Genomic DNA, 141384 nt, shown 5'->3' with positions numbered 1-141384 from the left:
TCCTCTACCGCTTGCCTGTCGCTCTGCGCGCCATTCTCTGCATTGCAGTGTTCAGCTACAACTGAGCACGCCTGGCTGTCGCTCTGCGCGCCATTGTCTACATTGCAGTGCTCAGCTACAACTGAGCCCGCCTGGCTGTCGCTCCGCGCGCCATTCTCTCTACTGCAGTGCTCAGCTACAACTGAGCCCGCCTGGCTGTCGCTCTGCGCGCCATTCTCTCTACTGCAGTGCTCAGCTACACCTGAGCCCGCCTGGCTGTCGCTCTGCGCGCCATTCTCTGTACCGCAGTGCTCAGCTACAACTGAGCCCGCCTGGCTGTCGCCCTGCTCAGCTACAACTGAGTTGTCTTCTCTGGAAGTCTGGCTGTCGCCCTGATCAGCTACAACTGAGTTGTCTTCCCTGATAGTCTGGCTCTTGCCCTGCTCAGCTACGACTGAGTTCTCTTCCCTGGAAGTCTGGCTCTTGCCCTGCTCAGCTACGACTGAGTTGTCTTCACTGGAAGTCTGGCTCTTGCCCTGCTCAGGTACGACTGAGTTCTCTTCACTGGAAGTCTGGCTCTTGCCCTGCTCAGCTACGACTGAGTTCTCTTCCCTGGAAGTCTGGCTCTTGCCCTGCTCAGCTACAACTGAGTTGTCTTCCCTGGAAGTCTGGCTCTTGCCCTGCTCAGCTACGACTGAGTTGTCTTCCCTGGAAGTCTGGCTCTTGCCCTGCTCAGCTACAACTGAGTTCTCTTCACTGGAAGTCTGACTCTTGCCCTGCTCAGCTACGACTGAGTTCTCTTCACTGGAAGTCTGGCTTTTGCCCTGCTCAGCTACGACTGACTTCTCTTCCCTGGAAGTCTGGCTCTTGCGTTGCTCAGCTACGACTGAGTTCTCTTCACTGGAAGTCTGGCTCTTGCCCTGCTCAGCTACGACTGAGTTCTCTTCACTGGAAGTCTGGCTCTTGCCCTGCTCAGCTACGACTGAGTTCTCTTCACTCGAAGTCTGGCTCTTGCCCTGCTCAGCTACGACTGAGTTCTCTTCCCTGGAAGTCCGGCTGTTGCCCTTCTCAGCTACGACTGAGTTCTCTTCACTGGAAGTCTGGCTCTTTCCCTGCTCAGCTACGACTGAGTTCTCTTCCCTGGAAGTCTGGCTCTTGCCCTGCTCAGCTACGACTGAGTTCTCTTCCCTGGAAGTCTGGCTCTTGCCCTGCTCAGCTACGACTGAGTTCTCTTCACTGGAAGTCTGGCTCTTTCCCTGCTCAGCTACGACTGAGTTCTCTTCCCTGGAAGTCTGGCTCTTGCCCTGCTCAGCTACGACTGAGTTCTCTTCACTGGAAGTCTGGCTCTTTCCCTGCTCGGCTCCGACTGAGTTCTCTTCACTGGAAGTCTGGCTCTTTCCCTGCTCAGCTACAACTGAGTTCTCTTCACTGGAAGTCTGGCTCTTGCCCTACTCGGCTACGACTGAGTTGTCTTCCCTGGAAGTCTGCCTCTTGCCCTGCTCAGCTACGACTGAGTTGTCTTCCCTGGAAGTCTGGCTCTTGCCCTGCTCAGCTACGACTGAGTTCTCTTCCCTGGAAGTCTGGCTCTTGCCCTGCTCAGCAACGACTGAGTTGTCTTCCCTGGAAGTCTGGCTCTTGCCCTGCTCAGCTACGATTGAGTTCTCTTCCCTGGAAGTCTGGCTCTTGCCCTGCTCAGCTACGACTGAGTTGTCTTCCCTGGAAGTCTGGCTCTTGCCCTGCTCAGCTACGACTGAGTTCTCTTCACTGGAAGTCTGGCTCTTGCCCTGCTCAGCTACGACTGAGTTGTCTTCCCTGGAAGTCTGGCTCTTGCCCTGCTCAGCTACGACTGAGTTCTCTTCACTGGAAGTCTGGCTCTTGCCCTGCTCAGCTACGACTGAGTTCTCTTCACTGGAAGTCTGGCTCTTGCCCTGCTCAGCTACGACTGAGTTCTCTTCCCTGGAAGTCTGGCTCTTGCCCTGCTCAGCTACGACTGAGTTCACTGGAAGTCTGGCTCTTGCCCTACTCGGCTACGACTGAGTTGTCTTCCCTGGAAGTCTGCCTCTTGCCCTGCTCAGCTACGACTGAGTTGTCTTCACTGGAAGTCTGGCTCTTGCCCTGCTCAGCTACGACTGAGTTCTCTTTACTGGAAGTCTGGCTCTTGCCCTGCTCAGCTTCGACTGAGTTGTCTTCCTTGGAAGTCTGGCTCTTGCCCTGCTCAGCTACGACTGAGTTCTCTTCCTTGGAAGGCTGGCTCTTGCCCTGCTCAGCTACGACTGAGTTGTCTTCCCTGGAAGTCTGGCTCTTGCCCTGCTCAGCTACGACTGAGTTCTCTTCACTGGAAGCCTGGCTCTTATGGCTATCCTTTTCCTCGGCAGCCTCGCACTCTTCTTGTGCCAGTATTACCAAGGTAGCCTCTCCCGTGCCTCTGTCACTGAAGCCACTGTGACATCCCAACTCGCTCTTACCCCGGTTGTTACTCTCAAAAGGGGTTTCCGCTGTTTCAACTTCGAAACCTTTCTCGATAGGAAAATCTCCCTTTTCGCGGTCCTGCCGGTTTGACGCCTGTATCGACTCTACTGAAAGGGTCGCGCTCGTAAAAGTCCCGACAAAATTGTCCGTTGCCACTCCTGCCTCACTTGGAGGAGAATCCTCGCACTCGTGTCGTTGAGACGCTATCTCGGAATGCTCTTTCTTAGCATTACGTCCAACTACACTGGACACGGTCTCGGATTCTGCGGCTTCCCTTGGACCACCGTAGCAGTTGCAGACGTTCTCTGCCACTTCCCTCGTGGTGTCGCGATTTAGCAACTCGGCTACGGTCACAGACCTTGCGGGTCTTACCTGCGGACCTACTTCATAAGCATCGCTTGCTCTTTCAGGAGTTCCGGCTCTCACAATACCGCCCTTTCTTCGTATTTCGTTTTGAAGTTCTAATATCTTTAGTTTCCTTGTTTCATTTTCAACCTACCACTTTTGCCGTTGCCGTTCCTTCTCTTTTTCCCACTCTCGATCAGCTTCCTCTTTACGCGCTTTTTCCTCTGTGCGCGCTTTTTCCTCCTGTTCGGCTTTTTCTTTACGGGCTTTTTCCCCCTGTACCAAATTCCACGTATCTACCAGCAGCTGATCGTTATTCTTGACCTGTTCATGAATGAATTCGCACAGTTCAATTTTGGTTATTTTGCTAGGCACTTCAAAAGACAGTTCCTCGCATATCAACAGCAAGTCCGACCTCCACAATTCCATTAGTTCCATGACAACGCTTCTCCGCTTTGGCTCTGCTAACTCCACAATGCCTTGAGAATAACTCATCTCAAACGACAAAGCCCTGATTCCCAGTCAAGATTATTCTCTGAATCTTACAGCCTGGCGAATCCCATAGCAAAAGCCAAAACGCTCACCCGTGGAGAAAGTACGATGTCGCACGGTCCATCCCAGCTGCTGCCAATCAGTGTTAGAGATGGGGCTTCTATCCCACCGCTGGAACCAGTGTTAGAGATGGGGCTTCTATCCCACCGCTAGAACCAGTGTTAAAGATGGGGCTTCTATCGCACCTCTGGAACCAGTGTTGGAGACGGAGGGTTCCTGGAGATGACTAACTCGTTTAGCCCCGCCGGTACCGGCTCCGAATGACGATGTCGGACTGCGCTATCGAGGAAACTGTACAGAAGGGTTTATTCTACATATTTACAGATGAGAATCGAATCGAATGCTCCGATCACACAACAACATCCCGTTAAATACGGTTCGCGTTCCCCAGATCCCTGACTGGGGAAATTAGTTCGAATAACGTTGTCCAATCGGATGGGCCATTGATGACGCTGGCGGTACCACCCACGTCACGGGGCGGTGCTGAAGCTCTCTCGCTCTCTCACAGCTCGGGGGATGAGAAGGGGACACCAACAAACACTGAGGTGTCGCCTTGTCCACTGGGGCTAGTCTTCTGTGCGTTGCCGCCGCGGGAAAGGAGAATCCCGCAGTCTCCCGGCAGGTGAATGACCTCCTCGATCTCCCCCGCCGGATGGCCGAAGCACGAGACCTCTTCGAGTACACAGCGTCTTTCAATTAGCAGCCTCGCTCGGCGTGACCTTGTGTAGCATCACCTCGTCCGGTGACCCGAAGACCGACTCGGCCAACGTATACCGCTGCTTCCGCCGTGCTTCCTGGGCATTTCTGCTTCCACCGTTGCTGCTGCTGTCGCAAGCTCTCGCCGCATCTTTGCCTAACGACGACACTCGTCTGACAGTAATTTCTCCCAGGCCCGTGGGATACAGCGTCCTTCGATCGGTTCGGAGGTTCGGTGATTTGGAGTGCAACAACCCCGACCGTCGTCGTCTATGCTTCTGCCGCCGGCACCAGGCCTCGTCATATCCCTTGCTTTCGATTAGTCACACCCGGCTCCCAGGACCACGTTGTCCACTCTTAACAGGGAGCAATATGTGGCTCTTTCTGTATTTAAAAGACACATTATTTCTGAGGATAAAATCTTCAATTATTTGACCCCTAGAGTCACAGTGCTCGCTTCCCCAAAAAGGGGAGTGAGCGTCAAAGTCCCCAACTGTATCGTAATCTGTATCTAATCTGCTCAGCATGCAGCGCGCTCTGTGTTCATGGCAAGATACGCCCCCATGTGATAAGGGCGTTACCCGCATGTTCACATCGTGTATAAAACCAGTGCTGAATAAACGCGAGGGCTCACTTTTGCCCAGCAAGTGACACGCGACGTGTCGTCGTCTGTTCCACTCGATGCATGGTGACAGAAGTGGTTAGCATGGCAATGCACTTCCTGCACGACGCGTGAAGACCAGCGACCCTGTGGCGGAAAATGGATTTCCTCAAAGCACCGGCTGCGTCAAACGAGTATACCACATGGTGCTTCGCAAGGACGCCACGCCAGTGGTTCAGAGACCTCGTCGAGTACCTCCCCGCAGGGAGGCGTCTGCAGCATGCAGACGTTGGTGAGTGGCAACACCACGGGGTTAACCCGAGCATCCGCAGGGACATCCCCGCAGGGGGATGATGGTGAACAATGCGTCACCACGGACCCGAGCATCCGCGCCTAGCCGTGCGTGGCATCGCCGTGTCCGGGGAAAAGGGGATCCTGGTGGTTGAGCCGATGCCGAGCGTTTGGACCCTTAAGGCCCCTTGGCGGAGGCAACACACCACTTTGGCCCCAGCTTCCTGTAGACGGCACCTCCGGCCTGACCCGACCGGGGGAAATCGGCAGTCGCCTCTTCCTGTCCTTTCTATCTTTCACTTTCCTATTTCCTTTCTTACAACTTTCCTGTATCCTCCTCTCTTCTTCGTTTTTTCCTCTTTTTCCTGGCGGCGAGGGTTAACCGTGTGTGACCAACTACCTTGAGTTGAGTCATATTAGGTTATAGTTAAGGTGTACAGCTGGCGTGGGCAGGACTTGCCTTCAAGTTCCTGTCGCGTCCCCTTGTTGGACTCCATGGTGGGTGGCTGCCACCATGACCGAAAAACCAAATTTTTTTATGGCTCCCCCCCTTTCAAAACTAGATCGCTCTCTTAAAAGAGTGCGGAACGAAGCAGCAGACTTTTTCATGAAAAAGAAACCAACTTTCACTAAGTTTCATGTCATACACAGTAACTGTGAACAAAAGCAAGCCCGAATCATATCCCCATTCCTTGTTACCAAGTGCTTAACAGATACCTTAGGGCCTGGCTACAAGGTATCCAAAATGTCCAGCGGCGACCTACTCCTCGAACTCCGTGAGAGCATCCAGTGCTCGAAACTCTCAAACATTGCTTCCATAGGGGACATCTCTGTCTCCGTGACTCCCCACCGATCTCTTAACACAGTTAAAGGCGTTATCGCAGAGGCTGACTTCATCCACCTAACAGAAACCGAAATGCTTGAAGGACTTTCTGATCAAAATGTAATTGACGTGCACAGAATCAAAATCCGCAAAGACAACAAAGAAATAGACACCAAACACATGGTCCTCACGTTTAACACCAGCAGTTTGCGCGAAACGATCGATGTTGGATACCTGAAAATCACCATCAGACACTACATACCGAATCCCCGCCGCTGTTTCAACTGTCAGAAGTTTGGCCACGGCTCACAGAGTTGCCGCGGCCGCAAAACCTGCGCGAAATGCGCTTCGAAGGACCACCCTTCTGAGGAATGCGACGCAGCACTACGCTGCGCGAATTGTGAAGGAGATCACGCTGCATACTCCAGGGCGTGTCCGTCCTTGAAAAAGGAGAAATAAATCATCACCATTAAGACTAAAGAAAACATTTCATTCAAAGAAGCGAGGAGGCGTTTTGCGCTTACCAATTCATTCTCCTTCACAGCAAAACCAAACTTCGTTGATGTGGTGCGCGGGGGCGTAGCACCACACAGCGCTCCGGCACCTGCCGCGGCCACTTCCACCGCGCCTGTAGCAGTGCCATCCACGCCCCAGGCCGAGACAGCGAAAGCTGCTCTGCCAACTACAAGCCAGGGAGTGCCGGCCCACAGGTCAGCATCCCGCAGGACTTCCCCCCGTCGGGGGAGGCCTGACACCCACACACCCGCGGCTTCTTCGCGGTCGTCCAGCACCTCTTCCGAGGTGATGGACCAAACTCCCAGCCCGCCTGCTTTACAGCGGCGGAACAGCTCTCTTGAGCGAAAAAAAGGCAGGGCTACCATAACGGCCCCAGAACATAAGTAAACCTCTCGTTGCTCCTACCCCAAACATAAACATGGCTTTTCTAGTTCAGTGGAACTGTAGAGGAATATTGAGAAATTACGACGACATAAACAACATTTTAGGGTCAATGTCACCCGTAGTCTTATGTCTCCAGGAAACCAACCTAGGTCCACAAGATATGAACATCCTGAAGCATTATAAAACTTTTAGACGAGATCGTGAGCAGGCAAATAGACTCTCTGGAGGCGTCGCGATTATCGTACAAAGCGGCGTTCCTGCTCGAGAAATAAAACTCAAAACAAAACTTGAAGCCGTTGCGGTCAGTGTCGTCAGCCATAAAACAATTTCTCTCTGTTCTGTATATATTCCTCCACATTCTACATTAACAGTCCACGATTTACAAGAACTTATCAATGAACTTCCAGAACCGTATCTAGTAGTTGGGGACTTTAACGCTCACTCCCCTTTTTGGGGAAGCGAGCACTGTGATTCTAGGGGTCAAATAATCGAAGATTTTATCCTCACAAACAATGTATGTCTTTTAAATACAGGAAAAGCCACCTACTGCTCCCCTGCCTCGGGGAAAATGACCTTTTTAGATTTGTCTTTTAGCTCACCTTCTGTTTTTAATGATTTTAAATGGGATGTCATTGACAACCCATATGGCAGTGACCACCTCCCTGTACTAATCACTTTAACATCCCCACCGGAAATAATCCCCACAAGGCCACGGCGCTGGAAGCTTCACCTCGCCGACTGGTCACTTTTTAGAGCAAAGGCAAATTTAGAAAATATACTTTTAGATAATCTCTCCATCGACCAGATAAATGAAAAGTTCACTAATTGCATCATAACTGCCGCACTCACAGCTATTCCACAGTCGTCAGGAGTGGTGCAACAAAATCATAAAATATGGTGGACAAAAGAGTGCAAGGAAGCAAAAAAACTACAAAACAGAGCTTGGGGTAAATTTCGCCGGTATCCGACACATGAAAATCTCGATAATTTTAAGAAGGCAAGAGCCAAAGCTCGGTACGTCCGTCGCAGTGCCGAGAAAGCATCATGGCACAGTTATGTTTCATCCATTAACAGTCAGATGACATCTAAAAAAATGTGGGAGCAGGATCGCAAATTAAATGGAAACTTTTCACCCTTCACAATTCCTTTTTTAACAACACCCGGCACACAAACAAGCATAGAGGAACAGGCAGACATACTAGGCGAACATTTCGCTGCAGTTTCAAGTTCATCTCACTATACACAGTCTCTTTTAAAATACAAAAACACAGCTGAAAAACAGAGGCTCCCAACAAGTGGACGCACAAATGAAAAATACAATTGTCTAATTACCCTCCAAGAAATCAATAAAGTACTATCTGCCGGCAGAAAAACTGCTCCAGGACCCGACGAAATACACTATGAAATGCTTGCGCATCTTTCCGAGCCAGCCGTGGACGCACTTTTAAGATTCTTTAACACAATATTCATGTCTGGGAAAATACCGGAAGCCTGGAAGAAAGCTATTATTGTACCGCTTCTTAAGCCTAGTAAACCCCTAACTTCTCCTAGCAGTTATAGACCCATAGCCCTGACTAGTTGCCTTGCCAAATCCTTCGAAAGTGTCCTAAATATAAGACTAACCTTTGTTCTTCAATCTGGTGAACTTCTTGATATCCATCAGTGTGGATTTAAAAAGGGATGCTGCACTACAGACCACCTAGTCCGCCTTGAAAATACTGTCAGAGAAGCTTTTATACACAAGCAACACTGTCTTAGCGTCTTTTTTGATTTAGAAAAAGCATATGATACTACCTGGAGGTTCGGGATCCTCCAGGACTTAGCTGAGCTTGGCATCCGTGGCAGAATACTGAACTCAATTAAAGACTTTTTGACTAACCGTTCATTTAATGTTCGTCTAGGCTCAACCCTTTCAAGGGATTTTATTCAGGAAAATAGAGTGCCTCAAGGGTGTATTTTAAGCACAACTCTATTTATTGTAAAAATGAATTCTCTTAACAAAATTATACCAAGGTCCATAACATATTCAGTCTATGTCGACGATCTTCAGATAGCGTGCACATCTTCCAATATATCTACATGTGAAAGTGTGAAAGACAAGTACAACTTACAATCAACAAACTGGCAACATGGGCAGAAAAGAATGGTTTCCAGTTCTCACCACAGAAAACAGTGGCCTTACTTTTTTCACTCAAACGAGGCTTGCACACAGATCCCACATTACACCTAAACCAAACCACACTGCCTTTAAAAAAGGAACACAAATTTCTAGGCATCACCTTCGATAAAAAGCTTACTTTCCTGCCTCACATAAACGCACTAAAGAAGAAAGCGTCGCTATCACTGAACATACTTAAAGTCCTTTCACGCAAACGCTGGGGTTCTGATCGGGTATGCCTTCTACAGATTTATCGCTCTGTAGTACGTTCCGTTTTAGATTATGGCTGCATAGTGTATGGATCAGCAAGGCCGTCGTACTTGAAGCGACTGGATCCTGTGCACAATTTAGGATTGCGTCTTTCAACTGGTGCATACAGGACGTCACCCATAAATAGCCTGTACGTAGAAACCAATGAACCACCACTTGCAGAGAGAAGAACAACGCTCACATGCTCATACATTTTAAAGATCTGTTCCCAGCCTAAACACATCTGTTACCCACTCGTTACAAAGTGCCCATCCCGAACACTATTTACCAACAGACCCCTTGCAATCAGGCCACTTCTTCTCCGGTTTGAAGAGAAATGCCTAGAACTAGACATAATGAACACATTGCCTAATATTGCCCGCAAACCTGATCCACTCCCTCCTTGGTACTGCCTACCATCTGTGTGCGACTTCACATTAACACAATTTCGGAAGAAACACACACCACATGAGCAGATATTACAAGAATATTTAGCACTAAATGAAAAATACGGCGAATACGAAGCATTTTATACTGATGGATCAAAATCAGCACACTACGTCGGAAGTGCTGTCGTTCAGAAAAATTGGGAGAAAATAGTACGGCTACCTGAGTGTACATCCATTTTCACCGCCGAGTGTTACGCAGTCTTGATGGCTGTAGAAAAAATAATAAATGAGAACATTCAGAACAGTATCATTTACACTGATTCTCTGAGGATACTAACCTCACTTCACCATAGCAATGCAGTCACAGCACTAATCGGAGATATCATACATAACATAACAAGCGCCACAATACAGAGACAAGACATAAAATTTTGCTGGGTTCCCAGCCACATTGGAATCGCTGGCAATGAGAAAGCAGGTGAATGTGCTGGAAAAGCTCGAAACAAAGAAATAAAGAAAGTGAACATTCCCTACAAAGATGGTATGAAATTGGTGCAGTGCAAATTAAGAAATAAATTGCAGTCGCAATGGAATATCGAAAGAAATAATAAGCTACATTTAGTAAAACCCATTCTAGACGAATGGAAGTCATGCTCACACCAAAAACGATTCATCGAAGTTATTTTATGCCGTCTCCGTATAGGACACACACATCTCACACACAACTTCCTGCTAACAAAGAAGGACAAACCTATTTTCCCCGCAGGGAGGCGTCTGCAGCATGCAGACGTTGGTGAGTGGCGACACCACGGGGTTAACCCGAGCATCCGCAGGGACATCCCCACAGGGGGATGATGGTGAACAATGCGTCACCACGGACCCGAGCATCCGCGCTTAGCCGTGCGTGGCATCGCCGTGTCCGGGGAAAAGGGGATCCTGGTGGTTGAGTCGATGCCGAGCGTTTGGACCTTTAAGGCCCCTCGGCGGAGGCAACACACCACTTTGGCCCCAGCTTCCTGTAGACGGCACCTCCGGCCTGACCCGACCGGGGGAAATCGGCAGTCGCCTTTTCCTGTTCTCCTCTCCATCTTTCACTTTCCTATCTCCTTTCTTACAACTCTCCTGTATCCTCCTCCCTTCTTGGTTTTTTCCTCTTTTTCCTGGCGGCGAGGGTTAACCGTGTGTGACACACTACCCTGTGTTGAGTCATATTAGGTTATAGTTAAGGTGTACAGCTGGCGTGGGCAGGACTTTCTTTCAAGTTCCTGTCGCGTCCCCTTGTTGGACTCCATGGTGGGTGGCTGGCACCATGACCGAAAAACATCAATTTTTTATGGCTCCCCCCCTTTCCAAACCTGATCGCTCTCTTAAAAGAGTGCGGAACGAAGCATCAGACTTTTTTTCGAAAAAGAAACCTACATTCTCAGTTTCATGTGATACATAGCAACAGTGACCAAAAGCAAGCTCGAATAATATCGCCATTTCTTGTAACCAAATGTTTAACAGATACCTTAGGGCCTGGCTACAAGGTATCCAAAATGTCCAGCGGCGACCTACTCCTCGAACTCCGTGAGAGCATCCAATGCTCGAAACTCTCAAACATTGCTTCCATAGGGGACATCTCTGTCTCCGTGACTCCCCACCGATCTCTTAACACAGTTAAAGGCGTTATCTCAGAAGCTGACTTCATCCATCTAACAGAAACCGAAATGCTTGAAGGACTTTCTGATCAAAATGTAATTGACGTGCACAGAATCAAAATCCGCAAAGACAACAAAGAAATAGACACCAAACACATGGTCCTCACGTTTAACACCAGCAGTTTGCCCGAAACAATCGATGTTGGATACCTGAAAATCACCGTCAGACACTACATACCCAATCCCCGCCGCTGTTTTAACTGTCAGAAGTTTGGCCACGGCTCACAGAGTTGCCGCGGCCGCAAAACCTGCGCGAAATGCGCTTCGAAGGACCACCCTTCTGAGGAATGCGACGCAGCCCTACGCTGCGCGAATTGTGAAGGAGATCACGCTGCATACTCCAGGGCGTGTCCGTCCTGGAAAAAGGAGAAGGAAATCATCACCATTAAGACCAAAGAAAACATTTCATTCAAAGAAGCGAGGAGGCGTTTTGCGCTTACCAATTCATTCTCCTTCACAGCAAAACCAAACTTCGCTGATGTGGTGCGCGGGGGCGTAGCACCACACAGCGCTCCGGCACCTGCCGCGGCCACTTCCACCGCGCCTGTGGCAGTGCCATCCACGCCCCAGGCTGAGACAGCGAAAGCTGCTCTGCCAACTACAAGCCAGGGAGTGCCGGCCCACAAGTCAGCATCCCGCAGGACTTCCCCCCGTCGGGGGAGGCCTGACACCCACACACCCGCGGCTTCTTCGCGGTCGTCCAGCACCTCTTCCGAGGTGATGGACCAAACTCCCAGCCCGCCTGCTTTACAGCGGCGGAACAGCTCTCTTGAGCGAAAAAAAGGCAGGGCTACCATAACGGCCCCAGAACATAAGTAAACCTCTCGTTGCTCCTACCCCAAAACATAAACATGGCTTTTCTAGTTCAGTGGAACTGTAGAGGAATATTGAGAAATTACGATGACATAAAAAACATTTTAGGGTCAATGTCACCCGTAGCCTTATGTCTCCAGGAAACCAATCTAGGTCCGCAACATACGAACATCCTGAAGCATTATAAAACTTTTAGACGAGATCGTGAGCAGGCAAATAGACTCTCTGGAGGCGTCGCGATTATCGTACAAAGCGGCATTCCTGCTCGAGAAATAAAACTCAGAACAAAACTTGAAGCCGTTGCGGTCAGTGTCGTCAGCCATAAAACAATTTCTCTCTGTTCTGTATATATTCCTCCACATTCTACATTAACAGTCCACGATTTACAAGAACTTATCAATGAACTTCCAGAACCGTATCTAGTAGTTGGGGACTTTAACGCTCACTCCCCTTTTTGGGGAAGCGAGCACTGTGACTCTAGGGGTCAAATAATCGAAGATTTTATCCTCACAAACAATGTATGTCTTTTAAATACAGGAAAAGCCACCTACTGCTCCCCTGCCTCGGGGAAAATGACCTTTTTAGATTTGTCTTTTAGCTCACCTTCTGTTTTTAATGATTTTAAATGGGATATCATTGACAACCCATATGGCAGCGATCACCTCCCTATACTAATCACTTTAACATCCCCACCGGAAATAATCCCCACAAGGCCACGGCGCTGGAAGCTTCACCTCGCCGACTGGTCACTTTTTAGAGCAAAGGCAAATTTAGAAAATATACTTTTAGATAACCTCTCCATCGACCAGATAAATGAAAAGTTCACTAATTGTATCATAACTGCCGCACTCACAGCTATTCCACAGTCGTCAGGAGTGGTGCAACAAAATCATAAAATATGGTGGACAAAAGAGTGCAAGGAAGCAAAAAAACTACAAAACAGAGCTTGGGGTAAATTTCGCCGGTATCCGACACATGAAAATCTCGTTAATTTTAAGAAGGCAAGAGCCAAAGCTCGGTACGTCCGTCGAGGCGCCGAGAAAGCATCATGGCAGAGTTATGTTTCATCCATTAACAGTCAGATGACATCTAAAAAAATGTGGGAGCAGGTTCGCAAATTAAACGGTAGCTTTTCACCATTCACAATTCCGCTTTTAACAACACCTGGCACACAAGCAAGCATACAGGAACAGGCAGACATATTGGGGGAACATTTCACTGCAGTTTCAAGTTCATCACACTACACGCAGTCCTTTTTAAAATACAAAAATACAGCTGAAAAACAGCGGCTGCCAACAACTGGAGGTGCAAATGAAAAATACAATAGTCTAATTACCCGCCAAGAAATCAACAGAGTACTGTCTGCCGGAAAAAAAACTGCTCCAGGACCCGACCATATACATTATGAAATGCTTGCACATCTTTCTGAGCCTGCCATGGAAGCACTTTTGGGATTCTTCAACACAGTTTGGATGTCAGGGAAAATACCTGTAGCCTGGAAGAAAGCTATTATTGTACCGTTTCTTAAACCTAGTAAACCTCCAACCTCTCCTAGCAGTTATAGACCCATAGCCTTAACCAGTTGCCTCGCCAAATCCTTCGAAAGTGTCCTAAATATAAGACTAACCTTTGTTCTTCAATCCTGTGAACTTCTTGATATCCATCAGTGTGGATTTAAAAAAGGATGCTCCACTACAGATCACTTAGTCCGCCTTGAAAATACTGTCAGAGAAGCTTTTATACACAAACAACACTGTCTTAGCGTCTTTTTTGATTTAGAAAAAGCATATGATACAACCTGGAGGTTCGGGATTCTCCAGGACTTAGCTGAGCTCGGCATCCGTGGCAGAATGCTCAACTCCATTAAAGACTTTTTGTCTAACCGCTCATTTAATGTCCGCCTAGGCTCGACCCTTTCGAGGGACTTCATTCAAGAAAATGGAGTTCCTGAAGGGTGCATTTTAAGCACAACTCTCTTCGTTGTAAAAATGAATTCTATTAGAAAAATAATCCCAAGGTCCATTATGTATTCAATGTATGTTGATGATCTTCAGATAGCATGTACATCTTCCAATATATCCACATGCGAACGACAAGCACAGCTTACAATCAACAAAATGGCAACATGGGCAGACAAGAATGGTTTCCAGTTCTCAACACAGAAAACAGTGGCCTTACTTTTTTCACTCAAACGAGGCTTGCACACAAATCCAACATTACACCTCAACCAAACCGAGCTGCCTTTCAAAAACGAACACAAATTTCTAGGCATCACCTTCGACAAAAAACTAACTTTCCTGCCTCACATAAACGCACTGAAAAAGAAGGCGTCGCTAGCACTGAACATACTGAAAGTCCTATCACGCAAACACTGGGGTTCTGATCGGGTATGTCTTCTACACATTTATCGCTCTGTAGTACGTTCCGTTTTAGATTATGGCTGCATAGTATATGGATCAGCAAGGCCGTCGTACTTGAAGCGACTGGACCCTGTGCACAATATGGGTTTGCGTCTTTCAACTGGTGCTTACAGGACATCACCCATAAAAAGCCTTTACGTAGAAACCATTGAACCACCACTTGCAGACAGACGAACAATGCTCACATGCTCATACATCTTAAAGATCCGTTCCCAGCCTAAACACATCTGTTACCCACTCGTTACAAAGTGTCCATCTCGAACAATATTTACCAACAAACCTCTAGCAATCAGACCACTTCTTCTCCGCTTTGAAGAGAAATGCCAAGAACTAAACATAATGAACATATTACCTAATATTGCCCGCAAACCTGACCCACTCCCGCCTTGGTACTGCCTACCATCTGTGTGCGACTTCACATTAACACAATTTCGGAAAAAACATACACCACATGAACAGATATTACAAGAATATTTAGCACTCAAGGAAAAATACAGAGAATACGAAGCATTTTATACCGATGGATCAAAATCGGCGCACTACGTGGGAAGTGGTGTAGTTAAGAATAATTGGGAAAAAATAGTACGGCTACCTGAGTGTACATCCATTTTCACCGCCGAGGGTTACGCAGTCTTGGTGGCTGTAGAAAAAATAATGAATGAGAACATTCAGAACAGTATCATTTACACTGATTCTCTGAGCATACTAACCTCACTTCACCATAGCAATGCAGTGATGCCACTAATCGGGGATATCATACATAACATAACGAGGGCCACAATACAGGGACAAGACATAAAATTTTGCTGGGTTCCCAGCCACATTGGAATCGCTGGCAATGAGAAAGCAGATGAATGTGCTGGAAAAGCTCGCAACAAAGAAATAAAGAAAGTGAACATTCCCTACAAAGATAGCATGAAGTTAGTACAGTTTAAGCTCAGAGATAAATGGCAGTCTGAATGGAATATTGAAGGTAATAATAAGCTCCACTTAGTAAAACCATTTATAGAAGAATGGAAATCATGCTCCCACCAAGAACGTTTCATCGAAGTTATTTTATGCCGCCTCCGTATTGGACACACACATCTCACACACAACTTCCTACTTACAAAAGAAGACAAACCTGTTTGTGAAAAGTGCGGAGATGATCTAACAATAAACCACATATTATTCTCATGTACAGAACTCGAATCACTAAGAAAAAAACATTTTACTACCTTTTACAAAGAACACATTCCTTTTCATCCAGCATTGATATTAGGCAAAGATGCACTTGTCAGTATACCCTGTGTTTTTAGCTTTTTAAGGGAAGCCAGTATTCTTCATCAACTCTAATCTACTCACCCTGTGCTTCGCTACATACAATTATACACCTCAGCCACTTTCTCAATCACGAGAAGGAGGCTGAGGTCTTTATCTGAGTTGTTGGGAGCCTCGAAATCCTTGCCGAGCCAAGGATGTCTGCGGAGGTAGCCCAACCTTCAAAAGTTTCTGCTATCAGACATTTTTTAAAATTCGTGTCTTTCTTCAGCTAGTTAGTAAAAATAACTTTTAGGCCCTTTACACCACCGTTTTTATCCACTTTGTTTTCAAACTCTGCTCAAACATATTTTTTCCATACCTTGTTCTTGGCGCATGATAGCCTTAGCTGCTTATGCGCCAAAAAACCCAACACAACAAACAGACAAACCTATTTGCGAGCAATGCGGGCATGAACTTACCGTAAACCACATACTACTATCATGCACAAAACTTCAATCATTAAGAAAAAAATATTTTGCTACATTTTACAAATAACATATCCCATTTCATCCAGCGTTGATTTTAGCTGAATATGCACTCGTTAGTATACTTGATGTTTTTAGCTTTTTAAGGGAAGCCGGTGTTCTTCAAAACCTGTAATCTTCTGACCCTGTGCTTCTCTACTTAGAACGATACACCTCAGCCACTTTCTCAGTCCTGAGAAGGAGGCTGAGGTTTTTATCTGAGTAGTTGGGGACCTCGAGATCCTTGGCAAGCCAAGGATGTCCACAGAGGTTAACCAACTTTTAAAAGCTTCTGCAAACAGCCATTTCTAAAAAGTTTGTATTTAATCAGCCAGGTAATAAAAATAACTTTTAGGCCCTTTACACCACCGTTTTTATCAACTTTGTTTTCACACTCTGCTCAAGCCAATCTTTCCATACCTTGTTCTTGGCGCATGATAGCCTTAGCTGCTTATGCGCCAATAAACCCAACAACACACAAGTTCCTCAACGGTGCATTTTAAGCACAACTCTCTTCGTTGTAAAAATGAATTCTATTAGAAAAATGTTTTTCGGTCATGGTGCCAGCCACCCACCATGGAGCCCAACAAGGGGACGGGACAGGAACTTGAAAGCAAGTCCTGCCCACGCCAGCTGTACACCTTAACTATAACCTAATATGACTCAACTCAGGGTAGTTGGTCACACACGGTTAACCCTCGCCGCCAGGAAAAAGAGGAAAAAACCAAGAAGGGAGGAGGATACAGGAAAGTTGTAAGAAAGGAGATATGACAGTGAAAGATGGAGAGAAGAACAGGAAAAGGCGACTGCCGATTTCCCCCGGTCGGGTCAGGCCGGAGGTGCCGTCTACAGGAAGCTGGGGCCAAAGTGGTGTGTTGCCTCCGCCGAGGGGCCTTAAAGGTCCAAACGTTCGGCATCGGCTCAACCACCAGGATCCCCTTTTCCCCGGACACGGCGATGCCACGCACGGCTAAGCGCGGATGCTCGGGTCCGTGGTGACGCATTGTTCACCATCATCCCCCTGCGGGGATGTCCCTGCGGATGCTGTGCTGTGCTAGAGCACCTGGAGAACGGGCAACCAATTGAAGGACCGCTCAAGCCTTTTGCCGCTGAGCTATCGGAAGTAAAAGGGGTTCTCTTGAAAGGCTGTAAGATTATCATTCCGGCAAGTATGAGGCGCGATATGTTGGCAAGAATTCATCAAGGCCACATGGGAATTAACAAGTGCAAAGAAAGGGCACGGCGCCTGGTGTTCTGGCCAGGAATGAACACTGATATCGAGTCGTTTGTACAGGCATGTTCTGTATGTAAAACGTACGCTTACAAGTTGCCGCAAGAGCCTTTGATTATGCGTCCCGTTCCAGACCAACCATGGTACCCCGTCGGCATGGACATTTTTTGCCACGCAGGTCGAACATACTTGTGTATTTATGATGCCCTATCCAATTTTCCCGAAGTCCAACAGCTCGTAGACACTTCAGCAAAAAGTACTGTAGATGCAGCAAGTGCCATATTTTCCAGATATGGCATACCTGTCGAGGTATGCACTGATAACGGGCCTCAGTTTTCCAGTAGAGAATTTGCCATGTTCTCAAAAGTGTACGATTTCAAACACGTGACCTCAAGCCCGTATTTTCCCCGCTCCAACGGACTCGCCGAGAAGGGGGTACAAGTAGTCAAGAGAATCTTGAAGAAAACAACTGAAGCTAAACAAGACTTTTGGCTTGGTCTTCTCGCTTACAGGTCAACTCCACTGGAATGCGGCTGGTCACCAGCCGAAATATTGCAGGGACGCTCGCTGCGAACAACTCTACCAGCCGTTCAGGTCGGACAAAGCCGGCGGGTTGACAAACGCCAGCAAAAAGACTACTCAAGAGGGCCACTCGCACCACTCAACAACGGCGAAACGGTCAGAATAAAAGACGGCTCATCATGGAGAAGAAAGGCTCGGGTTCTTCGGTCGTCTGGTCAACCAAGGTCATACGTAGTCATGACGGAAGACGGGCAACTCTTGCGACGCAACCGCGAGCATCTGCTACCAACCAGAGAATCTTTTCGCCTTAGGGGTCCTCCTCACGACGACGAAGGTGATTTTGAAGAATACGCTACCCCTGCCAGCACACAACACGACCCAGAGGCGGCGCAAAGTCCAAACAGCACGGCGAGCATTGTGCCGACAGTTCCGCAACAAGCAGCTGCTCCAAGAAGGACTACAAGACAACGCAGGCCACCTCGGCGCTTAATGTATGACGCGAACTTTCAACAAGTGCCGTGACTGTATTCAGTGCTCTGATCTTTGCTGTTTTTGATGTGCAGTGATTCTTTATTTAACTTCCTTTTTGTTCTCCCGAGCTAAAAGCGCTCCTTGTCCTTCGTTTTTTTTCTCTCTTTACGAAGGGGGATGTATCGTAATCTGTATCTAATCTGCTCAGCATGCAGCGCGCTCTGTGTTCATGGCAAGATACGCCCCCATGTGATAAGGGCGTTACCCGCATGTTCACATCGTGTATAAAACCAGTGCTGAATAAACGCGAGGGCTCACTTTTGCTCAGCAAGTGACACGCGACGTGTCACCGTCTGTTCCACTCGATGCACCAACTACTAGATACGGTTCTGGAAGTTCATTGACAAGTTCTTGTAAATCGTGGAGTGTTAATGTAAAGTGTGGAGGAATATATACAGAACAGATAGAAATTGTTTTATGGCTGACGACACAGACCGCAAAAGCTTCAAGTTTTGTTTTGAGTGTGATTTCTCGAGCCGGGACACCGTTTTTCACTATGATGGCTACGCCTCCCGATAGTCGGCTCGCCTGTTCCCGATCGCGGCGGAAAACAGTGTAATTCTTAAGAAAGTTATTTTTTGCGGGACCTAAATTTGTTTCTTGTAGACATAAGGCGACAGGAGCGTGTGCTCCTAGTATGTCTTTTATGTCACTGTAATTGTTTAAAAGTCCTCTACAATTCCATTGTATTATGAAAGCCATCTTATTTTTGTGTTTGTATCGACTGAAAAACTAGATCAAGTGGTTTATGGCCCCGTGACTCGGGGCCTGTCTTTTTTTGACCGATCCAGGGAGCTCCGCCGACCGTCCGAAGTGGACGGCGCGGGGCTGCCCGGGGTCGTGTCCATCGCCTCTGCGGAGGCGCTGGGCGAACGTGTAGAAGGCACGTTCACTTTCGAGTTTGACCTCGACCTGCGGGACGAGGTCTTGAGGCCCGCTGACCCGGGGGTCTGCGCAGCCTGACTTGCACTTGGCGGAGTAGCGTTAGCTGCTCCACCTTTGGGCGCGCATGGCCCCGCCGCAGGCTCACTGCGTGTGACCTGGACGGGTGCCGAAGCCTGGTGTGGTGCGCCGCGCCCACGCACCACATCGGCGAAGTTTGGTTTTAAAGTGAAGAAGAATAAGTTGGTGAGTGCAAAACGCCTTCTCGCTTCTTGAAATGAGATGTTTTCCTTTGTCTTTATGGTGATTATTTCCTTTTCTTTTTTCCAGGACGAACACGCCCTGGAGTATGCTGCATGGTCTCCTTCATAGTTTGCGCAGTGCGGGGCTGCGTCACATTGATCAGAATGATCCTTCGAGGCGCACTTCGTGCACGTTTTCCGACCGCGGCAACTTTGTGAGCTGTGGCCGAACCTCTGGCAGCTGAAACGTCGGCGAGGGTTGGGAATGTATGGTCTTACGTTAACTTTCAGATAACCTACTTCGACTGTGTCGGGCAGTGTGCTAGTGTTGAACGTCAGGATCATGTGTTTTGTGTCTATTTCCTTATTATCCTTCCGGATCTTGATTCTGTGAACGTCTATCACGTCTTGGTCACTCAGACCTTCGAGCATCTCTTTTTTCTGTGATGTGGACAAAATCATTTTCGGATATCACGCCCGGACGGTGTTCAAAGATCGCTGTGAAGTCACGGAGACAGGAATATCTCCAACAGACACAATGTTTACGAGTTTTGAGTGCTGGATGTTGTCTCGCAGTTCGAGCAGTAAGTCATCGCTGGCCATTTTTGATACCTTGTAGCCAATGCCCAAGGCTTCTGTCAACCACTTTGATACCAGGAAGGGAGACAGGATTCTTGCTTGCTTATTTTCTACTTCACTATGGATGACACGGTATTTAGGAAAACTCACTTTTATTTTTTCGAAAAAAACATCTGCTTCGTTCTGCCCTCTCTTGAGAGAGCGATCAGGTTTGGAAGGTGGGGGAGCCATAAAAAATTGATGTTTTTCGGTCATGGTGCCAGCCACCCACCATGGAGTCCAACAAGGGGACGCGACAGGAACTTGCGAGCAAGTCCTGCCCACGCCAGCTGTACACCTTAACTATAACCTAATATGACTCAACTCAGGGTAGTTGGTCACACACGGTTAACCCTCGCCGCCAAGAAAAAGAGGAAAAAACGAAGAAAAGAGGAGGAGACAGGAGAGTTGTAAGAAAGAGATAGGAAAGTGAAAGATAGAGGGGAGGATAGGAAAAGGCAACTGCTGATTTCACCCGGTCGGGTCAGGCCGGAGGTGCCGTGTACAGGAAGCTGGGGCCAAAGTGGTGTGTTGCCTCCGCCGAGGGGCCTTAAGGGTCCAAACGCTCGGCATTGGCTCAACCACCAGGATCCCCTTTTCCCCGGACACGGCGATGCCACGAACGGCTAAGCGCGTATGCTCGGGTCCGTGGTGACGCATTGTTCACCATCATCCCCCTGCAGGGATGTCCCTGCGGATGCTCGGGTTAACCCCGTGGTGTCGCCACTCACCAACGCCTGCATGCTGCAGGCGCCCCCCTGCGGGGAAGAAGGAAGGAGGAGACAGGAGAGTTGTAAGAAAGAGATAAGAAAGTGAAAGATGGAGGGGAGGACAGGAAAAGGCGACTGCCGATTTCCCCCGGTCGGGTCAGGCCGGAGGTGCCTTCTACAGGAAGCTGGGGCCAAAGTGGTGTGTTGCCTCCGCCGAGGGGCCTTAAAGGTCCAAACGCTCGGCATCGGCTCAACCACCAGGATCCCCTTTTCCCCGGACACGGCGATGCCACGCACGGCTAAGCGCGGATGCGGCGTGCACGTGACAGCACCTTTTGGCCAAGCATGAACGCTGAGATAAGGGACCACATTTCGGCGTGCGATGTATGCCAGAAGTATGCACCAGCGCAACAGAGGGAGACACTGAAGCCCCACCCAGAGCCAAGTTTTCCTTGGGAGCGTGTTGGATGTGACCTTGAGTACAGAGGAAAACACCTGTTGGTGACAGTGGACTATTGAGTAACTTCTGGGAAGTCAACGAACTCGACTCCCTAACTTCTGCTCATGTCGTCAGGAAACTGAGAGCACATTTTGCAAGACATGGCATCCCAAGAGTTCTGGTCTCAGATAATGGGCCACAGTTCTCCAGCGAAGCATTCAGCAGGTTTGCAGCAGAATGGAATTTCGAGCATGTCACATCAAGCCCAGCCTATCCGAGATCAAATGGCATGGCAGAATCCGCAGTTATGACTGCGAAAATGCTTCTAAAGAAAGCACATGAAAGGAATAGTGATCCACAGATGGCGTTTCTAGACTATAGGAACACGCCACTACAGCACTTGAAAGCGTGTCCTGTCCAGCTTTTAATGGGCAGGCGCACGCGAACCACAGTCCCAATGACAACAAAGCTACTGCAGCCGAAATCAATCAATGTCGATAAACATAGGAAAGAAAAGACGGACAATGGTGTGCTACCACGACAGACAAGCAAAGGATCTGCCACCTTTAACGAAGGACAACATATGACAGTTCGGCGACAGGTCCTACAAGGTACAGACAGGTGACAGCGTTCTGCGCCGGAACAGAACACACATAAGGGGCACAGCAGGCCACATGGAGAATGCCGGCAGCGAGCCGCGCGGCATTCAAACAGGAGGAGACACCGAAAAAAGGTGACAGAAAAATGGCTGCGGATAATAATAGTGATTATTGTTTGCCGCGGTAAGGCGCTGCGGGAGGGGGGGGGGGGAATGGGGGAAAGCTCAGCCTGGTAATTGCCTCCACATGGGGGTTACCGCAACCGGGCTTTGCTGGGAAGCGGAATAATAGAATAGGGGAGAAGAAGCGGGTCGGGGTCGTGGCTGGGCACAGGGCAGGAGAGTCCGGCGCGAGGGAAAGGCAGAAGGCGTCGCTGAGCAAGGCCAGGGCACGGCGGCACCTGCGCGCGTCGGCACAGTAACGTCCCCGTGGTAGACGGTGGCGTAGCGGTCTCGCTCTTCCCGAGGTCCAGAGGAATCCGGGGCGGGGGTCAGCCGTGGTTGCTGCCGTCCTCAGCACGCACGGGCAACCTGATCCTACCTCGGGAGCCGATCATCTAAAGCCACACACGGGGCGCACACACACTATACGCACAGGCGCAGTCACTGCCGCTCGTCTAAGCGGCAATCGCGATACAAGGGGTTGGGCCGTAGGCCGGGGCGTCGTAGCGGCCGCGGACGCCCGCGAGGAGCAGTCCCGTTGCAGACGGCGGCGAAGCGACCGGCTGGTCCCGAGGTCCAGAAGAGTCCAGGGAGGGGGTCGGCCGTGGGAGCTGCCGTCCCCAGCAAATACGGGCGGCCTGATCCATCCTCAGGGGCCGGACGGCTAATGCCGCAACTGGGCGCACACACACGATGGCGCACGAGGACGATAGGACCGGAGGCCGGCGTACGGGTAGCAGCGTGAGCAAGCCCCCGCGATGTTGCTCGCTCGAGCGTCAGGCACGGACTGCCGGTTAGTGGTTCTTGTTGGGTGAAGTTGTTCGTGCAGTGCTTGCTGTTGTCTCCTTTTGTAGGGTCACGATCGCTGCACTGCACTGGGAAGGGGAATGAAAGGGATAGAGTGGAGGACGGGTCGGGAGGTGGCGAAGGCGGAGAGGGAGTGGGAAAGATGGGCGCAGAAGCACTCACAAAGGGGCCCTCTGCGCGAAGCCCACCACTTCAGCGGTTGCGGGCACGGTAGGTGAGCGCGGTCGAAAAAGTCAGGAGAGCCGCAAAGCGACAGCGGGCACGAAAAGCGCGCACAGAGAGACGTGAACGTATGCCGCGCAGCGGTAGTAGTAGTAGTAAGTGCATGAAGGAAGAGGAAAGGAAACTAGCACGGGCCTGTGACTGGCGAGTTATTGCCACCACCAGTGCCGGCGTGCAGATAGGGAGGGGGATAGGTAGAGGGGATAAGAAGGAAGTAAAGGGGACGGAAAGAGGAGCGTCTTTAGAGGCGCCGTCGCTGTCATCAGCCGCCGAGGACTAGCAGTAGCTGTCCAAGCCCGTGTCCTCCAGGAAGGCAAGGAGGGACCGAAGGGCCTTGCTGGTGTTGGGTCCGGACGGGAAGAGCAGGGCACTTGCCGTGTCAGCCGGGAGACCCAGTGCCCGGTAGCCAGCTGAGAGCATAGCCTGTTGTGCGGCCAGGGCAGGACAACCGCACAGGAGGTGTTCTATTGTCTCCTCCAGGTGACCACAGCGGGGGCAGTCTGCACAGGTAGCCAGGCCCTTGTGGAAGAGCCTTGCCCCATCCAGGCGCAGCCCACACGGATCCGGAGGGACCTCTCCCGTCTTGCAAGCCCCTTGTCCGGCAGGAGCGGCGGGGGGGGTGTCCCTTGGGCAACCCTGGTGTCGGGGTGTTCCAGGAGGAGTAGCCGCTCTGTGATGGAGCGGGCAGCGTCCAGGGGGACGACTGAGGTGCAGCAGGGCGTGCAGCCCTCGTGAGCTGCCTTGGCCAGGGCATCGGCAGCCTCGTTGCCCTCAACACCCACATGGCTGGGGACCCAGGCCAGGGAGATGGAGCAGCCGCGGGAGCAGATGGTGTTAAGCCGCGCCGCCAGCCTCCAGACGATGGGTAGTTGGCACCGGGGCTCCTGCAGGAGCTGGAGGGCCACCCTGGAGTCGGACAAGATGGCCAGCGACTGTACAGCAGGCCGTGCATCCAGGATGTCCGCCGCCAGGTGCAAGGCTGCCAGCTCGGCTGTGGTGGAGCTGGCCACGAAGGGGAGTCTCGCCTGCCTTGTCTCGCCCAGGGCAGGGGAGATGCAGGCAGCCGCTGCAGACGGGCAGGCCCCCTTCAGGACGAAGCCGTCCGTGAACAACTGCGTGCAGCCAGCCAGGTCCTCATCCATGGTTTCCGCTGCCTCCTGACGGAGGCCGACCGCAGGTGTCTGGCGCTTGGGCCTGGCCCCTCGTGCTGGCAGGAGGACCCGGAACTGATGTCCCTGGTCAGGCCGTGGAGGGGTAGGTAGGTGCTGGCTGCCCCCCCACAAGTTGTTCAAAGGAAATGGCGGTCTTCCCCATGCGTGAGTGGGGGCAGCTGAGGAGGCGTTCCAGGAGGGGACGTCCGTCTGGGGAGAGGTGGAGCCGCCCCACTTGGCGGAGTGCTGCCTTCTGGGCCTGGAGCTCCATGGGCCATACCCCGGCCTCTGCCAGCGTCGCAGGGACCTGGGAACCCCGTGGGAGGCCAAGGCACAGGCGGATTGCGGCCCTCTGGCAGCGTTCGATGGTCAGCTGCTGCCTGGTGGTGAGCTGGATGAGGGGGAGGGCATAAAGGAATTGCGCCCCTGCCATGGCCTGGTGGAACTGAAGGCCCATGCGTGGGGTGATGCCTCTCCCGCCCCCCAGGAGCCTCCGGATGGCGCCAGTGACCCGGGATGCCTGCCTCGTGAATGCCTTGACCGCAGGCGTCAATGAGCAGGCCCAGGTAGCGGCAGGAGTGCCGCCACGGTAGCTCCCGTCCCGCAATGCTCAGGGCGTGCTCAGGGCGGTAGCTCCCGCAATGCTCAGGGCGGTAGCTCCCGTCCCGCAATGCTATTCCCTGGGCGTGCTCCTGGGCGGGTGTTGAGCAGCATGGCCTCGGTCTTGGTGGCGGAGAGCCGCAGGCCCACCCGTTCCAGGTAGGAGCTCACCCTGGTGATGGCCCGCTGCACATTCCGGATGACCTGTACCCGCTGGCGCCGTGACCCGCAGCAGCGGGGAAGCTCCGCCATCACCAGGTTGAAGAGCATGGGGCTCAGCACGCTGCCCTGGAGGACTCCTCTCGTGAGCGGCTGGGGTGCGCTGGTGGCTCCTCCCACCCGGATGGAGCTGGAGCGGTCGCAGAGGAATCCTCGGACGTACTCCCGGAGGTTGCCGGACACGCCAAGGCAGTCAACAGCCTCGAGGATTGCCTCGTGCGTGACGTTGTCGAACGCGCCCTGCACATCCAGGAGTGCAAGGCAGACCACCTGGCGGGAGTGACGTGCCTCCTCGAGGTTGGAGGTGATGTCGGCAATGGCATCTGCCGTGCAGCGATGTCTTCGGAACCCCGACTGCTGCTCGTTCAGGTAGCCCGTGGCCCCGGCGACCCACTCCAGCCTTGTCAAGGCCACGGACTCCAGGAGCTTCCCCGGGGCTGAGGTCAGGGAGACAGGCCGGTAGGATTTCAGGTCCGTTCGCGGCTTACCCGCCTTGAGCACTGGGACCACCAGTGCCATGCGCCAGGCCTCCGGTAGGCATCCCGTTGTCCAGACCTCGTTGAAGGTCTGGAGAAGTCTGGCCTGTATGGCATCGTCCAGATTCCGCAGCATCTGGTACGTGATGCCGCCAGGACCGGGGGCACTACGGCGCTTCGTGTACTGCAGAGCGGTGGTGAGCTCCGGCCTCGTGAGAGGGGTGGAGCAGATGGCCTCGATGTCCGCTGCCTGGCGTCCACCTGCACCCTGGTCCGCCTGGGGTAGAGCTCGGATGGAGGGGGCTCCCGTGGGAGGAGGGCCTGTGCCAGCTTGTCAGCCAGCTGCTGGTAGGTGAGCCCCCCTGCCACTGCGATGGCCAGGTAGGGCGCGCGTTGTACCACAGGCTCCAGGAGTGCCCGGAAGAGGCGCCAGGCTCTGGCACTGCCCCTCGCAGCCACCAAGGAGGCGCAGATCCCCTCCGAGGATTCTCTGCGGCGCCGGTTGTGGGTCCGACGGCAGGTCGCATCCAGGCGGTTGTGTTCCGTCCAGTGCTCGGGCCTGTCCGTACGGAGGGCCCTGCGCTCCCCCTGCCGACGTTGAGCCCTCAGCTGGAGGAGGTGAAGGTCTGGGACAGGCTGGTTGGGCGGGACCTCGCAGCAGATGGTGGCTGCCTCAGCACAACGCGCCACGTGCGCCAGGATGTCGGCCTGCTCTTGGAAGTTGTGGAGGAGGTCCCTGAACTTGTCCCAGTGGACCACCCTGCATTGCCGTCCGTCCATTCTCTTCCCCGGCTTTGGCGCCAGAGTGATGGTGAAGTGGTCCGAACCCCACGTGTCCGGAGAGGGATGCCATCCATAAACACAGCGCGTAGACCCAATTGAGAGATCTATGCACGTTCGTACGCCCCCTCTACGGACAAACGTGGGGACCCCAGTGTTCAGAACATGGAGCCCTGTGCCACGGAGAGCCGCAACTAGGTCACGGCCGCGGCGGTCCGCCCTGCGGGATCCCCACCCCGGGTATGCCGAGTTGAAGTCCCCGCAGAGCAGGCAGTCGCCGCCAATGAGACCGACCAGCTGCGGCAAGGATTCGGCATCCCAAGGGGTCTTGGGACGCACATATACACTTGCCACAGCTGTGTCAACTCGACCCAGCCTCACCCTCACACAGACGAGCTCCATGGGGGCCACTACCGCATCACTCACCAGAATCTCTGCCTGGGCCAGGGTCCGGCGAACGAAGATGGCTGCCCGGGATGGTCCCGGTGGTGGTCCTCCACCAGGCATGGGTCAGCCGTGCAGGTAGGCAGGAGGCAGGATGTTTTGCTGCTATAGCCCATGAAGCCTGGTAGATGGAGCTTGTCCCTTTGTAGGTAGACCTCCTGGAGAGCCAGGACATCATACTCCTCCAGCAGGAGACGGTCATTGAGCTCAGCGAGGCGGGGGCGGAGCGCTCGGCAGTTCCATTGGAGGACCCGTGGCCTGGGGGTCATCCTTGGGGAACTACCCATGGTGGTTCTGCGGTTGCTGCGGCCCCTGAGCCAAGCTGGGTGGTTGCAGGGGGACTGCCGGGAGCAGCCTCGTGAGTGCCTGGAGAGTGGCTGCCAGGGTCTTAGTGAGCTCCTCCAGTTGGCTGCTCAGTGCGGATGGACTGCTCTGGGGAGGAGGGGATGGGCAGGCAGCTGGCTCTGCTGGGGCGGGAATGGAAGGGGCCGCCCCTGGTGGCCTGGGGGTGAGGGCCTGGGCATAGGTCCGTTGTCCTGGATCGGCCCGGATCTGTGCTCCAATAGCCCTCCGTGCGACAGGCTCTCGAGAGGCCGCCACGGCCACGGCGACCTGCCTTTCCTCCTGCCAGCGGGGACAGGAGGGGTAGTTGGCAGGGTGTTGGCCACCACAGTTGGTGCAGCGGGGCTCCGTAGCGCTGCACCGATCCGTGGAGTGTGGTTTGCCACACCGCCTGCATCGTGGCGTCTCCCGGCAGCTGGCCGTCATGTGCTCCAGGCGGCCGCATCGGCCACACTGGATGGGCCGTGGTCGTGCGGGGCGGACAGGTAGCCGCAACTTGTAGAGGGCCACGTTGGGAGGCGGGACCGGAGCGTCAAACCGGATGTGGAGGGTCGTGCCCTGTCCCCGGTGGACTGCCAGGATGGGCGTTGGGGCTCCAGGGCAGCCGGTAGCTCCTCGTCCGGTATGTCCGGAGGCACCCCAGGGACGAAGCCGAATGACGTGTTTTTGTCCGCCGCCCTGCGGGCCCGGACCTCGATGCCTGCCAGGAAGGTCTTTTGGAGGAGCTCGGCCAGGCACTCTGGGGAGCGCGCGTCCACGGCGGCAATGTTGCGTCGCTCGTTTACACGCACTGAGACGACCCCAGAGTGCGCAGATGCCTCCTGTGCTATGGCGAAGCGGCATTGGCCCGCAAAGGCACCCTTGGATGCCCGGGGCCGGAAGAGCACCGTGCCCGTGATGTTAGCATTATGTTCGGGCTGTAGCTGCAGGCGGCGTGGTCCACGGCGTTTTTTCTTTGTCTGCTGTAACTCCACGGCCCCTCTTGGTCTCCCTGGTGAGTGGCAGGGTGGGGGTCTTGTTGCCCCGTGAGGGTGGTGGCCAGGGAAGGCGTTAGTGGGGAAGCGGCAGCGAGGCGCGAGACCTCGTCTCGCGCGCGGACCCGTGGGAGACGCAGCCGCCGATTGGAGGAGCGGCGGGCCAATGAGAGAGGGGACGCTTGGATCCCAGGATGCCGGAAAGGAGCGAGCAAGGAAACTGCGCGCGGTAGAAAAGCGAAAATAAAGGTGAATGAATGTTTGCACGGGGCATATGTGAGTGGCGGGCTTCTCGTATGGGAGCGCACTTTGTGTGAGGCGGTGTGCAATCACCGTGGAAGGCACAGAAAAGTTGTGGGCTCTAAAGCCGCCTCGAGAGGCCCGCTTCGTCGATGAAACGGACCAGAGCTCGAAGCGCGCCACGCGTTTTGTGGCGAGTGGCGTTGGGGAATACAAGTTCGCCGATGGTATCGCAGGGAAGTCCGAGCTCCCTGTAGGAAGCGAGCATAATTAATCTCTCGCTGATGAAAGCGGGGCAGTCACACAAGAGATGCTCGACTGTCTCTGTTGAGCCACAGTCCTCGCACAGTGTGTTGGTTTGGCCCATGACGCGATTACGGCGCTCAGCCGTTCTCACACAGCCAATTCTCAGGCGGAGGGGAAGGGCGAGTGCGTTACGAAGAAAGTCGAGGAAAGGTATTGGCCGGGGTGCATTGCCCGAGGCGACACGGGGGTCGGGGTGGCAGGTGATAACATTGCACCGGATAATGTGTCGTGCGATGTTGAAGGCTGTGATTTCTTCACACACGGGCACTGAGGGGTTGTCATGCGCTGATTTGGCAAGACTATCGGCATCGTCATTTCCGCTCACACCCACATGAGAGGAGATCCGCTGGATGGCAATGTCGCAGCCACGGGCAGAGAGGAGAGAAAATTTTTGGTAGAGGCACTGCACGCAGCTCGCGTTGTTTTCAGGTCGCTGGAGTTGCATGAGGGCAGCACGAGAGTCACACAGAATTGCGACGTAGGTGAGCTCTGTGTGTTCAGAGATGATATCGGCTGCCAGGTGGAGTCCAGCGATTTCCGCAGTGGTGGATGAGGAGAAGTGGCGTACACGGCACTGCCTCTCAGCACCCAGAGCGGGGACGACGCATGCAGCGGTGGCAGAGCTCCTGTCAGCAGATACGGAGCCGTCTGTGTATAGATGCACTCGCGCACTGTAGTTGAAGTCAATGCGCTGTGCGGTTTCCTGTCGAATTGCACAGGTTGAAGTGGCATGTTTTGCTCGAACTCCTGATATGGTGAGCTCGATGCGGAGGTTAGGTGCTTGATGCGCTGGCGGCAACAAAGGCACAACAGCGGAGACAGCCCCAACGATGCGGTCAAAGTCATGTAGGGCTTGGGCCATGCGCGACTGGGATGCGGCGCGGATGTCAGTGAGAACTTGTTGGGAGCCAGGCGCTCGGTGGAGGCGCTCAAGGTGGTTGAGAGCGGTGCGTTCAGCTCGGAGTGAAAGAGGCCACACACGAAGTTCGGCGTATGTGGGGCCGATTTGCGAGCTTCGAGGTAGACAGGCAAAGCGTCGTATGGCTGTGCGTTGGTCAATGTCGAGCGTCTTCCACTGATTAGGGCGTAGGCGGAGGAGTGGGAGCGCGTAGAGAATGCGCGCAGTTGCAATACCTTCGTACAGACGAAGTGGGAGGGTGGGTGTAACGCCCTCTCCGCGAGCAAGTAGGCGGGATGCCATGTCGGCTGCGCGCTTGTTTGCGCTTCGGATATCTCCGATTGCGGCATTGTATGTGAGTTTCCTGTCAATGTTGAGTCCCAGGTATTTGCCACTGGCTTGCCAGGGCAAAGGTGCTCCCTGTAGTTGGAGTGGTTGCGTGAGTTCGATGGTCGTGGCTCGCGGATGGAACATCATGGCCACTGTTTTCTTCGATGAAATGGAGAGGCCGATTTCGTGCAGGTACGACGCAACGGCGGTGAGCGCAGCTTGCAGATCGCGGCGTATTTCAGGGCCGTAAAGGGTGGGGCCCGCAGCGAAGAGGGCGATGTCGTCTGCGTAAATTGCCAGACGTATTTCGTGCGTGGTGCGTGGGAGGCGCCTGGGGAGTTGAGCAAGAGCCAGATTAAATAAGAATGGGCTGAGTACATTGCCTTGCGGAACGCCACTGTTGACGGCGCGTGGTGTGCTCAGAGCGTTTCCCAGCCTGACGTGATAGGTCCGGTCTGTGAGGAAGCTCTTCACGTAGCTCAGGAGCCTCCCGGAGACTCCGAGGCAGAGGAGAGATGCGAATATGACGTGGTGCGGCAGCAGATCAAAGGCACTGCGCACGTCGAGTAGGACGAGGTAGGCTCCCTGACGCCTCGCTTTGGTATCTTCAAGGGTGGAGATTACGTGTGATAGGCAGTCAGCAGTGCAGCGTTGTCTTCTGAAACCGCTCTGCTCACCAGGTAGGGCATCGCGGGCGCTCGCGATCCACTCGAGTCTGCGGAGAGCCATGGCCTCGAGGGTTTTCCCTGCAGCTGATGTCAGGGAGATTGGGCGGTAGGAGTTCAAAGCTCCTAAGGGCTTGCCTTTTTTATGTATTGGCACGACAACGGCATTCCTCCAGTCAGCAGGGACGTTGCCGCTTCTCCAAATTGCGTTATACGCAGCAACGAGAGCTGGGCGTTGTTGCGTGTCGATGTTGAGGAGGAGTTGATAGGTGATGCCGTCAGGTCCAGGTGCACTGCGGCTGGTGCGACGTCGTTCGAGAGCGTGGCCAAGTTCATGCAACGTAAAGTCTGCATTGCACACATCTGTGATGACGCAGGCGAGTCGTTCGTTAGCGCGTGGGAGCGGTTCAAAGTGGGGCGCAATGCTGCGCGTCGAAGTGGCTGTGGTTGCGAAGTGGTCAGCCAGAAGTTCTGTGAGTGCGGCTGTGTCGATGCCCCGATTTATAGCGATGGCCAGGGCAGGGCACCGCGGAACTTGTGGGTTAAGCATTTCGCGAAAGATTTTCCAGGCGCGTCCAGGGCGCCGGGAATCGTTGAGAGCGGCACAAAGCTGGGCCCAACTCTGTTTGCGGCGGCGCACTGCGTGGCGACGACAGACTGCATCTAGTCTTTTATATTGGGTCCAATGTTCAGGCTTTCGCGTGCGTATGGCTCTGCGTTGGGCGATGCGACGGGCTGCTCTAAGGTTGAGTAGCTTCAAGTCGGGGGCCGGGGTACCGGCGGGAACAGTGCAGCGGACGGTGGCCGATTTCGCACAGGCTGCCAGGTGCGCGAAGAGACACGTGTTTGTAGGAGGTGGAGCACTGCTCGCATTACGGAACGCACTCCAATTGACAACACTGTAAGTGCGCGTTGCTGGCCGGTCGGAGTGGGAGGGCGCAAGAATGATAGGAAAATGGTCGGAGCCCTGTGTGTCGGGTTCGCACTTCCACTGATATGCACAGGTTCTGGTGACAAGAGTCAGGTCAATTGCGGTTTGCTGGCCAACTCGCTGGACGTGTGTGGCACTGCCAGTGTTAATAACATGTAGTTGTGTTGCCTGGGCCACTGCGAGCAGCTCACGGCCACGGCGGTTTACACTGCTACACCCCCAGTAGGTGTGATAAGCGTTGAAGTCTCCGCACACAACCATGTCGTTGCCGAGGCGATTGGCCAGTTGTGCGATGAGTTGTGCGTTCCAAGGCACTTGTGGACGCACATACACGCTGGCGACTGCCGTGTCAGTGTTACGTACGCGCACAATCACCGCACAGCACTCAGCTACGTGACTGGCAAGATCACCGACTGACACAACAACATGGGGCAGTGAGTTGCGGACGTATATGGCCGTACGTGGGCGACCAGCAGGGTGGGTGGAGTCACTACACGGCACTGCACTGCACGAGGCTAGAGCACAGCTGGTGGGTCCACTGTAACCAATGAATCCCGGTAGTCTCACATCTTCCGCGCGGGCGTATGTCTCTTGAAGCGCGAGAACATTACACTCAGTGCGCAGAAGAAGGTGGACTAATTCAGCGTGGCGGCGGCGCAGGGAACGGCAGTTCCACTGCCTTATGCGCGGCCTGAGGAAGCGGAGGGCGTTAGCCATGTTGGCGCAAGGCCTGCTGTGCGGCCAAGGCCGCTGCACACAACTTGCGCGCAGTTGATGACGGCGGGAGCTCATCGATGATCGCCTGGACGGCCGCGGTAAGGGCGGCGATGATTGTGTCACGCGGGTCGGAAGGTGACGGTGGGGCTGATGAGGCCGCACGAGGTCCTAAAACGGCGTCGCGGAAGGAGCGACCCGCAGTTGCGACGATGGGAGGAGCGCCGGGCGCCGAGTTGCGTGCAGTAGCGGAATGGGTGCGCTGCGCAGAGATGAGAGCACTGGGCTGGGCTTGGCTGTTAGGTGCAGCAATTACTGGCGAGGGAAGCGAGGTAGATTCTTTACCTTGCCGTTCTCGGACAATTCTATCGGCCTCTTGTCGTGTGAGATGTTTTTCGGTCGTGGCGAGAACGGTGGCGACTTGTCGCTCGTGTTGCCAGCGTGGACAGCGGGGCTCAGTGGTTGCGTGCGTGCCGCGGCAATTGGCGCAGCGAGGTTTCGGGGCGTCGCAGTTATCGGTGGCGTGTTCACCGCTGCAGCGAGCCTTATTTCGGCAAGTTGCCGTGGCGTGCCCGAAGGTGCCGCAGTTGTGGCATTGTAGCGGGCGAGGGAGACGGGCGCGGACTCGTCGGCGGAGCTTGAATAGGGCCACCTCGTGTGGGGGTTCGATGCCAGCGAAGCAGACGATGTTAGCACCACTGCGTGAGCAGCTGATGACGGGGACCTTGCTGTCGAGGCCAGCTGCGATATCTTCTTCGGAGAGGCCGCGGTCGACACCAAAAATGACGCCAGTGCAGGTTTTGGGGCCAAGGTGTTTGGCGCGCACCCTGACGCCGCAAATCTCTTCCACGGCGAGGAGAGGAGCTATATCGGCTGTCGAATGGGCGTCGACGGCGCAAACATTGCGATTGATGTTGACGCGCACTGCTGTGACACCAGGAAGGTGGGATAGTTGCGCGGCAAGTGCGTCGCGCGAAGTGTTCTTAAATGTCCCTTTGTTTCCCAGAGGGAAATACAGAACAGTAGCGGGCTTCGCCTTGCTGCACTCCTGAGGCCTTAGTGCTGAAAAGCGACCAGAGGAGGGGGGGGGGGGGCGTCGTCTGGACCTCTCGAAGTGGGCGCCTGTCTGGGCATGGTTTGCTAAAAAATACGGAAGGCGAGACGGCGCTTCTTCCTTTTGTCTGGCTTGCGACCCTGCTCTTGGGAGGGGAGAGGTTCGTTCTCGCCGTCTGAGGGGCGAGAGGGCGAAGGGGGATCCCGCTGACGGGGGCCACGCTTGTCTTGTAGGTATTCTTCTTTAATGAAGGCATCCACTATCGTGGGAGTGGAGGTGGCAAATGAGTCCTTTTCTTTGGCTTCAGAACAGCTGATGCCAGGGCCAGCGCTGTGAGGGGAAGTCTGTGTTGCTGCAGCGAGCTTCCCTTCTTGTGGGGGAGGCGTTTGACTGCTCTGTAGGGACGCAGTGCTTGGCTGTAGAGGGGGAAAATCCTCTTGGCCTTGAGGTGTGAGTTGGAGTGCTTCATTTTCTTCATTTTGGTTGTTCGGAGGTGGAGTAACGGGGTTCTCGGATGCACGCAACAATTGTGCCTGTGCATCCGTTCCCGCGGGTTGAAGTTGTGGTAGAGAGGCCTGAGAGTGGTTCTCGATGGGTTCTGTAGTGCGCATGAAGGCAGGTGCCATTTCAGAGTCCTCGGGGCTCATGAAGTAGTACACTATTGTGTCTTCTCCACTATCAGTGGACACGTTTGGAAGTGCAGCAGTCGGAGTGACGGGTGCTGCTTGAGTAGTTGGCTGCGACTCGGCATTGAGTGGCTTGCGTGTGGTCGGGCTTGCTTCAGTTTTGCTGTCAGCCTTGGGCGAGCGGTGAGCAGCAGAAAAAAGACGGCGTGCGTCGTCCTGTGACTCGATTATCTTCTGTGCCTCGACGTACAGTTGTTGACGCATGCGCGAGCAGCCAACGCTGCCAGCGCGGCGGTGATGGCGGCCGGGAAGCCGGGCGCTAGGTGTTGGAGGGAGCTTCTCCATGGTCCGTTGCGGACAACAAAAAAAATGGGGTAAAAAGAATTTAAGAAAGAAAAAAGGTCCCCATGGTAAGGTAAAAGACGCGACGTTAAGGTAGGAGTGGTATTACAGCAGCGATAACGAAAAGTGCTGCAAAATAATGATAGAAGAGTGGGCTGATAGCGGGCGGGAGCAGGATAAAATTTCGTCCGCTCGTTAAGAGAGTAAGACAAAGAATGCACGGACTGCCGTCCACGTGGGGGAGAGCGAACCGGCCGCGCCGGGATTGGCCCGAAAGCCGCGCGGACCTCACGGAGCAAGAGCGCGGCGCAGCCAATGAGAGGGGGGAGCGGCGGGCTCGCAGAATGCTGGAAAGCGAGGCGCGCTGTGGGGCGATGAAATGTTGCACCTCACAGTCTTGAGCGCACGTCACTCGCTCCAATAAATGTCAGCAGGTGACGTAGGACTTTGATCTGGCTCCCACGAGAGCGTGGAGGGAACAGGAGGTCGTCCAGAGTGGCGCACGGCAAGCCGAGGTCTCTATACCCCTGTTGCATCTGTGAGCGCTCCCGTGAGAACGCAGGGCACACACACAAAATGTGGGTCATTGATTCTGCACCACCGCACTGCGAGCACACTGATGACGGAGGGTCACAGAAGCGGTGGAGACGGTCGGTGGACCACCCAGAGCCAGTGCGTAGGCGGAGGAGCAGGGTGTAGTCCGTCCACGCGAGTTTGCGTGGGTCAACTGTTGTAAACATGGCTGCGGTGGCCACACGTGGGTCGGGGTGGGAGGCGCCGAATGGTGCGTCGCAGGGCTAGTTTTGCGTTGTCATAAGGGGTGACGAGTCGCGAGAGGGGCACTTTCAGATCGAGAGCTGCCCGGGCAATTGGTCAGCCGCCTCGTTCCCCTCAACGCCGACATGTGAGGGGACCCACTGCAGAGTTATCTGGCAGCCGCGGGCACCGAGCAGGTGAAGTTTGAGTGCTGTGAGCTGCAGCACGCGAGAGCCCTTCTCGGGTTGTTGTAGAGCTTGCAGGTAACTCCTGGAGTCCGTCAGGATGGCTACTTGAGTGACGGCCGGGTTGGAGCTTAGGATGTCGGCCGCGAGCGAGATGGCTGTCAGCTCAGCTGAGAGGGACGATGACGGCGTTCTGAGTCTGATCTGACGGACGGCGTGCAGAGCGGGGGAAATGCAAGCTGCTGCAGCCCGTCCCATCTCCTCGCTGACAGAGCCGTCTGTGTACAGGATGGTGTGGCCTGCAAGGTCTTGGTGCACTTTGGCACCGACTTCCTGTTGTAGGGCGCATCGCGGGGTGCTGCGTTTTGAGATGACGCCGGGGAGCGTGGTGGAGATGCTCGGCGGCCGATAAGTATGCGGCGGCGGAAAGCGGGGCGGTGGTGGTGGTGGTGGGCCGAGCAGCTGATGAAGCTGTTTGACAGCCTTCCCCATTCATGTGCGGGACGCCACGGGATCGGGGTGCCATTCAAGGTGAGCGGGGCTGTTCAATTTTGCGCCGCCGCATTGTTTGGGTGCACCATGAGCGCCTCACTTTTCCCGGGAGAGAGGGTGAGGCCTATGCCCTTTAGATGGCTCACAATTGCGTTCAGGGCAGCCTGGATTTTGATTCGAGCTGCGCGCCCGTGGCGGGTTGTGGAACGCGCGAAGACAGCAATGTCGTCCGCGTACATTGCGATCCGGACGCTCTTTCGTGCGCGTGGCGGGATGCAGTCCGACAGCTGGGAGAGCACGATGTTGAACAGGTATGGCCTAAGTACACTGCCCTGATCCACGCCGCATGGAAGGAGGTGTTGGGAGCTAGTGGTATTGTTCACTCGCACACACATGCGGCGGCTCTCGAGGAAGGAGCGGAGGTATGAATAGAGCCTTCCCTTGATGCCGATGGCTGCGAGAGCGTCGGTGATGGCCCAGTGTGGCACTGAATCAAAGGCGCTCTTGACGTCGAGGAGGACGAGGAATCCCGCCTCTCCGCAGGCGCGGGCCTGTTCTAGTGTGGCGACGACGTCGGAGATGCAGTCAGCTGTGCAGCGTTGGCGGCGAAAGCCGCTCTGCAGTGGCGAGAGCGCGCCGCAGGCGGTTGCAATCCATTGAAGTCGGCGCAGCGCCATGGCTTCCATCGTTTTCCCCGCGGCCGAGGTGAGGGAGATGGGCCGGTAGGAGGTGAGCAGCTTCCTCTGTTTGCCCCGTTTGAGGATGGGCACGACAACCGCGGTTTGCCAGGCCTCAGGGAGGGCGCCGCTCGTCCAGACCTCGTTTAACGCCGCGAGGAGAGCCCGGCGCTGCGGAGCATCGAGGTTTCGGAGCATCTGGTATGTGATGCCATCTTCCCCGGGTGCGCTGCCTCGCTTGTGCGTCGTGAGAGCAGTTTGCAGCTCCCCGATGGTAACGGGGTCCTCGCAAAGTGAGTTAATGTGCACCTCGACTCGCTGCGAGACGCGGAGCGCGGGGGGAGGGGGCAGCGCCGGTCGTGCTGCTGGCGCTTCGGGGATGAATTGGAGCGCCAGGCGCTCAGTCAGCTCCTCGGTGCTGATGCCCAGGTGGATGGCTGCGGCGAGGACGGGGTGTCTCGGCAGTTTGGGCTGCAGCATTCCCCGGACGATGCGCCAGGCTCTCGGCTGGTAGCGCGGGTCGTTGAATGTAAAACAGAGTGCTGCCCAGCTTTGAAGGCGGCGGCGGCGAGCGTGTCGTCGGCACACGGCGTCGATACGGTTGTACACTGTCTTATCGGACGGCCGTCGAGAGCGCAACATGCGCCTTTGTGCTTGCCGGCGCACGGCGCGGAGATTGAGAAGTTTGATGTCGGGCACGGGGGTGCCGACAGGTACTGTGCAAACGGTTGAGGCCTCCCTCGCGCACTGGACCACAGCGTGTAGGAAATTCGCGTCAGGTGGGATGGCGGCGCACCTTTCGCGAAAGAGTTCCCACCTGGTCACCACGTACGAGCGCGTGCGTGGGCGCGTGATGGCTGGCAGCACTGCGATGGGGAAGTGGTCCGACCCATGGGTGTCTGGCGCGCACTGCCACACATAGTCTTGCAAGCAAGCTGGCGAAACAAATGCGATATCGATTGCCGTGGGGGCTCCCGGGGCGTTTAGGAAGGTGGGTTCGCCGCGGTTTAAGAGGACGAGGCCCGCGGTGAGCGCTGCGTCATATATGTCCTTGCCGCAACGATCGCACCGTCGCGAGCCCCATGCTGTGTGGTGGGCGTTCAGGTCACCGCACAGAATGCAGTCTCTGGTGAGCCGCTGGGTAAGGCGCGTGAGGACAGCGGGATCGAGACTGCATGCCAGGGCGAATGTAAACACTCGCCACCGAGGTGTCGGTGCCCCGAATGCGCACTGTCACTGCGTCACACTCTGTAGAACCGCCGGCGAGGTCCGCGACATCGTGCACCACATGTGGGAGTTCGGCGCACACGTACACAGCCACTCGTGGCTTGCCGACGGGGTGGGAGGGGTTGCGGCACGAGGAATCAACACAGGCCACTGCACCGCACTCCGAAGAACTGCTGTAGCCCACGTAGTCAGGGAGCGAGACGTCCTCTGCGCGGCAGTAGGCCTAATGCAGTGCCAGAGCGTCGAAAGGGTGCAGCGGCAGGTGTGCTGCCAGCTCAGCTGATCGGCGGCGCAGCGAGTTACAATTCCACTGCAACACACGCGGCCGAAACGCAGCTTAGCTAGCCATGATTACTGAGGGCGCGTTGCGCGGCCAGAGCCGCTGCACACAACTTGCGTGCTGGAGACGTGGGAGGCAGCTCCTCGATGAGCGCCTGAACGGCTGCCGAAAGGGCAGCGATGATGTTGTCACGAGGATCTTGCGGGGGTGCCGTGGCCGTTGCGGTTGGGGCTAGACCGGTAACCACACCGCGGTATGACCGCTGCACTGAGGACGCGCTGTTGAGGGCAGATGGGATGCCGCTCTGGGTGCTAGGATGCGCGGCGAAGTTGTGTGCAGCGTGCGCGCTGGGAGGTGCTGGTGTTTTCGGAGCAGGTGAGGACTCTGTTGCGGGTTGCATGCGCTCTCGGACGAGGCGTCTGGCCTCGGGGCGAGTGATGTGCTTGTCCGAGGTGGCCATGGTGACCGCAACGCGTCGCTCGGGCTGCCAGCGTGGACAGCGAGGCTCACTGGCCGCGTGTGTGCCGCCGCAGTTGACGCAGCGTGGCTTGGGAGAATCGCACTCGGATGGGTGAGGTGCGGCTCCGCAGCGAAGGCAATGGGGCTGTTCTGTGCAGGAAGCAGTGGCGTGGCCGAGCATACCGCACTGCGTGCACTGTAGCGGGCGTGGGAGGCGGGGACGGACACGGCGCCGAAGCTTAAAGAGCGCGATCTCTGGCGGGGGGCAGGGACCGTCGAAGCGAATAACCAGGTTGTCCCGGTGTCGCCAGCAGCCGAGGACGGGGACGCGGCTCTCGATGCCAGCCTCTATGTCTTCCTCAGATAGGCCCTTGTCGACACCGAAAACGAGGCCGGTAGATGTTTTGATGCCCGGCTCTTTGGGCCGGACCCGAATGCCTTGTATCGACGTGAGCGCGAGGAGCGGCGCGAGGTCAGTGGCCGGGTGGGTGTCAACGGCGCAGACATTGCGCCTCTGATTCACGCGGACAGCCGTGACTCCGGGGAGCCTTGAGAGCTGGGCGGCGATCGCGTCTCTTGAGGCAGACAGGAAGTTGCCCTGTAGTAGTAGTAAGTAGTAAGAGGATGAAAGAAATGGAAAGGAAATTAGGACGGGCCTGTGAAAGGCGAGATGTCACCACCACCACTGCCGGTGTGCTGTTAGGGAGGAGAATAGGTGAAGGGGAAGAGGAAAGATATAAAGGGAGGGAAAGTGGAGCGTCTCACGAGGCGCCGTCGCTATCAGCCGCCTAGGATCAGCAGTAGCTATCCAGGCCCGTGTCCTCCAGGAAGGCCAGGAGGGAACGGAGGGCCTTGGGGGCGTTAGGTCCAGATGGGAAGAGTAGGGCACTTGCTGTTTCTGCAGGCAGTGCCAGGGCCCTGTAGCCAGCGACACGCTTTGCCTGATGTATGGCAAAGGCAGGGCATCCGCACAGGATGTGATCGACTGTCTCCTCCTGGTGTCCACAGCGGGGGCAGTCTGCACAGGGGGCCAGTCCCTTGCGGTAAAGCCATGCCCCAGTCCAAGAGCAGCCCACTCGAAGCCGGAGGAGGAGGGACCTCTGCCGCTTTGGGATACCCTTGTCCGGCAGGAGCTGGGGAGGTGTCCCCTGCGCCACCCTGGGGTCGGGGTGCTCGAGGACAAGTTGCCGCTCAGTGATGGACCGGGCAGCATCCAGGGGGACTACAGATGTACAGGTGGAAGTGGATCCTCCATGTGCTGCTTTGGCCAGGGCATCGGCATCTTCATTGCCCTGGACGCCAACGTGGCTGGGGACCCAGGCCAGGGTTATGGAGCAGCCGCGGGAGCAAAGTCCATTTAACCTGGCTGCCAGCTTGCTGACGATGGGTAGTCGGCAACGTGGCTCTTGCAGTAGCTGGAGGGCGACCCTGGAATCACTCAGGATGGCTGCAGAGTGTACAGCAGGTTGCCCGTCCAGGATGTCGGCAGCCAGATGTAGGGCTGCCAGCTCCGCTGTGGTGGAGATCGCCACAAATGGGAGCCTCGCCTGCCTTCCCTCGCCCAGGAGCGATGCAGGCCGCCGCTGCAGATGGCCAGGTCCCCTTCAAGACGGAGCCATCCGTGCACAGCTGGGTGCAGCCCGCCAAGTCTTCTTCCAGGGTCGTCGCTGCCTCCTGTCGGAGGCCGGCTGCTGGGGTCAGTCGCTTTGGTCTGGATCCTCGCGCTGGCAGGAGCACCCGGAACTGGTGGCGAATATCTGGGCGTGGAGGGGTAGGAAGGGACTCCGGTTGCCCCGCCCACCAGCTGCTCAAATGCCAGGGCAGTCCTCCCCATGCGGCAGTGGGGGTGACTGAGGAGGCGCTCCAAGAGGGGTCGTCTGTCAGGGGCAAGATGGAGCCGCCCCACAAGGCGGAATGCTGCCCTCTGGGCCTGGAGCTCGATGGGCCACATCCCTGCCTTTACTAGTGTTGCGGGAACGTGGGAGGCACAGGCGGATGGCAGCCCTCGATGGTCAGCTGCTGCCTGATGGACAGTTGTATGAGGGACAGGGCGTATAGGAACTGCGCCCCTGCCATGGCCTGAACGAACTGGAGGCCCATGCGTGGTGTGATGCCTCTCCTTCCAGCCAGGAGCTTCCGGACGGCGCCCCGGACCCTGATTGCCTGCTTGGAGAAGGCCTTAACAGCTGGCTGCCAGGTGAGGTGGCGGTCTATCGGAGGCCCAGGTAGCAGCAGGTGTGCTTCCATGGTAGTTCCCGTCCTGCTATGATCAGGCTCGTCTTCCCCGGGCGTGCTCCTGGTCGGGTGTTCAGCAGCATGGCCTCGGTCTTGGTGGCGGAGAGCTGCAGGCCCACCCGTTCCAGGTAGGAGCTCACCGTGATGATGGCACGCTGGACATTTCGGATGACTTGCACCCTTTGGCGCCGTGGTCCGCAGCACCAGAGGGCAATGTCGTCCGCAGAGATTGCTATGCGGACAGGTAGGCGCAGGCCCTCCGGGAGGCAGCAGGGGAGCTCGGCCATCACCAGATTGAAGAGCATGGGGCTCAGCACGCCGCCCTGGGGAACACCTCTCTTGAGTGGCTGGGGGGCGCTGGTGGCTCCTCCTGCCCGGACACAGCTGGTGCGGTCTTCTTTGAAATAAAAAGAAAGAAAGAAAAGAAAGTGGCTGGGGGGCGCTGGTGGCTCCTCCTGCCCGGACACAGCTGGTGCGGTCTTGTAGGAATCCTTGCAGATACCCCCGGAGGTTCCCGGTGACGCCAAGGCAGTCAGCAGCCTCGAGGATGGCTTCATGTGTCACATTGTCGAACGCCCCCTGAACGTCCAGGAGGGCCAGGCAGACGACATGACGAGAGTGACGTGCTTCCTCGAGGCTGGATACTATGTCCGAAATGGCGTCAGCCGTGCAGCGGTGTCTCCTGAACCCAGATTGCTGCTCGGGCAGGTAGCTCGTGACCCCAGCTATCCAGTCCAGCCTTGCCAGCGCCACGGACTCCAGGAGCTTCCCCGGGGCTGAAGTCAGGGAGACGGGCCTGTACGATTTGAGCTCTGCAGGTGGCTTGCGAGGCTTGACGACCGGTACCACCAGTGCCGTGCGCCAGGCCTCAGGTAGACAGCCCGTCGTCCATACTTCATTGAAGGTCTGGAGGAGGTTGGCCTTCATGGAGTCGTCCAGGTTCCGGAGCATTTGGTATGTGATACCATCTGGTCCGGGGGCACTGCGGCACTTGGAGTGCTGCAGGGCAGTGGTGAGCTCCCCCTTGGTGAGGGGGGTGGAACAGATGGCCGCAATGTCATCTGCGTGTTGACCGCCTGCTGCTTGGTAACTGGTCCGCCTGGGGTAGAGCCCTGATGGAAGGGGCTCTCGAGAAAGGAGGGCCTCTGCCAGCTTATCAGCCAGCTGCTGGTAGGTAAGCCCCCCAGCCACTGCGATGGCCAGGTAGGGAGCACGTTGGATGGAGGGCTCCAGAAGGGACCGGAATAGGCGCCAGGCTCTGGCACTACCCCGGGCAGCCACCAGGGAGGCACAGATCCCCTCCCAGGACTCCCTGCGGCGCCGGTTGTGGGTCCGACGGCAGGTTGCGTCAAGCCGGTTGTGCTCTGTCCAATGCTCTGGCCTGTCCATACGTAGGGCCCTTCTTTCTGCCCGCCGCCGTTGGGCCCTCATCTGGAGGAGATGGAGGTCCGGGACAGGCTGGTTGGGTGGGAATTCGCAACTGATAGTTGCTGCCTCCGCACAGCGAGCCACGTGGGCCAGGATGTCGTCCTGCCCTGTGAAGATGCGAAGGAGGTCCCTGTACTTGTCCGAGTGGACGACCTTGCACTGCCTTCTGTCCATCCGCTTCCCTGGCTTTGGCACCAGAGTGATGGGGAAGTGGTGCGAACCCCAAGTGTCCGGCGATAGGTGCCATCCATAAACACAACGCGGCGACCCAATTGAGAGGTCTATGCATGTGCGGATGCCCCCTCGACGGACAAACGTGGGGACCCCTGTGTTCAAAACATGGAGCCCGGTGCCACGTAGAGCTGTAACCAGAGCACGGCCACGGCGGTCCGCCCTGCGGGATCCCCACCGCGGGTGAGCCGCGTTGAAGTCCCCGCAGAGCAGACAGTCGCCGCCAACGAGGCCGACCAGGTGTGGCAAGGAACTAGCATCCCAAGGGGTCTGGGGGCGCACATATACACTTGCCACAGCTGTGTCAACTCGACCTAGCCTAACCCTCACGCAGACGAGCTCCGTGGGGGGCCACAACCGCATCACTCACCATAATCTCGGCCTGGGCCAGGGTCCGGCGGACGAAGATGGCTGCCCGGGATGGACCAGGGGGGTGGCTGTCCTCCAGGCGTGATGGCCAGGGTCCTGGTCAGCTCCTCCTGGTGTGCGCTCAGGCTGGCTGGTGTAATGCCCTGGGGAGGAGGGGAGATGCCGTCAGCAGGAGCTCTTGGTGCTGAGATGGAGGAGGAGGGCGCCCCAGATAGCTTGGAAGCCGCAGCTCCTGATGCGGGGATGGAGGAGGGCGCCTCGGCTGCCTTGGAGGAGAGGACCTGGGCATAGGTCCGGATGGTCCTTCTGGAGACTGGTTCGAGGGAGGCCGCGACTGCCATTGCAATATTGTGTTGGGTTTTATGGCACATAGGCAGCTAAGGCCATCATGCGCCAAACACACGTTTTAATATGTCTATTTGGTGTGACGAAGTTTAAAGATTATGTTGCAAGCCTACAAGAGATTTAGGACGTTTGCATCTTTTAGGAACGAAACAAGAGAGGAAGTTTTTAGTGGTGAATTTTCTCCTAGGAGTAAGCAAGGGTGTAGTGGGATGTGCTCTTCATAAAACTGTTGGAAATGCTTTCTTCTAAGTTGATCAAGTTTTGCACAGGATATTAGTATGTGGTTTGTAGTGACAATCTCTCCACATTGTGCGCATGTAGGTTTGTCTTTTTTTGCAAGAATAAAATTGTGTTAAGTGCGTGTGCCCAATACGAAGGCGACATAAAATTACTTCAATGAAACGCTCTTGATGACTGCATGTTTTCCATTCTTCTATAGCTGGCTTTACTAGGTGTAACTTGTTGTTTACTTCATTATCCCATGCACCCTGCCATTTTTGTCTTAGTTTTCTTTGTACGAATTTTAGAGTATCGTTATGCGGCACTTTCACTTTCTGTATTTCAGCATTACAGGCGGCTGCGGCACATACATCGGCTCTCTCGTTACCGTAGATTCCTACGTGACTTGGTACCCAAGCGAATTTAATTTCAAGCCCTTGTGTTTTGGCAGCTACTACATTGTGGACTATGTCTCCTATTAAAGGCTTTGTTGCATTTTTGGGATGTAGTGATGTAATTAAGCTAAGGGAGTCTAAAAATGATACTATATTCAATGTTTTTCTTCAGTATTTTTTCTACCGTTAAATATACCGCGTAAGATTCGGCGGTGAAGACTGACACACACTGAGGCAACCTTACTATTTTTTCTCGTTTGTCTTGAACTACAGCGCAGCCAACATAAAGCTTTGTTTGGACCCATCTGTATAGAATGCTGTATGATCACTGTATTTCTCGTTTAGTGCTAAGAACTCCTGTATAATCTGTTCTTGAGGTGTATGTTTTTTAAGAATGTGTGTTAGTGTGAGATCACTTACAGCAGGGAAGTTGTACCAAGGTGGCAATGGGTCAGGTCTCTGTGCAATATCAGGTAGTGCATTTATTATGTTAATTTCCTGGCAGTGCTCTTCAAAACGGATTATGAGTGGTCTAATGGCTTGGGGTTTGTTGTTAAACAGTGTTCGAGAGGGACATTTTGTAACTATCGGGTAACAGATGTGTTTCGGTAATGAACGAATTTTCAGAATGTATGAACATGTAAGTGTGCTTCTTCTGTCAGTTAGTGACGGTTCATTTGTTTCTACGTATAGACTAGTCACAGGTGACGTCCTGTATGCTCCCGTCGAAAGACGCAAACCTAGGTTATGTACAGGATCTAGTCTTTTCAGGTATGATGGTCTCGCTGAACTATACACCACACACCCGTAATCAAGACAGGAGCGCACTACTGCACGATAGATATGGAGGAGGCATGTCCTATCAGAGCCCCAGTGTCTTTGTGAGAGCACTTTAAGTATGTTTAGAGCTCGAGAGGCTTTTACTTTCAAATTATTTATGTGCGGGAGGAATGTGAGCTTTTTGTCAAATGTTACACCTAAAAATTTGTGTTCTTGTTTTACTGGCAGAACGGTTTCATTTAAATGCAGGGTGGGATCGGGATGCAGGCCTCTCCGTACAGAGAAAAGAACGGCAACTGTTTTTTTGTGGGGAGAACCGAAATCCATTTTTGTCTGCCCAGTTACCAAGTGTGTTTAATGTCAGTTGTACCTGTCTTTCACAGGTTGATAAGCTGGACGATGTGCATGCAATCTGGAGATCATCGACGTAAACTAAGTACATAATTGACTTTGGGATTACTTTGGCTATGGAATTCATTTTTACGATGAAAAGTGTAGTGCTTAAAATGCATCCCTGAGGTACACCGTTCTCTTGAGCGAAGTTCCTCGAGAGGGTTGAACCGAGACGGACTTGAAATGTACGGTTTGACAAAAATCTTTCAGGCAATTGAACATTCTACCGCTGATGCCCAGATCTCCCAAGTCGCGGAGAATCCCAAACCTCCAGGTGGTATCACAGGCTTTTTCCATATCAAAGAAAACAGCCAGACAGTGTTGTGTATGTATGAACGCTTCTCGAACAGTGTTTTCCAGTCGGACAAGATGATCCAGTGTCGAGCAAGCTTTTCTGAAACCGCCCTGGTGGAGGTCAAGCAGTTCGCGAGATTCGAGAATAAACATTAACCTAATATTAACTATGGTTTCGAAGGATTTGGCCAGACAGCTTGTAAGGGCTATTGGCCTGTAATTAATAGGAGAGGTTGGGAGTTTCCCTGGTTTCAGAAATGGTACTATTACTGCCTTTTTCCAAGCCTCAGGCATTTTCCCCGACACCCAGATTTGGTTGAAAAATTTCACGAGTGCTTTTACCGAAGGTTCAGACAAATGGGCTAGCATTTGATAATGTACCTGGTCGGGCCCTGGTGCAGTCTGTTTGCCACTAGCTAGTACTCTGTGAAGGTCATGAAGTGTAATCAAACTATTGTAGGGTTCGTTGGTGTAGCCACTAGTTGGAAGTCTTTGTTTCTCTGCTGTGTTTTTGTGCCTTAGAAAGAGTCAGTATAGTGTAATGAACTGGAAACATGGGAGAAGTGCTCCCCAAGTATGTTGGCCTGTTCGTGAATACTTGTTTGTGCATCAGGGGGGGTCAGGAAAGGAACTGCAAAAGGAGAGAAGTTGCCATCAAGTTTGCGAACTTGCTGCCACATGTTTTTTGAAGTAGTGGAACTATTTATAGAAGATACATAACATCGCCATGAAGTTTTCTCAGCATTACGCCGGATATATCGAGCTTTGGCCCTTGCCTTTTTAAAATTTATTAGGTTTTCCTGTGTGGGGTATCGACGGAAAATTCCCCAGGCTTTGTTTTGCCTCTTTGCTTCCCTACATTCCCGTGTATACCAGACTTTCGGTTTTTTCGCACCACTCCAGAAGTTTGTGGAATGGCTAGGTGAGCAGCGGTAATGATACATCTTGTGATCTTCGCATTTATGTCATCAACATCAAGGCCATCTGAAAAAATTTCTTCTAAACTGGCATTTTCTTGGAAGAGCGCCCAGTCGGCCATTGCCAACTTCCAACGCCGTGGTTTGGTTAATGTGATTGATGGTGATGATATTAGACTGATAACGACTGGAAGATGATCGCTCCCGTAAGGGTTGTCAAGAACATATCCCATTTAAAATCTGTAAAAATGCTTGGTGAACAAAAAGATAAATCTAGGCAGCTCATTTTCCCACTGCTTGGAGAGCAGTAAGTTTGTTTGCCCGTGTTCAGGAGGCAGACATTGTTGCTGAGGGTAAAATCTTCTATAATCCGGCCTGTGACGTCGGTTTGTTCACTTCCCCAAAACGAGGAGTGAGCATTAAAATCCCCAACTAAAAGATATGGCTCCGGTAGTTGTATTAAAAGTGCTTCTAAATCGTGAAGTCTGACGGTTAGATGAGGTTCAGTGTATATGGAACATAATGTTATGCTTTTAAAATCAAGTACGGTGACCGCAACTGCCTCATAAGAAGTTTTTAAGTCAATTTTCCGAGTTGTAACACCACCCTGGACCACAATAGCAGCGCCTCCAGAGAGCCTGCTTGAATTCTGTCGGTCACATCGGAAGACTTGATATTTTTTAAGAATATTTTTTTTTGTGGTCCTAGATTAGTCTCCTGGAGACACAGTGCTACCGGGGTGAATGAATTTAAAATATCTGTTATGTCAGTGTAGTTCCTTAAAAGTCCACGACAGTTCCAGTGTACTAGAAACGCCATCGTTATAGACTAGTTGGGGATAAGTTAGGTTGGAGGGTCTTTTGGACCAGTTATTGGGACTTTATCCCTTTTTTTGCGCTCGAGAGAGCTTTGCCGCCGCTGCAGCGAGGGCGAAGGAGGAGTTATGTCAATTGCCTGCTCAGAGGAGCTGGAGGATCGTGCAGACTGCACGGTTAACTGTGGTTCAGACCTCGCCGTGTGAGGCGAGGCCTTGGGGCCCGCTGACCTGGAGGTCCGCGCAGCCTGTTTCGTGGGTGGTGGCGCGGCGCTAGCTGCTGCCACCTGGGGCATGGGTGGCCCTGCTCCAGGCTCACTGTGTGTGGCCTGAGCAGAAGCCGGAAGCCGCTGTGGTGCCGTGGCCTGTTGCACCACATTGGCGAAAGTAGGGTGTTGAACCATTGAGAAACGCTTTCGCGCTTCTCTGTAAGTGATGTTCTCTTTAACTTTGAGGGTGATTACTTCTTTCTCTTGTTTCCAAGTTGGACAAGCACGCGAGTAGGCAGGATGACTGCCCTCACAATTTACACAAAGGTGTGGTTCAACTTTACAGTTATCTGTGGGATGGTCGTGTGAGGCACACTTTGCTCATGTGACTTGGACCCGGCAGCTCTGGGAGCCGTGGCCGTACCTTTGGCATTTGAAGCAACGTCTTGGGTTTGGGATGTACGGTCGAAGTTTGATTTTTGAGTACCCTACCTCCACAGAGTCAGGGAGAGTGCTTGAGGCGAAGGTCAGGACAAAATGCTTTGTTTCGATTTCTTTCTCATATCGCCTTATTTTTATTCTGCACACATTTGTCACATGTTGGTCTTTGAGTCCATCTAGTAATTCCTCTTCCGTCATGTATTTCAGGTGATCATCAGAGAGGACGCCACGAACAGTGTTCAGTGATCGGTGAGGGCTTATTACGGTTTGAATGTCACCGAAGGCTGTGACTTCTGCTAGTTCCTCGCACTGATGGTTGTACAATACTTCTAGAAATAGGTCTCCATTTGCAAGCTTCTTTATTTTATAACCTTGGCCTATGGTGTCGGTTAAAGTCCTTGAGACAATGAAAGGCGAGATATGTCGTGCGATTTTTTCAGTGTTCACTGTGAATCACGTGGAACCTTGGGAAATTAGTCTTGTTCTTTGAAAAGAACTTGGCTGTTAAATCGGTGCGCCCCCGTTTCGGGGGGCGATCAGTTGATAGGAAAGAGCTAGCCATAGAAAAATGTGTTTTTCGGCGACGGTGGCAGCCGCCCACCACGGAGCCCAACGAGGGGACGGGACAGGAACTTGTCCTGCCCGCGCCAGCTGTACACCCCGACTATAACCAAATATGACGCAACTCAGGGTAGTTGGTCACACAAGGTTAACCCTCGCCGCCAGGAAAAAACCAAGAAGGGAGGAGGATACACAAAAGTTGTAAGAAAGGAGAAAAAACCAAGAAGGGAGGAGGATACAGAAAAGTTGTAAGAGATAGGACAGCGAAAGATAGAGGGGAGGACAGGAAAAGGCGACTGCCGATTTCCTCCGGTTGGGTTAGGCCGGAGGTACCGTCTACAGGAAGCTGGTGCCAAAGTGGTGTGTTGCCTCCGCCGAGGGGCCTTAAGGGTCCAAACGCTCGGCATCGGCTCAACCACCAGGATCCCCTTTTCCCGGTACACGGCGATGCCACGCACGGCTAAGCGCGGATGCTCGGGTCCGTGGTGACGCATTGTTCACCATCATCCCCCTGCGGGGATGTCCCTGCGGATGCTCGGGTTAACCCCGTGGTGTCGCCACTCACCAACGTCTGCATGCTGCAGACGCCTCCCTGCGGGGACCATTTCAATATGTCTTTGCTCTTGGCAGCGGGGGCAGGAGGGGTTGTTGGCAGCGTGCTGGGGTGGTGTTCTGCCGGTGTCGCCTTTTGCGACATGTCGCATTCGCTCTTCGCTGATTGGCTCGAGCCGCGGTGACGGCGGCGTGACGACACGGACCCGCCTTCCTGCTACGTCGTGACGTCGCCCCAATTTACTACGCTTAGTCGAACAACGGAATACGCTGAAGCGATTCGCGCGGGCGACGGGCTACCGTTAGCGTACGAACGCAATCGGCAGTTGTGGCTTTTGCGCCCTTGGCGTGAAAACATGGCGACGTCGTTTCAAGCGAGCCGCCCGCTTCAGCCAATTCAGCAGTCCTTGCGATTCCGGTCGGCATGTTTACCGGCAACTACTGGTGTTGTTACTTTTCGCTATGACTTACCTTGCTTCGACGATAAAGTTTAAGCTGCAATTCAGCCTAGTTTTTTAGATACGCTCTCGATTCTGGAGCGCGCAAGCCTAATGGGACCTCCAGCTACACTGCTACCGTCTGCAACTGCCCGAAACGCAGCCGAAACCTAGCACAACCGTCCGGAACGAAAGAAAAATAGATTTGGAGCTTTTTCGCGGTGTTTTATAGACTTAAATGAAGTAAACCGAGTTGATATTAAATTTGCAAATGTTTTTTTGAACATTAGACGTCATGTGATGGCAAATATTCTTGCTATAAAAGATACGAAACTACTGCTGCTAGTGAATCAGCGATGGTAAATTGTCGCTTCTCGGAGTGAATGAATGCACCGCCGACGAAAGTGCCGGCGGCTTTTTCCGTTTCTTCGAGCACCTGTAAGCACTTTTTTAGGCCCCGCCCATATGCGACATGTCGCAAAAGGCGACACCGGCAGAATACCACCCCTGGCCCCCGCAGTTGGTGCAGCGGGGTTGCGCAGCGCTGCACTGGGCTGTGGTGTGTGGGTTGCCACACCTCCTGCATCAGGGTGACTCCCTGCAGCTGGCAGTCGCGTGGTCCAGTCGTCCACAGCGCCCACACTGGATAGACCGTGGACGGGCTGGGCGGACCGGCAGCCTCAACTTGTAGATGGCCACATGGGGGGGGGGGGTGGAGTAGGAGCATCAAAACGGACGTGGAGTGTCCTACCCTGACCCCGGTGAACTGCCAGGATGGGGATTGGGGCCTCAAGGGCAGCAGGGAGCTCCTCGTCCGGGATGTCTGCCGGTACACCATGCACAAATCCAAAGGATGTGCACTTGTCTGCTGCCTTGCGGGTCCGGACTTCAATGCCCGCCAGGGTGGTCAGGCCGAGGAGGGCAGCCTGGCACTCTGATGATCCCGCATCCACAGCAACAATATTGCGCCGCTGATTTACGCGCACGGAGACAACTCCAGGGAGGGAGGATGCTTCTGCCGCAATGGCGAAGCGGCACTGGTGGGAGAAGGTGCCCTTGGACGCCCGGGGTCGAAAGAGGACTGTGCCACATACGTTAGGGTGGTGCTCTGGTGGGAGCTGGAGGCGGCGTGGACCGCGGCGCTTGCGTCTTGTCTGCTGGAGACTCCAAGGTTCCTCCTGTGGTCCTTGGTTAGAGGGAAGCTGTCTGCTTTCTGGATCTTCAGTCGGGACGGCCTGGGATGCAGCTGACGGTGTGTCCTCGAGTGGTTGGCTGCTGGGAGCCAGGGCAGAAGTGCCAGGGACAGCATCCATCCCAGCCGGAGAGTTGGAGGCTTGGGGTGGGAGCGGGGTTGTGGCCGGGGACTCCACCAGATGACCCACAGTGGTGCTGGGGGCCGAGGAGAGCGTGCTCCTCCAGGGATTTGGCAGCCAGCTGTACATGCTCTGAGGCAGGTGCCTGATTGGTGGCCGATGTTTCCTTTGGTGGGGGAGGCCTGTGTCCTTTACTCCCTTGTCCTTCTTTTTGCGTGAAGGTAGAGCACCAGGCGTGGTCTCCTTTAGGAAGTCTGCTGCCCTCGAGCGCAGTCGGGTGAGGGCAGGTGAGAATGCAGCCTCTCTGGTTGGCGGGGACGGGCTGCGGGGTCTCGGCACCTTGAGTGAAGAGGCCGCGTCCAGTAGACGTCATTTCTGCTGGTGCTCGGTGAGCAAGAACCGAGCGCTGTCTTCAAGATATCTCAGGAAGGTCCCGTGGTCGCAGCCCATGCTGGAGCTGCGTCGCGGGGTGAGGCGCGTGGCGTCCATGGCAGCGCGAGCACGCTGCGGGAAGCGGGCGAGAGCCCGGCCGCCGGCGCGACCTGCTTCTCTGGAGGCTGGGGGGCGACAGTCGAGCATTCTTCTTCTTCTTGTGGTTCTTGATGAAAATGGTTTGAAATGCGGGGACACGGCGCGTTCAACTGTCTCCTCTGTGAGGGAATCACCGCCGTTGCGCCGTGTTTAGGGAAGGTGGAATGAAAGGATAGTGATGAAAAGGGTCCGGATGAATGGCAATGAAGGCAAGCAAGGGACAAAATTACGACCAAAAAGGCGGAAAAAAGAAAATACGTAGTAGTAGTAAGTGGTTATTTATTGTGCATTTGATACGGAAGATAAAAGAATATTTGCTGCCCCGGCATCTGCTATCGCGACAGGAAAATATGCCCAAATCCAGCATTCACGGGACACGCGCGGACCGGTGGGAGGCGCAGACGCTGATTGGCTGATAGAGGCGTGCGAGGGAGCCAATGGGAAAAGTAAGCGCTCGAAATCGAGGGTTGTGGGCTTAATATCCATGAAATAGAAAAAATAGTGATGAAAAGGACCAGGGTGAAAGGAATTGGAGGCAAAGGAAGGACAAAATCTCGCCCAGAAGTCGGAAAGAGGAAAATATGCTGAAATCCAGCATTCAACTTAAGAAAAACCAGCCAAAAAGACGGGGACAAAGGAGAGACGAGGCACACACAACGACTGGACTATGAACTGTGCTTTATTGAAAAAACAGCCAGTCTCCAAGAACACCCAACAGAGCATGCGCAGCTCAACGGCACCGCAAAACCAGCACAAAAAACAACCCCCCGTCCCCGTTTGTCCCCGTCTTTTTGGCTGGTTTTTCTTAAGTATAATGTACCAACTAACCCAGATTTCAACTCTTTTTCCAGCATTCAAGGGACGCGAGATAGCTGATTGGCTGAGGGGCGCGTGTGTGAGCCAATGGGAGAGCGAGCGCTCGGAATTGAGGGCTGTAGGTTAATTTTGCATGAAATAGAGAATTTTCTTGTGCTAAAATGATGTTTAGAGAGCTATAGTCGCTCTCTTAGTGTAGTTTCTTCGAGAAAACGAAGAACGAGCTTCAAGGCGCGCCGTGTTTTTACACGCGGGCCATTTGGAAAGAGAATGTTGTCAACAGATGCTGAAGGAAGAGCGAGCTCGCGAAAGCCGGCACGTAGAGACTGTCTGGGGCCATTAAAGCTTGGGCAGTCGCAGATGAGATGTGAGAGGGTTTCAACTCCATCACATTCTGACAAAGTCGTCGAGGGCTATGTACTCTCGACCACTTAACGCGACCTCTTGCCAAGATCTTCCCGGCGAATAAAATGTTTTACAATCAATGCTCACTTCCGCAGCTCAACCGAAGTTGATTGATTGATTACTTTGGGGTATTCTTGGGAGGGGATACTGGTCCCGACGTATGTTGGCCAGTTGGTGGCATCACTCTTGGGGATCAGGGGAAGGGGGAGGGGGATGTAGGGAGGGGAGAGGGTATGGTCGTCGCCTCGACGGGAGCGGTCCGTGTCCGTGCAGGGGGAGGGGTCTTGGAGTAGCGCCGCCGCCGCAACAACAGCTCGCGGGGGGAATCCTCGGTGCACTAGAATAGTGTGCAAGCACCGGGCTGGGGGAAGCAGATTCCTAGACCTTCATGTGGCTGGGAGGAGCCGAAGGTCTAGAAGAGTCCAGGTCCAAGGCTGCAGGTCCAGGAGGCCGCAGGCCTTGGGCTGCAGGTCCAGGTTCCTCGGGCTACAGAAGGATGTCCAGGCCGGTCTCCTTGAGGTAGGCCAGCAGGAGCCGGCAGGCGGGCAGGGGGTTCCGGGCCGGGAACAGCAGCTGGTCCTCCGTGTCTGCTGGCAGGCCGAGGGCACGGTAGCCTGCAAAGAGACGGCTACGAGGCAGGGCAAAAGTAGGACATGCACCCAACAGGTGACCCAGGGTGCCTGTATCCCCGCACGGTGGACAGGCAGGGGAGGAGGCCATACCAACTACGAACTTGCGTGTCGGCGTCCATGAGCATCCGATCCGAAGTCGGAGCAGGAGAGCACGTTCTCTGCGCGGGATCTTGTCTGGGAGCCGGTGGAAGGGCCTGCACGCAGAGATACGCCTGTCAGGGTGCTTCCTTCGTTACTGGACGCTCGGTGCTGGTGATGTTCGCTACACGGACTTTAAACTTCCGGCCGGTGAGGAAGGCCTCCACATAGCGTAGCAGTCGTCCAGTGACGCCCAGCCAGTGTAGAGCCTCGATAATAACATCGTGTGGCAGCATGTCAAATATGCGCTGCGCACATCGAGGAGAACGAGGTAAGCTGCATGCCGCTCGCTCTTAGCTTGCTCCAGTATGGACGTGACGTGGGCGATGCAATCTGCTGTGCAGCGCCCCGCTCGAAATCCACTTTGCGCGGGAGCCAGGGCACCGCGGGCAGAAGCAATCCATTCCAGCCTGGTGAGCGCCTCGAGGGTTTTGCCCGCTGCCGAGGTGAGCGAGACCTGCCGATAAGACGTGATGGCTCGCTGGGGCTTGCCTCGCTTATGAATGGGCACGACCAGGGCGCTCCGCCACTCGGTTGGGACCTCGCCGCTGCGCCAGACTGCGTTGAATGCAGCGAGCAGTGCTGGGCGCTGGTCCCTTTCGATGTTCAGCAGCATTTTGTATGTGATGCCGTCCTCGCCGGGTGCGCTGCGGCTGCCGCGTCGTGCCTCCAGGGCTCGCTCGAGCTCGTGAGCAGCCAGGTCTGCTCTGCAGACCTTTGCGATTGCAACTTGGAGCTGGGTTGTGACGGGCGGGAGTGGAGCGTTGAGAGGCGAGATGGCCTGCGCCGCGTAGTTCGGTGCAGCAAAGCTGTCTGTCAGCTTTTCGGCCAGCGTCGCCGTGTTGTAGCCGGCTGCTATGGCGATGGCCAGGGCTGGGCAGCGAGGCACTGGGGGGTTCAGCATGGCGTGCAGAATGCGCCACGCTTGGCCAGGGCGGCGGTTGTCGTTTAGCGCGGCGCAGAGACGCTTCCAGCTCTGCTTTCGGCGGCGTACTGCGTGGCGGCGACAGGCCGCGTCGAGGCGGTTGTAAAGCGTCCAGTGCTCGGCCTTGCGGGTGCGCAGAGCTCGACGCTGCGCTCTTCTTCTTGCTGCCCGCAGGTTGAGGAGCTTTATGTCCGGTGCCGGGGTGCCAGTTGGCACGGTGCAGCGGGTTGTAGCGCTGCGCGCACAATCGGCCACATGTGAGAAGTAATCCGTGCTGGGAGGAGCCGCAGTGGAGCACAGATCGCGGAAACGCGACCACTTCACGACAATGTAGCACCGCGTGCTTGCACGTTCACGATAGGATGGGGTGAGGGTGATCGGATAGTGGTCCGAGCCCTGCGTGTCCGCGTCGCGCTCCCACTTGTACGAGCAGCTGCTTGTGACAAGCGAGAGGTCTATCACGTTATGGCTACCCACTCGCTGCACATGCGTGGGGCAGCCAGTGTTAATAACGTGCAGGCGCGCTGCCTGCGACGACGCGAGTAACGCCCGACCACGTCGGGATGTCCCGCTGCACCCCCAGTGGGTGTTGTGGGCATTGAAATGCCCACATATCACAGCGTCCCTTCCCAGTCGGTCCTACAGTTTGCGCACGAAGTCCGCGTCCCACGGGATATTTCGGCGGACGTAAACCCTTGCCACGGCCGTGTCTGTGTTGCGAACGCGCACTATCAATGCACAGCACTCGACTGCCTCGCCAACAAGGTCGCCCACCGTCACCACAACGTGCGGCAGCGAGCTGCGCACATAAATGGCCGTGCGAGGGCAGTCCACACGATGTGACGCGATGCCGCACGGTGCTGCGTCGCACGATGCCACATTGCAAGTTCCACTGTAGCCGATGTATCCCGGTAGTTTCAGCTCCTCCGCGCGCACGTACGTTTCCTGCAATGCGAAAACATCACAGTCGATGCGCGGGAGGAGTTGGACGAGCTCTGCGTGTCGGCGGCGCAATGAGCGACAGTTCCACTGTCTTATGCGCGGCCGAGGAACGCGTGGGGCACTATCCATGGCGGGTTAGGGCTTGGTGGGCAGCCAGGGCTGCGTCGCACAACTGACCGGCTGGGGAGGTGGCTGGCAGATATATTATTGCACTGACTGCTGCCAAGAGAGCCGCGATGACTGCATCTTTCCCACGCTCTGCAGTTGCGCCAGCTGGCCGCAGCGTGCTGTCGGTTTTACCGCGCAGCGCGTCTCTATATGATTTCGGCCATGAGCCTGTTGGGGAGGGTTGGGTCGTGGTTCCAGTCCCCTTTGCGCGGCTCCCGCACGCGACCCTGCTCGCTTTGGATTCGTCCAATCTCTTCTCCAATGAGAGGCCGCGCCTCTCCAGACGCCCCGCCTCCTCTCCTCGCATTTCTCTCCTGGCGCGCGACGCCAGAGGGGCGTGTTGCGCTTATTTCCTCTCTGTGCCATGCAGCAACACACCGCGGCGCTCATTCACGACGAGCTCCAAGCCAGCACACACATATACACGGATGGCTCTGTGGCCCCTGGCGGCACCTCTGTCACTGCTGCATGTGTCTTCCCTGCTCTCAATCTCACCAGACAATGCCGCATTCCATTCCGCGCCTCCTCTACCACGGCCGAGCTCGCCGCTCTCAACTTGGCTGCAGATGTCGTTCTAGAACGACCCTGGCTCAATCCAGTCGCCATACTTTGCGACTCGAAAGCTGCTCTCATGCAGCTAAACCAACACCACACCCGTCATCACCCCGTGGTACAAATTCTCGACCGCAAGCTTCGCGCTCACAAAGATCGCGGCACAAACGTCTCGCTCCACTGGATCCCCGCCCATGTCGGGATAACTGGGAACGAGCGGGCTGACACCCTGGCTAAGCGGCCTCACAACCAGGATGTTCCCATCTCTTCAGATGTCACAAAGTTTGACACCGCCCACCTCGCCATCTACGAAACCGTCCTTTCTCGACACCCCGACGAGCGTGTTGCTTCACACAAGCCACCTCGCCCTCTTCATTGCGTCGATTTCTCAGTCCACGACCGAGCCACGCTCCTTAAAATGCGCATTGGCTGTGTGTGGACGGCAGAGGGAATCCACCAACTTCGCGGCGTTGGCGACCCTTCCTGTCAAGAATGTGGTGGAGTTGAAACCCTCTCACATCTCATCTGCGACTGCCCAAGCTTTAATGGCCCCAGACAGTCTCTACGTGCCGGTTTTCGCGAGCTCGCTCTTCCTTCAGCATCTGTTGACAACATTCTCTTTCCAAATGGCCCGCGTGTAAGAACACGGCGCGCCTTGAAGCTCGTTCTTCGTTTTCTCGAAGAAACTACACTAAGATAGCGACTATAGCTCTCTAAACATCATTTTAGCACAAGACAATTCTCTATTTCATGCAAAATTAACCTACAGCCCTCAATTCCGAGCGCTCGCTCTCCCATTGGCTCACACACGCGCCCCTCAGTCAATCAGCTATCTCGCGTCCCTTGAATGCTGGATTTCAGCATATTTTCCTCTTTCCGACTTCTGGGCGAGATTTTGTCCTTCTTTTGCCTCCAATTCCTTTCACCCTGGCCCTTTTCATCACTATCTTTTCTATTTCATGGATATTAAGCCCACAGCACTCGATTTCGAGCGCTTACTTTTCCCATTGGCTCCCTCGCTCGCCTCTATCAGCCAATCAGCGTCTGCGCCTCCCACCGGTCCGCGCGTGTCCCGTGAATGAGGATCACCGCCTCCGTTCACAAGCATGCCATTGCCGACATCACCTCCAACCTCGAGGAGGCACGTCACTCCCGCCAGGTGGTCTGCCTTGCACTCCTGGATGTGCAGGGCGCATTTGACAACGTCACGCACGAGGCAGTCCTCGAGGCTGTCGACTGCCTTGGCGTGTCCGGCAACCTCCGGGAGTACGTCCGAGGATTCCTCTGCGACCGCTCCAGCTGCATCCGGGTGGGAGGAGCCACCAGCGCACCCCAGCCGCTCACGAGAGGAGTTCCCCAGGGCAGCGTGCTGAGCCCCATGCTCTTCAACCTAGTGATGGCGGAGCTTCCCCGCTGCCTTCCGGAAGGTCTGTCCCTCCCTGTCCGCATCGCCATCTATGCGGACGACCTTGCCCTCTGGTGCTACGGGCCACGGCGCCAGCGGGTACAGGTCATCCGGAATGTGCAGCGGGCCATCACCAGGGTGAGCTCCTACCTGGAACGGGTGGGCCTGCGGCTCTCCGCCACCAAGACCGAGGCCATGCTGCTCAACACCCGCCCAGGAGCACGCCCAGGGAAGACAGCCCTGAGCATTGCGGGACGGGAACTACCGTGGCGGCACTCCTGCCGTTACCTGGGCCTGCTCATTGACCGCCACCTCACGTGGCAACCTGCGGTCAAGGCATTCACGAGGCAGGCATCCCGGGTCCGTGGCGCCATCCGGAGGCTCCTGGCGGGTGGGAGAGGCATCACCCCAAGCATGGGCCTTCAGTTCCACCAGGCCATGGCAGGGGCGCAATTCCTTTACGCCCTCCCCCTCATCCAGCTCACCACCAGGCAGCAGCTGACCATTGAACGCTGCCAGAGGGCCGCCATCCGCCTCACGGGGTTCCCAGGTCCCTGAGACACTGGCAGAGGCCGGGGTATGGCCCATGGAGCTCCAGGCCCAGAGGGAGCACTCCGCCACGTGGGGCGGCTCCACCTTGCCCCAGACGGACGTCCCCTCCTGGAACGCCTCCTCAGCTGCCCCCACTCACGCATGGGGAAGACCGCCATTGCCTTCGAACAACTGGTGGGAGGGCAGAGAGAGCATCTACCTACCCCTCCACGGCCTGACCAGGGACATCAGTTCCGGGTCCTCCTGCCAGCACGAGGGGCCAGGCCCAAGCGCCAGACACCTGCGGTCGGCCTCCGTGAGGAGGCAGCGGAAACCATGGAGGAGGACCTGGCTGGCTGCACACAGTTGTTCACGGACGGCTCCGTCCTGAAGGGGGCCTGCCCATCTGCAGCGGCTGCCTGCATCTCACCTGCCCTGGGCGAAACAAGGCAGGCGAGACTCCCTTCGTGGCCAGCTCCACCACAGCCGAGCTGGCAGCCCTGCACCTGGCGGCGGACATCCTGGATGCACGGCCTGCTGTACAGTCTGTGGCCATCTTGTCCGACTCCAGGGTGGCCCTCCAGCTCCTGCAGGAGCCCCGGTGCCGACTCCCCATTGTCTGCAAGCTGGCGGCGCGGCTTAACACCCTCTGCTCCCGCGGCTGCTCCATCTCCCTGGCCTGGGTCCCCAGCCATGTGGGAGTTCAGGGTAACGAGGCTGCCGATGCCCTGGCCAAGGCAGCCCACGAGGCCTCCTCGCCCTGCTGCACCTAAGTCGTCCCCCTGGACGCTGCCCGCTCCATCACGGAGCGGCTACTCCTTCTAGAACACCCCGACACCAGGGTTGCCCAAGGGACACCCCCCTCGCTCCTGCCGGACAAGGGGCTTGCAAGACGGGAGAGGTCCCTCCTGCTCCGTGTGGGCTGCGCATGGACCGGTGCAAGGCTCTTCCGCAAGGGCCTGGCTACCTGTGCAGACTGCCCCCGCTGTGGTCACCTGGAGGAGACAATAGAACACCTGTGCAGTTGTCCTGCCCTGGCCGCACAACAGGCTAGGCTCTCAGCTGGCTACCGGGCAATGGGTCTCCCAGCTGACACGGCAAGTGCCCTGCTCTTCCCGTCCGGACCCAACACCAGCAAGGCCCTTCGGTCCCTCCTTACCTTCCTGGAGGACAGGGGCTTGGACAGCTACTGCTAGTCCTCGGCGGCTGATGACAGCGACGGCGCCTCTAAAGACGCTCCTCTTTCCCTTCCCTTTACTTCTTTCTTAACCCCTCTACCTATCCTCCTCCCTATCTGCACGCCGGCAGTGGTGGTGGCGATAACTCGCCAGTCACAGGCCCGTGCCAGTTTCCTTTCCTCTTGCTTCATGCACTTACTACTACTACTATGTTCACAAGCTGGGGGGGAGTTCTCTCTCAGCTGCGGAAGTGAGCGGCCGCGCGTTCGACTGCTCCTTCGGGTCGCCCGCGCTTCGCCTGTCCGAGCCCTCTCGCCTGAGCAGCGACCCTCCTCGCCCATCTAGGGGAGGGCGCGCTCCTTCTACCCTCGCGCGCCGCTATTGGCTGGCGCGCCGGCGAATCCCCGCGCTCCCTGTGCTGCTCGCCGAAGCCCCGCCCTCCCGGAAAATTCCTCCTCGCGCCTGCTCGACAGTCGCCCCCCAGCCTCCAGAGAGGCAGGTCGCGCCGGCGGCCGGGCTCTCTCCCGCTGCCCGCAACGTGCTCGCGCTGCCATGGACGCCACGCGCGGCACCCCCCGTCGCAGCTCCAGTGTATGTTGCGACCCCGAGACCTTCCTGCGGCACCTGGAGAACAGCGCCCACTTCCTTCTTGCTGCGCATCGCCAGAAGCAGCGGCTATTGGAAGCGGCCTCCTCCCTCAAGGTGCCCAGGCCCCGCAGCCCCTCCCCACCAACCAAAGAGGCTGCCTTTTCACCAGCGGTCACCCGCCAGCGCTCGAGGGCAGCTGACTTCCTGAAGGATGCCAGGCCTGCTGCCCAGCCACCCTGCAAGAAAGGCAAGGGAAGAAAGGGTGCTGCCCGCCCCCCTCCACTAAAGGGGACAGTGGCACCCAGCCACACACCATCCCCGGATCCCGCACAGCAAGCTCTGAAGGCTCAGGAGGAGCCCACCACTGCCCTGACCCCCCCCTCCTCGTCGGGGCCCTTGGTGGATCTTCCTGCAACAGCCTCCTCCTCCCAGGCCTCCAACCCGCCAGCAGTCAGGAAGGAGGCTCCTGTCAACGTGGGGCAAGACATCACCTGCCCACTAGTGGGGGCTTCCCCACTAAAGCCTTCCCTGGCCACCACCCTCACAGGGCAACAAGACCCCCACCCTGCCACTCACCAGGGAGACCAAGAGGGGCCGTGGAGGCTACAGCAGACCAAGAAAAAACGCCGTGGACCACGCCGCCTGCAGCTACAGCCCGAGCATCATGCCAACATCACGGGCACGGTGCTCTTCCGGCTCCGGGCATTCAAGGGTGCCTTTGCGGGCCAATGCCGCTTCGCCATAGCACAGGAGGCAAGTGCGCACTCTGGGGTCGTCTCAGTCCGTGTAAATGAGCGACGCAACATTGTCGCCGTGGACGCGGGCTCCCCAGAGTGCTTGGCCGAGCTCCTCCAAAAGTCCTCCCTGGCAGGCATCGAGGTCCGGGCCCGCAAGGCGGCGGACAAAAACATGTCAGTAAAGTTTCGCCTTCTCTTTCTTCTACCAAAAGAAGCGAATAGGTTCTTTTTCTCTTCTTTCTTCTGCACCAGGGGTGCCCCGTCGGAGACGGCTTGTTATTACTTGAAGGCTGAAGGTCTATAGGAGATGATACTTGCAAACAACAGAGAACTTGCAGGGGATATAACCTGAAGCTTTATATACAATAGTTTAAATATATATACAAGTTGAGCAGTGAGCACCACAACAACATGGAATTAGCTAACATTTAGGGGAGGCCCCTACTCGGCATAGCCGAAGATGCGTTACATCTATCTCCGTAGCCCAGAACCTCTCTTCCGGGCTCCGGGACCCAGTTTTAAAGACACATGGGCCCGGCCCACATTCATCACCATCCAATCGTGTCAAACCCTTAACACGATTGGTTTTTAGCCGCGTGGTCCGCCCTCCAACTTCCTTAAGGCACACAACTCTCTCTCAAATGTACATATTGTAAAAAGGGCATTATTTTCCCTTAAACCACCGTACATTCCGAGAATTCATACACATACGGATTGGCCCCCCGGGTTACGTGCCCCGCCCCACACTTCCACCGTAGTAAACAAACTCTCTCCCCTATGGAAAGAAAAAGCAAAACACATAACAACATGTCAAAACACTGCCACGGGTAGGTTTGTCTCCCCAGTCCCCGTGACCTTGACGCTTCCCGGCACTAGGGCAATTGTCGGCCCCAACCCAGCTGCGACTGTCGCAAACATCGCCCGGGAGCGCAGATCCACTTTCCGATAAGAGTCGGATCACAATGGACTGCCGAAGCCACCAGTTGTCCTCCGGGGTCGGGGCGGCGACATAAGTCAAGCGGCCGCCACTGTCCTCAATTAAGCAGGTGTCAGTGCTCGTCCTGTGCGGCCCGTTTCTTGAGCCCGCGTTGTCGTCGAGCCTCGGGGCTATCCCGGACGCCAGCCAGCTGCACCGCAGCCCACAGCTCCCATTCATCCGGACGCACCGGACCCCGCCTCGTTCGGCAGTGTTCTCTTCTCAAAAGAAAAGCGGTCGAACCTCCGAACGAAGCGTCCGAAACTTAATTGGACCGCAAGTGGTGTTTGTGACGCCGCGGTGAGCTGTCGGCGTAAGATGAAACGGCGGCTTAACCTTTTTTTGCTCTTGGTTCTTTGTGCACTGGCACACAGCGGCCCCGGCGAGGAACGCGCGTCCTTCCCCAAAAGGGGACAATGGGAGGCTTGGGTGAGCCCGCTTTGCTGCCGGCTGCTGCCCGCTATGCGCTCTCCTCGCAGCCCCACCCCCCCCCCCCCGCCGGGGGCTCTCCGGGTTCTGCAGCGGCGACACCAAAGGCGACAGAAAGATGGGCGCTCCTAATGAGACCGCGCGCATCCACATATCTCCCTGGGGCCCGCTCAACGACGAAGCCCCCCTTCCTTAGCCGCGAAGAAAGGAGGGGGGAGGGGGGGAATAAACACCCATGGCGCATGCTAGCCCTCTACAACGTCCTTCGGCTTCGTCCATGGGGTGCCCGCGGACATACCAGACGAGGAGCTGCCGGCTGCCCTGGAGGCCCCAACACCCATCCTGGCAGTCCACAGGGGACAAGGCACGACCCTCCACATCCGGTTTGATGCTCCGGTCCCGCCTCCCCACGTGGCCCTCTACAAGTTGCGGCTACCTGTCCGTCCCGCACGACCACGGCCCATCCAGTGTGGCCGATGCGGCCGCCTGGACCACGTGACGGCCAGCTGCCGGGAGACGCCACGATGCAGGCGGTGTGGCAAACCACATTCCACGGATCGATGCAGCGCTACGGAGCCCCGCTGTACCAACTGTGGAGGCCACCACCCTGCCAACTACCCCTCCTGTCCCCGCTGGCAGGAGGAAAGGCAGGTCGCCGTGGCCGTGGCGGCCTCTCGAGAGCCTGTCTCACGGAGGGCTATTCGAGCACAGATCCGGGCCGATCCAGAACAACGGACCTATGCCCAGGCCCTCACCTCCACGCCACCAGGGGCGGCCCCTTCCATTCCCGCGCCAGCAGAGCCCGCTGCCTGCCCATCCTCTCCTCCCCAGAGCAGTCCATCCGCACTGAGCAGCCAACTGGAGGAGCTCACTAAGACCCTGGCAGCCACTCTCCAGGCACTCACGAGGCTGCTCCCGGCAGTCCCCCTGCAACCACCCAGCTTGGCTCAGGGGCTGCAGCAACCGCAGAACCATCATGGGTAGTTCCCCAAGGATGACCCCCAGGCCACGGGTCCTCCAATGGAACTGCCGAGCGCTCCGCCCCCGCCTCGCTGAGCTCAATAACCGTCTCCTGCTGGAGGAGTATGATGTCCTGGCGCTCCAGGAGGTGTACCTGCCAAGGGACAAGCTCCATCTACCAGGCTTCATGGGCTATGGCAGCAAAACATCCTGCCTACCTGCACGGCTGACCCATGCCTGGTGGAGGACCACCCCCCGGGACCATCCCGGGCAGCCATCTTCGTCCGCCGGACCCTGGCCCAGGCAGAGATTCTGGTGAGTGATGCGGTAGTGGCCCCAATGGAGCTCGTCTGTGTGAGGGTGAGGCTGGGTCGAGTTGACACAGCTGTGGCAAGTGTATATGTGCGTCCCAAGACCCCTTGGGAGGCCGAATCCTTGCCGCAGCTGGTCGGTCTCATGGCGGCGACTGCCTGCTCTGCGGGGACTTCAACGCGGCACATCCGCGGTGGGGATCCCGCAGGGCAGACCGCCGCGGCCGTGATCTAGTTGCGGCTCTCCGTGGCACAGGGCTCCATGTTCTGAACACTGGGGTCCCCACGTTTGTCCGTAGAGGGGGCGTCCGAACGTGCATAGATCTATCAATTGGGTCTACGCGCTGTGTTTATGGATGGCATCCCTCTCCAGACACGTGGGGTTCGGACCACTACCCCATCACTCTGGCGCCAAAACCGGGGAAGAGAGTGGACGGACGGCAATGCAGGGTGGTCCACTGGGACAAGTTCAGGGACCTCCTCCGCAACTTCCAGCAGCAGGACGACATCCTCGCGCACGTGGCGCGTTGTGCTGAGGCAGCCACCATCTGCTGCGAGGTCCCGCCTGTCGTGAGTGTTCGACGAGCTCGGAGAAGAACGACCCTTCAGACGGGTGGCTGAGAACAGAAAAGCATTTATTTTAGAAAGGGACGGGCGAGCAGGGGGCTCGCCCTCCGACGGGCGCCGGGAGAGGAGGGCGCGTCCGCTCTTTCACATTACTTGGCGCCCGGCTGTTACACTAGCCGGCGGCACACCACATCCCCCTCCGTTAGCCGATACCACGGCGATGCCCCCGAAACGGTCCGGCACAAAGACACTACGCCCGGAGCGAGTCACGGCAACTGGCGCCCTTGCAGCCGCAGCTTGAGTGCAGTGTGATGTCTCGGGCGGTGAGTTACTGCCGCGCTGCGGTCGAGCTCCCCCGTCGTCCTCTGTCGGCGACGCTCTTGGTGTTAATAGCCAGTCTTCATCGTCGTAGTCCAGGAAAGCGGGAGAAGGAGGCGGCGTCGTTCGACTCTGCGATGGCTTCCAGGAAACCAGCATCCGCCGATTGCGGCGCACGGTCCCGCGGCTTGTCTTTACCCAGTATGACCGTGGGGTCCCGGCTTGCTCTACTATTTCCCCCTCGCAGTCGAAGTCTCTCACCCAAACTTGGGTCTTGGGCGGGAGTACCGGCAGCTCTCTGGCGGCGTGTCGCGAGTTGAAATTTCGCCTCTGTTGCTCCTTGGTTTCGCGATCCTTTGCGGCTGCCTGCTTGCTCTCGCTACCCCGCTGTGCGAAGAGAGCGGGAAATGTCGGAACACGTGTGCGCAGCCGTCGTCCCATGAGCAGTTTCGAAGGGCTGAAGCCTGTTGGTCCCGGCGTGTCTCTGTAGGCCAGCAACGCAAGATAAGGATCTTCAGCCTTCTTCAGCAGGCGTTTTACTGTTTGCACCGCTCGCTCTGCTTCCCCGTTGGCTTGCGGATGTAAGGGGCTGCTCGTGATGTGGGTAAAACCGTACGTCTTCGCGAATTTCGCAAACTCCGAGCACGAAAACTGAGGGCCGTTGTCGGAAACCACAGTCACGGGAATTCCATGACGAGCGAAAAAGCTCTTGAGGTGGTTTATAACTGCGTCTGCTGTTGTGGAAGCTAGAAGCGCTATCTCCGGGTACCGAGAGTGGTAGTCCACACAGATGAGGTACGGCTTGCCACGAAGTTGAAAGAGATCTATGCCCACCATGTTCCAAGGCAGCTCGGGAATTGATGTTGGCAGGAGTGGCTCAGCATTTTGCTGACGCGTTTTAGCGCAGATTTGACAGTTAGAGACGACTTGGCGGAGTTCACTGGATAACCCCGGCCACCACACAGACTGCCTGGCTCTGGCTCTGCAGCGCTCGATTCCTTGATGCCCCTCGTGTAGGCGGGCGAGAATTTCTCCTCTCATATGTTGAGGAATAACCAAGCGTGTTCCATATAGCAAGTAGCCATCGTTTTGGGATAGACTTGCTTGGTGTTGCCAGAATGGTGACAAAGCAGCGGGAACTTTGCGTTTTTCCGGCCATCCATGCACGCAGTACCACCGAAGATGCTGGCAGATTTCGTCTTCGTTTTGTGCTTTCTTGATCGGATCGAAGGCGGAACTTTGAAGTCCGATGACAGCTCCCTTTACGTAGGCACTGACTTCGTCGCAGGTGAGCATTCCTGCTACCAGGTCGCTGGTTACGGGTGCCCTGGACAAAGTGTCGGCCGTTGCAAGGCTTTTCCCTGGCACATACTGCATCGTATAGGTGAAGCGCATCAGGCGCATGCGGAAGCGTTGAATACGTGGCGGCAGCAAATCCAGAGAGGACTTTCCCAGAAGGGTGATCAAAGGCTGATGGTCAGTCTGGAATGTTGCCGTGAGTCCACGGATGTATTCTTCAAAGCGTTCGGCTGCCCATGTCAGTGCCAAGGCTTCCTTTTCAACCTGAGCATAGCGCGTTTCTGCCGTTGTTAGGGATCTCGAGGCGTATGCAACTGGGCGTTCACATCCATCTGGCTGCGTTTGTAGCAGGACTGCACCCAAACCATGGGCTGATGCATCCGCTGACAGTGTTGTAGGGTAGTCTGGATGATACTTGGCTAAGCACTTCTCTGAACACAGGAGGTCTTTGATGCTCATGAACGCTACTTCCTGAGCAGGCCCCCAGGTCCACTCTGATGTCTTTTTGAGGAGGTCTCGAAGCGGTGCGGTTTTCTCGGCCAGACATGGCAGAAACCTTGCCAAATGATTCACCATTCCCAAGATCCTCCGGACTCCGGCGACGTCTTTTGGCGGAGGAAGTGACTTGACTGCCTCAACTTTTTTAGGGTCGGGACGGATACCTCGGCGGTTTATGACGCATCCCAGGAAGGTCACCTCGTTAACACTGAAAAGACATTTTGTGCGGTTGAGGGTGAATCCCGATGAAGCGAGTTGCTTTAGCGTCGCGTCTAGGTTCTTGTCATGCTCCGCTTGGTCGCGGCCAAAAACTAGAATATCGTCCATGAGATTGACTACTCCAGTCAGTCCACTGAGAGTTTCGGACATGCGTTTTTGAAAGTATTCCGGCGCTGACGTGATACCGAAGGGAAGTCTGGTGAAACAGAACCGCCCTATCGGCGTGATAAAAGTAGTCAGCTCTTGGCATGCCGGAGAAAGAGGAATTTGGTGAAATCCCGAGTTGGCATCAAGTCGAGAAAATACTGTCGCCTCACCTAGCAGTGCAAGTGACTGTTCCACTGACGGAAGAGGAAACCTTTCTCTGAGGACCGATGAATTGAGGCGAGTGAAATCCACGCAGATTCGGACTCCTCCTGACGGCTTCACAACGGGAACGATTCCGGCACACCAGTCCGTAGGGCCTTCAACAGGACGAATAACCCCTTGCTCCCTCATCTTGAGTATTTCCTGCTCCACTGCTTTTCGTAGCGGTACAGGAATGCGCCTCGCTACAGTCACGGAGTACGGCACGGCTGTCGGCTCGAGACGAATGGTGTACTCGCCCGGCAACTGACCTAGTCCGCAGAAAAGTTGGGAGTAACGCTCCTCAATGCGTTCGGTTGCGCACAGGAACTTCACCAAGCCCAAAGCCTCTATGGCAGGTAATCCAAGGAGCGGGTGCTTAAGATGTTGAACGACGTAGATGACTTGGTCGGATCTTCGCGTCTTCCATTTGATAGTTGCGCCAAATTTTCCGACAACTTGAAGCGCTTTCCCCGTCGGTCCTGCCAAAGTTTCTTTTACCGGATGGAGATCTCTGGGAACTGCGGCAAAATTTGCAGGCACAACGGAGACTTGAGCCCCTGTGTCAATCTTGGCAACCAATGGAAATCCGTTAATGCCGACTTCGACGAGCCTGATGTCGTTCTGAGCAGTGGCTGGTTGATGGACAGCGCCGAGAAAAAGTGCTGAGGTTTCCTGCTCGAGTGTTGAGACTTCTTTACAGGGAAACTTTCTGCAGACGCGAGCGTAATGTCCCTTACTTTTGCATCTTGAGCACTTTTCGGATTTAGCCGGACACGAAGGACGAGGGTGAGGCGTTCCCCCGCAGTAGCTGCAAGACTGGCTGGTCGTCTTTGCGAAACTGGCCGGTCGCGTGCGATTTTTTCCCTTGTGCTTTGCGCGGGCAACAGCATCCAAAGCAATGCCTTCCGTCTTGACCGATGGGCTTCCCTCCGCGGCTTGAAGTTGAAGTAGCTGCTGTTGATGATGCACTGTTTCCTTCTGTCGAGCCTTGGAGAGAGCTTTGACGAGGGTGAGGTCGGCATCCAGCTGCAACGCTTCTGACAGCCTTTTATCACGGAGGCCCAAGACAAAACGGTCGCGGATGAGTCGATCCCGCAGTTCACCGTAATCGCACCTGTCCGCCATGTTGTACAGCACAGTGACGTATTGGTCAACCGTCTCTGTGGGCTCCTGTTCACGCCGGTTGAAGCACGCTGATTCGTAGACAACGTTCTTTGTCTGAACGAAGTGCGAATCGAACTTCTCCTTGACGAGGTCGTAGTTCTTTGCGTCTTCCGCGGAGAGCGAAAACGTGCTGAAGATTTGTCTGGCTTGGCGGCCCATCACGTAGAGCAGAGTCCGCACCTGCGTCTCCTGATCTTGCCTGTTGAGACCGGATGCGTAGCGGTAGTCCTCGAACTCGAGAATCCAGGCTGGCCATTCCGACGCTCGGTCGAAAGTGAAAGCTGTGGGCGGCTTCAGCGCAAAGCCCGAACTCGCAGTTGCTTCTGCCATCACGGTTCCTTCCGACCGCTGAGGACGGCGAGAATCTCTTTAACGAAGCCCTGATCCCACTTCTGACACCATGTCGTGAGTGTTCGACGAGCTCGGAGAAGAACGACCCTTCAGACGGGTGGCTGAGAACAGAAAAGCATTTATTTTAGAAAGGGACGGGCGAGCAGGGGGCTCGCCCTCCGACGGGCGCCGGGAGAGGAGGGCGCGTCCGCTCTTTCACATTACTTGGCGCCCGGCTGTTACACTAGCCGGCGGCACACCACACCGCCCAACCAGCCTGTTCCAGATCTTCAACTCCTCCAGCTGAGGGCTCAACGTCGGCAGGCGGAGCGCAGGGCCCTCCGTACGGACAGGCCGGAGGACTGGACGGCACACAACCGCCTTGATGCGACCTGTCGTCGGACCCACAACCGGCGCCGCAGAGAATCCTGGGAGGGGATATGCGCCTCCTTGGTGGCTGCGAGGGGCAGTGCAAGAGCCTGGCGCCTCTTTCGGGCACTCCTGGAGCCTGCCGTACAACGCGCGCCCTACCTGGCCATCGCAGTGGCAGGGAGACTCACCTACCAGCAGCTGGCTGACAAGCTGGCAGAGGCCCTCCTCCCACGGGAACCCCCTCCATCTGGGCAATACCCCAGGCGGACCAGGGTGCAGGTGGATGCCAGGCAGCGGACATCGAGGCCACCTGCTCCACCCCTTTTACGAGGGCGGAGCTCACCACTGCCCTGCAGCACACAAAGCGCCGCAGTGCCACCGGTCCTGACGGCATCACGTACCAGATGTTGCGGAATCTGGATGATGTCATGCAGGCCAGACTTCTCCAGACCTTCAACGAGGTCTGGACAACGGGATGCCTACCGGAGGCCTGGTGCAAGGCACTGGTCGTCCCAGTGCTCAAGGACGGTAGGCCGCCAACGGACCTGAAATCTTACCGGCCTGTCTCCCTGACCTCAGCCCCGGGGAAGCTCCTGGAGTCCATGGCCCTGGCAAGGCTGGAGTGGATCACCAGAGCCACGGGCTACCTGCCCAAGCAGCAGTCGGGGTTCCGAAGGCATCGCTGCACGGCAGATGCCATTGCCGACATCACCTCCAGCCTCGAGGAGGCGCGTCACTCCTGCCGGGTGGTCTGCCTTGCACTCCTGGATGTGCAGGGCGCGTTCGACAACGTCACGCACGAGGCAATCCTAGAGGCTGTCGACTGCCTTGGCGTGTCCGGCAACCTCCGGGAGTACGTCCGAGGCTTCCTCTGCGACCGCTCCAGCTGCATCCGGGTGGGAGGAGCCACCAGCGCACCCCAGCCGCTCACGAGAGGAGTTCCCCAGGGCAGCGTGCTGAGCCCCATGCTCTTCAACCTGGCGATGGCAGAGCTTCCCCGCTGCCTTCCGGAGGGTCTGTCCCTCCCTGTCCGCATCGCCATCTATGCGGACGACCTTGCCCTCTGGTGCTACGGGCCACGGCGCCAGCGGGTACAAGTCATCCGGAATGTGCAGCGGGCCATCACCAGGGTGAGCTCCTACCTGGAACGGGTGGGCCTGCGGCTCTCCGCCACCAAGACCGAGGCCATGCTGCTCAATACCCGCCCAGGAGCACGCCCAGGCAAGACAGCCCTGAGCATTGCGGGACGGGAACTACCGTGGCGGCACTCCTGCCGTTACCTGGGCCTGCTCATTGACCGCCACCTCACGTGGCAACCTGCGGTCAAGGCATTCACGAGGCAGGCATCCCGGGTCCGTGGCGCCATCCGGAGGCTCCTGGCGGGTGGGAGAGGCATCACCCCAAGCATGGGCCTTCAGTTCCACCAGGCCATGGCAGGGGCGCAATTTCTTTACGCCCTCCCCCTCATCCAGCTCACCACCCGGCAGCAGCTGACCATTGAACGCTGCCAGAGGGCCGCCATCCGCCTGTGCCTCGGCCTCCCACGGGGTTCCCAGGTCCCTGCGACGCTGGCAGAGGCCGGGGTATGGCCCATGGAGCTCCAGGCCCAGAGGGCAGCACTCCGCCACGTGGGGCGGCTCCACCTTGCCCCAGACGGACGTCCCCTCCTGGAACGCCTCCTCAGCTGCCCCCACTCACGCATGGGGAAGACCGCCATTGCCTTCGAACAACTGGTGGGAGGGCAGACAGAGCATCTACCTACCCCTCCACGGCCTGACCAGGGACATCAGTTCCGGGTCCTCCTGCCAGCACGAGGGGCCAGGCCCAAGCGCCAGACACCTGCGGTCGTTCTCCGTCAGGAGGCAGCGGAAACCATGGAGGAGGACCTGGCTGGCTGCACACAGTTGTTCACGGACGTCTCCGTCCTGAAGGGGGCCTGCCCATCTGCAGCGGCTGCCTGCATCTCACCTGCCCTGGGCGAAACAAGGCAGGCGAGACTCCCCTTCGTGGCCAGCTTCACCACAGCCGAGCTGGCAGCCCTGCACCTGGCGGCGGACATCCTGGATGCACGGCCTGCTGTACAGTCTGTGGCCATCTTGTCCGACTCCAGGGTGGCCCTCCAGCTCCTGCAGGAGCCCCGGTGCCGACTCCCCATTGTCCGCAAGCTGGCGGCGCGGCTTAACACCCTCTGCTCCCGCGGCTGCTCCATCTCCCTGGCCTGGGTCCCCAGCCATGTGGGAGTTCAGGGCATACGAGGCTGCCGATGCCCTGGCCAAGGCAGCCCACGAGGCCTCCACGCCCTGCTGTACCTCGGTCGTCCCCCTGGACGCTGCCCGCTCCATCACGGAGCGGCTACTCCTTCTGGAACACCCCGACACCAGGGTTGCCCAAGGGACACCCCCCCCCCCCCCGCTCCTGCCGGACAAGGGGCTTGCAAGACGGGAGAGGTCCCTCCTGCTCCGGCTCCGTGTGGGCTGCGCCTGGACCGGGGCAAGGCTCTTCCGCAAGGGCCTGGCTACCTGTGCAGACTGCCCCCGCTGTGGTCACCTGGAGGAGACAATAGAACACCTCCTGTGCAGTTGTCCTGCCCTGGCCGCACAACAGGCTAGGCTCTCAGCTGGCTACCGGGCAATGGGTCTCCCAGCTGACACGGCAAGTGCCCTGCTCTTCGCGTCCGGACCCAACACCAGCAAGGCCCTTGGGTCCCTCCTTACCTTCCTGGAGGACAGGGGCTTGGACAGCTACTGCTAGTCCTCGGCGGCTGATGACAGCGACGGCGCCTCTAAAGACGCTCCTCTTTCCCTTCCCTTTACTTCTTTCTTAACCCCTCTACCTATCCTCCTCCCTATCTGCACGCCGGCAGTGGTGGTGGCGATAACTCGCCAGTCACAGGCCCGTGCCAGTTTCCTTTCCTCTTCCTTCATGCACTTACTACTACTACTACGTTCACAAGCTCACCGCTCGAGGCCAGGGCATCTCCCAGCAAGCCGCGCTGCGTCTATATAACGCCGCAGCCTTGGGGGCGATGCTGTATGCATTGCCGCTCGTCTCGGTGCGCAAGCCATGTTGGAAGAAACTGGAGCTACAACATAGGAAGTCCCGGCGCGTGTACCTCGGTCTACCGCGAACTTCACAGTGCGCCGCAACGCTAGCCGAGGCAGGAGCGTGGCCACTTCAGCTCCAGGCCGCGCGCAGGGCTCTCAATCACATCGATCGGCTCCACCGCGCACCAGACGGCGGCTCGCTGCTACAACGCTTGCGCACGCGCCCTCGTTAACGCATGGGTGCGGCGTTGCTCGAATACGAGACCCTCACCAACGGCTCGCCCCCTTACGACACCTGTGTGCCCTGGCCGGCTGCCACGGAGATACAGCGAGAAATCGTCGGCATCGCGGGAAAGCGGAGCACACCCCTCTGTGCTGTGCAGCAGCTAACCAGGGCCGTCATGCACGAGGAATTACAGGACCATCTCCTCGTGTTTACAGACGGCTCAGTGCTTCGTGACAGCTGCTCGCTCGCAGCGGCCGCCACCATCCCTGCCCTGCGACTGCACAGCCAACAGCACACAAACTATCTGGGTTCTTCCACCGCAGCGGAGCTGGTGGGACTCCAGCTCGGGTTGGAACTCGTGCTCACCATCGTCCCTCCGCCGCCCAAGTGTGCTGTTTTGTGCGACTCCCGCGCCGCCCTCAGCCGGCTGCAGAACATCGGCCGTGGTACCCCGTTAGTGCGCGCAATTCGAGCGTGCCTTGCGCAACTGGCACAGCTGGGATGTGTGGTGCGCGTTCAGTGGGTGCCCGGCCACTGTGGAATCGCCGGCAACGAGGACGCTGACGATCTCGCGACTGCCGCACACCAGCTCCCTTCCAGCAACCTACCTCTCGCGCTGGAGCCGTGCGTGCGGTCATTCAGACTCATCTCCGACGGCAGCACCCCGATCACCGCATCGCAGAAGGTGAGCGCATTCATCACGTCACCGGCTGTCGCTCGCTCACGCGGGCGCAGCGCGCAATGATCCTTCGACTGCGAATTGGATGCTTGTGGAACGGGGAACGACGTGCGCGCCACGGGTTCGCGACGAGTGCAGCGTGTGTCGGGTGTGGTGCTGACGAAACACTCGAACACTTGCTACTTCGCTGCACCGCGCTCATAGATGCCCGTCGCGACATGCTTGCGGCCTACCGGGCGCTGGGCATCCTGCCAGACTCCCTCGCATTGTTATTGTGGCCGCAAGGCAGTGCGCGCACTCGCGAGCGAACATTGGTGAGCCTCTGTGTTTTCCTCGAACAGGCGGGCTTGACGTCCCGTCTGTTCTCCGCCAGGTAGTTGCGTGCAGTGACGCGAACGTTCCACGCGCGCTACATTGGACGATGAACAGCTGGACGCCCCCACTCCAGCTGTTTTGTGCTATGTGTCGTGCGCGCGTGATGGACCAGCTATCGCCCAGATCAACACGCGCGTGCGACCTGTATATATGTATATTTTAATCTGGTTGTCGTGCGCGTGTGACGGAGCAGCGTTCGCTCAGAGCTCCACGCGCGTGCGCATTGTACATATGTATTCTTAACCTTGTAGCCGCGCGCGTATGATGGAGAACGCTCGCGCATATCTCCACGCGCGTGCGCATTGTATATATGTATATTTTGACTTGTAGATATGTAAATAGCCTCATTGAAAGTGTACCCCTCCCCCTGTCCTTTCTACTGTCCCCTCACCACTTTTCTTACACTTCTAACTCTGCCTGCTATCCTATATTTCGCTGCCCCAGCTCAGGTGCTTCCTGTCGCGATAGCAGATGCCGGGGCAGCAAATATTTTTTTATCTTCCGTATCAAATGCACAATAAATAACCACTACTAATACTATATTTTCTTATTCCGCCTTTTTGGCCGTAATTTTATCCCTTGCTTGCCTTCATTGCCATTCACCCGGACCCTTTTCATCACTATCCTTTCATTCCACCTTCCCTAAACACGGCGCAAGGGCGGTGATTCCCTCACAGAGGAGACAGTTGAACGCGCCGTGTCCCCACATTTCAAACCATTTTCATCAAGAACCACAAGAAGAAGGCGCGCGACGCCTGTCAAGAATGTGGTGGAGTTGAAACCCTCTCACACCTCATCTGCGACTGCCCAAGCTTTAATGGCCCCAGACAGTCTCTACGTGCCGGCTTTCGCGAGCTCGCTCTTCCTTCAGCATCTGTTGACAACATTCTCTTTCCAAATGGCCCGCGTGTAAAAACACGGCGCGCCTTGAAGCTCGTTCTTCGTTTTCTCGAAGAAACTACACTAAGAGAGCGACTATAGCTCTCTAAACATCATTTTAGCACAAGAAAATTCTCTATTTCATGCAAAATTAACCTACAGCCCTCAATTCCGAGCGCTCGCTCTCCCATTGGCCCGCACACGCGCCCCTCAGCCAATCAGCTATCTCGCGTCCCTTGAATGCTGGATTTCGGCATATAGCTGGACGCCCCCACTCCAGCTGTTTGGTGCTATGTGTCGTGCGCGCGTGATGGACCATCGATCGCCCAGATCAACACGCGCGTGCGACCTGTATATATGTATATTTAATCTAGTTATCGTGCGCGTGTGACGTAGCAGTGGTCGCTCAGAGCTCCACGCGCGTGCGTGTTGTACATATGTATATTTTATTCATTGTAGATATGTAAATAGTCGCATTGAAAGTGTACCCCTCCCCCTGTCCTTTCTACTGTCCCCTCACCACTTTTCTTTCACTTCTACGCTCTGCCTGCTATCCTTTATTTCGCTGCCCCAGCTCAGGTGCTTCCTGTCGCGATAGGAGATGCCGGGACAGCAAATATTCTTTTATCTTCCGTATCAAATGCACAATAAATAATCACTTACTACTACTACTACATATTTTCCGAATGCTGGAAACCGCCCGGTTTCGAGGAGATCCCTGGAGGCGCGCGTAGCGAGCGGTTGTTTACGGTGTCGCTCCGCGCTAGCTCGGTTATTTCACCACGTGGTCATCACTCCTGATGCCCTAATTGAGCCCCCGCTATTAATTATAGCAATAGCCGCGCTGCCGGCGCCGCACGGCGCTTAGGGGGCTTGCAACATGGAGCCCCCTCGATTTCTCCACGCGAGTCGATCGCAGCGAAGCTCCGAGCACGTGCCACCCCCGCGATCCTATAGTCTTAACGCCAGGCCATGCACTGTTAGTGCCCTGCAGGATTTACTCATCGCGATGGAGCGGGCGACGCAAGAGGTGCAGCTTTCATCATCTCAGGCTGCTGCCTCGACGGCCTGGACGCCGCTGCCACCGAGAGTGTGGCCGCAGCCACCTTGTGTTCGCGACAGCGAGCACGCTACTCATAAGGAGGCCGCTGACCTGCCTGCTACCGCGACGAGCGCCCGGGGCCTCGAGGCAGACACCGCGAGAGGACCCGCAGACCTGGCGTTCGAGGCGATGGACGAGACCTCACACAGGAAGCGGGTCCGATCGCCGTCTCCCCCACCACGACGCAGCGCGGACGGCATGCAGGGCGCTGATGATGCAAGCCTGGAAGGCACAGCCAAGCGCACGCATTCCTCACATTCCTCGGACCACGTGGAAGCGGCCGTTGACATCGAGCGTCGAGCGGCCCAGGCGCGAGATTCCTCTCCCGCGGCGGCGCTTTCCCCCTCGCAGGTGCCACTCTCCCAGCCAGCTGTCACCGGAACCGGATGGCGCGAATCGGCGGCGGCGCCACCAGCGGGGCCCGCATCGTCTGCTAGCCCGGTTTCGTCTGCTAGCAGCAAGCACGCGCCGCCTCCCAGCTCGTCTCAACCCGTGGCTCCACAGCAGCGGGACCTGATCCCGTGGCGAATCCAGTCCACCAAGGCGCAGAGACGACGCAGGGCGGCCCTGGCTCGAGCCGCGGCTGCTGTGGAGCTGCCTGCGAGCCTGGTGGGCACGGTGCTGTTCCGGCCAGCTGACCGAGGGGCTGCCTTCACGAAACACCAGGGCTGGGAGCTAGCAGAGGAGATCGGGCCCCGACCTGGCGTCCTGGCGGTCCGGGTCAATACCCGGCGCAATGTGGTGGCCGTGGACGCGGGGAGCAGCGATGCTTTCCAGGCCCTGCTAGCCACCACGGTCATCAGGGGCGTCCAGGTCCGCGCTCGAGAGCCCTCCCCTCGAAACCAGTGCGCGGGCCTCGTGTTTGGCGTGGACGAGCGGAAGACGGCGGAGGAGCTGCTCGCGGCATCTGAATCATCAGTGCCGATGACGTTGGCGTCGCTGTCTGGTGGCACGCTCACCATCAGATTCGCGGCGCCGACGCCACCGGCGTTTGTATCTATTTACAGACGCCGCCTCGCTGTCCGGCCCTGCCGCCCGCGGCCCCTGCAGTGCGCGAAGTGCGCGAGCCTGGCGCACGCAACCGGGGCCTGCCGGGCTCCCTCACGCTGCACACGCTGTGGCGGCCCGCACGAGACCGGGGCTTGCACCACCAAGAAGCCTCGGTGCATCAACTGCGGGGGAGCTCCAGGGTTGCCAGATTGGGCTATTAATAGCCAAATTGGGCTACTTTTTGCCCGAGTTGGCGTCAGAAATTTCGTTTTGGCTATGTGGCTACTTTTGGGCTACATCTTTTTCATGCGTGAAAAAAAAAGTTAAAGTAGATATAATGTGCTCTGTTACAATTACACACTGACAGAAATAAAAGGCATAATGGAATCAAAATGCAGGCTATAACAGGTTAAAGAAATTGAGCGCGTCTGCAACAAAATGACAATTTGTAAACGCTGTGTTCGAAAAAACTTATGTGTTTCAGACGGTCAAGGATCATGGCCTTTCGATTTATTTTATAAAAAGTGGCCACTACGTAAAAGTTGCCCCCGGAAACACTTCACGGCCTATAGCATTCCACTTAATCCGCGAACTAGCGCCACCCGCGCGCGCGCGCCACCGAACAGACTGTTGCCATCTGCACATGCGAGCGTTCTCCCATTGACGGTGCACCACGGGTGACCTTGGCGCCAGAATAGAAGGAAAACACTAAGAGAACTTAAGTCTCCCTACGTGGTGCGAATGCGTAAGCATTACATGCTACTGTTTCGCTACGTGGTCTAGTGGTTTGTGCGTCCGCTTCGGCTGCGGTAGGTGGCAGGTTGGATACCCACCGCCAGGCATGCTGTTTTCTTGTAATGCTTATTCTGGTTCTGCGGACACATTCTGCTCAAGATACGCACGAGGCAAGTAATGCTTACGAATTAATAAGGTCTTTTTCTGTTTCTTCTTATTCTCGTGGTGGACACAGCAAGCGCGCCACTCGCAAGAGCCTACGCTTTTTCTGCAGCCTCAAGCGGCACACGTGCAGCCCTCGAGATTCATTGCGAGCGACGCGAGAGCGCCGTGTCCGTTGCGTAATCTGCATGCACTCATGCGGAGCCATATAGCCATCCTTCGGCGCGGCGCGGAACCCACGAAGGCGGCGGAAGTTACTGGCATGACTTGACATTAGATCCGTCGCTACGAGAACTTTCATAATGGGCAAGTGGGCGATGTACCTCCGGAACTACAAAAAGAAATGCAAAAAGGAGCCGGAATTCAAGGGTAATATGCTTTTCTCATTATTGTGAACGTGCTGTTAGACTGAAGATGAAATCGACACGGAATATCATTTAATGGCCTATATCCTTGATTTATTCTGAGCTCATGCATATCGTAGAATGTAGCTTCAAGAAGGCGCATGCCAGATGCTTTGAGGTGACACTCTCAGTGAGAACCTTCCTCTTAAAGCATAAAATTGAAATGTGAGGCTGCGTAAGTATGCAGTAAGGTACTTTCACTGTCGATGTGTCTAATCTGCGCGCGAACATTTAAAAGGTGAAATACTCTTAAACTAGAGCTGCGATCGCGTTATATAGCGCCGCCGTTCTTTTCCGCGTGCAGACTGGCTGTCGTCACCCGCCTCAGGTGATATGGCCTACTGCCGCGCCTGCAAAGTGGAACTGTGGCCCATCTTTAGGACCTGGTTAGCGCACCTGGTTAGCCGCACTGGTTAGCGCGCATGACGGGTGCGAAACGTAACAACGGAAAGAACACGCCGTGCGCACCCCCTCATACATTATGTGCGGGAAAGAAATCTAATGTGTAAATATTCTTGCCGAAAATTAAATCAATATGCTTAAGAAATGTCGTCCCAAAAACAAGTATTTTTGGCTACTTTTGGGCTACGCTTAAATCTCTTTTTTGGCTACGTTTGGGCTACTAAGGAGGCCAATTTGGCTACCCGAGGTCGGAACCATCTGGCAACCCTGGGGAGCTCACGCGGCCACGGACCCTGCGTGTCCGCACTGGCAGCGTGAACGCCATGTGGCCACCTTGCTGGCCACATCAGAGGCGCCCCTCTCCAGGCGTGCGGTTCGGGCCGTGGTGCAAGCTGAGACAGCCCCGCGAGCATCACAACACCAGCAGTCGAGGGAGCAGCGCGCGCCGCGCCCTCTCTCGTACGCGCAGGCAGTCCTCGGAGGCGAGCAGCAGCAGCAGCGCCACCGGTCCAGCCAGCGGCCGCGCCGCCAACTAAGCCAGCAGACGACAACCGGCTCGGCGGAGGAGAGGCGCGGTACCCTGGCCCCGCAGCGAGCTGCGCCGGGCGGATCAGCTGATTCACGGGACCAGCTGATTCTGCAGCTACAGCACGCGCTGCGCGCGATAAGCGCCCTGTTTCCCGAGGGCAGCGACGGACAACGGGCCTGCTTAGAAGCCGCGGGTGCCCCCGCACGGATAGGCCAGCATCATGGCTAGTCGCCGGGCTCCCCCCCGTATCCCATCCATCCTGCAGTGGAATGTACGCTCTCTTGCGGCGCGGTACCCTGAGTTGCGAGTCCGCATCGCGGAGGATGCACCTGAGGTTATCGCGTTGCAAGAGACGTACACTCGTTTCCTAGAGGGGGGGCCGCAGATGCGACTTTTATTTATTTATTTATTTATTTATTGAACCTCACAGGCCCGAACGGGCATTGTGTGAGGGGGGTTACAGTATCAAAAAGGATTTCAGCAACAAGAAGCAAACACTGGGTATATAAGTATCAAAACAGAACATAATTCACAAGAACTAACATAAAACTAAATCGTACCTACACAGCACAATACTTGTAGGTGCATACATACATATACACAGAAAAATAAGGCTAACATGGTAACACATGTACGTTGTACAAAATAACACATGTACTTAGCGCTAGCAGTATAAGTTTAACACATGTTCACGGAATGACGCAGGGTTAGGTAACGATGCAATTGCATCAGGAAGATCATTCCAGAGTGAAATGGCACGAGGAAGTGCAGATGAATTGAACGCTTTTGTACGGCCGAAAATGCGAGAAAAACTAAGATGATTATGCAAGCGTCGAGACGTGCGCAGTGGATTGCTGAGTGGCAGAGGTGATGGTCTATCTGTGTACACGTACTTGTGTATCAAGCATAGAAGCGCGACTTGGCGGCGTTTTTCTAAGGGCGGGAGATCATGTTCTTTTTTCATTTCAGACACACTTGATTGGCGGGCATAATTGTTAGAAATAAATCTGGCAGCTCTGTTTTGTATCAATTCTAATTTTAAGTTCAGATAGTTTTGATGTGGTGACCATAACGGAGATGCATATTCAATCTGGGGGCGAACGTAAGTCACGTAAGCTAACTTGCGAACATGCGCAGGCGCATTTTTTAGGTTGCGGCGGAGATAACCAAGGGAGCGAGATGCTTTAGCACAGATGGAAGTGATATGCTCGGTCCATGAGAGGTGCGGTGCCTGGATATATTGGATATCACTCTCCAACAACGTGCGAGGAACCCACCTGTGCTGCAGTGCCGTGTTGTGACCGTGATCATCGCCCCGGGAAATCGCGGTGCGCGATTTACGTGCGCAGTGACGTTTTGCATACACTCGTCGGTTCGGCGGCGGCGACAACCGATGCCCAGGAGTGCGTGGTGGTGACAGTGCGCGTCGGTGGTGTTGACACGTCGGTGGCCTGTGTTTATGTGCGCCCAGCTGTCGCGTGGAACGCGCTGTGTTTTCGTGCGGTTTCCTCGTGCTGTGCCCCGCGTCAGATCATCTGTGGTGATTTTAACGCTCATCACAGTGCGTGGGGCAGTGTGCGACATTCCGCGCGAGGAGACGATCGACCTGCACGACGCAGCAACGCAGCTGGGACTCACCCCCTTGAACACCGGCGAGCCCACCTTTCGACGACGCGGAACACCCGGCTCCTGCATCGACGTTGCCTTCGCATCCAGAGGGATAGAGGCGACATGGCGTCGATCACCATCACTCTGGGGCTCAGATCATTACTCCATCCTAATTGAACCCACTGCTATGGAGGCCCGCGCCAAAAGAAGCTACTCCATAGTCAACTGGAGCGCGTTCAGGCAGGCGGTCGATGAAGCGGCCGTCACTGGAGCCGACTTCTAATCGAGTCTGGTTCGAAGCGCCCTAGCAGCCACCAGACGAGCAGAGGTGCGGGCAGGACAACCTACACCTGATATCAAGCTGCTCGGTCTGCGCGAGAAACGCGACCGCGCAGAAAACAGGGCGCGACGAACCGACCGAGCGGCCGATTGGACTGTTTACAACCGCCTGGACGCAGCGGCGCGGCGCCACTCTCACAAACTGTATCGTCGGCAGTGGGCTTCGCTATGCCAAAGGATGGAGGAAGACACCAGCTCGCGGAGGCTATTCGATATGCTGCGACGAATAACGAAGCAACAGGTGAACCCTCAGCCTTTGGCCGCACTTGCCATCTCAAGCGGCCTCAGCTATGAACAGCTGGCAGAGAGGTTCGCCGATCGCTTCGCGCCGCCCAGCCTCACGAACGACGCGAGCTCAGATTCATCTGAGAGCCCTCGAAGCGATGCCAGCCTCTTCCCCGTCACCTCAGATGGCCCCTATGATGCGCCTTTCAGCGCGGCGGAACTGAACAATGCGCTCGCGCGATGCCGCCGTCGCTCCGCGCCTGGGCCGGACGGGGTGACTTATCAGATGTTACGCAACCTGGATGCGGAGCAACGACAGGTCCTCCTGCAGCAGATCAACTTGGTGTGGGAACGCGGAGAACTCCCGGAGGATTGGCGCACCGCGGTCGTCTGTCCCATCCGAAAGCCAGGTCGCCCACCCACGGAGCTGAGTGGATATCGTCCAGTGGCTTTAACATCGGCGGCAGGTAAGCTCATGGAGCACATGGCATTGCAGCGTTTGAACGAGCGGGCCGCGGCGGCCGATTTGTTTGACGAGCGGCAGACGGGTTTCCGCGGAATGCGGTGCACGGCTGATTCCATCTCGGACGTTGTCACCGCCCTCGAGCACGCCAGAGTGGCGGGCCAGGTAGCGCTGCTGCTGCTACTGGACGTGTCGGGAGCGTTTGACAACGTTCACCGCGCACCGATTCTAGCGCTGCTTGAAGCGGCCGGCGTGTGCGGACGTCTTTTGCGATATGTTCGCGGCTTCCTGAGCGGTCGTACCATGCGCGTGAGAGTGGGGGGGAAACTCTCCGAGCCTCGTCCGGTGGATCTGGGCGTGCCGCAGGGCTCTGTTTTGTCACCATTCCTGTTTAATGTGGCCATGTCGGTGGTGCCGGGCTCCCTTCCCACGGGCGCCCGACACCGCGTGTTCATGTCCATATATGCAGATGACATTGCTCTGTGGTGCCTGGGACCACCGGGCGAGGCGCTCCGCGTGCGGGGATGCCTTCAGGGGGCCCTGACCGCAATCGACGCCTGCTTACGCGGTCTCGGACTGTCGCTGAGTGCGGCCAAATCGGTAGCCATGGCCTGCGTTTCGCGCTCGCGTGCGCGCCCAACGCCACTGTCACTGGACCGGACCCCCATTCCTTGGCGAAAAACGGTGCGGTACCTAGGCTTGGACATCGACCAGCGCCTTTCCTTCCGCCCCGCGGCGACCAAGGCCTGTTTGCAGATGAAGAGGATCACCGCCGCCGTTCACAAGCTCACCGCTCGAGGCCAGGGCATCTCCCAGCAAGCCGCGCTGCGTCTATATAACGCCGCAGCCTTGGGGGCGATGCTGTATGCATTGCCGCTCGTCTCGGTGCGCAAGCCATGTTGGAAGAAACCGGAGCTACAACATAGGAAGTCCCTGCGCGTGTGCCTCGGTCTACCGCGCACTTCACAGTGCGCCGCAACGCTAGCCGAGGCAGGAGCGTGGCCACTTCAGCTCCAGGCCGCGCGCAGGGCTCTCAATCACATCGATCGGCTTCACCGCGCACCAGACGGCGGCTCGCTGCTACAACGCTTGCGCACGCGCCCTCGTTCACGCATGGGTGCGGCGTTGCTCGAGTACGAGACCCTCACCAACGGCTCGCCCCCTTACGACACCTGTGTGCCCAGGCCGGCTGCCACGGAGATACAGCGAGAAATCGTCGGCATCGCGGGAAAGCGGAGCACACCCCTCTGTGCTGTGCAGCAGCTAACCAGGGCCGTCATGCACGAGGAACTACAGGACCATCTCCTCGTGTTTACAGACGGCTCAGTGGTTCGTGACAGCTGCTCGCTCGCAGCAGCCGCCACCATCCCTGCCCTGCGACTGCACAGCCAACAGCACACAAACTATCTGGGTTCTTCCACCACGGCGGAGCTGGTGGGACTCCAGCTCGGGTTGGAACTCGTGCTCACCATCGTCCCTCCGCCGCCCAAGTGTGCTGTTTTGTGCGACTCCCGCGCCGCCCTCAGCCGGCTGCAGAACATCGGCCGTGGTACCCCGTTAGTGCGCGCAATTCGAGCGTGCCTTGCGCAACTGGCACAGTTAGTTATATTGATTTTTATGGCGCAAAAGCAACTGAGGCTATGCTGCGCCAAACACAAGGTTAGAGTTTTTGTTAATGGTGAAGCTTTTCAAAAATACTTAGAGTTTGTTTAAAACGTTGGCTTCCTTGAGAAACCTAAAAATACAGTTAGTTATATTGATTTTTTATGGCGCAAAAGCAACTGAGGCTATGCTGCGCCAAACACAAGGTTAGAGTTTTTGTTAATGGTGAAGCTTTTTAAAAAATACTTAGAGTTTGTTTAAAACGTTGGCTTCCTTGAGAAACCTAAAAATACATGAAATGTCAACCAGTGCTCGATTACCTAAGAGTAGCATGGGGTGTAATGGGATGCTTTCCCTGTAAAATGTTGTGAAATATTTCTTTCTTAGTTCTTCTAGTTTTATGCATGAAATTAAAATGTGGTTCACTGTGAGTTCACCACCACACATTTCACAGAGAGGTTTGTTTTGTTTGGCTAGCAGAAAGTTGTGCGTGAGGTGGGTGTGTCCAATGCGGAGCCGACATAAAATAACTTCGGTAAAACGTTCTTGATGCCTACATGATTGCCATTCCCCTAAAATTGGTTTCACAGAATGTAATTTGTTGTTTACGTGATCTTGCCATGCGGCCTGCCACTTATTTCTGAGTTTACTGTTGATAAACTTTAAGCAATCCCTGTGCGGTATGCTCACTTGTTTTATTTGGCCATTCCGGGCTTGTGCAGCGCATAAATCTGCTTTTTCATTACCTACGATTCCAACATGGCTAGGAACCCAGCAGAATTTAATGTTATGTTTTTTTTTGTGATTTTAACAATGTTATGTATGTATGTATGATGTTACCTATTATGGGTTCAGCAGCATTTCTGGAGTGCAGTGCTTTGAGCATACTCAGGGAATCGGTGTAAATGATGCTATTTTTGATATTCTCTCTTACTATTTTTTCCACAGCTACAAAGATGGCATAACACTCAGCAGTAAAAACCGATGCGAATTCTGGTAGTCGCATTATCTGTTTGTTTTTTCCCTGGATTACTGCACTTCCAACGTGACTTTCTGTTTTTGAGCCATCGGTATAAAATTCAATGTAAGTGTCATACTTTTCTTGTAGTGCAAATAATTCCTGTAATATGTACTCATTTGGCGTTTGCTTTTTATCTAAATGTGTCATTGTGAGGTCACATACTGAAGGCAGGCTGTACAATGGTGGTAAATATTCATTCCTTTGTGCAATATTCGGTAGGGCATCTAGTACTGTTAGCTCTTCACATTTATCCTCAAAGCGCAGCAGTAATGGTCTGATAGAATGTGGTTTGTTAATGAATAATCTTTTAGATGGGCACTTGGTGACAACTGGATGACAGAGATGTTTCGGAAGAGAACGGATTTTTAAGACATATGAGCATGTAAGGGCGATTCTTCGATCCTCAAGAGCGGCTTCATTAGTTTCAACGTAAAGGCTAACTACTGGTGATGTTCTGTATGCTCCAGATGATAGGCGCAGACCGAGATTATGAATGGGGTCTAATCTTTTTAAGTAGGATGCTCTTGCCGAACCATATACTATGCACCCGTAGTCCAGCTTGGAGCGCACCAGAGAGCGATATATTTGTAAAAGGCTTGCTCTATCGGACCCCCACCGCTTCCGTGAGAGAACTTTTAAGATATTGAGGACTTGAGAAGCTTTCTTTTTAAGGTTGTTAATGTGTGGTAGAAATGTGAGTTTCTTGTCGAAAGTTAGGCCTAAAAATTTGTGTTCTTGTTTAATTGGTAGCGCAGTGTGATTCAGGTATAGACTGGGATCGACCTGTAGGCCTCGTCGCAATGAGAAAAGAACAGCTACTGTTTTTTGAGGAGAAAATTTAAACCCATTTATGTCTGCCCAAGCACCTAGTTTATTTAGTGTGATTTGTATTTGTGTCTCACAGGTTGATATGCTAGAGGACGTGCATGCTATTTGTAGGTCATCTACATAGACTGAATACATTATGGACTTGGGTATTACTTTAGCTAAGGAATTCATTTTTACTATGAAGAGTGTCGTGCTTAGAATGCACCCCTGGGGTACGCCGTTCTCTTGGGTGAAAGTCATGGAGAGAGTTGCTCCTAGGCGGACTCGGAATGTGCGGTTAGCCAGGAAGTCGTTCAAGCAGTTCAACATCCTGCCGCGGATACCTAGCTCTGCTAGGTCACGGAGGATGCCGAACTTCCACGTAGTATCGTAGGCCTTCTCCAAGTCGAAGAAGACCCCAATACAGTGCTGCTTGTGGATGAACGCCTCCCGGATGGTGTTTTCTAGACGGACAAGGTGATCTGTGGTCGAGCATGCTTTTTTGAACCCACATTGGTGTGTATCTAATAGTTGCCGAGATTCAAGTATGTTATGTTATGTTATGTTAGGTTTAATGGCACATAGGCAGCTAAGGCCATCATGCGCCAAACACAAGGTATAATAATTTCTGTGCGATTTAATAAAAATGTGAAAAGGTGACCAGTGGTGTAAAGGGCCTAAAAATTTACCTATCTACTAATAACAGAGAAAAAGAGATTTAAGAATTGCTAAAGGTAAAAGCTTTAAAAAGGTCAGGTAGCCTCAGCAGCCATCCTTGGCTGGGCGAGGATGTCGAGGAACCCGACCAATCAAATAAAAGCCTCAGCCCCTTCTTCACGAGTGAGGAAATGGCTGAGGGACATCATGTGAAGCTGTGGGTCATGATTTATATTTTGTTGAGAAAACCTGCTTCAGTTAAAAACTTAAAAACACAAGATATGTCCACAATTGCATTATCGCCTATGAGTAGCGCTGGGTGGAAAGGAATGGTTTGCGTGTAGAACAGAGAAAAGCACTTCTTCCTTAGTTCTTCGAGTTTAGAACATGAAAATAAAATGTGGTTAACTGTAAGTTCACCTCCACATGCACAAACTGGCTTATCTTGTTTCGTGAGCAGAAAGTTGTGTGTAAGGTGCGTGTGACCTATACGGAGACGGCAGATAATCACTTCTTTGAAACGTTCTTGGTGTACACATGACTTCCATTCTCCTAAAACAGGTTTTACCAAATGTAGTTTATTGTTTATTTCACTATTCCAAGCAGATTGCCATTTTTGCCTTGCTTTAAGATTTACTAAGTTTATGCAGTCTCGATGCGGCACATTTACATTTTTTGTTTGCTTGTCACGTGCTTGGGCAGCGCATAAATCTGCTCTCTCATTGCCTTCTATTCCTACATGACTCGGGACCCAACATAGTTTTATGTTGTGTCCTTTAGCTGTGGATGTTACTATGTTGTGTATGATGTCACCGAGTAGAGGAGTGATAGCATTTCGAGAGTGGAGAGCTGTAAGCACACTTAAGGAGTCTGTATAAATGATACCGTTCTTGACATTCTCGTTTACTATTTTTTCTATGGCAACATATACGGCGTAACATTCGGCAGTGAAAACAGATGCACACTGCGGAAGTCTTACTGTTTCCTCCCAATTCCCTCGTACTACCGCGCTTCCTACATATTTATCTGTTTTTGAACCATCAGTATAAAATTCTGAAAAGCTACTGTATTTTTCTTTCAGTGCAAGAAATTCTTGTATGATATGCTGTTGTGGAGTTTTCTTTTTACGGAACTGTGTAAGTGTGAAGTCGCAGATTACAGGAAAATTGTACCATGGAGGTAGTGGGTCTCGTCTTCGGGCAACGTCAGGTAGTGTGTCCTGCATATCGAGATTTTGGCACATCTCTTCAAAACGCAAGAGCAGTGGCCTGGTAGCTTGAGGTTTGTTTGCAAATATTATTCTAGAAGGACATTTTGTTACAACCGGATAGCAGATGTGTTTTGGTAGTGACCGTACTTTAAGGACATATGCACACGTTAGAGTGGTTCTTCTAATTTCTAGTGAGGGTTCATTTGTTTCTACATAGAGGCTTACTATGGGGGATGTCCTGTATGCACCGCATGAGAGGCGCAAGCCTGAGTTATGTACTGAATCTAATTTTTTTAGGTAAGATGGTCTTGCTGAGCCGTACACAATGCACCCATAATCCAAGGATGAACGTACCAACGAGCGATATATGTGCAGAAGACATGTTCTATCAGACCCCCAATGTTTCCTTGAGAGTACTTTGAGTATGTTTAAAGATTGCGAGGCTTTCTTTTTTAGTGTGTTTATGTGCGGTAGGAATGTAAGTCTTTTGTCGAATGTTATGCCTAAAAATTTATGTTCTCCTTTTACTGGCAGTATAGTTCTGTTCAAATTTAGGGTAGGGTCATTCTGCAAGCCTCTTTTTAGTGAGAAAAGAATCGCTACTGTTTTCTGTGGGGAAAACTTAAAACCATTTCTATCTGCCCATATCACTAGTCTGTTTAATGTTAGTTGTATTTGCCTCTCACAGGTTGATAAGCTGGAGGATGTACATGCAATCTGAAGGTCATCGACATAGACTGAATACATAATGGACTTTGGAATGAAGTTTGCTAGCGAATTCATTTTTATGACGAAGAGTGTAGTGCTTAGAATGCATCCTTGCGGTACTCCATTTTCTTGAATGAAGTTCCTCGAAAGTGTTGAACCCAGGCGTACCTGAAATGAACGGTCGGACAGAAAATCTTTCAGGCAGTTCAGCATCCTTCCACGGATACCTAGATCTGCTAGGTCGCGGAGAATGCCAAACCTCCAGGTAGTGTCGTAAGCTTTTTCCATATCAAAGAAGACTGCCAAACAGTGTTGTTTATGAATGAAAGCTTCTCGTACTGTGTTTTCAAGGCGGACAAGATGGTCAGTTGTTGAGTGCGCTTTTTTAAATCCACATTGGTGGACGTCCAGAAGTTCACGGGATTCGAGGATGAACATTAATCTAGTATTCAATACGCTTTCAAAACATTTTGCAAGACAACTTGTGAGTGCTATAGGCCTGTAACTATCAGGGGAGGTTGATGGTTTTCCATGTTTCAGGAGAGGGACAATTATTGCTTTTTTCCAGGTGTCCGGTATTTTCCTGATACCCATATTTTATTAAAAAATCTTAAAAGTGCCTCTATGGCAGGTTCCGAGAGATGAGCTAGCATTTCATAATGTATTTCGTCTGGGCCGGGTGCAGTCATTTTACCGGCGGACAGTACTTTATGGATTTCCTGAAGAGTAATTGGGTTATTGTAAGGCTCCTTGGTACTGCTGTTAGTTGGGAGTCTTTGTTTTTCGGCTGTGTTCTTATACTTTAAGAATGACTGTGTATAATGCGAGGAACTGGAAATTGTAGAGAAATGTTCTCCTAGTATGTCTGCTTGTTCACCGATGCTTGTTTGGGTACCAGGGGGTGTCAGAAAAGGAATTGTGAATGGGGAGAAGCTGCCATTTAGTTTACGAACTTGCTCCCACATTTTTTTGGAAGTGATTGTACTATTTATGGATGATATATAATTCTGCCAGGAAGTTTTCTCAGCAGCGCGACGTACGTGACGTGATTTTGCTCTCGCCTTTTTAAAATTGATAAGGTTTTCTTGTGTTGGGTACCGTCGAAAAATTCCCCAGGCTTTATTTTGTTTCTTTTTAGCTTCTTTACATTCTTTTGTATACCAGAACTTGTGGTTTTGTCTTACCACTCCCGAGGACTGAGGAATCGCTAGGCGCGCAGCAGCTATGATACAGGTTGTGAAGATTTCATTCAGTTCGTCAACGCTAAGGCTATCGGAGTATATATTATCCAGGCTGGCCTTTTCTCGAAAGAGTGACCAGTCGGCTAAGTGTAGTTTCCAACGGCGAGGTTTACTTTGGATGATTAAAGGTGACGATGGTATGCTGATAATTACTGGCAAATGGTCACTTCCATAAGGGTTGTCCAGGACTTCCCATTTAAAAACTGTAAAAACCAGGGTGTCGAACCGGAATTTTTTCGGGTTCGGTTCAGGTTCGGGTTCACACCTTTCGGGTTCAGTTCCGGGTTCGGCTCCGGAGCGACATTCCGTTCCGGTTCGAACCGCTCCGGATAGCGTCGAACCGGTTCAAACGGGTTCAAACGGGTTCAGGCTATAAAAAATTCTGAACGTACGTTTTTATTCAACCATGTTTTGCTGTTTACTTTTCTTTGTGATATCAGCATATAAAACAGCACTGCAAAATTTGCTCACTGCGAGATGTTTTACTGTCCGCGGCAAAAAGATCTAAATTTACGCAAGAGCCGCGAAATCTAATGAACTCAGAATTAGTGTACACCGGCTATGTATACTAGACTCTCTGATGAGATACATAAAAAGAAAAGCTGACGGATTTTTCATCTACAAAACATTTCAGCTTCAGCAGTTTCGGAGTCCCCGTCAGGCAGGTATATACAGCCAAGACATCTTTCTGTCACCACAAAAGCGGCTTGCCAGTCACCTTCCCACTCTGGTACACTTGCAGCATATATCTAGAGAGTTTACCAGAAATATTTTATTTTCATCACCTGCTCTACATTGCCTTTGTAACTCGCATTATTTGTCTCGACCACCTATAGCTCAGTTTCTTCAAAAACACAGCAAATCGTGGCTTGTGGCTTGTAGCTTGTAGCTTGTACAGTGTAAAATTAAGATTTTGGCCTATGCTGATGGCGTCTCTGTCTCTTGCTCTGATGAAAAGAGTATGATAAAAAAGCAGGCTTGCATTGGCTGGGGGCACTTCGTGTCTGTACGGACACAAACTTGCGACGTCTTCGATGCGACGTTGCGTTTCGATGCGATGCGACGTTGCAATTGGTGCATTGCAAGAGGAGGACCGTAAATTCGTAGGGTTGTTGTTACTTTTCTGGGGCGCTTTCAATGGGAGCCCAAGCGAGGACAGAATTTCATACTACCTTGATACAGTATGATGAGTCTTTGGTGCAGTTTTTGTCCACTAACCTGTTTCATGATTTTTATTTTTCGAAACCGAAAACCATCGCTTCCTGGCAGCTGTGCTTATTAGGTGAATAAGTGATCATCTGTCTTTTATGTACATAGTCGCGACGGAATTCTGTGCTGACACACTCAATTTCCTAAATATTCGCTTTTCCTTAGAATACCTGTACGGCTTCTCCAGAAGGCAGCTGACAAAAGCTCTGATCGCTCATTACTTCTTCTACGTGCAGCTTTACCTAGCCTTTCTTGACGGCCTTATATTTTTTTTAATTATTTGGTACCTGCATCGCCTTTCAGCATTACAGCAGGGGGGCACTTTCACATTCAAAAAAACAAAAAATCATGCACTTAACGCGTGAAAAAAAACATCCTTAGGTAGAACATTAACAATATGTGGCGGCAAAGCATTCCATTCGCGAACTGTTCGCAGAAAAAAAACGAATAACGGAGTACGTCACCTTTAAAAGGAAATTCATGAAGCTTTAAATTGTGGTCCCTTCACTTCGAGACATAGAAAGGCGGCTTCAAATATTTGATCCGTCTATGCCAGTCTTGGAATAGAAAATATTATGCAAAAATTTTAATCTCAGATTTCTTCTTCGAGTTTTAAGTTCTGGCCACTGAAGATTCCTTTTGCTTTCCGAGATACTGAGTGTCCTGGAATAGTTTCCAAGTACAAAGCGGACTGCCCTATTTTGAATTTTTTCCAATTTGTCAATAAGTTCTTGTGTGTGCGGGTCCCAGCACACTGATGCATATTCGAGTACTGTGCGGACGCGAGTAAAATATAGCTGTTCTTTTAAATGCTGTGGAAGGTGGCTGAAATTTCTTCTTAACAAACCTAACATACCAGCAGCTTTCTTTACGACGTAATTAACATGCTTTGACCACCTCAGGTCAGCAGTAAGATAAACGCCTAAGTATTTAAAATTCTGTTCTTTTTTCAAGGCCGCATGGTTTATAGTGTAGATATAAGCAGGGTAGGAGCGCTTCCTCGAAAAGGTGACGTGTACACACTTTTTAGTATTCAAAGTCATGTCCCAATTATTACACCACAAGGCTATCTTATCTAAGTCGTCTTGCAGGCTTTGCACATCAAGTGAACAATCTATAATTCTGTAAATCACGCAGTCGTCTGCGAACATTCTGAACGAAGAAGTAACATCAGCATTAATATCATTTATATACAACAAAAAAAGAAGTGGCCCCAGAACAGAGCCCCGGGGGACGCCTGAAGTGACAGAACCATAGTTCGAGGAGCGACCACCAACAACTACACACTGCTGCCGTAGGGATAGGTATTCAGAGATCCATACAATGACTCTTTCATTCAAATTGTAGCTGCGTAATTTAGAGTCAAGGAGATCATGCGCAACAACATCAAATGCCTTGTGGAAGTCCAAAAAAATGCAATCAATAACTTTCTGTTTATCAATAGCAACTGCGATATCATAAGTCAACTCAACCAACTGTGTAGAGCAAGACAAACCTTGGCGAAATCCGTGCTGAGCAGGGTTAAGTAAATTATGTTTAACGAGGTGCGACATGTGTGGGGATACACATGAATCCCCTGCCCCATTGTAACGGCCGCGCGTAATTATCACGCGATGCTATGCGCGCGCCGGTCGGGAGGTTTTGCGAGGGAGGGCACTCTCGCCACCCCCGCTTCCTTTCGCTCCCAGCCGCGGAGACTTTCCCTCTTTCCCCTCTTACAACGGAGAGACCTCCTCTCCACAGCCCGGGAGGAGACGCGATTCTCCCGAGGTTCGCTGGTCTTCTGGCGGGAGCCGTGCACACGCACGGATCGGAGATCTGCCACGGAGACCGCTGCCCTTATCGCCCGGCCACCGTGTGTGACTTGACCGCCGCGGGCCGTGAGCGAGGAACCACGCGAGGTGAGCGGAACCTACTTCCCCCACATTTTTGCGTGCGTTCTGCCCTTTGTGTTTTCCACCCCCGTACGCGAGCGGAACATCCTCGCTCGTTACGGCGGTTGTATTGTTGCTGCTGCACTGTATTGCTCGGGAGCAATAAACGCTCCTCCGAGTAGCATACTCGTGTTTGTCCCCTCTGGCCCGAACCCGCCGTGGTTGCGACCTACCGCACCGCGGGTTGGGGGTCACAGCTCTGACTGCTAGGGCTGGCACGCTGGTGCTAGAGAGCGACAACTGCTTCTAGCCCTTTGAGCGTTACTACAAGAATAGACCCCCATATTCTTGGCGCCCAACGTGGGGCCAGAGGTGTGACAAACCGAGTGTCTGTGTGAGCGACTGCCGACACACAGACTAGCCATGGCGGCGAGCGGGATTGACATCCAGTCCCTGCTGTGGTTGTCCAATACGGCTTCTCAGCAGCAACATCTTGGCACGGCAGTAACAACTACTGCAGGTGTATTTCCAGAGGCTGACGCTAGCCCCTGCGATCTTATATCGTTTGAGCCGAGCGGTGATTCACACGACACACCGGCTCAGACGAGCGGCGACGCTAGGCACTTCTCGCCAAGCGCTATTCCGCCAGGTAGGGAGAGCATGGCGCGACACGTGCAATCTTGCTCATCCCACCTGGGCCCTCAGCCAGAACTACCTGGCCAGGCCCAAGAGGCTGTGTTGCGCAATGCCTTGCGCCTCATAGAGAGCCTCACGGGTATCGTGCAGAACAACCTGCAAACACCCGCTCCAGCGGCGAGTCCGAGGCTAAGGGTGGACCTTCCCAGCTACGGTGGCTACCATGATCTTGTCAGTGCCAACGAGTACCTTGAGCGCATGCTGACCTACCAGCAGGCGACAGGGCTTTCCGATGGCGAGATTCTGGCGCGTGTCGTGCCAATCTCACTGACTGATCAGGCTGCCCGCTGGTTCCGCCTTACTGGCTATCGGTCTCGCACAATGGAGGAGTTCCGAGCGAGGTTTCGCGAGGAGTTCTTGCCCGCAGATTACGACCGTCGTCTGCGGCGCGAGTTGGAGCTGCGTACTCAGCATCCGGACGAATCGTTGCTTGAGTACGTGAGGGTGATGGACGAACTCTATCGTTTTGCAGACCCCTCAGCTTCGAACGGCGAGAAGGTAGAGCGTGTCACGCGACAAGCGCACCCTACCTTCGCAGCCTACCTACGAGGCGTACCGTTCAGGGACTTGGACGAACTCGCCTCGGCAGCCAAGCGCATACAGGCGGACATACTCGCCTCCCGCGCGTATCGGCCACCCCCGCCAGCGTCGCAGGCACTTGAGCCGCGATGCGCCTGGAACGGAGACACTTTTCGAAACCGTTCCCGGGGAGCCGAAATGGTTGCATTCAGTGACGGGCAACTGAGAAACGGTTGGGAACTGTCAGACCGAGCTCTCGACCCGTACACGTATGCTATGCGGTCAGCACACGCTGCGCGTGGCCAAGGTATGCAGAATCGGGACCGACATACCGACCCGAGGACGCTAGACCAAAGGGCAACTGCGACGGTAGGCCCGGCAGGGAGGAACGGTCAGCCGGCGGGAAGCGACAACTGCCCCGCCCGGCAATGGCCGAATACCCTCTGCTACCGGTGCAACCAACGAGGGCACTACGCCCGGGAGTGCAGACGCCCCGTGAACCGAGAGCACGCGCTTTCGGGAAACGAACGCGGCCGCCGGTGAGCAACGCTTCGCAACCGGCGGCGTCAACAGCGGTGCTCAGTGAGTCACACGAACTCCTAGCCCCGCTGGCTTGTCGTTTGGAACCACCCAGCGACACGCCAGTACCGCTTATTGAGCTTACAGTGGCACAACGTAAGTTCATGGCATTGCTAGACACAGGAGCAAGCGCATCCCTGTTTGGCGACGAGGTATGTGAGCATCTCCGTCGGAACGGACTCCGACTGCGAGCGAGCAACCTCACGTTCCGATTAGCCAGCGGCACTGCACACGCGAGCGGTGCCGCGCGGCTTGTGGTGCGGTGGGAGAAAAGAGTGAGGCGCCAGCGCTTCGCTCACCTCCCCGGCCTGTCGGTTCCAATTATTCTTGGTAGAGACTTCCTCGCCAAGACGGGCATTGTTATTGACGTCTGCAACGGAGGATATAGGGAGCGAGCATGTGGCACCCTGAAACCTTTCGTTCAACCCCAAAAAGCGTCGAGAGCACATTCGCTTTCCGATGCTTCGCGCGCAGACGTACGCAACGATCGCCCGAAAAAGAGCCTCGAAACGCCTTCGGCTCGGCTGAACAACCAGCCTGTCGACCGCGTCGAGAGGAAAAGCGCGGAAGGGAACCTCCCTCCTCCCGCGCGACCCCCTGTCCCCCCTGCGGTTGCACTCTGTGCCGCGGCGGCATGCAGGCCTCCCCACCCGCTGCTGGACAACTCAGACAGCTTGTCGGGGGAGGAAAAAGCGCGTTTGTCTCTGCTCCTAAACGAGTACGACGCCGTATTCACGGAGCGGCCTGGCTGCACTACGCTGGTTAGGCACAAAATTGAGACAGGCGACGCTGTTCCATGGAAGTGCAATCCTCGGCCAGTCAGCTTGGCTAAGAGGAAAGCGCTCGATAACGCACTGGACGAGCTTCTCGATACAGGCGTTGTGGAACGATCAAACAGCCCCTGGGGGTTTCCAGTGGTGCTGGTGCCTAAAAAGGATGGAACAACCCGCCTTTGTGTGGACTATCGACGCCTGAACGAGGTGACACGGAAGGACGCATACCCACTTCCGAGCATTCCCTCGATAGTGTCCAATGTTGGTGGAGCAAAGTACTTCACTACGCTCGATGCTAGCAGAGGATACTTTCAGGTGGAGATGACCCCCAGTGATCGGGAGAAAACTGCCTTCACTTGTCACAGGGGACTTTTCCAGTTTACCCGAATGCCGTTCGGCCTGGTCGGCGCGCCCGCGACGTACCAGCGTCTGATGGACCGTGTCCTAGGCGATGCAAGGTGGCACCACGCTCTTGCTTACCTGGATGACATTGTCGTGTATTCGGAAACCTTTGATGAGCACTTACGCCATCTCAGGGATGTACTGGAAAGGCTGAGGTCTGCGGGAATCACTCTGAACCCGAACAAGACCCAGATAGCGGCGACCCGAATAACACTGTTGGGGTTTACGCTAGACAAAGGACGCCTTCTGCCGTGCGAAGACAAGCTGCGGGCTATTTTGCAGTTCCCGTCGCCGGCAGATATAGGCGGACTCAGACGCTTTCTGGGGCTGGCGAACTTTTATCGACAGTTTATCCCAGATTGCGCAGCTCTGCAAGCCCCCTTAACAGCGCTGTTAAGGAAAGGTGTGAAGTGGCATTGGGGACCCGAGCAAGAGGCGGCACTACGCCATCTCACTTGCGCGCTCGCGGAAACCACAGAGCTAAGGCTGCCTGACCTGAACAGGGAATTTGTGATCCACACGGACGCTTGTGACCTGGGCTTAGGAGCAGTCCTGCTTCAAGAGCACGGAGGTAGCCTGAGACCGGTGGCGTTCGCCAGCCGCTCATTAACTCCCGCAGAGAGAAACTATTCCGTGACAGAAAAAGAATGTCTCGCGATTATCTTCGCTCTGCGGAAGTTCGACTACTATGTCGATGGAGTCGCTTTCGTGATTGAGACTGATCACATGGCACTCACTTGGCTGAGACGCCTAGGCGAGCCGTCCGGACGCCTAGCGCGATGGGCGCTACTCCTCCAGCGTTACGACTTTACCGTGCGCTACAGGAGGGGCAAGAACAACGTGGTGGCGGACGCACTTTCGCGCGCGCCCGTTGACGGCTTGGGAAGTAACAACACTGCCCATTCCGCCGCGCCCGACAGCCAGAGCAGCGCGACTGCCGCGCAGCTCACACAACGCCCCGAGGGAAGGGACACCCCGCCTTCCCAGGGCGAAAGCGTAAACCACTTTGAAGGCATCAGTTCAGTGGTGAGCGTTTTCAGCAGAAGGGAGCTATTGGAGGCACAGCGGGAGGATCCATTTTGTCGAAAAGTGTTCGACGGGCTCAGGGAGCCGGGCGGCGCGGCCGCGGCGCACATGGAGGCAACTGGTATTGTTGTCCGTGCGGGGCGCTCGAACACAGCTGGTAATGCTGTGAGCGCGATGGATTCCTATCTGCTCGACTCCGATGGCATCCTGCTGAGATACATCCCCTCCGAGAAGGATACACACGAGTCCTTCAAGGTGGTGATTCCACGCACGTTGAGAGGAGCACTTTTACGCTACTTTCATGACACGTGCATCGCTGGGCATGCGAGTGGCCCTAAGACTTACCTCAAGTTGTGCCGCCTCGCTACCTGGCCTGGCATGAAGCGGGATGCGATACGCTACGCCCGCTCGTGCGACGTGTGCCAAAGGGTCAAGCCACGTGGTGGACGCCCACCTGGGCTCATGCAGCCGATCAATAGCCAGGGTCCTTGGCAAATTGCGGCTTGTGACGTCATGGGACCTTACCCCAGGACTCCGAGTGGAAACCAATATCTGCTCGTTGTCACAGACCATTTCAGCAAATGGGTGGAACTGTTCCCACTTCGAAAGCTGACGGCACGCGTAATCATGGGGAAGCTGATCGAGGTGTTCACGCGATTCGGCTACCCCGGGCAGTTGATAACGGACAATGCATCGTACTTCACTGCCAAACTTTTCGTGGACTCCTGTGCGGCCCTTGGCATTAAGCACAGGAGAACAACCACGTACCACGCCCAGGCGAATCCCACGGAACGCGTGAACCGCAACATCAAGCACATGCTCGTTGCATTTGCGGAGACGCACATCGACTGGGACACCTGTCTCCCCGAGATTGGGTTTGCTCTCAGGTCGACCGTGAACCGCTCGACTGGGTACACACCTGCCGCTCTCAACCTTGGCAGGGAGCTGCCGAACCCGTTAGAACTTACTCTACAGGTTCGCAGCGACAACCCGATTGCTTGGTCGGCACGCGCCGACTATGCGACCGGGCTGCGCGCGAGGATGACGGAGGCTTTGGACAAAGCACGCCGGAATCTGAGCACTGCTCGGGCCCAGCAGAAAGCGCAGTATGACCGCTCTCACCGGGAAGTTCACTACAAATCGGGTGACCTGGTGTTGAGGCGCAGTCACGTTCTGAGCGATGCCAGTAAGCGGTTTTCTGCTTCTCTGGCGCCGAAATGGACGGGACCATATGTAGTTCGGGAGAAACTTTCCTCTCTCGTCTACAGGCTGGCGGACTTGACGCTAAGACCGACCAGCGGGCCAGTGCATGTCTGTGATCTCAAACCCTACTTTGACAGAGGGAACGAGTGGCCTGTGGAGAACACCCTCCCCCGCCAGCAGGCAGCCGCACCGAGAGGCAAGGCTCGACAACAGAGCCCGGCTAGCTCAGTCGGTAGAGCATGAGACTCTTAATCTCAGGGTCGTGGGTTCGGGCCCCACGTTGGGCGCCAAGAATATGGGGGTCTATTCTTGTAGTAACGCTCAAAGGGCTAGAAGCAGTTGTCGCTCTCTAGCACCAGCGTGCCAGCCCTAGCAGTCAGAGCTGTGACCCCCAACCCGCGGTGCGGTAGGTCGCAACCACGGCGGGTTCGGGCCAGAGGGGACAAACACGAGTATGCTACTCGGAGGAGCGTTTATTGCTCCCGAGCAATACAGTGCAGCAGCAACAATACAACCGCCGTAACGAGCGAGGATGTTCCGCTCGCGTACGGGGGTGGAAAACACAAAGGGCAGAACGCACGCAAAAATGTGGGGGAAGTAGGTTCCGCTCACCTCGCGTGGTTCCTCGCTCACGGCCCGCGGCGGTCAAGTCACACACGGTGGCCGGGCGATAAGGGCAGCGGTCTCCGTGGCAGATCTCCGATCCGTGCGTGTGCACGGCTCCCGCCAGAAGACCAGCGAACCTCGGGAGAATCGCGTCTCCTCCCGGGCTGTGGAGAGGAGGTCTCTCCGTTGTAAGAGGGGAAAGAGGGAAAGTCTCCGCGGCTGGGAGCGAAAGGAAGCGGGGGTGGCGAGAGTGCCCTCCCTCGCAAAACCTCCCGACCGGCGCGCGCATAGCAGTCAGAGCTGTGACCCCCAACCCGCGGTGCGGTAGGTCGCAACCACGGCGGGTTCGGGCCAGAGGGGACAAACACGAGTATGCTACTCGGAGGAGCGTTTATTGCTCCCGAGCAATACAGTGCAGCAGCAACAATACAACCGCCGTAACGAGCGAGGATGTTCCGCTCGCGTACGGGGGTGGAAAACACAAAGGGCAGAACGCACGCAAAAATGTGGGGGAAGTAGGTTCCGCTCACCTCGCGTGGTTCCTCGCTCACGGCCCGCGGCGGTCAAGTCACACACGGTGGCCGGGCGATAAGGGCAGCGGTCTCCGTGGCAGATCTCCGATCCGTGCGTGTGCACGGCTCCCGCCAGAAGACCAGCGAACCTCGGGAGAATCGCGTCTCCTCCCGGGCTGTGGAGAGGAGGTCTCTCCGTTGTAAGAGGGGAAAGAGGGAAAGTCTCCGCGGCTGGGAGCGAAAGGAAGCGGGGGTGGCGAGAGTGCCCTCCCTCGCAAAACCTCCCGACCGGCGCGCGCATAGCATCGCGTGATAATTACGCGCGGCCGTTACAATGGGGCAGGGGATTCATGTGTATCCCCACACATGATAGAACTGTAAATTACATGCTCCATTGTCTTGCAAGCTATACTTGTTAGAGACACTGGCCTATAGTTTTCTACCAAATTTCTCGGTCCACTTTTATGGATGGGCACAACGCGAGCCAATTTCCAGTCTTTTGGCAGAGTGCCTTCTTGCAAACTCTTTTCAAATAATAGTGTAAAATACAATGACAATGTATCAGCGCAATTTTTGATAACTGCTGATGGGAAATCATCTGGGCCGCTTGCAACCGACGGGTTCACATTGCGCAATAACTTGCGAATTCCTGCTGTACTAAAGATAACTTCGGGCATCAGATCAGCACTTGCTGGAATCTGTAAAGCTCGCGAGTGGGATGAAGTAAATACCGACAAGAAATATTTACTAAAGGTGTCAGCCTTACATGCGTCGTCTTCAATGAGCGTATCACCACTTTTTATCGTTGGTACGGAGCAGTCATCTTTGCCGCTACTGCGAACATGTTTCCAGAATTGCTTCGAATCCTGTGCCAGCCTGTCTCCAAGTGAAGAAAAGTAAGAAAGTTTCGCTGTTCCTGCTAGCGATTTAAACTCAAATTTCAACCTTTTTAGTTCAGCTAGATTCCCAGGGCAACGCCTTTTTCTAAGTTTCAGATAAACTCGCTTTATTCTTTTCGTGAGAGCGCGTAACTGGCTGTTGAACCATGGTTTGTTTTTAGCTCTTCTAGGAGATATAGTTTGCGTGGGGATGAACATATCTTGTAGCTGTAAGAGTTTTTATTTTAGAATGGTCCATAACTGCTCAGTACTAAGTTCATCAGCCAAAGTATCGAAAACCAAAAAATATGATTCTAACTCTATGTTAATGCTGTCATAATTTCCCCTACTAAATACATAGACCTTTCGCGCGAGTTTCTTTGCGACTGACACATTTCCAATAGAAATGTCGGCTATCACTATATTGTGACCACTTATTCCCGGCAGTACTCTAACATCTGTTATAACGTTCGGGGTATTACACAGCAATAGATCAAGAATATTCCCAGAGCCATCATTTCGAGACGCATCATGAATGTACTGATGGAACCTGAATGAATCAATTAAATCGAAAAATGTCGAGTACAAGGAACCTTGAGCACTGTCTCTCGGGGAACTGACTGACCAGTCTATGCCAGGGAGGTTGAAGTCACCGCCCAACAAGATAGGATCACCTTCAACAGTGTCGAGAATACTTGATAGGTGCTCAAATTCTGCTCGCGATGAACCAGGTGGGCGGTAGAATACCATAATTTTCAGGCTTTTTCCATTCGATAATCTTAATTTACAAAACAAGGACTCCGTAACAGTAGAAGAGTCTAACATTACACATGGTATTCCCGAAGCAACTAGAATGAACACACCCCCGCCTCTTGTGCAACGATCGCGACGAAAACACTGATATCCGGAAAGGAAAGGCGAGTTCAGAGGATGTACATTCAATAGGCCCCAGAAACCTTTCTTAGACTTCAAACGTCAACCTTGCGTGTTAGGACATGCCATCGAGCGAAGCAGACGTTTGTGCCATGATCAGTGAATTGCTACATCTGCAAGCAAGAAGGAACTATTGAATAGCGAAATTATTTGTGACGCTGCGTTCGTATGAGACGTAGCTCACTTCAGCAGTATAAGATTTGTGCCAGTAATGAAGGACACCGGAATTCCATGTGAACTTTTCCTGTTAATAAGACTGCTTAGCTTGTCAAGAAGCTGTATGCTTGATAAGCACGCACAATCGCCACTTCTGGCGAGATCACTCTTCAGAGAACAGTTCATTTAAGCTAAAATCGTATATGCTGCGAAAGTTCAACCTCCTGACTGTTCGCCCTTTCTTGGCGTGTGCGCCTTCAAGAATTTTTATGTGCGGGCTGAGCAAGGGAGTGATAGTGGCATGAGGCCGTATTCCGAGGTCGCGGAATTCGACCCAGTCCAGTAAGGCGAGACGAGGTCAGGTAGGTTCCTGATATTTCATGAGGCAACAATAAAAATAATCATCGAAGATGGCCAAGTAACCTAAGGCATCAGTACACGAAGCTTCTCAGTTGCGCCCGCCACCACTGGATCGATTGCCACTCAGGATTAGAATATTGTAGCTGGTTTCTTTACTGCGTTAGGAGTTTAGTCTCCTTTCTTCCTTTCTCAAAAATTTCCGTGGTGTGTGTGTGTGTGTGTGTGTGTGTGTGTGTGTGTGTGTGTGTGTGTGTGTGTGTGTGTGTGCGTGCGCGTGCGTGTGTGCGCGTGTGCGCGTTTGCGTGCGTGCGTTTGCGCGCGTGCGTGTGTGTTTGTGTGTGTGCGTGTGCGTGTGCGCATGTGTGCGCGTGCGTGCGTGCGTGCGTGCGCGTGTCCATGCATGCGTGCGCTTAAGCATGTGTATGCACACGCGTGCACAATTCGGTGGGCACACATCGGGGCACTCACTGGCAAAAAACTGACAGACGGTTGCAATTGTTGGTAATGCGAAGTTTGAGCGCAACCCATCCCACGCTACCTGGCGTGTGGTGTATTATGCTGCTAGCCACTCTTGGGGCCTTCCCGTAGCAGCCACCTTCCAGGTGGCGTTTAATTCGCTCTGCTACTTCGACAACCGGTTACGCCGGCTACGCCGACTGCGACGCAGAACGCGGGAACGGGCGCATAATAGCTGCGCTCTAAAATGCCCCATCTACCTGCAGCCGATCTACCTGAGGTGGAATGCTGTCAATGCTGCACGTGTGCCGTCGCAAAGCGTTCCACAAAAGAACGCGAAAACGCTCATGAATCCTGACGCCGCGGTGCAAAAACTTCTTTTTGAGTCGTCGCGGTGGTGAGCGGCGAGGTTCCAACAAATTGCAAATTTAGCTGGGACGCGCCGCTCAGTCGCCCATTCGCTTGCATGTGAACTAACCTTAATCCTCTCGCCTCAGACACAAACAACCGGAAGCGAGGGTTCTCGCACAGCTTCCGCCCTCACCGTTCGACCACGTTTTTTATGTGGCATTCGCGGTAACACAGGACGCACTACGTCCGCCGCTACGGACGAGGGTTGCACTGGTGAACACTCTGATGGTTCGGTTGCACTATACCCCGGTTGCACCCCCGAAAGCACGAAAAATTAGACAGTCGTCGGTGCCGCGCGTAAGTAGCGGACATCTTAAATTTCCTCACTGTGCGCTTTTCTTTGGACTACCTGTGTAGCCTCACCAGAAGGCAGACGACTCATGTACTTACAGGGTATTTGTTTCCTGCACTGTTGTATCGGCAACCTTTTCTGGAGTTCCTTAATATCATGGCTTTAAAACGTGTTAAGCGAATGTACATTTATTTCTTCTGCTGCAAAAACGTTCTTCTCTAAACGTCACACACCGACGCTGCCTGTCAGGCAGCGTCGGTGCTGCTGATGTTCATGCTGAGGAGAATGTTTGTGTCATGGACGGTAAATTGACACCTCCGCAATGCGCCAAAGACCATTGACCATTGTTTTATTCTGTGCAATGATGCTACGTTCTTCTGGGACATAATTACGGCGAACGTACACTTGAGAAGGACATTGAAATCACACGGATTAGTACCCGTTTTTTGCCAGTGGAGAAAAACTGTGTTGTGCCGTGTGATTGACTGTTTAGTCTCAAGAGCCGTATGATGGACCACCGCCGAATCAACGCGGTCATCGAAATTTTTGTTCCGTGGGTAGTGCCCTTTGGTGAGGGGAGTATATGTGGCCCTGAAAGGGCCGTCTTGCTGGCTCTCCTATCTACGTATATGCATGGGTGTGCCTCTCAGACCTCTGATGTTTAGGGAGGTGGGGATTTGCAGGGGTATGGTGGGCTCGTATTACACAGCCTGGTGTTTTGTGTCATGGACTTACTTCGATTTTCCTTTTCGGCACTATTTCCATGCAATAAAGGAAAAAATCGTCGCCATAGCTCAGTTGGTAGAGCACCAGACGCAAAATTCGGAGGTCAAGGGTTCGGATCCTATTGGCGGCATGTGTTTTTTTTTTCAGTTTAAACAATTATCGTTAAAAGTAATTACTCTTCAAGCTCGTAATGATGAAAATACTTTTAAAAAAGTACGTCCCCTATGCTCCTTGGTTTCGGTTATTGTTGGCTTCCCTCATGTGCGGCAGAGGCAGATATAAGCCGCCCGTAAGAATTCAAGATACAGTAGTCCGAGAGTAGCGTGACGAAGCTTCCCGCTAGCGATTGTCATTTTTTTTATATAAACAGAACAATTTCAGTGCATCGACATTCGACATAACAGAAAATCACTTCATCGCAGTAACATTTCATTTCAGTACCACCTTTCGAGGCCTTTTTCACATCTCAGCGAGCGCATGTATTTCCGCATTGCCTCTTTGTGTAATCACTATTTTCTTTTTCTAAGTATCGTACCGTTGCTACATGCCCGCCTTTCATTGCTGATTTCCGTCGCGTGCAACAAAGAATATTCGGATTCTTTAAAAAGAAAACATGTACGTTTCTCTGTTCTGTAATAATAGTATTATGTGTGTTCTAACGTGTCAAAGCGGCGCGGAGTCTATCAGGAACGCTGTAGTGGAGGACTGCAGATTAGCGTAGACCAGCCGGGGTTCCTCAGAGTGCACTCACATCGCACAGCACACACGCATTTTTGTATTTCGTCGCTATCAAAATGCGACCTCGCCACCGGTATCAAACCCGCGACCTTGGCATTAGCAGCCGAGCACCACAGCCACTGAGCCATCATCAGGGGTCTCTGCTATCTGAGACAAGGAATGCCTCAGAAAGTAAAATGTTGCACAACGTGATTTGGTCATTGTGCCTATGCTTCACATATTTATGGTACTCGACACACAAAAAAATGAAACCATTCTCAGTCAGTGCTTTACGACTTAAAACAGTGCTAAGAATTCGAGTAAAGCTGTACGTAAGCATGTGAAAGGGGGATACTATAAAATCCAACATTTCACGTCTATCTGGCGTAAAATACTTTAGAATTACCAAAAGCACATTGCGGAAACGCCAATTAGCTTTCTTCCTGGAAACGAGACTTCTTTCAGATTTGTTGTTGACCTGGATGCCATTTCGACTGGATGCCATTTTCGCACTTCATAGCGCCGACAGCTTTCGCTGGGTAAATCTACGCGCTGGCATATGCCATTTGGTCTGAAAAAAAAAACGTATGCCGTGTTGCACAAAATGTGCGGCTGAACCGAGTCCCGAACCGGTTCGGAACGGTTCCTTTGAATCGTTCCGGTTCGGGTTCAGTTCCAAGATGGCGAAAAAAATTTGGGTTCGGTTCGGTTCCAGTTCGGGCAAAAATTCGGGTTCGGTTCCGGTTTCGGGTTCAGGTTCGGTTCCGGTTCGACACCCTGGTAAAAACTGATGGTGAACTAAAAGATAAATCTAAGGGGCTAGTTTTTCCAGTACTTGGAGAGCAATAGGTGTGCTTTCCTGTATTGAGTAGGCACACATTGTTGCACAGTATAAAATCTTCTAAAATGCTACCTCTAGTATCAGTTTGATCACTTCCCCAGAAGGAGGAGTGGGCATTAAAATCTCCGACTAAAAGATATGGCTCTGGTAGTTGTTTTAAAAGTTCTTCCATGTCCTCAAGTGTTACTGTTATATGTGGTTCAAGATAGATGGAACATATTGTGATCGTTTTAAAATGAAGAACGGTGACTGCAACAGCTTCATATTTAGTCTGAAGTTTGACTTCGCGAGCTGGAACACCACTCTGAACAACGATAGCAGCGCCTCCAGAGAGCCGACATGCTTGCTGTCGGTCGCAACGAAACACTTGATATTTTTTCAGAATGTTTTTGTGTTGCGGGCCTAAATTGGTCTCTTGTAAACAAAAAATGACTGGGGAAAGTGAAATTAAAAGATCTGTTACATCACTGTAGTTTTTTATAAGTCCTCTACAGTTCCATTGGATTAAAAAAGCCATTTTTGTTGTTTTTCTTGTTTTTTTTTTTGGAAAGATTGAGCTGAAACCTAAGTTTCTGGCTTTTCGGGTCCCGTTATTCTGGCCCGTCCTTTGCGACGCTCGAGTGAGCTGTGCCGCCCGAGCGGGACGGACGTGCCAGGGGTGACATCCATCACCTCGGAGGAGGTGCTGGAAGCCCGCGAGGAAACCGTGCGTGTGCGGGTTTCAGGCCTCCCACGGCGGGGAGTAGCCTGGTTGTCCGCCGACTCAAGGGACGGCTGGACCTTTTTGGGAGACGACAGGGCAGCTTTCGCTGTCCCTGCCTGGGGCATTGATGGCGCTGCCTGTGTCCCGGTAAACGAGACTTGGGCAGGCGCCTGATTGCGGTGTGATGCACCGCCCCTGCGCACCACATCCGCGAAGTTTGTCCTAGCTGTGAAGGCGAATGGATTAGACTGTGAAAATCGTTTACGTGCTTCTTTGAATGAAATGTTTTCTTTTGTTTTCAATGTTATGATTTCCTTTTCCATCTTCCATGATGGGCAAGACCTAGAATACGCTGGGTGTTCGCCTTCGCAGTTTGTGCAGTGTGGTGATGCTTGACAGTTCTCGGATTTATGTTCTCTTGATGCACATTTTGCACATGTTTGATGGCCACGGCAACTCTGGGAGCCATGACCAAACCTCTGGCAATTAAAACACCGACGGGGGTTTGGAATGTAGGCACGAACTCGGATTTTTTCATAGCCAACTTGGATAGATTCAGGGAGTGTGCTACAGGCAAAAGTGAGTACTAAGTGTTTGGTTGCTATTTCCTTGTCATCTTTTCTGATTTTTATTCGGTGCACATTTACAACATGTTGGTCACTAAGACCTTCCAACATTTCATTTTCGGTGAGCAAAAGAAGATCATTTTCAGAAATTACACCTCTGACAGTGTTCAGGGATCGGTGTGCAGTGACAGAGACTGCAACCTCCCCAAAAGACACAATGTTTGGCAGTTTTTCATGTTGCGTGTTATCTTTGATTTCGAGCAATAGGTCACCACTTGCTAGTTTTGTTACCCTGTAGCCGGGGCCCAAGGCATCTGACAGACTCTTAGTAACTATGAATGGGGATATCTTTCTGGCTGGTTGCTCTGTTATTTCGCTATGAATAACATGATACTTTGGGAACGTTTCTTTTCTGGTGAGGAACTGAGCTGTTGCATCGGTCCGCCCTCTTTTGAGAGGGCGATCAGGTTTTGAAAGGGGGGGAGCCATAAAAATTTGATGTTTTTCGGTCATGGTGCCAGCCACCCACCATGGAGTCCAACAAGGGGACGCGACAGGAACTTGAAAGCAAGTCCTGCCCACGCCAGCTGTACACCTTAACTATAACCTAATATGACTCAACTCAGGGTAGTTGGTCACACACGGTTAACCCTCGCCGCCAGGAAAAAGAGGAAAAAACCAGGAAGGGAAGAGGATACAGGAAAGTTGTAAGAAAGGAAATAGGAAAGTGAAAGATAGAGGGGAGGATAGGAAAAGGCGACTGCCGATTTCCCCCGGTCGGGTCAGGCCGGAGGTGCCGTCTACAGGAAGCTGGGGCCAAAGTGGTGTGTTGCCTCCGCCGAGGGGCCTTAAGGGTCCAAACGCTCGGCATCGGCTCAACCACCAGGATCCCCTTTTCCCCGGACACGGCGATGCCACGCACGGCTAAGCGCGGATGCTCGGGTCCGTGGTGATGCATTGTTCACCATCATCCCCCTGCGGGGATGTCCCTGCGGATGCTCGGGTTAACCCCGTGGTGTCGCCACTCACCAACGTCTGCATGCTGCAGACGCCTCCCTGCGGGGAGAGATTCAAGTATGAAGGTCAATCTAATGTTTATTACACTTTCGAAAGATTTAGCAATGCAGCTGGTGAGGGCTATTGGTCTGTAACTGCTAGGACTTGTTGGTGGTTTTCCGGGTTTGAGAAAAAGGTATTATGACTGCTTTTTTCCACTCGTCAGGTATATTTCCAGTTATCCAGATTTTATTAAAGAATTTTAACAGTGCCTCTACAGCAGCCTCGGAGAGATGTGCAAGCATAGCGTAATGCACGTTGTCTGGTCCCGGTGCTGTCTTTTTGCCAGAAGATAGTACCTTATTTAATTCTTGTAGTGTGAGAGGCTGGTTATAATCCTCATGAACACCTGCTCCAGATGGAAATTTTTGTTTTTCAGCTATTGCTTTGTGTTTCTGAAATGTGTTTGTGTAGTTGGATGAGCTTGAGATCTCAGCAAAATACTCGCCCAGTATGTTGGCCTGTTCTTCTAAAGATGTTTGTGTCCCGGGTGCTGTCAAGAGAGGAAGTGTGAAAGGGGTATGGTCACCAGTAAATTTACAAACTTTTTCCCACATTTTCTTTGATGTTATTGAACTATTTATTGAGGAGACATATTTCTGCCAAGAGGTTTTCTCTGCATTTCTTCGCACATACCGCGCTCTGGCTTTTGCCTTCTTAAAGGTGAGTAGGTTCTCTGCAGTGGGATATCGACGCAGAGCACTCCAGGCTTTGTTTTGTTGTTTTTTTGCTAATGTGCATTCTTTTGTCCACCACACTTTGTGTTTCTTTTGTGCAAGTCCTGTTGTTTGTGGTATAGCGAGTGTTGCGGCCGATATTATGCATTCAGTAAACTTCTCATTAATTTTATCTGTGCTAAGGTCGTCACAAAATTCCTTTTCCAGAGTGGCACTTTTTGTAAAAAGTGACCAGTCGGCGAGCTGAATTTTCCAGCGCCGTGGCCTTGTGGGGATGATTGGAGTGGACGATGAGAGCCTGATGACGGTAGGTAAGTGATCGCTGCCCATGGGGTCATTTAAAACATCCCATATAAAATCGTTAAAAAGTAATGGTGATGCGAAAGCTAAATCGAGAGAGCTCATTTTGGCTGAGCTTGGACAGCAATATGTGGCTTTTCCCGTATTTAAAAGACAGACATTATTCGAAAGTATAAAATCTTCGATTGTTTGGCCTCTAGAGTCACAGCGTTCGCTTCCCCAAAACGGAGAGTGAGCGTTAAAATCGCCAACTACCAGAAATGGCTCCGGCAGTTCATCGATCAGGCCTTCTAGATCTTGGCATTTTAATGTGATGTGTGGGGGAAGATATACGGAACATATTGTTATGGTTTTGTAGCTGATGACGCTAACCGCAACTGCCTCAAGTTTCGTTTTCAGTTTGATTTCTTGAGCCGGGACGCCGCTTTGGATGATGATTGCGACGCCTCCCGACAGTCTATTTGCATGTTCGCGATCACGCCTAAAAGTTGTATAGTGTTTTAAGATATTTGAATGTTGTGGTCCAAGATTGGTCTCCTGGAGACATAGAGCTAGAGGCATCACTGACCCTAGAATATGTGTTATATCACTGTAGTTCCTCAACATTCCTCTACAGTTCCATTGAACCACAAATGTCATGTTTGTTTTTTTTTGGGTGGGAATGGAACGTAAGGAATTTACTGTTCTGGGCCCGTTACCGGGGTTCTGTCTTTTTTTCGCTCGAGAGAGCCGGTCCGCCGCTGCAAAGCGGGCGGAGTGGGAGTTGTATCCATCACCTCACCAGAGGTGCTGGAGGACCGCGAAGCTGCGGATGTGTTGGTGTCGGGCCTCCCCCGGCGGGGGGAAGTCCTGCGGGGTACCGACTTGTGGGCCGGTACTCCCTGCTTTGTAGATGGCAGGGCAGCCTTTGCTGTCCCTGCCTGGGGCGTGGATGGCCCTGCCACAGGCTCCGTGATGGTGGCCTGGGCAGATCCCGGAGTGCTGCGTGGTGCACCGCCCCTGCGCACCACGTCAGCAAAGTTTGTTTTTGTCGAGAACGTGAAGGCGTTCTTTGCGTGGTAGAGTTGTCTTGCTTCCCTGAAAGTTATGTTTTGTTTTGTTTTCATTGTTATTATTTCTTTCTCAGCCTTCCAGGAAGGACATTATCTAGAATATGCTGGATGGTCACCTTCGCAGTTTGCGCACCGGAGTGCTGCTCCTTCACAGTTCTCGGAAGCATGGTCTTTCGAGGCACATTTAGCGCACGTTTTGTGGCCACGGCAGCTCTGTGACCTATGTCCGTACTTTTGACAGTTAAAGCACCTTCGTGGATTCGGTATGTAGTGACGTACATTTATTTTCAAGTAGCCTGCTTCGATAGAGTCTGGAAGAGTGCTAGAGTTGAATGTCAGAACAATATGTTTCGTCGGGATTTCCTTGTCGTCTTTCCTTATTTTAATACGATGCACGTTTGTAACATTCTGGTCCCTGAGACCCTCAAGAATTTCTTCCTCAGTGAGGCAGACAAAGTCTGCTTCGGAAATGACACCACAGACACTGTTCAAGGAACGGTGTGGAGTTATTGAGATTGGGGTCTCCCCGACTGACAATATGGTGGAGAGCTTGAAAAGTTGGCTGTTGTCTTTAAGCTCGAGAAGGAGGTCGCCACTAGGCATTTTTTTTAGTTTGTAACCTGTGCCCAAGGCGTCGGTCAGGCTTTTCGCTACTAAGAATGGAGATATCGTTCGGGCAGTTTTATCTGTTGCTTCGCTGTGGAGCACATGGAATTTGGTGAAAGTCACTTTAGATTTCTGGATGTATTCAGCTGTCACATCGGTCCGCCCTCTTTTGAGAGGGCGATCTGGTTTGGAAAGGGGGGGAGCCATAAAATTTGATGTTTTTCGGTCATGGTGCCAGCCACCCACCATGGAGTCCAACAAGGGGACGCGACAGGAACTTGAAAAAAAGTCCTGCCCACGCCAGCTGTACACCTTAACTATAACCTAATATGACTCAACTCAGGGTAGTTGGTCACACACGGTTAACCCTCGCCGCCAGGAAAAAGAGGAAAAACCAAGAAGGGAGGAGGATACAGGAAAGCTGTAAGAAAGGAGATAGGACAGTGAAAGATGGAGAGAAGAACAGGAAAAGGCGACTGCCGATTTCCCCCGGTCGGGTCAGGCCGGAGGTGCCGTCTACAGGAAGCTGGGGCCAAAGTGGTGTGTTGCCTCCGCCGAGGGGCCTTAAGGGTCCAAACGCTCGGCATCGGCTCAACCACCAGGATCCCCTTTTCCCCGGACACGGCGATGCCACGCACGGCTAAGCGCGGATGCTCGGGTCCGTGGTGACGCATGCTCACCATCATCCCCCTGCGGGGATGTCCCTGCGGATGCTCGGGTTAACCCCGTGGTGTCGCCACTCACCAACGTCTGCATGCTGCAGACGCCTCCCTGCGGGGAGCAACTGGCACAGCTTGGATGTGTTGTGCGCGTTCAGTGGGTGCCCGGCCACTGTGGAATCGCCGGCAACGAGGACGCTGACGATCTCGCGACCGCCGCACACCAGCTCCCTTCCAGCAACCTACCTCTTGCGCTGGAGGACGTGCGTGCGGTCATTCAGACTCATCTCCGACGGCAGCACCCCGATCCCCGCATCGCAGAAGGTGAGCGCATTCATCACGTCACCGGCTGTCGCTCGCTCACGCGGACGCAGCGCGCAATGATCCTTCGACTGCGAATTGGATGCGTGTGGAACGGGGAACGACGTGCGCGCCACGGGTTCGCGACGAGTGCAGCGTGTGTCGGGTGTGGTTGTGACGAAACACTCGAACACTTGCTACTTCGCTGCACCGCGCTCATAGATGCCCATCGCGACATGCTTGCGGCCTACCGGACGCTGGGCATCCTGGCAGACTCCCTCGCAATGTTATTGTGGCCGCAAGGCAGTGCGCGCACTCGCGAGCGAACATTGGTGAGCCTCTGTGTTTTCCTCGAACAGGCGGGCTTGACGTCCCGTCTGTTCTCCGCCAGGTAGCTGCGTGCAGTGACGCGAACGTTCCACGCGCGCTACCTTGGACGATGAACAGCTGGACGCCCCCACTCCAGCTGTTTTGTGCTATGTGTCGTGCGCGCGTGATGGACCAGCGATCGCCCAGATCAACACGCGCGTGCGACCTGTATATATGTATATTTAATCTGGTTGTCGTGCGCGTGTGACGGAGCAGCGTTCGCTCAGAGCTCCACGCGCGTGCGCGTTGTACATATGTATTTTTAACCTTGTAGCCGCGCGCGTAGGATTGAGAACGGTCGCGCATATCTCCACGCGCGTGCGCACTGTATATATGTATATTTATTCCTTGTAGATATGTAAATAGCCTCATTGAAAGTGTACCCCTCCCCCTGTCCTTTCTACTGTCCCCTCATCACTTTTCTTTCACTTCTACACTCTGCCTGCTATCCTTTATTTCGCTGCCCCAGCTCAGGTGCTTCCTGTCGCGATAGCAGATGCCGGGGCAGCAAATATTCTTTTATCTTCCGTATCAAATGCACAATAAATAACCACTTACTACTACTATTTTCCTCTTTCCCACTTCTGGGCCAGATTTTGTCCTTCCTTTGCCTCCAATTACTTTCACCCTGGCCCTTTTCATCACTATCTTTTTCTATTGCATGGACATTAAGCCCACAGCCCTCGATTTCGAGCGTTTCCTTTCCCATTGGCTCCCTCGCGCGCCTCTATCAGCGAATCAGTGTCTGCGTCTCCCACCGTATTGTATTGTTAACGTTGTAGCCGCGCGCGTATCCCGTGGCGTAAGAGCGTGCGTTATCTGGGCCTGGTCATCGATTCGCGCCTCACCTGGGGACCCGCGCTCAAAGCCATCCGCAGCCAGGCAGCCCTCGTGCCCGCATCGCGCGGCGCTTCGTCGCTAAAGGCAGTGGCTGCTCTCCCGCGCTCTGCCTGCGCATTTACGATGCGGTCGCCACTGCCAGGACACTCTACGCCCTCCCACTCGGCCTGTCGCAAGCGCAGTGGAACCAAGTCGACAAGGCGCACCGCAATGCACTGCGTCACTTCTTTGGCCTCCCGCGGAACTCGCCAATCGCAGCGACCTATGCTGAAACAGCCACATGGCCCGTGTCTTTGCGCGCCCAGCTGACTGCTCTGAACCACGTAGTGCGCATGCAGCGTTCGGGCACCTGTGCGGCTCTGCTCAAACATCTCAGAGCGCAGTCCCGCACGCAAATGGGCAAGGCTGTTAAACAGATTCATCAGCTGCTCGGCCCACCACCACCACCACCGCCCCGCTTCCCGCCGCCGCATATTTATCGGCCGCCGAGCATATCCACCTCGCTCCACGGCGTCATCTCCAAAACGAAGCACCCCGCGATGCGCCCTACAGCAGGAGGTCGCTGCGAAACTGCACGAAAACCTCGCAGGCCACACGCTCCTGTACACAGATGGCTCTGTCAGCGAGGAGATGGGACGGGCCGCAGCCGCCTGCATTTCCCCCGCTCTGCACGCCGTCCGTCAGATCAGACTCAGAACGCCGTCATCGTCCCTCTCAGCTGAGCTGACAGCCATCTCGCTCGCGGCCGACATTCTCAGCTCCAACCCGGCTGTCAGCCAAGCAGCCATCCTCACGGATTCCAGGAGCTCACTGCAAGCCCTTCACCAACCCGAGAAGGGCTCTCGCCTGCTGCAGCTCACAGCGCTCAAGCTTCATCTGCTCGGTGCCCGCGGCTGCCAGATAACTCTCCAGTGGGTCCCCTCCCACGTTGGCGTTGAGGGGAACGAGGCGGCTGACCGACTAGCCCGGGCCGCTCTCGATCCGAAAGTGCCCCTGTCGCGACTGGTCACCCCCCTACGACAACGCTAAACTAACCCTGCGACGCACCATTCGGCGCCTCCACCCTGACCCACGAGTGGCCACCGCAGCCAGGTTTACAACAGTTGACCCACGCAAACTCGCGTGGGCGGATTACGCCCTGCTTCTCCGCCTCCGCACTGGCTCTGGGTGGACCGCCGACCGTATCCACCGCTTCTCTGACCCTCCGTCATCATTGTGCGCGCAGTGCGGTGCAGAGGAATCTATGACCCACATTTTGTGCGTGTGCCCTGCGTTCTCACGGGAGCGCTCACTCATGCAGCAGGGGTATAGAGACCTCGGCCTGCCGTGCGCCACCCTGGACGACCTTCTCTTCCCTCCACGCTCCCGTGGGAGCCAAATCAAAGCCCTGCGTCACCTGCTAACATTTATTGGAGCGTGTGACCTGCGCTCAAGACTGTGAGGTGCACGACATTTCATCGTCCCAGCGCGCGCCTCGCTTTCCAGCATTCTGAGTGCACGCCGCGCGCCCCTCTCATTGGCTGCGCCGCGCCCTTGCTCCGCGAGGTCCGCGCGGCTTTCGGGCCAATCCCGGCGCGGCCGCCTCGCTCTTCCCCACGTGGACGGCAGTCCGTGCAATTCTTTGTCTTACTCTCTTAACGAGCGGACGCAATTATATACGTCTCCCGCAGCCATCACCCCACTCTTCTAGTATTATCTTCCAGCATCTTTCGTTATCGCTGCTGTATTACCACTCCTACCTTAACGTCGCGCCTTTCACCCCACCATGGGGTCCTTTTTTCTTTCTTAATTTCTTTTACCCTTTTTTTTTGTTGTCCGCAACGGACCATGGAGAAGCTGCCTCCAACTCCTAGCGCCCGGCTTCCCGGCCGCCACCACCGCCGCGCCGGTAGCGTCGGCTGCTCGCGCATGCTTCAACAACTTTACGTCGAGGCACAGAAGATTATCGAGTCTCAAGACGACGCTCGTCGCCTACTCTCTGCTGCTCACCGCTCCCCCAAGGCTGACAGCAAGACTGAGCCAAGTCCCACCACACGCAAGCCACTCAATGCCGAGTCGCAGCCAACTACTCAAGTAGCACCCGTCACTCCGACTGCTGCACTTCCAAACGTGTCCACCGCAAGTGGAGAAGACACAATAGTCTACTATTTTATGAGCGCCGAGGGCACTGAAATGGCACCTGCCTTCATCCAAACCACAGAGCCCATCGAGAATCCCTCTCAGGCCTCTCCATCACCGCTTCATCTCGCGGCAACCGATGCACAGGCACAACTTGCCAGTGCATCCGAGAACCCCGTTACTCCACCTCCGAACTGCCAAAATGAAGAAATAGAGGCCCTACAACTCACACCTCAAGGCCAAGAGGATTTTCCTCCTCTACAGCCAAGCACTGCGCACCTTCAGAGCAGCCAAACGCCTCCTCCACAAGAAGGGAAGCTCGCTGCAGCAACACAGACTTCCCCTCCCAGTCCTCGCCCTGGCATCAGCTGTTCTGAAGCCAAAGAAAAGAACACTTTCACCACCTCCACTCCCACAATAGTGGATGCCTTCTCTGAAGAAGATTACCTACAAGCCAAGCGTGGCCCCCCTCAGCAGGATCCCCCCTCGCCCCCTCGCCCCTCAGACGGCGAGAACGAAGCTCTCCCTTCCAAAGAGCAAGGTCGCAAACCAGACAAAAGGAAGAAGCGCCGTCTCGCCTTCCGTCCTTTTGAGCAAACCAAGCCCAGACAGGCACCCCCTTCGGGAGCTCCAGACATCGCCCCCCCCTCCACTGGCCGCTTTTCAGCGCCAAGGCCTCAGGAGTGCAACAAGGCGAAGCCCGCTACTGTTCTCTATTTCCCTCTGGGAAACAAAGGGACATTTAAGAACACTTCGCGCGACGCACTTGCCGCGCAACTATCCCACCTTCCTGGTGTCACAGCAGTGCGTGTCAACATCAACCGCAATGTTTACGCCGTCGACGCCCATTCGACAGCCGATATAGCTCCTCTCCTCGCCGTGGAAGAGATTTGCGGCGTCAGGGTGCGCGCCAAACACCTTGGCCCCAAAACCTGCACTGGCGTCATTTTTGGTGTCGACCGTGGCCTCTCCGAAGAAGATATCGCAGCTGGCCTCGACAGCAAGGTCCCCGTCATCAGCTGCACACGCAGTGGTGCCAACATCATTGTCCGCTTCGTTGGCATCGAACCCCCACAAGAGGTGGCCCTATTCAAGCTCCGCCGACGAGTCCGCGCCCGTCTCCCTCGCCCGCTACAATGCCACAGCTGCGGCATCTTCGGGCACACCACGGCAACTTGCCGAAACAAGGCTCGCTGCCTTCGCTGCGGCGGTGACCACGCCACCGATAACTGCGACGCCCCGAAACCACGCTGCGCTAATTGCCGCGGCACGCACGCAACCACTGAGCCCCGCTGCCCACGCTGGCAACACGAGCGACAAGTTGCCATCGTTCTCGCCACGAGCGAAAAACATCTCACACGACAAGAGGCCGATAGAATTGTCCGAGAACGACAGGGCAAAGAACCCACCTCCCTCTCACCGCCAGCAACATTGTCAACGACGCAGTGGAGTGTTGTGCTGTTATCGTTCGCATACGCAACACCGACACCGCAGTGTCTAGTGTATACGTCTGCCCAGCAACGCATTGGGATGCAAACTTTCTCATCGCGCTCTCCAACCGCCTTGGACCTGACTATGTCATCTGCGGTGATTTTAATGCACACCACAACAGCTGGGGATGTGCCAACACCAACCGACGTGGACGTGACCTCCTAGCAGCCGCTCTCCAGTGCAATTTAAACATCATAAACACTGGAAGCCCCACTCGTGTGCAGAGAGTGGGCCAACACAGTGCCATAGACTTGACTCTCACTTCGGGAAGGTGCTCCTACCAATGGAAGTGCGAACCGGACACTCAAGGCTCCGATCACCTTCCTATAGTGCTCGACCCCTCATACTGTGCTCGTCCAGCAACTCGCACCTACAACCTTGTGAGGTGGGACGTTTTTCGTGGTCTGTGCAGTGCTCCGCATCCTGCCACTACAGACATTTTTTCACACGTTGCGTCATGCGCGCGTGCGGCAACCGTGCGCTGCACGGCTCCAGCGGGTACACCGGCGCCAGATTTAAAACTACTAAATCTACGAGCAGCACGACGTGTAGCACAGCGAAGAGCTTTACGCACCAAAAAGCCTGATCATTGGACATTATACAACAGGTTAGATGCTGCCTGCCGTCGTCACGCCATTCGCTGCCGCAGACGAAGCTGGGCCCACCTGTGTACCGCCCTGAATGACACCCGCCGACCCGGACGGGCATGGAAAATTCTCCATGCTATGCTTAATCCCTCTGTACCCCGATGTCCTGCCCTGGCTATCGCCATCGCACGCGGCCTCAGCGTTAATGCCCTAGCCGAAGCCATGGCAGACCACTTCTCAACAACCAGCGGTGCGTCGCACAACAATGCTTTTCCAAGTGTACCCCTCCCGGCTGTCACCGGACGAACTGCGAGCGTCATCGACGAATTGTGCAGTGCAGAAATCGCTCTGCATGAACTCAAGAATGTCCTTGAACACCGTCGAAAGTGCAACCGCAGTGCTCCAGGAGCCGATGGTATAACCTATCAAATTCTGCTCAACGTTGACAGACAACAACGACCAGCTCTGCTCGCAGCTTTCAACGAAGCTTGGAACAACGGCACCATTCCTTTGGAGTGGCGAAAAGCGCTCGTCGTGCCCATACTAAAAAAAGGAAAACCCGCTCGATCACTGACATCCTACCGTCCTGTTTCCCTTACATCTGCTGCGGGGAAAACTCTCGAAGCTGTTGCACTGCGCCGCCTGGAGTGGATAGCACACGCCCGAAATGCACTCGCCCCTGAACAGAGCGGATTTCGCACAAGACGTTGCACCGCGGACTGCATTGCTCAGGTTGCATCTATCCTCGAGGAGGCCAAATCTAATCGCCACGGGGCCTACCTTGTCTTGCTGGACATACGCAACGCGTTCGACCTCCTGCCTCACGAAGCAATCATCGCATCCCTACACTGGCTGGGCATCAAGGGCAAACTCCTTCAATACATCAAAGCATTCCTCAGTGACAGGACCTTTCAAGTCCGCATCGGCAACACAGTCAGCGCCGCTCGCGCTGTTAAAGCAGGAGTCCCGCAGGGCAGTGTGCTCAGCCCGTTTCTTTTTAACCTGGCACTTGCACAGCTTCCTAAATTCCTGCCCAGCACGCAGCACAAGTTGCGCATGGCTACATACGCCGATGACATTGCCATTGTTGCCTCCGGCCCCACACTTTACGGCCCAGAATTGCGGCGTGATCTCCAAGCTGCGCTCGACGCCACAGTGGATTATCTTAACAACATCGGCCTCTCTCTCTCGCCTGAGAAGACTGTTGCGATAATGTTACACCCTCGCCCTGTAACCTGCAAAACCACCAGACCTCTTCTTCTCCAAGGCGTCCCCCTCGCTTGGAAAGCCAGTGGGAAATACCTGGGCATAACAATTGATGCCAAGCTCACCTACAATGAGACTACAGGCAAGCTGCGGAATGAAAACAAACGCATCGCAGCAGTAGCAGCACGCATCCTTGCCAAAGGAAACGGCGCCACCCCCCTGCTACCGCTCCGTCTCTACGAGGGCATCGCTTCGGCTCGCATACTGTATGCGCTCCCTCTCCTCCGCCTTCGTCCAGCGCAGTGGAAACACTTGGACGTGGACCAGCGCAACGCAATCCGGCGATTCGCAGGCCTTCCACACAGCTCGCAAATAGGTCCCACACACACAGAGCTCCGAGTGTGGCCCATCTCACTGCGCGCTGAAATCACCGCTCTGAACCACATCGAGCGAATTCACCGTGCCCCAGGGACCTCTCATCTTCTCGCTGATTTGTGTGCCTTGCCACGATCACGCATGGGACAGGCTCTCGCCGCCTTCAAAGCCGCCGTCCCAACGGATGCTGCACCGGCCCCGCAAAGCTTCCCACCACATGTGAAGCCTTCCTTGGAAATCTTCCCATATCTAACAGGCGTTCGCTCGAAAAAACGAACACCACACTGCGCACTACAACAAGAAGCCGCACATCGAATCGAGATGGATTTCAATTTGAGAACACCTCTCTACACCGACGGCTCGGTGACGCACGATGGCAATTCTGCTGCAGCCGCATGCGTCGCACCCACCCTTGGCATCGCAAGACAATGCCGCATACCATTTTTCGCATCTTCAACAACAGCCGAAATAGCCGCACTTCATCTTGCTGCGGACATCGTTATTGAGCACATTGAACTCACGAGTGTGGCAATTCTGCGAAGACTGTCAGGACATTGAAACAGTCGAGCATCTACTTTGCCACTGCCCTGCTCACGCCTCGGCACGCGCAGAAATGCGCGCAAAATATTCCAAACTGGGACTCCCATCGGACACCGTTGGCTCTCTGACTTTCCCGGAAGGCCCTTCCACCAAAGCGCAAAGTGCACTGACAGCCCTAGTCAAGTTTATTGACACCGCAGGGCTTCAGAAACGCTTTTAGCGCAAAGCCACCTTTCCGTCACACGGGCGCTATTCCCCTCAACGCACTAACCGACTCGCGCCTCGCTCTCATGCAACTCCAACACCCGGAGCGCAACGCAACCTGTGTGCAACGGCTGCATCATAAACTCTGTGCTGCCAGTGCCCGTGGCTGTGATCTCGTACTCCAGTGGATTCCGTCACATGTGGGTCTGTCTGGGAACGAATCTGCACTCCGCCACTTCTAGCGACGCTCCTATCACGAAGCCTCTGTGTTGTGACGATTCCTGTGCTGTGGTGTGATTATTTGCGCGCTCCCCAAGCCTGCAGCCATCTGAGACTTCATTTTCTTTTAATTCTACTATAAACAGGCCTGCTGACCAACTAGCCAAGCAGGCTCACTCCAACGCCTCTGCTCCAATTTCGGACGCTATCACAGCCTTCGATGTCGCTCGGCATATCATCCGCCACAGAGTTTCTCTCTCCCATCCGGATCCACGCATCGCATCCGGGAAAAGTCCTCGGCCTCTCCCATTTCACGCATTTGGAAGAGGAGCCCTTTCCGCCCTCCTGCGACTTCGAATTGGTTGCGTATGGACGGCAGAGCGACGCCAACGACTCACCAGAGAAGGCGATTCTCTATGCGAGCGCGTCTGCTACAAAATTACAATTTGTAAACGCTGTGTTCCAGAAAACTTGTGTTTCAGGCGGTCAATGATCATGGCCTTTCGATTTCTTTTATAAAGAGTGGACACTACGTGAAAGTTGCCCCCCGGAAACACTTCACGGCCTGTAGATTCCACTTAATCCGCGAACTAGCGCCACCCGCGCACGCGCGCGCCACCGAACATGGACTGTTGCCGTCTGCACATGTGAACGTTCTCCCATTGACGCTGAACCATGGGTGACCATGGTACCAGAATGGAGGGAAAACACTAAGAGAACTTAAGTCTCCCTACCTGGTGCGAATGCGTAAGCATTAAATGCTACTGTTTCGCTTCTGTTGCCTGGTTTTGTGATCCTCACATGTTAACCGTTAACCGTAGACGTGGCTTAGTGGTTTGGGCGTCCGCTTCGGCTGCAGTAGGTGGCTGGTTGGAAACCCATTGGCGGTCAGGCATGTCCTTTTCTTGTATTGTTTATTCTGGTTCTGCGGACACACTCTGCTCAAGATACTCATGGGGCAAGTAATGCTTACGCATTAATAAGGTCTTTTTCTGTTTATTCCTACCCTCGTGGTGGACAAAGCAAGCGCGCCATTCGCAAGAGCCTACGCTTTTTCTGCAACTTCATGCAGCACACGTGCAGCCCTCGAGATTAGGGAGCCTTCATGTGGCACATGAAGGCTCCCTACTCGAGATTCATTGCGAGCGACGCGAGAGTGCCGTGTACGCTGCGTAATCTGCATGCACTCATGCGGTGCCATGGAGCCATCATTCGGCGCGGCGCGGAACCCACTGTAACTAACGAAGGCGGCGGAAGTTAGTGGCATGACATGGCATTAGATCCGTCGTTACGAGAACTTTCAGAACGGGCAAGTGGGCGATGAACTTCCAGAACTACAAAAAGAAATGGAAAGAGGAGCGGGAATTCAAGGGTAATATGTTTTTCTCATTCGTGAACGTGCTATTAGACTGAAGATAAGATCGACATAGATTATCATCTAATGGCATATATACTTGATTTATTTTGAGCTCATGCATATCACAGAATGTAGCTTCAAGAAGGCGCATGCTAGATGCTTTGAGGTGACGCTGTCAGTGAGAACCTTTCTCTTAAAGCATAAAATTGAAATGTGAGGCTGCGTAAGTATACAGTAAGGTATTTTCACTGTCGATGTGTCTAATCTGCGCGCGAACATTTCAAAGGTGAAATATTCCTAGAGCTGCGATTGCGTTATATAGCGCCGCCGTTCTTTTCCGCGAGCAGACTAGCTGTCGTCACCCGCCTCAGGTGATATGGCCTACTGCCGCGCCTGCAAAGTGGAACCGCGGCCCCCATATTTAGGACATGGTTAGCGCACCTGGTTAGCCGCACTGGTTAGCGCGCATGACGAGTGCGAAACGTAACAACGGAAAGAACACGCCGTGCGCACTGGTGCGCACCGCCTCAGACATCATGTGCGGGAAAGAAATCTAATATGTAAATATTCCTGCCGAAAATTAATTCAATATGCTTAAGAAATGTCGTCACAACAACAAATATTTTTGGCTACTTTTGGGCTGCGCAAAAATTTCGCTTTTGGCTACGTTTGGGCTACTATGGAGGCCAATTTGGCTATCTGAGGTCGGAGCCATCTGGCAACCCTGATGATGAGGGGCTGATGGGTTATGTGTGACCCTGGGACAAGGCACTTTCGGGTGCCAATCCCCTTCCCTTCTGACAACGGCAACATCGCCGGGGCTCGCTCACGCTTCTCCCCGTGCGCCGGCCTCCGGTCCTACCGTGTCCGTGCTCGTGCACCTTTGCGAGCGTGCGCCCAGTTGCGGCATTAGCCGACCGGCCCCCGAGGATGGATCAGGCCGCCCGTGTCTGCTGGGGACGGCAGCTCCCACGGCCGACCCCCTCCCCGGACTCTTCTGGACCTCGGGACCAGCCTGTCGCTTCGCCGCCGTCTGCAACGGGCCCGCTCATCGCGGACGTCCGCGGCCGCTACCACGCCCCGGCCTACGGCCCGACCCGTTTTATCGCGTTCGCCGCCTAAACGAACGGCAGTGACTGTGCCTGTGCGTGTTGTGTGTGTGCGCCCCGTGTGTGGCTTTGGACGATCGGCTCCCGAGGTAGGATCAGGTTGCCCGTGCGCGCCGAGGACGGCGGCAACCACGGCTGACTCCCGCCCCGGATTCTTCTGGACCTCGGGAAGAGCCGACCGCTTCGCCACCGTCTACCACGGGGACGTTACTGTGCCGACACGCGCAGGTGCCGCCGTGCCCTGGCCTTGCTCAGAGACGCCTTCTGCCTTGCCCTCGCGCCGGACTCTCCTGCCCTGTGCCCAGCCACGACCCCGATCCGCTTCTTCTCCCCTATTCTATTAATCCCCTTCCCAGCAAAGCCCGGTTGCGGTGACCCCCACGTGGAGGCAATTACCAGGCTGAGCCTTCCCCCATTTCACCCCCCCTTCCCCCAGCGCACTACCGCGGCAATAATCACTATTATGATGGAGGGCATTCTCTGTCGTTTTTTCTGTTTCGTTTCTCTCTGTTTATTTCTCTGTGTGGTCGCTGTTTTGTTTCTATCGAACGTCCTCGATTCTCTGTTTCATTCTCTGTGTGAGTAGTTTTCTAGCTTTCCCCATCATGGGGCTCATCAGCGGCTCCATAACCTAAAGTAAATAACCCAACCGTCTTAAAGAGACGATGGAGGGTGGCACATCAAGCCTCCGAAATCTGCACCGCCGCTCTGGCAGCGTCGGATGTTCACGAATGCTCAAGCAACTGTACGCAGAAGCAAGCAAGGTGATCGAGCTGCAAGACCATGCTCGACACCTTGTCAGCGCTGGCGAGCACCCGTTCACCCCCAGGACCCCATCGGGCATGCTGCAACCACCCGACAGCAGCCCACAGACCTCGACACCATCAGCAGTTATTACGATACCTGTTGAAGCTGGAGACAGGAGCTCCATACTTCTCCTACAAGAGGCAGCAGAGCCCGCCTGCGAAGGCACCTCTCCAGCCCGTGGCCACAATCCGCGGCACACAACATCCCTGTTGGACAACGACCTGGACGACTCTTTTCTAATCCCCACGCTCGTCCCCATAACATCATCCATCACCATCGCGTCCCCCGAGGAGCATCAGGGCTCCCAAACGCCGGCGCCACCGCGGCGGCTAAAAAAACCGTCCGGGTCTCTTGCCCAAGCAGAGCGGGCAGGAAATCGCCAGCAGCAAGCTTCGGCACCCTATCTTGCCTTTGTCAAGGGCCCCAGGAATGCACCAAAAAAATCCAAAAAGACCAAGAAGGGTAAGGGCAAAGCTCTCAAAGCAAAGAAAGCACTCCCGTCCCCCCCAGAGGCCTCCCCCCCTCCTGCTGAACGAGCTCAGGAATGCGACCTGGTCACTTCAGTGCAAGCGACCCTCGCCTCTCCCTCTGGCAGCAGCAGCAGCCTGCTCCTAGCAACCCAGACAGTGGGCGAAGAGCCCATGCAACGGACTCCTTCTCCCCCACGAGAGGCACACAGAGCCCTGCCATAGCCAAGCCCAACAATCAAACAAATAAGGCAAGGCAATATCCGCTCAAGCAGGCCAAGTCAGCACCCCCCCCCCCCCCCCCAGCAGAGGATTTTCCCTCCCTGGCAGAGGCAAATGCGGTGAGCCAGCTGCCCAGGCCGGTCCGAGCGGCTTCCTCCTCCTCCACTCCCTCTCCCAACGCCCGCGCACCAGAGTCGTCTAAAGCCCCTCGATTAGAGTCGTCGCAACAGCAGCGCCACCCGAACGGCAGCGGCATTTCTCCGAGAACGAATGCGCGCTTCTCGGCGCCGCTCGCCTCACCAGCACAAAACAAGACTTCCACCGTCTTATACTTCCCGGTAGACAGACAGGGCAACTTCCTGTCTGCCTCAAGAGACGCGATTGCCGCTCAGCTCTCAAAGCTTCCCGGAGTCACGGCGGTCCGCGTGAACCAGAGGCGCAATGTCTGCGCTGTTGACACTCACCCGGCCACTGACCTCGCGCTTACGTCGATACAAGGCATTCGGGTCCGTCCCAAAGAGCTGGGCATGAAAACATCCACCGGACTCGTTTTCGGAGTCGACAAGGGCCTATCTGAGGAGGACATAAAGGCTGGCATCGAGAGCCGCGTCCCCGTCATCGGCTGCTGGAGAAACCGGGACAACCTGGGCATTCGATTCGCCGGCCTCTGTCCTCCGCCAGAAATCGCGCTTTTCAAGCTTCGGCGTCGCGTCCGTCCCCGCCTCCCACGCCCCCTACAGTGCACACAGTGCGGTATACTCGGCCACGCCACTGCTGCCTGCACAGATCAGCCCCGATGCCTTCGATGTGGAGCCGCACCTCATCCATCCGAGTGCGATTCTGCCAAACCACGCTGCATCAACTGCGGCGGCACGCACGCGGCCAGTGAGCCTCGCTGTCCACGCTGGCAGCACGAGCGACGCGTTGCGGTCACCATGGCTACCTCGGACAAGCACATCACTCGCCCCGAGGTCAGACGCCTCGTCCGGGAGCGTATGCAACCCGCAACAGCGTCCCCGCCTGCTCCCATAACACCAGCACCTCCCAGCGCGCACGCTGCACACAACTTCGACGCGTGCGCTAGCACCCAGAGCGGCTCCTCAACTGCACTCGACAGCGCGTCCTCAGGGCAGCGGTCATACCGCGATGTGGTCACCGGGCTAGCCCCAATCGCAGCGGCCACGGCACCCCCGCAAGATCCGCGTGACAATATCATCGCTGCCCTTTCGGCAGCCGTTCAGGCACTCATCGACGAGCTCCCTCCCACGTCTCCAGCACGCAAGTTGTGTGCAGCGGCTCTGGCCGCGCAACGCGCCCTCACCAACCATGGCTAGCTCAGCTGCATTTCGACCGCGTGTGTTGCAGTGGAACTGTAACTCGCTGCGCCGCCGATCAGCTGAGCTGGCAGAACACCTGCCGCTGCACCCTTTTGACGTCCTGGCACTGCAGGAGACCTACTGCCGCGCAGAGGACGTCTCCCTCCCTGGCTACGTTGGCTACAGCAGTGCTTGGAAGTGCGGTGCAGTGGCCTGTATTGATTCCCCGTGCCGCAACCCCTCCCACCCCGTCGGCAAGCCACGTGTGGCTGTGTATGTGCGCGCCGAACTCCCACATGTGGTGCACGATGTCGCGGACCTCGCCGGCGGTTCTACAGAGTGTGCAGCAGTGACAGTGCGCATTCGGGGCACCGACACCTCGGTGGCGAGTGTCTACATTCGCCCTGGCATGCAGTGCGATCCCACTGTGCTCACGCGCCTCACCCAACGGCTCACCAGGGACTGCATACTGTGTGGCGACTTGAACGCCCACCACACTGCGTGGGGCTCGCGACGGTGCGATCGTCGCGGCAAGGACATATATGACGCAGCGCTCACCGCGGGCCTCGTCCTCTTAAACCGCGGCGATCCCACCTTCCTAAACGCCCCGGGAGCCCCCACGGCACAAGCGGCGCCCTCCTAGAGGCCTGGCAAACCGCGGTGGTCGTGCCCATTCTCAAACGGGGCAAACAGAGGAAGCTCCTCACCTCCTACCGGCCCATCTCCCTCACTTCGACGGCGGGGAAAACGATGGAGTCCATTGCCCTGCGCAGACTACAATGGATTGCAACCGCCTGCGGCGCGCTTTCGCCAGTGCAGAGCGGCTTCCGCCGCCAACGCTGCACAGCTGATTCCATCTCTGACGTCGTCGCCACACTGGAACAGGCCCGCACCTGCGGAGAGGCGGGATTCCTCGTCCTCCTCGACGTCAAGAGCGCCTTTGACTCAGTGCCACACTGGGCCATCACCGACGCACTCGCAGCCATCGGCATCAAAGGAAGGCTATACTCGTACATCAGCTCCTTCCTCGAGAGCCGCCGCATGTGTGTGCGAGTCAACAACACCACCAGCTCTCAACACCACCTTCCGTGCGGCGTGCCTCAGGGCAGTGTGCTGAGCCCTTTCCTGTTTAACATCGTCCTCGCCCAGCTGACAGACTGCATCCCGCCACGCGCACGAAAGACTGTCCGCATCGCAGTGTACGCGGACGACATCGCTGTCTTCGCGCGTTCCACAACCCGCCGCGGGCGCGCAGCCCGCATCAAAATCCGGGATGCCCTAAACGCGATTGCGACCCACCTAAAGGGCATAGGCCTCACCCTCTCGCCCGGGAAAAGCGAGGCGCTCATGGTGCACCCAAACAACGCGGCGGCGCACAACCGAACAGCCCCTCTCACCCTGAATGGCACTCCTATCCCGTGGCGTAAGAGCGTGCGTTATCTGGCCCTGGTCATCGATTCGCGCCTCACCTGGGGACCCGCGCTCAAAGCCATCCGCAGCCAGGCAGCCCTCGTCGCCCGCATCGCGCGGCGCTTCGTCGCTAAAGGCAGTGGCTGCTCTCCCGCGCTCTGCCTGCGCATTTACGATGCGGTCGCCACTGCCAGGACACTCTACGCCCTCCAACTCGTTGGCCTGTCGCAAGCGCAGTGGAACCAAGTCGACAAGGAGCACCGCAATGCACTGCGACAGTTCTATGGCCTCCCGCGGAACTCGCCAGTCGCAGCGACCTATGCTGAAACAGCCACATGGCCCGTGTCCTTGCGCGCTCAACTGACTGCTCTGAACCACGTAGTTCGCATGCAGCGTTCGGGCACCTGTGCGGCTCTGCTCAAACATCTCAGAGCGCAGTCCCGCACGCAAATGGGCAAGGCTGTTAAACAGATTCATCAGCTGCTCGGCCCACCACCACCGCCCCGCTTCCCGCCGCCGCATATTTATCGGCCGCCGAGCATATCCACCTCGCTCCACGGCGTCATCTCCAAAACGAAGCACCCCGCGATGCGCCCTACAGCAGGAGGTCGCTGCGAAACTGCACGAAAACCTCGCAGGCCACACGCTCCTGTACACAGATGGCTCTGTCAGCGAGGAGATGGGACGGGCCGCAGCCGCCTGCATTTCCCCCGCTCTGCACGCCGTCCGTCAGATCAGACTCAGAACGCCGTCATCGTCCCTCTCAGCTGAGCTGACAGCCATCTCGCTCGCGGCCGACATTCTCAGCTCCAACCCGGCTGTCAGCCAAGCAGCCATCCTCACGGATTCCAGGAGCTCACTGCAAGCCCTTCAACAACCCGAGAAGGGCTCTCGCCTGCTGCATCTCACAGCGCTCAAGCTTCACTTGCTCGGTGCCCGCGGCTGCCAAATAACTCTCCAGTGGGTCCCCTCCCACGTTGGCATTGAGGGGAACGAGGCGGCTGACCAACTAGCCCGGGCCGCTCTCGATCCAAAAGTGCCCCTGTCGCGACTGGTCACCCCCCTACGACAACGCTAAACTAACCCTGCGACGCACCATTCGGCGCCTCCACCCCGACCCACGAGTCGCCACCGCAGCCATGTTTACAGCAGTCGACCCACGCAAACTCGCGTGGGCGGATTACACACTGCTGCTCCGCCTCCGCACTGGCTCTGGGTGGACCGCCGACCGTCTCCACCGCTTCTGTGACCCTCCGTCATCATTGTTCTCGCAGTGCGGTGCAGAGGAATCTATGACCCACATTTTGTGCGTGTGCCCTGCGTTCTCACGGGAGCGCTCACTCATGCAGCAGGGGTATAGAGACCTCGGCTTGCCGTGCGCCACCCTGGACGACCTTCTCTTCCCTCCACGCTCCCGTGGGAGCCAAATCAAAGCCCTGCGTCACCTGCTAACATTTATTGGAGCGTGTGACCTGCGCTCAAGACTGTGAGGTGCACGGTATTTCATCGTCCCAGCGCGCGCCGCGCTCTCCAGCATTCTGCGTGCACGCCGCGCGCCCCTCTCATTGGCTGCGCCGCGCCCTTGCTCCGCGAGGTCCGCGCGGCTTTCGGGCTAATCCCGGCGCGGCCGCCTCGCTCTTCCCCACGTGGACGGCAGTCCGTGCCTGACTCTCCGTCTCTCCCGGCGCGCGACGCGAATCGGACGTCTTTTGTTTCGCTCCCGTTCTATCGTCTTCTTTATTCATTTAACTTACTAATTAATTGTTAAAGTCATAGCATCCTAACTTCTCCGTCGGCCAGAAGCTTCCACACTTGTGTAACCCCTCTCAGGCCTCTATGGCCTGCGACATGGCCTCCTCAAACTTCGACTGACTGCATACCTTCAACAGTCCCCCCATCATCATGGATGAAGACGCCGCCCTCCACGTTCTTGACGAGGATGGCATAAGAGCCCGCCTCTCCCGACACAGGCGAGCCAACAGTCTTGGTTGCTCGCGTATGCTCCGCAAGCTTATTGCTGAAGCTAACGCCACACTACAGCGGCAGGAAGAAGCCATACGAATCGTCAGCGCGGCACAGAAATCCCCGCCACCCACTGACTCGCCATCGTCTCCTACTGATCATCAGGAGTGTTACGATTCATCTTGAGACCGGAGATGAAACGTGGCGGCAATTTTGACGGGTCGTTGTACTTCAACTTGACCCCACGATGACCTCGCAGAAAAGGGTGACTTTCTGGGAAGTGGCCGACGAGGCTCTTCCCACACTCGGCTCGGCGAAAACGACCTCCCCTTCGAGAAGCAACCGACGACAGGAGAAGAAAGGGTGTCCCTCGTCTTGAAAAAAGAACCCGGAACGAATCAGAGGAAGCCTGCGCAGCTGCGGCTGTGACGTCAACACGACACAATGCTATAGGAATGCGGCCTGCGGACTTAGGAATGCGGACTTGCCAGTTCCCACGTGCGGGCTCTAAACAGGTGTCTTGGCCAGCTGCGTCTGTGACGTGTGGTGGCGATCTTTTGTGCCCCATGAGTTACCGCCTAGTGAGGGGGCTCAACAGGTCTTCGATGGTGGTGCTGGTGCCGATCTTTTGTGTCGCGATGGAAGGTCCCCTGGTGCAGGGGCGGAGTCTTGGGCTATATAACCTGCGACCAAAGTGGGCACGAACGCTCTGGACCTTCGGTAATAGGTTCATCCAGTGGCTCTGAGCCTTGAGTATCAGGCTCATCCAGACGCTCGACGCTTTGAACTCTTAAATTTTGATTCTTTGTTCTTCCGTTGTAAATTTTTGTAAATAAGTGTCTCAGTTTCTTGTCAGTAAATCTGCTTGTTTTTGTAATCTCCAACTGCGAAGATTCAGACGTTCCTCATCCCAGCCACGCTACCTCGAGCCGCAACAACTGGTGAACAGCGGTGGGATCCGAAGCCTTATGATCCGAAGCCTTATGATCCGAAGCCTTGGGATTCGAGGCCTGGAAGTCCCGACATCTGTGGAACAACGACTGGTGATCTGAAGCAACAAGCGGCAACAACGGTCGGCCAGCGAGAGTGCAGCTATCTCGGGTCATGATCACGTGTGTGGGTGAGTGCTTGGCTTTTCCTCTGATGTGGACCAGCTTCTAAAAAGAGGGTTAAATTTTAGAACTGGTAGAAACCTGTGCTTAAATCCTAGAGGTTTGGTATTTTTTGCATAGTGGTTTTGGAAATAGCCCAGACTCCGAGCTATCATGGACCTGCAGAGGCTGCAGAAGCCGGACCTGTTGCAGTTGTGTGAGGAATTGGGGATTGAGACAAGGGGTTTGGCACGAAAACCCGTGATAATTCAGGCCATTACTGATTTGGGGGCAGATGATGAGGAGCTCATTGAAGCATGGAACCTCATCGAGCAAAAAAGGAAAGAGCGAGAAGAAGAGCAGCTCAGACAGCAGAAAGAGCGGGAAGAAGGGGATAAGAGGCGTGAGCGCGAAAGTGAGATTGAGGCAAAAAGAATGGAGCGGCAGATTGAGCTCCATAAGTTAGAAATGGAGTTGAGTAAGAGGTCGGGCAATTGTCCCCAGCAAGCGATACCTCTTCTCAGCAAGGAGACAGGGTTCAAGATGTCTAAGCATATGCAGCCATATGTGGTATCAAGGGATATCGGTCTGTATCTTGCAAATTTTGAACGAACCTGCGAGAACCTCGCCTACAGTCAAGAAACTTGGTCTCAAAGGTTACTGACGGTTCTGCCCTGCGAAGCAGCGGAGGTTGTCGCGCGGCTCAGCAAGGAGGACGCGGACAACTACGAGAAGGTCAAGGCTTGCCTTCTACGAAAGTATAGACTTAGCGCCGAGGCGTTCAGACAAAGATTTCGGGGAGCTAAGAAGTCGAGGGACGAGAGCTATCCCGATTTCTTATACAATTTGAAAGTGAACTTGGTTGAGTGGCTAAAGAGTACGGAGTCATATAGTGACCGGGACGCTGTAGTTGAGAGAATTTTGTTGGAGCAGTTTTACAACTGCCTCCCTGAAGAGGAGAGAAATTGGCTAAGGGACCGGGACAACGTAGCGACGGCGACGAAAGCTGCCGAACTCGTTGAGGAGTACGCTTCGCGCCGGCAGTTTAACAACACCACTAGAGTTGATAGGCCCCGTAATTTCGGAAGGAGTGCGAATTATCGTCCCGAGAGGCACTTTGCGAGCTCTACAGTCGAGAAGGAAGAAAGGAAGGTTCCTTCCGACAAACTTCAAAAACAGGACGACAGTGAGAAGGGCGCAAAAGTGGCCAAAGCACAGAAAGAAAAAACCGCGTTTGAGGCTAGGAGGCCACTCACTTGTTACAGATGCAGTGAGCCGGGTCACATAGCAATGAACTGCCGAAAAGAAAAGGTGGCGTTCTCGTATGTCAGTGACTGCAATGAAAACATGAAGCTGCTGGAACCTTACATGCATGACCTGGTAGTGAACGGGAAGCCATGCAAGGTGCTGCGCGACTCAGCCGCAACGATGGATGTTGTCCATCCGTCGTATGTGTCACCATCCGATTACACAGGCCAATGTTCATGGATCCGCCAGGTAGTGGACGAACAAAGCGTGTGCTTGCCTATAGCGACAGTGGTAATTGAGGGCCCTTTCGGTACGCTTACAACCGAAGCTGCAGTTTCAGGAAAGCTACCTAAATGCTATCCGTATTTGTTTTCCAACAAATCTGATATGTTACTGAGGGAGAAGGGGATCCTTTTTGGAGACCGAGTTGTGCAGGCATTAACACGTTCGAAGGCGCGAGAACTTACAACACAGCTTACTCAGGAGAATTCTCCTACGAAGGAAACAGCAGTGAAACTGGTGGAGGAAACGGATGAACACGGTTCAGGACATCGCGCTAGTGAGACCCCCGAGACCGGTCAACCTGGTGTTGAGCTTAACGAACCGCAGAACGAGGAAATCATCGATGGTGCCCTTTTGCCGCCAGTGTCAAGTAGTTTCACGACGCTCCTGAGCGGGAATCGAGAGGAGCTGGCTACGGAGCAAGCCAATGACCAGACAATACAGGAGATCAGAGAGCTCCACAGAACAAATAAGAGAGCAAAGGGGAATATTGCTTTCCGAATGAGAGGCGGTGTGCTTTATCGTTTATACACGGATAAGCGGGGAGAGGAGCGAGACCAATTAGTCGTTCCGCAGAAGTACCGACAAGACTTACTTCGAATTTCTCACGGCAATTCGTGGTCATGCCACCTGGGAATCAAGAAGACAAAGCAGAGGCTTTTGCAAGAGTACTACTGGCCTGGATGTTTTAAGGATATGGAGCGTTTTGTGAAATCGTGCGACACGTGCCAGCGGGTCGGAAAGGCGCAAGATAAATGGAAAGCACCGATGGTGTTAGTCCCAATCATTACTGAGCCGTTTCACCGGTTGGTGATAGACGTAGTTGGGCCACTTCCCGTGACAGAGACAGGGTGTCGTTATATCCTCACCATGTTATGCCCTGCCACGAAGTTTCCAGAGGCTGTCGCGCTGCGCGAGGTGACGTCAGAGAGCGTCGTGGATTCACTGTTATCAGTCTTTGCTCGAGTCGGATTTCCTTCCGAGATCCAAAGTGATCAGGGTAGTGTATTCACAAGTGCCCTTACTACCTCATTTCTAGAGCGGTGCGGCATTAAGATAGTGCATAGCTCAATCCATCATCCGCAGAGCAACAGCGTAGAAAGGTGGCATTCTGTTCTAAAGCGTGTGCTTAGGGGACTATGCTACGAAAACAAACGCGACTGGGACGCCTGCCTACCTGCAGCGCTTTTCGCTTTGCGGTCAGTGCCGCATGAATCCACAGGATTTAGCCCCGCCGAGTTGGTGTACGGAAGGTCACTGCGCTCACCTTTGCGAATGGTACGCGAAGCCTGGGAAGGGCGTGGGGAAGACCCGACAGTAGTAGAGTTCGTCTTGACTCTGCTGGATCGTCTACATAACTCTAAAGAACTCGTGGAGGCCAGCATGAAGTCAGCCCAGGCTCGTTCGAAGGTCTATTATGATCGGACAGCTCGTCAACGGATGTTTTGCATCGGTGACAAAGTGATGTTGCTGAGAGCTTCAAGGCAAAATAGGCTCGAAGTGCAGTGGGAAGGGCCTGCAGAAGTAGTTGCCAAGCTCTCTAACACCAATTACGTGGTGAAAACCCCAGGAAAGCGCAAAGAAGTGCGCATTTACCATTGCAACCTAATGAAGCCTTACGTACAGAGAGAAGCAGCGGTAAATCTAACGCTTAACCTTCCTGAGGAGATGGAAGACAACCTTATCTGTCTAAGCGGAGAGGAAAGCAGCGCGCAGGGACTTCTCAAGAGGACTAAGCAGAGAGGAGAACTAAAAGAAAATCAATTGTCTGATCTCGGCGAACTGATAGCAGAGTTTGATGACTGCTTCGTAGACAGGCCAGGAAGGACTGATTTGATTAAGCACGATATCGAGTTAACCTCCGAGAGACCAGTGCGGTCAAGGTGCTATCGACTCTCTCCTAGGCAGAGAGATATCCTTGATAGGGAGGTAAAGCGCATGCTGGAGTTAGGAGTAATCAAGCCCTCCGAAAGCGAATACGCTTCGCCTATGATCTTGGTGGAAGCTCCGGGTAAAGACCCAAGGCCGGTAGTAGACTATCGGAAGTTAAATACTCTCACCAAGGATCAAGTGTATCCTATTCCCAATATCGAGGAGAGAGTGGAACAGGTCAGCCGAGCAGCCTATGTAACCACGCTAGACCTTACTCGAGGGTACTGGCAAGTGCCGCTCACTGAGCGCGCCAGCAAATGCGCAGCTTTTGTCACTCCAACGGGAAGCTATCAACCAACAATGATGAGCTTCGGGCTCAAAAATGCTCCCTTTTGTTTTTCCCGCCTCATGGATAGGGTTCTGAATGGCTGTGAAGCATTTGCGGTGCCCTACTTGGATGACATTGCTGTCTTCTCAGATTCATGGGCGGACCATGTATCGCATCTGAGAGCAGTGCTAAGCCGTTTGCGTCAAGCTGGGCTCACTGTAAAGGCCGAGAAGTGTTACCTTGCGAGAGCAACAGTGGACTATTTGGGTCACAACGTAGGCCAAGGTTTCAGGAAACCCAGTGAGGTTAAGATCTCGGCGGTGGCAGACTACCCGCGGCCTAGAACAAAGACGGACATTCGGGCATTCTTAGGGCTCACGGGGTATTACAATCACTACATCCGTGATTATTCAGCTTTGGCAAGCCCCCTGACCGATGCTCTCCGCAGGACAGAGCCGACAAATGTAGTCTGGGACGAAAAAAAGGAAACGTCGTTCTTAAACTTGAAGGCAGCACTGATTAGCCGCCCGATATTGCGAGCTCCTGATTACGACCGAGAATTCACGGTCCAGTGCGATGCCAGTGATCGAGGGCTAGGTGCAGTTCTCTGCCAGAGGGATGACAACGGCAACGAACATCCCGTGCTCTACCTAAGCCGAAAACTTAGCTCTCGAGAGATGGCGTACTGCGCGTCGGAAAAAGAGTGCGCTTGCATTGTTTGGGCTATCCAGAAATTACAATGCTACCTCGGAGGCTCCAAATTCGTCGTAGAGACAGACCATTGTCCCCTTTCGTGGCTGCAAACTTCGACATCAAAGAACAGTCGCCTTCTGAGGTGGAGCCTGATTCTGCAGCAGTATCATTTTGAGATAAGGTACAAGAAGGGCAAATTAAATGGAAACGCGGACGCACTTAGCCGTTCTTTCTAAGCGGTCCGGGGTGCTCTTCATGTAACCAAAATTGCTACTCAGTTTTTTTTGTTTTTTTTTTTCGTGCGTTTTTGAAAGTGAGGGTGTACAGTAGCAGGTTCGGTTTTTCTCAGCTTGCGTGGGTCCTGGGAGTTTTCAGTGTGGGCTATTCACAACGGCTATACTAACCGGATTATAGCACCCTCTTTTGGAACTGGTTTGCTCGGAGGGAAGTTGAGTGCTTGCTTGCGCATGTGGTTGAAGTTTCAGAGACGCCTCAAAGAATTTGGCCGGCGTAATAGAAGACCACGCTGCGAGCGGCAGAGGGCTTCTGGCATACTTCTGGCATGCTTCTGCAAGTCGTCTCTTCATGCAGCAGCGATGACTGCTACTCGCCGAGACTCGTCTGGCGGGGAAGGTAGCTGTTACGATTCATCTTGAGACCGGAGATGAAACGTGGCGGCAATTTTGACGGGTCGTTGTACTTCAACTTGACCCCACGATGACCTCGCAGAAAAGGGTGACTTTCTGGGAAGTGGCCGACGAGGCTCTTCCCACACTCGGCTCGGCGAAAACGACCTCCCCTTCGAGAAGCAACCGACGACAGGAGAAGAAAGGGTGTCCCTCGTCTTGAAAAAAGAACCCGGAACGAATCAGAGGAAGCCTGCGCAGCTGCGGCTGTGACGTCAACACGACACAATGCTATAGGAATGCGGCCTGCGGACTTAGGAATGCGGACTTGCCAGTTCCCACGTGCGGGCTCTAAACAGGTGTCTTGGCCAGCTGCGTCTGTGACGTGTGGTGGCGATCTTTTGTGCCCCATGAGTTACCGCCTAGTGAGGGGGCTCAACAGGTCTTCGATGGTGGTGCTGGTGCCGATCTTTTGTGTCGCGATGGAAGGTCCCCTGGTGCAGGGGCGGAGTCTTGGGCTATATAACCTGCGACCAAAGTGGGCACGAACGCTCTGGACCTTCGGTAATAGGTTCATCCAGTGGCTCTGAGCCTTGAGTATCAGGCTCATCCAGACGCTCGACGCTTTGAACTCTTAAATTTTGATTCTTTGTTCTTCCGTTGTAAATTTTTGTAAATAAGTGTCTCAGTTTCTTGTCAGTAAATCTGCTTGTTTTTGTAATCTCCAACTGCGAAGATTCAGACGTTCCTCATCCCAGCCACGCTACCTCGAGCCGCAACAGGAGACCTTGCAAGCCAGCGCGTCATCATCTCTCCACGCCCGACCCTCCCAAGCTCCGGCGTTTCGACAGTGCCACGCCTGTAATCAGTGGAGAAGGGAGCCAACTTCTCCAAACTACAGCTGTGCCAGACCCCAATCGTCTCTCGCCTCAACACGAGCACTCCTCCACAGCTTCTGACCTTGCTGAGGTGGATCCAAGCCCCATTTACTCTGTGGCCGATGAAATTACCACTCCTGCCACGCAGACTCGCATCGCCGTGACTGGGACGCAAACCAGCCCTCCATGGGGGAAATGTGATTCACCTCCAGCTCCCGTCACAACAAACGCCTCCCCGAACACGGTTGAGGATGCCTTCACCGAAGAAGATTATGCCCGTGCCTCTCGAGCTGCTGGCAACAACAGAAAGCAGGGCGCCCCCCTCAACAATGGGCCTCCTCCTCCTCCCGCCACTGCTGCAACAAAGCCAGGGGGTGAGCACTCTTGGGCTGCACAAAAGCCACCCCGAAACGCTCCGCGACGCCGCATTCAAGTACTGCCGTCTGCTCCTTTCGCCCCCTCGGCTGCGCGCTTCTCAGCACCTGCACAGAGACCAAACAAGCCCAAGTTTCCAACTGTTCTCTTCTTCCCAGCAGGCAGAATGGACAACGTTTTGTCGACAACTAAGGACGCAATCGCTTCAGAACTGTCACGACTTCCTGGAGTAAACGTCGTACGAGTTAATCTCCGCCGCAACGTCGTCGCTATCGACGCACAGCCAACCGCAGACCTAGAGCCCTTTCTCAACATCAACGCCATATGTGGTGTGAAAGTGCGCGCTAAAGAAGCTGGCGGCAACACGTGCACAGGCCGAATTTTTCGCGTCGACCGCAACCTCACGCCCGAAGACATCATGGCAGGAATAGAGAGCAAAGCTCCCGTCCTTTCCTGCACTCGCAATGGAAACGACATTATCCTTCGCTTCGCTGGGACCCAACCTCCAGAAGAAGTCTCCCTATTCAAGCTTCGCCGCGCTGTTCGCGCCTGTCTTCCCAGACCACTTCAATGTTTTCAGTGTGGCAGGCTCGGCCACGCTACCGCTTCGTGCACACATGAACCGCGATGCTTGCGCTGCGGACTGGACCACCACACCTCCCAATGCAGTTCACCCAAGCCCAAGTGCGTCAACTGCCGCGGAACACATGCATCCACACAACCTCGCTGCCCCGATGGCAGGAAGAGCGACGCATTGCGGTCGCAATGAGTGCGTCCGGACATCGTCTAACCAGACAGCAGGCTACCCAAGCAGTGCGTGGAAACCAAGGGAAAACTGACCCAGCCCCCGGGCACCAGGGAGATGGTGCAACCTCTGAAGCCGTACCCCGCACTTCCCGTCCATCCAATACACCTGCAGCTCCAGAAGAGACTGCAACTGCACCAACACGCGCCCCTCCTTCCTTACCAGGAGGCCGCTCCTTCCGAGACACTCTTGTGGGTGCCAAAACACCCACATATGTACCTGCACAACCGCGTCCACAACCTGACCATCGCGACGCAGTTATTGCTGCACTCTCTACTGCTGTGCGCGCCCTTATGGACGAGCTCCCACCCACCTCCCCAGCACGACAACTTTGCGCGGCGGCTCTCGCCGCACAGCAGTCACTCGCTCAACATGGCTAACAACCCACCTGTGCCCCGGCCGCGGATACTTCAATGGAACTGTCGTTCCCTCCGCCGCCGACAAGCCGAACTTGCCTCAATCCTCCCATTGAGGCCCTACGACATCCTCGCGCTACAAGAAACATATGCCCGCGCGGAGGACCTGCACCCACCTGGCTACGTAGGCTACAGCAGCCCCACTCCCTGCACTCTTGATTCGTGCACGAACTCTCCATGTGCCGACTCTGCTCACCCGCATCGTCCCCCTCGTGTTGGCATCTATGTGCGCGCTTCGCTCCCACATTCTCTCATCGATCTCACGGACATTTCCACCGATCGTGTCGAGTGCGCAGCTGTCACTGTTCGCATATCCGGCCATGACACCTCTGTTGCATCTGTTTATGTCCGCCCTCCCACCTACAACTGGGACGCCCGTTTTGTCACAACTCTCTGCCCGTCTGGCTAAAGGCCAAGTGATATGTGGTGATTTTAACACTTACCACACCACCTGGGGCTCCCACATAACCACCAAAAAAGACCGCGAACTTATGGACGCCATCCATGCTGCAGGACTTATTCTTCTGAATGACGGAAGTCCCACTCGCATCGGCCCGCACAGCAATCCTACCGCCATCGACCTCACCCTCGCCTCAACCGGCTGCTCGTACTCCTGGCACATCGCTCCGGATATGGAGGGCTCTGACCATCTCCTAATTGACATCATCCCTTCCTCTCCATCCTCACCGCTCAAGAAAACCTACAGTGTTGTGCGGTGGCCTCTTTTCCGCGCACTGTGCGCCAGTGATTGTCATGATGAAGACTTCTTCTCGCATATAAACAAATGTGCCCTCTCAGCAACTACACTATGCACTGTGCAGTTTCCATCACCAGTGCCTGACATAAAACTCCTTAAAGGGATACTGAGGCGGTTTTCGAATCAGCTAACCTTCTACGGTTTTGAAGTAGTGTCATTGCTGATCACGTCTGTGAAATTATTTTTTCGATTTTGGCTAAAACAGTGGCGCAATCACCAGTTAAAAACGCGATGTTTAAATTTCCCGCGCCCCGCGCGAGCGCAGGAGAGGGGAACAGCGGAGAGGGAAACCTCGTCCATGTCGGCCAGCGTGACGTCATGTTGAGGAGCCGGGGATGCTTCGGCGCACCGGAGCGCGCTTTCAGCGTGCGTTGTTTCTCGTGCTGCATGCGTTGTTCCTCGTACTGCGTGCGTTGTGACGTACAAAGCGTGTCAGCCGACCTTGAGAATCAGATTCAACAGGTACTACTATGCGTTCGTGTCCACGAACAACTACGGCCGCGACTGTGTCGTCTTCCACTGTTTTCCGCACGATCACAAGCAGAGCTTGTCCTAGTGTGATCTCTGGAGATTTCTGCCGAAAAGGCGCGGCTGAACCATGACACAGTTCCATCGATTTCCTCGCGCATGAGAGGAGTGTCACCATTCCGAAGAAGCGCCTCTTTTAAAAATAGAAACATTCTCACTTAGCCCCTGAAGAAACCTTATAGAGGCTTAAGCATGTGTCGCTCTCCTCAGCTTAGGTGCGGCCAGACCACCTGAGACGTGCTCAGCAAGGCTCGGTTAGTGATTTTATACTCGGTTCGACGTGACCAAGCAAGCAAGCAGAGCAAAGCACAATAAAGCAAAGCAAGCAAGCATCGAAGCTCTTCATATGCGGCATCTCGTTTAATCCTAGCTAAGCAATTAAAATGAAAGCGTTCGACGTTGATTTGGGATGCAAATTTATGAGAGAAATGAATGCCAACCGAGTTTTTGCAAAAAAACACCGCAGCCTTACTCGGTTTCTTCATCAAGTTGAGGCAGCGGGCGAGTTGGAGCTAGCTTGGGTTTTAAACACACATATAGTTGGCAACTACTTCACTGAACCTAAACTGCAAATTTAGGAAGGGCGAGCGTTTCCGAGGCAGCGATTAATATTTCCTGGCATCTGCTGAACGCGCCAGGAGTGAAGCAGCAGCCTCGTGCGCGTATTTGGCTTGGTTTCCAGCGCACCATGATTGCGTCGCTAATTTTGACACCAACTTTGTGCTCCTTCATCGTTTCCTTAAAATACTTTCTTGCCCCAACCTGCAACGCCGGGTACTGAGAACAGGATTTCTTGTACACAGTGCTTTGGGCCTTTTCTTTAGGATGACACTCTTCCGGGCGAGCCAGGAGGCGTCCGGTGGTGGTAATTGACTTGAGTATTGTTCGCACCCCTTCCTTTCGGAGAATACGAGCCGAGGTTGTGGTGGCACCTTTTACGCATGGTCTGCATCGCGTCTTTGACGCTGGCGTATGCTTGTGCTAGGCATAGAATTTTTTGCTTGTGCCTTTTTTGGTTTCAGGCGATACGTGGAATGAGCAAAGTGTAGTATCCTCTTCTTCGGTGGTCAGTAAAAAAAACAGTCGCCGTATTCGCTTTTACAACGACACGGAAAGCTGCGATCTGCACTCAACGCAGCGCCGGATCCGCGTCGGCAGCTTCTCCAATCCTCAAAGTGACGTCACGACCTCTCTTGACCAATGACGGGCGGCGGCGCGCCGCGCGGCGTGCCCCGCGGCACAGGCCGCATATTTCGGCTAAAAAAGGCAATTCGCGCTTGTTTTTGCCGTATTTGGATGCGATATTCCAGTATACAGCATGAAAAACTACAGCACGCCGCTGCCAGCCCGATTTTCAGAAAAAGTGCTTCAGTCTCCCTTTAACCTTCGTGCTGCTCGCCGCCGAGCCCAACGAAGGGCACGCCGCACAGACAGACCAGATCACTGGACGCCCTATAACCGCTTGGATGCCGCCTGTCGCCGCCATTCCAAGCGCCTTCGCCGCCGCAGCTGGTCCAGACTCTGTGCATCACTCGACCGCCCCGGCTCGCCTGCGCGTGGTTGGTGCATTCTGTCTGCGATCCTCAATCCGAGAATCCCACGTCACCCAGTCCTGGCCATCGCTATCACACGGCGCATGAGCAACGCTGACCTTGCCAACATCCTCGCAGATCACTTCACAACAGTGGTGAGTGGAGCAACTTCATCCCCAACTACTGCTCTCCAGATCACTATTGTGCCAGCGCACATAGCAGATGATGTCCTTGCTCTCTGCATGGAAGACTTTAAAATGCATGAGCTGGATAAATGCATCGCCACCAGGAAACGCAGATGCGCACCAGGTCCTGACGGCATTACATATCAAATGATCAGGAACCTTGACAACAAAGAACGCAACCGACTACTCGCTGCTTACAACCGTATTTTTCAAAACGGTGAGCTACCGGACGATTGGCGCACTGCCACCGTTATCCCAATTCTCAAGAAGGGGAAGCCTGTCAACAGCATTAAATCTTATCGCCCAGTCTCCCTTACCTCAGTTCCTGGGAAGCTCCTGGAGGCGCTCGCCCTGCAAAGACTTGAGTGGATTGCCAACGCCTCCAACGCACTGGCTCAAGAGCAAAGTGGCTTCCGAAACTCCCGCTCGACAGCCGACTGTATCATCGAACTTGCAGCTTCCCTTGAACAAGCCAAGCACGACAAACGACGCGCCTACCTCCTTCTCCTCGATGTGAAAAGTGCCTTTGACACACTGCAATATTGGACTCCGTTCGCTCTCCGTTCTCACTGGCCGCTCCTTTCGCGTCAAAGCTCCATGAGCACACCTCGCCCACTAGTTGCTGGGGTGCCACAAGGCAGCGTTTTGAGCCCCTTTCTTTTTAATCAAACTACCAGCTTACCTCCATGTCACAAACGGCCTTCCAGTCCGCTGTTGCATTTACGCGGACGACATTGCGCTTTACTGCTCTGGACCTACCCTACAGGGACGAATAGTTCGTGCTCAACTCCAAGCTGCACTAAATGTAGTCCACACTTTCCTCCGTTCTGTTGGCCTCTCTCTTTCGCCTACCAAAACAGAGGCTCTCGTCTTCCACCCACGCGCTGCTGCAAGAAGCATCATTCCCCCTCTCCAACTCGATGGGACCCCCATCCCATGGAAGCCCTCTGCCCGATACCTTGGCCTCATCATCGACTGCCAACTCTCGTGGCGCCCCGCAGTCACCCATCTCAGGAAGCAGGCAAAACAAGTCGCATCAGCCGCCAACAAGCTCATCGCGAAGGGCGACGGCTGATCTCCTGCAGTTTTACAACGGAATCGCAGTTGCTCGTTTCCTGTATGCTCTGCCATTTCTTGACATTCGTCCCAACCTTTGGCGCAGCATAGACACGGACCACCGAAACGCCATCCGCTGTTTCTTCCGTCTCCCGCACTCTTCCCACGTTGCTGCCACTTACGCAGAAACGTCATCCTGGCCTGTATCTCTGCGCGCCGAACGAGTCGCTCTAAATGCCATACGCCGCATTAGAGGCACAACAAGCACCGACTTACTCATCTCCCGCCTACTTGAAGCGCCGGACTCAAAAATGGGCCGACCTCTGAGGTCTTTCGACGCCAACATTGCAAGACCCCTCCTAGAGCGCCTCTTCCACCTGCTCCGCACTGTGCAACACCACACGCCGTCCGCCTCGAAATACCTGGCATCAGAAATAAGCGCAACACGCCCCTCTGTGCCATGCAGCAAAACACCGCGGCGCTCATTCACGACGAGCTCCAAGCCAGCACACACATTTACACGGATGGCTCTGTGGCCCCTGGCGGCACCTCTGTCACTGCTGCATGTGTCGTCCCTGCTCTCAATCTCACCAGACAATGCCGCATTCCATTCCGCGCCTCCTCTACCACGGCCGAGCTTGCCGCTCTCAACTTGGCTGCAGATGTCGTTCTAGAACGACCCTGGCTCAATCCAGTCGCCATACTTTGCGACTCGAAAGCTGCTCTCATGCAGCTAAACCAACACCACACCCGTCATCTCCCCGTGGTACAAATTCTCGACCGCAAGCTTCGAGCTCTCAAAGATCGCGGCACAAACGTCTCGCTCCACTGGATCCCCGCCCATGTCGGGATAACTGGGAACGAGCGGGCTGACACCCTGGCTAACCGGGCTCACAACCAGGATGTTCCCATCTCTTCAGATGTCACAAAGTTTGACACCGCCCACCTCGCCATCTACGAAACAGTCCTTTCTCGACACCCCGACGAGCGTGTTGCTTCACACAAGCCACCTCGCCCTCTTCATTGCGTCGATTTCTCAGTCCACGACCGAGCCACGCTCCTTAAAATGCGCATTGGCTGTGTGTGGACGGCAGAGCGAATCCACCGCCTTCGCGGCGTTGGCGACCCTTCCTGTCAAGAATGCGGTGGAGTTGAAACCCTCTCACATCTCATCTGCGACTGCCCAAGCTTTAATGGCCCCAGACAGTCTCTACGTGCCGGCTTTCGCGAGCTCGCTCTTCCTTCAGCATCTGTTGACAACATTCTCTTTCCAAATGGCCCGCGTGAAAAAACACGGCGCGCCTTGAAGCTCGTTCTTCGTTTTCTCGAAGAAACTGCACTAAGACAGCGACTATAGCTCTCTAAACATCATTTTAGCACAAGACAATTCTCTATTTCATGCAAAATTAACCTACAGCCCTCAATTCCGAGCGCTCGCTCTCCCATTGGCCCGCACACGCGCCCCTCAGCCAATCAGCGATCTCGCGTCCCTTGAATGCTGGATTTCGGCATATTTTCCTCTTTCCCATTTCTGGGCCAGATTTTGTCCTTCCTTTGCCTCCAATTCCTTTCACCCTGGCCCTTTTCACCACTATTTTTTCTATTTCATGGATATTAAGCCCACAGCCCTCGATTTCGAGCGCTTACTTTTCCCATTGGCTCCCTCGCTCGCCTCTATCAGCCAATCAGCGTCTGCGCCTCCCACCGGTCCGCGCGTGTCAACATTCAACCACGTGGCCATCACCCCTGATGTCCTAATTGAGCCACGCAGTATTAATTATAGCTATAGCCGCGCTGCCGGCGCCGCACGGCGCTTAGGGGTATCAAGGCATGGAGCCCCCTCGCGTGTCTCATGCGAGTAGGTCGCCGCGTAACTCCGAGGATGTGGCACCACCGCGATCCTATAGTCTTAACGCCAGGCCATGCACTATAAGTGCCCTGCAGGATTTACTGATCGCGGTGGAGCGAGCGAAGCAAGAGGTGCAGCTTTCATCATCTCAGGCTGCTGCCTCGACCGCTTGGAAGCCGCTGCCACCGAGAGTGTGGCCGCAGCCACCACGTGTTCGCGATAGCGAGCACGCATCTCATCAGTAGGCCGCCGACCTGCCTGCTACCGCGACGAGCGCCCGGGACCTCGAGGCAGGCACCGCGAGAGGACCCGCAGACCTGGCGTTTGAGGCGATGGACGAGACCTCGCACAGGAAGCGGGTCCGATCGCCGTCTCCCCCACCACGACGCAGCGCGGACGGCGTGCAAGGCGCTGATGATGCAAGCCTGGAAGGCACGGCCAAGCGCACGCATACCACAAATTCCGCGGACCACGTGGAAGCGGCCGTTGACATCGAGCGTCGCGCGGCCCACGCGCGAGATTCCCCTCCCGCGGCGGCGCTTTACCCTCGCAGGTCCCTCTCTCCCAGCCAGCTGTCACCGGAACCGGATGGCGCGTTTCGGCGGCGGCGCCACCAGCGGGGCCCGCATCGTCTGCTAGCCAGATTTCGTCTGCTAGCAGCGAGCACGCGCCGCCTCCCAGCTCGTCTCAACCCGTGGCCTCTCAGCAGCGGGACCTGATCCCGTGGCGAATCCAGACCACCAAGGCTCAGAGACGACGCAGGGCGGCCCTGGCTCGAGCCGCGGCTGCTGTGGAGCTGCCTGCGAGCCTGGTGGGCACGGTGCTGTTCCGGCCAGCTGACCGAGGGGCTGCCTTCACGAAACACCAGGGCTGGGAGCTGGCAGAGGAGATCGGGCCCCGACCTGGCGTCCTGGCGGTCCGGGTCAATACCCGCCGCAATGTGGTGGCCGTGGACGCGGGGAGCAGTGACGCCTTCCAGGCCCTGCTAGCCACCACGGTCATTAGGGGCGTCCAGGTCCACGCTCGAGAGCCCTCCCCTCGAAACCAGTGCGCGGGCCTCGTGTTTGGCGTGGACGAGAGGAAGACGGCGGAGGAGCTGCTCGCGGCGTCTGAATCATCAGTGCCGATGACGTCGGCGTCGCTGTCTGGTGGCACGCTCACCATCAGATTCGCGGCGCCGACGCCACCGGCGTTTGTATCTATTTACAGACGCCGCCTTGCTGTCCGGCCCTGCCGCCCGCGGCCCCTGCAGTGCGCGAAGTGCGCGAGTCTGGCTCACGCAACCGGGGCCTGCCGGGCGCCCTCACGCTGCACACGCTGTGGCGGCCCGCACGAGACCGGGGCTTGCACCACCAAGAAGCCTCGGTGCATGAACTGCGGCGGAGCTCACGCGGCCACGGACCCTGCGTGCCCGCACTGGCAGCGTGAACGCCATGTGGCCACCTTGATGGCCACATCAGAGGCGCCCCTCTCCAGGCGTGCGGTTCGGGCCGTGGTACAGGCCGAGACGGCAGCGCCAGCCGCACAACACCAGCGGGCTTACTTACTTACTTTCGGAGTTTTTCAAAAGGACCACTATTTTAAATATGTAATGTGCTCTTTTCGCTTATTTATCTGCTTCCAGAACTTCCTAAAGAGCGGAGGCCACCAAGGGACCCAAGTGAGCATGTGCCTGCATTATTCAATGATGACGCTGCCGCACAAGGTTCTTCACCAGACGTGAGAAGCGTCCTTCCCTTAAACACGCAAGAGTATCCTCCAGCAGATTCATCGTCAGACGGAGTGATAAATGAGACATTGGTGGGCACAGAAAACAGCAATGCTAGTCAACAACTTACTCCGGCCGCCACGGATGTACGGCCTCAAGAAACTGCAGTGGTTCGTGCGACCCAACTCTTTGATTCTGAGGCAGCAGAGCTTAGGAAGAAGATAGCAGATCTCACAGCAGCCAATAATAAGCTGAAACATTGCCATAAAGAGTCTAAGAACACTGTCAAAAAACTACAGAAGCAGAATCGCAAGCTGCGCCGGGCGGACCAGCTGATTCACGGGATCAGCTGATTCTGCAGCTACAGCACGCGCTGCGCGCGATAAGCGCCCTGTTTCCCGAGGGCAGCGACGGACAACGGGCCTGCTTAGAAGCCGCGGGTGCCCCCGCACGGATAGGCCAGCATCATGGCTAGTCGCAGGGCTCCCCCCCGTATCCCATCCAT

At 54.7% G+C, this 141384-nt stretch overlaps 5 protein-coding genes, 1 non-coding gene and 7 pseudogenes across 6 annotated transcripts; 11 read left to right on the top strand and 2 right to left on the bottom strand.

Annotated features, from left to right (window-relative positions):
• Positions 1 to 23131: 23131 nt before the first annotated feature.
• LOC149338394 (uncharacterized) lies at positions 23132 to 24257 on the bottom strand. Its single transcript, XM_089549993.1, has one exon. It carries the CDS (start codon positions 24255 to 24257, stop codon positions 23580 to 23582), a length of 678 nt encoding a protein of 225 aa, XP_089406119.1. The 3' UTR covers positions 23132 to 23579.
• A 10112-nt stretch (positions 24258 to 34369) lies between these two features.
• Positions 34370 to 37667, bottom strand: LOC149338393 (uncharacterized; annotated as a pseudogene).
• Positions 37668 to 56790: 19123 nt separating this feature from the next.
• Positions 56791 to 58457, top strand: LOC149338392 (uncharacterized; annotated as a pseudogene).
• Positions 58458 to 62145: 3688 nt separating this feature from the next.
• LOC149338391 (uncharacterized) lies at positions 62146 to 70306 on the top strand (annotated as a pseudogene).
• A 175-nt stretch (positions 70307 to 70481) lies between these two features.
• LOC149338390 (uncharacterized) lies at positions 70482 to 72110 on the top strand (annotated as a pseudogene).
• Positions 72111 to 73484: 1374 nt separating this feature from the next.
• On the top strand, positions 73485 to 75267 carry LOC149338389 (uncharacterized). The gene has a single exon (XM_089550311.1). The coding sequence runs from the start codon at positions 73639 to 73641 to the stop codon at positions 75175 to 75177; it is 1539 nt and encodes a 512-aa protein (XP_089406437.1). The 5' UTR covers positions 73485 to 73638; the 3' UTR covers positions 75178 to 75267.
• A 4945-nt stretch (positions 75268 to 80212) lies between these two features.
• Positions 80213 to 108804, top strand: LOC149338386 (uncharacterized). Its single transcript, XM_089547635.1, has 3 exons — positions 80213 to 81294; positions 97879 to 97888; positions 107874 to 108804. Exons 1-3 carry the CDS (start codon positions 80324 to 80326, stop codon positions 108444 to 108446), a joined length of 1554 nt encoding a protein of 517 aa, XP_089403761.1. The 5' UTR covers positions 80213 to 80323; the 3' UTR covers positions 108447 to 108804.
• LOC149338388 (uncharacterized) lies at positions 90707 to 91955 on the top strand. Its single transcript, XM_089549990.1, has one exon. The coding sequence runs from the start codon at positions 90707 to 90709 to the stop codon at positions 91802 to 91804; it is 1098 nt and encodes a 365-aa protein (XP_089406116.1). The 3' UTR covers positions 91805 to 91955.
• Positions 95459 to 95531, top strand: TRNAK-CUU (transfer RNA lysine (anticodon CUU)). Its single transcript has one exon. It is a non-coding gene; the product is annotated as a tRNA-Lys (tRNA).
• Positions 108548 to 110909, top strand: LOC149338385 (uncharacterized; annotated as a pseudogene).
• An 11090-nt stretch (positions 110910 to 121999) lies between these two features.
• LOC149338384 (uncharacterized) lies at positions 122000 to 124178 on the top strand (annotated as a pseudogene).
• A 412-nt stretch (positions 124179 to 124590) lies between these two features.
• On the top strand, positions 124591 to 136209 carry LOC149338383 (uncharacterized; annotated as a pseudogene).
• Positions 136210 to 139503: 3294 nt separating this feature from the next.
• Positions 139504 to 140909, top strand: LOC149338382 (uncharacterized). Its single transcript, XM_089549989.1, has 2 exons — positions 139504 to 139603; positions 139669 to 140909. Exons 1-2 carry the CDS (start codon positions 139504 to 139506, stop codon positions 140892 to 140894), a joined length of 1326 nt encoding a protein of 441 aa, XP_089406115.1. The 3' UTR covers positions 140895 to 140909.
• The last annotated feature ends 475 nt before the right edge of the window (positions 140910 to 141384 follow it).

The sequence above is a fragment of the Amblyomma mixtum genome, chromosome 6 (genome assembly GCF_055824585.1).
Source record: "Amblyomma mixtum isolate Tamu chromosome 6, ASM5582458v1, whole genome shotgun sequence".
Classification (NCBI taxonomy): Eukaryota; Metazoa; Arthropoda; class Arachnida; order Ixodida; family Ixodidae; genus Amblyomma; species Amblyomma mixtum.
This window is presented reverse-complemented; position numbering and strand designations above follow the sequence as displayed.

Excerpts from the sequence above, each read along its gene's own strand:
- LOC149338394 (XM_089549993.1), bottom strand. The coding sequence starts at position 24,257 with ATGGATGAGGACCTGGCTGGCTGCACGCAGTTGTTCACGGACGGCTTC.
- LOC149338389 (XM_089550311.1), top strand. The coding sequence starts at position 73,639 with ATGGAGCCCCCTCGATTTCTCCACGCGAGTCGATCGCAGCGAAGCTCC.
- LOC149338386 (XM_089547635.1), top strand. The coding sequence starts at position 80,324 with ATGGCCTGCGTTTCGCGCTCGCGTGCGCGCCCAACGCCACTGTCACTG.
- LOC149338388 (XM_089549990.1), top strand. The coding sequence starts at position 90,707 with ATGGCGCGACACGTGCAATCTTGCTCATCCCACCTGGGCCCTCAGCCA.
- LOC149338382 (XM_089549989.1), top strand. The coding sequence starts at position 139,504 with ATGGACGAGACCTCGCACAGGAAGCGGGTCCGATCGCCGTCTCCCCCA. Across the intron at positions 139,604-139,668 it reads TGATGATGCAAGCCTGGAAG|CGTCGCGCGGCCCACGCGCG; the intron begins GCACGGCCAAGC and ends GTTGACATCGAG.